The sequence below is a fragment of the Notamacropus eugenii genome, chromosome 2 (genome assembly GCF_028372415.1).
Source record: "Notamacropus eugenii isolate mMacEug1 chromosome 2, mMacEug1.pri_v2, whole genome shotgun sequence".
Classification (NCBI taxonomy): domain Eukaryota; kingdom Metazoa; phylum Chordata; class Mammalia; order Diprotodontia; family Macropodidae; genus Notamacropus; species Notamacropus eugenii.
This window is the reverse complement of record NC_092873.1, coordinates 288,814,569-288,958,747: the sequence shown is the minus strand read 5'-3', so window position 1 is coordinate 288,958,747 and position 144,179 is coordinate 288,814,569. Positions and strand designations below refer to the sequence as shown.

The 144,179-nt window shown below is 40.9% G+C and overlaps 3 protein-coding genes and 2 long non-coding RNA genes across 12 annotated transcripts in view; 3 read left to right on the top strand and 2 right to left on the bottom strand.

The window, feature by feature from the left end:
- Positions 1-43,897: 43,897 nt before the first annotated feature.
- Positions 43,898-50,380, top strand: LAMTOR5 (late endosomal/lysosomal adaptor, MAPK and MTOR activator 5). The gene is made up of 4 exons (XM_072644292.1): positions 43,898-44,375; positions 44,508-44,569; positions 48,410-48,527; positions 49,572-50,380. Exons 1-4 carry the CDS (start codon positions 44,191-44,193, stop codon positions 49,630-49,632), a joined length of 426 nt encoding a protein of 141 aa, XP_072500393.1. The 5' UTR covers positions 43,898-44,190; the 3' UTR covers positions 49,633-50,380.
- A 502-nt stretch (positions 50,381-50,882) lies between these two features.
- Positions 50,883-96,854, top strand: SLC16A4 (solute carrier family 16 member 4). 6 transcript variants are annotated; one of them, XM_072644290.1, is made up of 10 exons: positions 50,883-53,175; positions 54,144-54,264; positions 63,032-63,164; positions 64,238-64,381; positions 64,550-64,711; positions 65,722-66,159; positions 68,993-69,204; positions 70,283-70,376; positions 90,172-90,243; positions 93,329-96,854. In XM_072644290.1, exons 2-9 carry the CDS (start codon positions 54,181-54,183, stop codon positions 90,198-90,200), a joined length of 1,296 nt encoding a protein of 431 aa, XP_072500391.1. In that variant the 5' UTR covers positions 50,883-53,175; positions 54,144-54,180; the 3' UTR covers positions 90,201-90,243; positions 93,329-96,854. The 6 variants fall into 6 exon arrangements, with proteins under 6 accessions (XP_072500391.1, XP_072500392.1, XP_072500390.1 ...); XM_072644291.1 differs by lacking the exon at positions 93,329-96,854 and adding an exon at positions 92,570-92,983; XM_072644289.1 differs by lacking the exon at positions 93,329-96,854 and having other exon boundaries at positions 88,385-92,983.
- Positions 96,064-104,784, bottom strand: RBM15 (RNA binding motif protein 15). Its single transcript, XM_072644284.1, has one exon. It carries the CDS (start codon positions 103,193-103,195, stop codon positions 100,352-100,354), a length of 2,844 nt encoding a protein of 947 aa, XP_072500385.1. The 5' UTR covers positions 103,196-104,784; the 3' UTR covers positions 96,064-100,351.
- A 145-nt stretch (positions 104,785-104,929) lies between these two features.
- Positions 104,930-117,324, top strand: LOC140527387 (uncharacterized). Of its 2 annotated transcripts, none has more exons than XR_011974787.1 (3): positions 104,930-106,393; positions 106,670-106,819; positions 115,672-117,324. It is a non-coding gene; the product is annotated as an uncharacterized lncRNA (long non-coding RNA). The 2 variants fall into 2 exon arrangements; XR_011974786.1 differs by lacking the exon at positions 115,672-117,324 and adding an exon at positions 107,412-109,177.
- Positions 117,325-130,771: 13,447 nt separating this feature from the next.
- Positions 130,772-144,179, bottom strand: part of LOC140527386 (uncharacterized) — a 22,173-nt gene continuing 8,765 nt past the window's right edge. The window contains exons 2-4 of one of the 2 annotated variants that reach the window (XR_011974784.1): positions 136,467-136,564; positions 133,161-133,243; positions 130,772-131,943 (exon numbers count right to left, since the gene is read on the bottom strand). This is a non-coding gene — a long non-coding RNA (uncharacterized lncRNA). The remainder of the gene's footprint in view (positions 131,944-133,160; positions 133,244-136,466; positions 136,565-144,179) is intronic. The other variant, XR_011974785.1, reaches the window with a different exon arrangement.

The window sequence follows — 144,179 nt, the reverse complement described above, 5'->3', positions numbered from 1 at the left end:
TGCTTAAGTCTTTTTTACTGATAACTTTTTCAACACATAATATAGAACTCTATCATACTCCCATTTGAATCCTCCACAATGTATAATATCTCCAAACAGCTAAGTTGTGAATGAGCTATATTCATTGGCATCAGACGGGAAAGTTTTAGGCCCTGCTCTTTTTGTTAAATATGAAGCAATCTTTGTGGAGAGTTGTGGGTATGTGTCACTCTGGTTGGATTATTTGTCACTTAAATGTAATTTCCTTAAAGTAAATGCTTCAGGACCAGAAAAATGTATGGTAGGTTTATGTTAGAAATAGAATATGTAAAACCAGGATTCTTAACCATTTTGTATTGTGAAACCCTTTGGAGTTTGGTGAGGACAATAGACCTCTTCTTAGAATAATGACTTTGGTTTTTGTTTTTTAATTCATAATTGAAAGAAATGCTAGATTTTAGTTTGAGGTTAGCAAAAACAAAGTTTTTTCCCCATCCAAGTTCACAGATCTCCCCAAAAAATTTATCTGCATATACTTTTGAGGGAAGAGTCTGTGGACCCCAGTTTAAGAACCCCTACTCTAGAAGAAGTCAGAATGGCAGCCAGTCCAGGGTAGGGACAGGTGGACTTTGCCTAAGGTTGGGGGTTGGGACGGGGTTGCTGTCAAGTTCAATTTAATTCATCAAACATCAATTCATAGTGTGCCATGTGCAAGGCATAAGCTAGGCTCAAGGGGTACAAAGATGAAAAGGGATATAGCTCCTGATGCTCAGGAGCTTACAGTCTCCTGAAGGTGATGCACAAATGAGGATGAGATAATCTAAGGTAAGAGTATTAAGCAAAGGCAGGACCCATTCAGAGAGCTGTGCCAATTCTGAGCCAGAAGGGAGAGTGCTTTGTAGCTGTGGAGAATGGGGAAAACTTGGTGATTCCTCATCTCAAGAGCTGGAGATGATATTGAAGATCATTTGGTGCAACCCCATTGTTTACACATGAGGAAATCAAGATGGAACTTAATGCGTGCCAGGCACTGTGCCAAGGAACACTTGAAGCAACTTTGCCCAAAGTCATGGAATAAATAACAAGGACTGAAACATAGAGGCCAGTATGAAGTGAAAGCTCCTTCTCCTTCCACAATGCCACACTTCCCTTATCAAAGAAAAATATAAAATATTTCAAAATATAAAATAAAATATTTAAAATAAAAATAAAATATTTGAAATATAAAATATTTAAAAATATGAAATACATGTGTATGATTTATATATAAAGATATGAAAATCACATGACTGTATCAATAGATTGGGCAAAGACCTTCGATATATCCAATATGTATTTTAGACATTCATATATCTGAATTCCAACCCAGACTCAGAAACTAGCTGTAGGACTTGGAGCAAGTCACTTAACCTGTTTGCCTCAATCTCCTCATCTGTAAAATGGGGAAAATAATAGCATCGACCTTCCAGGGTTGTTCTAAGATCAAATGAGATAATGTTTATAAAGCACATAGCATTGCGCCTGGCACACAGTAAGCATTAACTATTATTACTACATATTTAAAGTACTGAAAAATAGGGAAACTTAAGAATTCCTCCTTAGTTTCATGAAGTCATAGATTTGGAGCTGAAAAGACCTGAAGAATTCATCCAGTCTAACCCTGTCACTTTATAGATGAGAAAATTGAGGTCTAGAGAAATTAATATCACATCATAACATGATAAAAACAAAGAATTTACTTGAAAAATCAGGAAGGTTTCTCAATCAGAAGTAAAGAGGGCTTTATACTCTCAGCATCACTATTTGACGATTTTAGAAATACCAGCAAATAACTGTAAGGAAAAAAAATCCATTAAGAGCCTCTCCTGGAAGGGAATTCTTTCCTGGTGTTTTTTCCCCTTAGACTTCTTGCAAGAACATTGAGGGGGAAGGGGAAGGCTGAGGGAGAGAGGATTTCTCTCCCTGAAGGGGAGGCTCATAGCGCAAGTTTTTTGTTTTTGTTTTTTTTCTGGAAGGTGAGTGAGAAAAGGCATCAGAGCTTGTATTGGGAGAAAGGAAGGTAATGGAATAAGCATTTACAAAGCACCTATTATGAGTCAGTACCATGCTAAGCACTTTTTACAAATAGCTCATCTGATTCTTAAGACAGCTCGATGAGGTAGATGCTGCTATTATCCCCATTTTACAGTTGAGGAAACTGAGGTTAAATGACTTGCCCAAGGTCACACAGCTAGAAAGTATCTGAGACCAGATCTGAACTAACTCCAAGCCCAATGTTCTATCCACTGAACCACCTAGTAGTGGCAATAGTGAGTGTTTTCTGGGCCATAAAGTTTCCCTATATGTGTACCTCACTACCAGAGAACTCTGTGCTCTTTTCCTTTGAACCCAACCCACTGGGTGTGCAGAGGTGGGGGAAAGCGGTTGGAGTGGGCAATGTGTGCTAAAAAGGTAATAGAATATTATTATTGTAACATAAGCAACAATAAAGCTGAAAAATTCAGAAACCTGGAAAGATTCCCATGAAGAGATGCAGAGTGAAATAAATAGAAACGGGGTGACATACATAATAACAATAACATGGAGGGAAGGAACAAACATGGAAATTAAATGCTATGTAATTATAATGACTAAACTTGGCATCTGTAGAGGTTTGAGAAAATGCAATTCTCTCCCTTCGGTTGGGAGACTTATGAGTAGAGAACATTGCATGCATTGCATTGTCGGACAATCCAAGGACATTCTAGCTCGAAATCTGTTCTTAGGATCCAAGTTTTGCTGACTGGGTTTTTCTTTTCATTTCTTAATCTTGCTTATAAGGAAGGGCTCAGGATAGGGCAGGGGTAGGATATTGTAAGAAATCAGTGGATGTGAAACAAAAGGCATTGATAAAAAATAAGATAAGACCTTTTTTTAAAAAAAAAGAAGGGGAAAATTACTAAGGAATAAATGTAAGCATAGAGATGTTAAAGAATCTATTTGAAAATATACAGTGATTTATATGTCTCTCATGACTGCACATGTATAATCTACAAAATTGCTTGCCTTCTCAGCAAGGGGCAAAAGGAGGCAGAGAACCTGGAACTCAAAATTAAAAAAAAAAAGAACATTAAAATTAAAACATAGAAACTCAAAATTTAAAAAGAACATTAAAATAATTGGGGGAAATATTAATTTTTTTAAAAAGGAAATAAAATATATGATTTATTTAGAAAACCAGGATCAAAAAGATTTAACAACAAAGAAAAGAAACTGAGATAATAAATAGCTTTGTCAAAATAGACTGTGAGATAAATCCATAAAAATCATCAGCCTTTATAAACATCAAAAAAGAAAAAGAAAATGATGAAAAGAGGTAACACCTAAGCTGACCCTTGAGGGAAAAGAGAAGTTCCAACAAGTGAAAGCTGAGAGACATGAAACAACATGAAACAACAGGATAAGATCAGATAATAGCCAGGAGTTCATCTAGGATGCCCAAAAAGAAATGTGAAAAAAGGTAGCGAAGTTGGTTGGATCTAGATTGTGTAAGGTCTTAAACAAAAGGTTTAGGAGTTAATAATTTGTAGAATAAGTAGTAGGGAACCACAGAAGGGTTTTTGAGTGATTGACACTCATTGTAATCAAGATTAAAAAATAAAAAGGAAAGCACAGCTCAACAAAACTTGGATCAGAGGAGCATATTTAGAATTAGAAGGCCCTTGGATTGTCTGACAGTGCAATGCAGTCAATGCATAGTCTTCCATATGAAAGAAGAGAATTGCATTTTCTCCAACCCCCAATACCAAGATTAGGCATTGTAAGTACATAGCATGGTCACACCCATGCATTATTAATCAAATTATTTTGGAAACTGTGAAGAAAAGACTGCCGAGGAACAAGACTGTGGAATCAGAGATTATTAAGGGACCATTTCAAAAGCCCAAACAAGAGTTAATACGGGCCTGAACCTGATTAGGGTGATGGTAATTTGGGCAGAGAAGAAAAGATAGTTATAAAATATCTCCTCTAAGGAGGTGATGACTTATTGTAGGGAGAAGGAAAGGGAAGAATTAAAGATAATGGAGGTCTTGAGACCGGCCATCTGGAACAACAGCAGAGCCCTCAATCAAAACAGAGAAGGGGATGATCTAAGAAAGATGATGATAAGTTCAGGTTGAGACTCAAAGACCTTGAGGTGCCAGGACAACCCTTGAGTGGGTTTTGACCAACAGGTAGTTGTGGTGACACCAGACCAGAGCTAAGAGAAGAGGCAAAACTCTGAGGAGTGCTGAGTTTAGTGTCTCTGAGCAAGGAGTGCAATAGCCATAACAAAACTTCACTTGGCTAAATCTTGGCTTTCCTGTTTACAGAAGAGTGCTAGCCTTTCTTTGGTAGCACCTTACTAGTAAGTTTCAGATGAACAAGTTTGACCAAATCACTGCCTGCTCAACAGCCATCCATAGCTTCCCATTGTCTACTAAATAAAATACAAGCTCTTTGCCCTTTGAAGTCCTTCCCTTGCTTCATGGCCCATGAGGTCAGATGGCAATAGAGTGAGAGATGCTGGGTTTAAATCCTGATGCTGATACTCACTGCCTGTGTGACCTTGAGCAAAATCAGCTTCATCTCTCAGGGCTTCTGTTTGTGCCTCTATAAAATGAGTAGGCTGTTCTAGGTGCCTCCTAAAAGCCCAATTCTAAATCTATTACCCATTCTGTGATGTGAGAATATCTTCAAAAATATAAAACACTATGTGAATGCAAGATAGTGCTTCTTTAAATTATAGAATTTAGAACTGGAAGTAACAGTTGATTTAGTCCAGTTTCTTTTTTCAGAATACTGAGACCCAGAAAGATTGTGACTTGCCCAAGGTGATACAAGTAGGAAGCTACTCTTTCAGGCCAAAACCTTCCCTGGAAATGATGTCTCTTCTCACACTTCTCAAACCTCTTCTCTCTCCCTCTGTCCTTCTCTCTGTCCTTCTCTCTCTCTCTCTGTTATATTTCTTGGTTATCTGTCCCATGGTTCTATCCCTCTGTTCCAAGTTATTTCTACTCTTAATAGAGTGCTGAGTCACAAAGACCTAGGTTTAGTTTTCACTTATGACATTCATTATTCTTGCAGCTATGGGCCAGTCTTAAACTCAATGGGCCTTGGTTTCTTCATCTGCAAGATATCTTTCGTACACACCTCACGGGAGTTTTGTAACAAAGTAATGAGATAATGTACGAGGAGCACTTTGCAAACCTTAAAGCACTGTGTAAATATCAGTTACTGGCACTGTCTTGGCACCCCTAAAGCCCATGCTGATCAGTTAGGTATATCCATGTAACAAGTATTGAAATGAATATCCCACTGGGCTACCTAACAGAGTTACCATTTTGTGTTGTTGGGTGTAAGTTTGAGCTATTTTCCATATTATTCCTTCCCCCCAAAAAGGAACCTGGTGCTTTCTGTCCATCTATAGTAAAATACAAGCTACTTTCCTGGCCTCAAACTAGGAGCTTAAAGTCATTTGCCATCAAGAAAAGAAAAATTGTGGCTGGGCTTGCCTGACATTACTGTTCCACTGACTAACTTTGCTGTGGTGAAACCAAAAGATCTGCTGGAGGCATAATGGACTCTGAGTTTCCATGAAGTTTCTGAGCCTTGGAAAAGGGTCACAGAATTACTACACCCCTTAATCATTCCTTTAAGGAAATTGCACAAACACTTTTTTAAAATGACATTTTACATATTTCATCCATCAAAAAGCAGAAAATCTCTGCCTCCCCATATAACCTGTACCATGCAGAGAGCCAAGGGACCTGCAGAGATTAAGAGGGTATTTTTTCTATCTGGGGTTGATTTAACTAGGCAATAAACAGAAGCTGCTGAAGGGAATATGGTCATCCCTCAGCCTCTTATTGGGTGATAAATCTGTGCTGGCCAACTTGCTGCTAAAACAGGATCATAGATTTAGACCTGGAAGGGCCTTAGAGACCATCCACCCCCTTAATTCACCTGCATCCATTTAGAGAGACCTAGATCAGGCTAGGGAGTAGTCTCTTCTTCATTAAAGCATAATTCTCTAGGAGGCAAATGGGGAACTTCATTCAAGTTCTTAAACTCGTTCTTTTCTTTTCCCTTTTCTGGCCACAAGATTTATAAACAAATTTGCCTTTGTTTGAGGTATAGGAACTAAAGCAGGGAAGAGGCTTCCAAAAACTGGAAGGTTTTCCAGGGTGCATGACTTCCCTTCCCTCCTACAGCTCCCCATCCATCTTTGTTGGGAGTATATTAATTATAATAATACAGTGGCACCAAGAATCCTGTCTCTGGAACTTTCCATTGGATAGGCTTTGTTCCATTAAGGAGAAACTCTATCTTCTGTCTTCCCCCTCCTCCCCCACTGCCCATTACCCAGGGACTCTTCCTAGGACCACAAACAAGGCATTATTGCAGATGGGACAGGCCAGGCTGTGTTTGGGAAAGCTTTAACCTCTCTTGTTATGCCACTTTTGTTCAATTCTTCTTGGCCCCCCACTTTTTTCCTCTTTCTGGCTTCCAGCTCAGCTGTCTCCTGCTTATCCCCCTCTCTTAAATTTAAATAGAAGCCCCCAAATGTACACTTGAGCAGTGCACATTACAGCCTCTAGCTACTAGCTAGAGGAGAACCACATACACTCAGCCAAACTGGGGCAAGCCTATTAAAAACATTCCCTTTTATAGTGGGAAATGTCAGTGGGACAATAACCATATGCTCAGGACCAGAGGAAATTCTACTCTAGAGAACTCCCAGCTTTGTTCATGTCTCTGAGTTCCCAAAGATGTCTCTCAACAATTCAATTAATGCCTAATTCATCAACTTGCTCAGTTACAGACCTGCCTCTATGTTTTTGTTTTGTTTTTAAATTTCTATTGTCTTCCCCTTCTCTGGTGGCCAACTGCTTTTTCCTTCCCCTCCTCTGCCTCCAACCCCACCTATTAGGCCAATGTAGTGTCTGAGGCTAAATTTGAACTTAGGTTCTTCCTGATTATAGGCCCTGGGGCTCTATCCACTGTGCTATCTAGTCACCATATACATATGTGTGCGTGTGGGGGGGGGGGCATGTGTGTATGTATGCATGTATGTGTATATGTATGTATATGTGTGTATACACAAAAATATATATACAGAAGCACTTTTGTCATAGTAAAGAATTAGAAATGATGGTATATTTTATGATTAAATATTATTGTCATGAGAAATGATGAATATGAAGGAATTCAGAGAAACTTGGTGAGCCTTGTCTGAACTGATGAGCAGTGCAGTAAGCAGAGCCAGGACAGTAATTCACACTGTAGTGTAAAGGAAAACATGGAAAGTCTTCAGAACCGATCAATTGGTGACCAATTATGACATCAAGAGATGTGATAGTAAATCATGACTCCCACCTGTCAGCAAAGAGATAAAGGGATATAGGAATGAGGTGCAGCCATTCTCCAACATGGTCAAGGTTCCAACTTGTTTTGTTCAATTTTATTTGAATGTTCAAATTGTAAAAGAGTAATCATGGCCCTAAAGAAATCTCTTTGGCAGTGATGAGAGTTCCACAAATATGGTACATATATTCTCAGACTTTTGATGTATTGTTTGATTTTGCTTATTTTTTTTAAAGAAAACTTGTGATATGAAATGATTCTCTGGGTATGTTGCTAGAAGAAACTTTGGTTTCTTAAAAAAATAAAAACATTAACAAAATTTGTTTTTAAAAATGAATCCTGACATTCTGGCCTAAGGGAAAACATCCCATCCCTTATGAGCCATGCCAAGCAAAGATGCTTTGGAAGACAGACATTTTGTTGACTGACCATGAAAAGACTTCTTAAATTCAAAGAGTTTTCTCAAAACAATGAAAGCAAAGATGACAGAGTAGAAGGACGGACCTGTAGAAGCTCTCCCCCCACAGACCATAAAATATCTGTAAAAAATGACTAAGCAAATTCTAGAGCAGCAGAAGCCACAAAACGACAAAGTGAAAGAGATTTCCAGCCCAACACAACCTGGAAGGCCGACAGGAAAGATCTATCACACCAGGCTCAGGGCAGAGTACAGCCCATGGAGCGCAGCCCAGCCTTGGCCATGCAGTACAGCTCAGACAGGATCAGAACAGGCTTCAGAGTGTAGAATCCCAGGTAGCAGAACCACAGTAATCTGTGGTTCCCAGATTACTCAACCCACAAACACCAGATAGTTTCAAAGGCCAGTGAGAAAGCTCTTTCACCTGGATGAGAAGGGAGCAGGTACCTGCCTTAGCTCCAGCCTCAGGGGGCTCCAGGTAATGGCAGTGTCCATTTTTGGAGCCCTCTTTCTAAAGATCCTGGGGGAACTGAGCTGCTGATCTGGGTCTCAGCCCTAAGTGGCAGTCCTGGGGTGAGGAGGAGCACTGACTGGTGGAGGTTCTGCAGAAGGAATTCCACTAGCAGATCCTGGGCAGAAAAGCTTGTAATGGCTCCCAGACTAGAGTGCAGGCCAGGAGAGAAACAAACTCTTCTCCCTTGATTGTGCCATCATGGAGGAACTGAGAACTTATAGGTCCCTAGAGTATACCCTCCTCTTCACAAAGGACTCAAAAGTCAAATAACTGGCTGGGAAAATGCCACAAAAAGGGGGGGAAATAACACCATAAAAGGTTACTTTCTTGGTGAACAGATATTTTCTTCTCTCCTTTCATATGAGGAAGAACAAAGCATACCAACAGAGGAAGACATCAAAGTCAAGGCTTCTATATCCAAAACCTCCAAAATAAATATACAATGATCTCAGGCCATGAAAGAGCTCAAAAAGGATTTTGAAAATCAAGAGAGGTGATGGAAAAAGTGGGAAGAGAAATGAGAGCAATGCAAGAAAATCATGAAAAGCAAATCAACAGCTTGCTAAAGGAAACCCCAAAAAAATGTTGAAGAAAATAACACCTTTAAAAATAGACTAACTCAAATGGCAAAAGAGGTCCAAAAAGCCAATGAGGAGAAGAATCCTTTAAAAAACAGAATTAGCTAAATGGAAAAGGAGGTTCAAAACAGTGAATGCTCCTCTTCATTTTTCTTCAGTTAATGCCTTCCCCCCCCCCCCATGTTTTTCCCCCTCTTTTATATTCAGTTTTCAACACTCTTACATTAAGGGGTTGCCTTATAATCCTAATGAGCAGAGTCCATTTGGGACATCATCTCTTTAGGTAATTAGTAGTGTAATGCTGCTGAAAGAGCCATCAGGACACCTGGATTCCAGGCTAGTCTCTGTCTATCACAAATTATTGATCAAGGAGCTTTGGGTAAATTGTTTCACCTCCCTGAGCTTTATCTGTACAATGAAAGTCTTTGTGGATGTCAGACACCCTACTATAATAAACTAGCTAACTCTTTCATGTAGCCCCTAGACAGAGACAGCTCAGCTAGAGAGCTGTCATTGTATCTGGGAAAACCTAGGCTCTGTCCTCATTCATACTGTGTGACCCTGAGCAAATCTCTGAACATCTCAGATACCTCAATGTACTTTTGACTGCAAAGTTTCAGAGGAGTTTGTGAACTGCATGGAAGAGTTCCCACTACAAATGAAATCACAGGTACCATTAAAAAAAAAAAACAGGACTTTCACATTTACAGAACACTCTTCTTTTGACATTGCTGTGAGGTAGGTAGTAAAGCCTCCAAACTTTTGTGATCATATGCCCTCATTAGTAAAAACAAAAAAAAAGTAACCCTTACCCCCAATACATGTACATTTATTTATAAATTATATACAGCTTCCAGTTATGATCCTATTAATGTTTGGACTACTGTATTAGTATTACATTATACATTATGTATTTTATACAATATATTACATATCATTATATTATATATTTTATATTGTACATATGCAATATATCATATATTATAGTATATGTTACATATAAGATATTATATTATGCATTACAAAACATACCAAAAATGTTCCTGTTCATCATTTCTTATAGCACAATAGTATTCCATTACATTCATATACCACAATTTATTTATCCATTCCCCAATTAATGGGCATTCCCTTTATTTCCAGTTTTTGGCCACCACAAAAAGAGCTGCTATAAGTATTTTTGTACATGTGGGACCCTTTCCCATTATTATGATCTCATGGGGATATAGTCCTAGAAGCAGTATTGCTGGATCAAAGGGCATGCAAATTTTTGCAGCCCTTTGGGCATAGTTCCAAATTGCTCTCCAGAATGGTTGGATTAGCTCACAGCTCCACCAACAATGAATTAGTGTTCCAACTCTCCCAAATCTTCTCTAACATTTATCATCTTCCTGTTTTGTCATGTTAGCCAATCTGATAGGTGTGATGTGGTATCTCAGAGTTGTTTTGATTTGCATCTCTCTAATCAATAGTGATTTAGTGCATTTTTTCATATGACTATAGATAACTTTAATTTCTTCCTCTGATAAAGTAGAACATTTTTAAAAGGAGATAGATGAAATAATATTTAAAATACTTTTATTAAAAATGCAAAAAAAGTTTTTGTTCTCACTAAACTATTAATAGATATGTGATTAATTACTAATAATATAATATGTGCAACTAGTTACTAATAAATAATTATTTACAAGTCTATTCTAGGATATACACAGAAGTTTTTTTCCCCTTAAATAATGAAGCATATTCAAACACTGCTTTCAATAAAATATTATATATGATACTTAAAATTTTTTTATTTTATTTATTAATGGCACAAAATCTTTTTGTTCATATTAAAACACTCCTGTGCTTGAAAATAATAACATTTTAATGAGAACAAAATATTGGTATTTAATGAGAGCAGAAGCATTTTTTATTACCAGTAACTAAAATATTTATCATATATTGTGCGAGAACAATTTGAATAGGGCTCATTATTTTCAAAGAGAAATGTCATGAAGGATATGGAAAACTTGTGAATAGTTATTAGTAATTAATTATGCATTCTAGTTTATGTCAAATTAATGTGCATTGATTAAGCAATGGAAATACAAATACAAGCAGAAAGAAAGGCAATCCCTGCAGTCAAGGATTGAGAATGCCCACATTCTTTTTTTTTACTTTTTAAAAATTATTTTTCCCCAGTAACATGTAAAAACAACTTTAACATTCATTTTTTAAAATGTTAGTTCCAAATTCTTTCCCTTCTTCTTTGAGAAGATAAGCAATTTTATATAGATTATATATTTGCAGTTATGCAAAACATATCCATAGTAGTCATGTTGTAAAAGAAGATACAAAGAAAAATATAATTTTTTTAAAGTATGCTTTGATCTGCATTCAGAGTTCATCAATTCTCTCTCTCGAGATGGATTGCATTTTTCACCAAGAGTCCTTCCAAATTATCTTAGATCATTGTATTGCTGAGAATAGCTAAGTCATTCACAGTCCATCATCATATAGTATTGCTGCTACTGTGTACAATGTTCTGCTTCTGCTCTCTTTACTCTGCATCAATTCACGGAAGTCTTCCTAGGTTTTTCTGAGAGTAGCCTGCTCAATATTTCTTAGAGCACATTAGTATTCCATCACAATCCTATACCACAACTTGTTCAGCCATTCCCAAATTGATGAGCATCCTCTCAATTTCTGATTCTTTGCCACCACTAAAAGAGTTGCTATAAATATTTTTTATACATCATATAGGTTCTTTCTCCTTTTTTTAAATCTCTTTGGGATACAGATCTAGTAGTGGTATTGCTGGGTCAAAGAATATGTACAGTTTTATAGTTCTTTGGGCATAGTACCAAATTGCTCTCCAGAATAGTTGAATCAGCTCACAACTCCACCAACAATGCATTAGGATCTCAATTTTCCCATATCCCTTTCCAAAATTTGTCATTTAAGAAGTTATGTTCTACCAGGAGACAATAAAACATAATAGGCAGCTGAAAAGAAGGGGAGAGGAAGAAAGGAATGAAGTACATAACCTGGGCATCCTAAAAATGCAGGTTTGGGAAGGAACTAGCCAAAGGGAAAACCTGCAGGTTCTGGTTTTGGCACTGTTAATGTGTAGAGTACCAGGGTGGGTAAGCCTAGTAGGTGAAGAGACTCCTGGAACATTGTAAAGAAAGTCTGGGAGGAATTCAGTGTGGTTAGTAAAACAGGTAAAAAAAATTTAAGGTTTTTCTTTTATTGAAACATGTACAATATGACAGATCCCTAAGGTCTAGCAGTAGCAGTCATAGTTCTCTGCGTATAGATATTCACCATAAGCAATGCAAAAACAAGCCAGTCAGTTGTCTCCAATTCCAACAGAACAGAAAGTTTTCAGCATAAACTCATTTCTCTTTCTTAATATGATTCTGCTTAATAGATGACATTATACCTTAATTCCCTTTTCATGTGAGGATATTTTCATTGTGTTTTTGCATGAGTACCTTTCTTTTTATCCTAGGTGCTTAGCATGGTGCTTCACATAGTAAGTGTTTAATAAATAAATACTTGCTGACTAAGGAACAGAAAGAAAACGAGTCTGACTGGACAGTTGAGCACAGGAAAGGCAGTGATGTCTGTTAAAACCAGCAAGGTAAGAAGGGGTCAGATTGTGAATGGCATTAAATACCAAATAAAGGATTTTATGTTTGATCCTAGAGTCAGTAGGGAACCCCCTAGAGTTTATTGAGTAGGTCAGTCACATGGTCAGATTTGTGCTTTAGGAAAATCACTTTGGCCTCTGAGATTCTACATTTTTTACAAAACTTGATTAAAAAATGATTTCAAAGTATAGTCATAGAGTTATTAAAAATTACCAGTTCCTTTGGCATCTCCAACATCTTTCTTCATTTTCTTCATTTTCTGCCAGGATTGTTCTCATTCTCACTAACATCAGCCTTTCCCTTTTTGCCTTCTCTCCCTTCTTGACAAGCACCTTTTTATGAGGATTGATCAAGGTGGGGCCCCTAAGTAGGAAACTATTGAAGGAGTCCAGGTAACAAATGGAGAAGGAAATGAGAAGCCACTCCAGTGTCTCGGCCAAATGGGGTCACAAAACGTCAGATGTGACTGAAAAACAAATGGGACCTTCTACAGCAATGGGAGTGGGTAAAGTAGGGGAGTGCTGGGAGGAAATAGATGAGGCACAGGTGTGCCTCTGACAGCAAAGGGAATAAGCATTTATTATGCTTGCTAAGCACTATGCTAAGCACTCTACAAATGTTATCTCAATTGATCCTCACAACAATCATCCTTTGAGGTAGATGCTGTTATCATTCCCATTTTACACCTGGGAAAACTGAGGCAAACAAGTTAAATGACTTGCCCAGGATCACACAGCTAGGAAGTATCTGCGGATGAATTTGAACTCAGGTCTTCTTGACTCCAGGTTAGGTTCTCTACCTCCAGCAAGCAAGCCCTACATTTGACTATTATGGAGAGGGTGGGATTCCACCCATCTTCATACCCTCAGACACCCCCTAGGGTTCATGCCATAGTCTCCACTGTACTAAAATACCACCAATCCCATTTAACAGTGGAAATCAAAGCTCAGAGAGCTTAAGTAATTTCATCATGGTCCCAAAGCTAGTAAGTATTAGGGCCAGGACTTGAATCCAGCTCTCACTGGACTGTTAACCCAATGTGCTCCTTGCTTTTTGTGACCTCTAACATCTTTTACATTTGTACACTCCATGAATCTTTGATGTCATTTGGCTTTAGGAACCAACTATGAGTCCATCCATGAAGGATGGACTGGCCTAATGTGGACCTGGCCTCTTTTTTCCAGCATCATGCCCTTCACAGCCCCTTCCTACCTTATACTTGGCTCCCCATCACATATTCAGATTCTGGTGCACTGGTCTTCCTTCTTTACCTTTCTCCCTACTCTGTGCCTTTTCTCCAGTTGTCCTGGACATACTTTCTCTCCATTGCTCCTTCACCTGGCTTTCCTACACCCTTCAAGTTCCATTTCAAATATTCCCTTCAGCAAAAAGGCTTGTATGTCATCTCCCCCATTAGTATGAAAGTTCCTTGGGAGCAGTGTTTTTGCCTTTCTTTGTATCCCTAGCACTTAATCCTTCTTTACCTTTATTCCTGAAGTGTCAGATCCAAGTAACAATAGAAAAGTGGAAGAAGTAATACCACCATCAGAGACTTGCTCAGGTCTCTTTGGGGTGACTGAGTGATGAGCAGGTCAGGGAGGACAGCAGCTCACTTCATCAGAGACCCCTGGTAATCTTGAAGCAAGCATCCTAGGAAACCATGAATTTCTACAGAGGGGAGGAATAAGAAGCCTGCAGCACCAGACATCCCTGCCTCAGGCCTGCAGGGTAAATCTCATTGTGTTCATTAAGACAAAAACTCTCCCCAGAGATGATAACTTTTCAAGGGAATGACACCCCTCGCCCCTTTCCAATCCAATCAGTATTTATTAAGCCCCTACTGGGAATGTAAGTAATAAAAGAAAGACAGGCCCTATCCTCAAGAAGCTTACAATCTAATGAAGGAAGCCAACACACATAAGTAGGCAGGAAGTAGGGGTGGAGAAGACTGGGGGCATGGGGTTGAGAAGCATCTTGCTCCATGGATCTGAAACCAAGCAAGGCAGCAGATGCAAAATGGAGTGGGCTGAGATTCCAGTTTCTGCTCTCTATAAAGGAATGCATTGGAAGTGATAATATTTAATATAAATTTTGGACTTTAATAAGGGCCAGAGCTTGAATTAAGAAGAGCCTGGACCTAATAGTCTCTTTGTTCTCTGAAGTAAACTCAGAGAATGCCACTTCCTATGTCAACAAAGCCAGATAGGACTGACTTAACATTCTTTATAAGACTTTAAACCCAAGGTACTTTCTTGAATAATGGGACGTTTTCCATATCTTAATATTTTGTGGACATATACTGTGTTATGACATGTTAATGGTAAAGAAAACACAGACATCCTGGGTTGTAATTTCAATTTCAATTTCAAACTCTGTTATCTTATTATATTTACAACCTATACAATTAAGAAATTCCTTTCTAGGTAGAAAGACGCACATACACATAGCTCCGAACCCACAACACATAGAACAGCTACAAGGAAGTAACTCACGGTGAATTCTGCACCCAGAAGCCACGGAACATTGGAGCGAGGGAGATTTCTGTTCCTGAGAGACCTGCAAACCTCTCGCGGGGGGTCCTTTGCGCTGCGGACTGGGATCCGGGACTGGCCATGGCACCGAGAGGAAAAGATCCCAGCGGGCTTCAGGGACCGGATCTCCAGCGGCCACGTGGGTCCCTCCACCCACAGAGGGACCTGCAAACCACTCGCAAAAGGTCCGTGGCGCTGCAGACGGGGAGCCCAGCCCAGGCCTGCTGCGGCCGCGGCACCGAGCGAAACAGATTTGACCAGGCTTCAGGGACGGGATCTTCAGTGGCCGCACAAGTACCTCCACCCACAGGTGACAGGGGTCGGTGAGAGAGTCTCTTTGGCGGGTTGAGAGGGGAGTGGGGTGCCCCCATAATTCAGGCCCCCCCGGGAGGTAGAAGCTGAGAGGCGGCTGCAGACAGGGGCTCCCCAAGCGGGCGGGAGCCTGAGTCCATTGTGGAAGGTCTGTGCATAAACCCCCTGAGGGAACTGAGCCTGAGAGGTGGCCCTGCCCAGACCTGAACATCTGAACTTAATCTCACACTGAATAGCAGCCCTGCCCTGGCCAAAAGCCCTAAGGCTGGAAGCAGCATTTGAATCTCAGACACCAAACGCTGGCTGGGAGGATCAGGAGGCGAGGTGGGTGTGAGGAGAATATTCAGAGGTCAAGTAACTGGCTGGGAAAATGCCCAGAAAAGGGAAAAGAAATAAGACTATAGAAGGTTACTTTCTTGGTGAACAGGCATTTCCTCCCTTCCTTTCTGATGAGGAAGAACAATGCTTACCATCAGGCAGAGACACAGAAATCAAGGCTTCTGTGTCCCAGCCCACCCAATGGGCTCAGGCCATGGAAGAGCTCAAAAAGAATTTTGAAAATCAAGTTAGAGAGGTGGAGGAAAAGCTGGGAAGAGAAATGAGAGACATGAAGTCAAAGCATGAACAGCAAATCAGCTCCCTGCTAAAGGAGACCCCAAAAAATGTTGAAGAAAATAACACCTTGAAAACTAGCCTAACTCAATTGGCAAAAGAGGTTCAAAAAGCCAATGAGGAGAAGAATGCTTTCAAAAGCAGAATTAGCCAAATGGAAAAGGAGATTCAAAAGCTCACTGAAGAAAATAGTTCTTTCAAAACTAGAATGGCACAGATGGAGGCTAATGACTTTATGAGAAAGCAAGATACCACAGAACAAAGAGAGAAGAATGGAAAAATGGAAGATAATGTGAAATATCTCATTGGAAAAACAACAGACCTAGAAAAAAGATCCAGGAGAGACAATTTAAAAATTATGGGACTACCTGAAAGCCATGATCAAAAGAAGAGCCTAGACATCGTCTTTCATGAAATTATCAAGGAAAACTGCCCTAAGATTCTAGAACCAGAGGGCAAAATAAATATTCAAGGAATCCACAGAACACCGCCTGAAAGAGATCCAAAAAGAGAAACTCCTAGGAACATTGTGGCCAAATTCCAGAGTTCCCAGGTCAAGGAGAAAATATTGCAAGCAGCTAGAAAGAAACAATTCAAGTATTGTGGAAATACAATCAGGATAACACAAGATCTAGCAGCCTCTACATTAAGGGATCGAAGGGCATGGAATAGGATATTCCAGAAGTCAAAGGAACTAGGACTAAAACCAAGAATCACCTACCCAGCAAAACTGAGTATAATACTTCAGGGGAAAAATTGGTCTTTCAATGAAATAGAGGATTTTCAAATTTTCTTGATGAAAAGACCAGAGCTGAAAAGAAAATTTGACTTTCAAACACAAGAATGAAGAGAACCATGAAAAGATGAACAGCAAAGAGAAGTCATAAGGGACTTACTAAAGCTGAACTGTTTACATTCCTACATGGAAAGAAAATATTTGTAACTCTTGAAACTTTTCAGTATCTGGGTACTGGGTGGGATTACACACACACACATGCACACACGCACACATACATAGAGACAGAGTGCACAGAGTGAATTGAAGAGGATGGGATCATATCTTAAAAAAAAATGAAATCAAGCAGTGAGAGAGAAATATATTGGGAGGAGAAAGGGAGAAATTGAATGGGGCAAATTATCTCTCATAAAAGAGGCAAGCAAAAGACTCATTAGTGGAGGGATAAAGAGGGGAGGTGAGAGAAAAACATGAAGTCTACTCTCATCACATTCCACTAAAGGAAAGAATAAAATGCACACTCATTTTGGTAGGAAAACCTATCTTACAATACAGGAAAGTGGGGGATAAGGGGACAAGCAGGGTGGGGGGGATGATAGAAGGGAGGGCATGGGGAGGAGAGTGCAATTTGAGGTCGACACTCATGGGGAGGGATAGGATCAAAAGAGAACAGAAGTAATGGGGGACAGGATAGGATGGAGGGAAATATAGTTAGTCCTATACAACACAACTATTATGGAAGTCATTTGCAAAACTACACAGATTTGGCCTATATTGAATTGCTTGCTTTCCAAAGGGAAGGGGTGGAGAGGGAGGGAGGTAAAGAAGGTGGAACTCAAAGTGTTAGGATCAACTGTCGAGTAATGTTCTTGCCACTAGGAAATAAGAAATACAGGTAAAGGGGTATAGAAAGCTATCTGGCCCTACAGGACAAAAGAGAAGACGGAGACAAGGGCAGAGAAGGATGATAGAAGAGAGAGCAGATTGGTCATAGGGGCAATTAGAATGCTTGGTGTTTGGGGGGGAGGGGATAAAAGGGGAGAAAATTTGTAACCCAAAATTTTGTGAAAATGAATGTTAGAAGTTAAATAAATAAATTTAATTAAAAAATTTAAAAAAAGAAGAAAAAAAAGAAATTCCTTTCTAATGGTCTAGTTAATCATTCGTGGAGATAATAAATCTGAAGGACACAGACCACCTTGGATTATACTAAAAGAGATTTAAGCCTGGTCAGTTTTGTTTGAGGTAGTCAGATTTAATATCTGGCTCCGTGGATCCATGTAATTGTTACTTAAAGGGAATGACAAAAAATGTATGCATTTAGCCTGTTGCCTTTTCTTTAATCAAACTTTCAGGCTGACAGGAGGAATTTAGTGCACAGCCCTCCAGCTCTCCAAACAGAGCGTGGAAGAAGCTGAGGGAGACGGTATCAATCAAGGCTGGAGTCAGCAGTATGGCAGAAAGTTTAGAAGTGATAAGCTTATCCTGGAAGGTACAATCTGGTGCATGGAATTGAAAGCAGGCAGAGCGGCAGGTGCAAAGTGCAGTGGGGATGGAACGTCCAAACTTTGGTAAGAAATTAACCCCAAACAAAAATGAGCTGTTCATGAATGCATGCATTCTTTTCTCAGAGATAGCTTTGGAGTGAGGTTTTTTTTTTCTCAGCTTAACGACAAAATAAGCCAATCTTTAAGAGGACAATGGTGTGAGAGTCAGAAATGTATTGCATCAGAAGTCCTTGCATCAGAAAAGTTAACTAAATGACTTTTGTTTCTCTAACAACAGCTCATAAACATTAGACCTTCCTATCAACTGAGGCCAAGAAGATCAGAGCCATATCAGGATGTTCATTGCATGTACTAGAATCTTCTGTTGACTTATGTCTCTGAGCTTAAGTCATTATTAGTGAGTTTTAATGACCAAAGTCAATTAATAGTATTATGGAGTACTAGTCTTAGAGATCATTTTATTCCAGCCCTGTCATTTGACCGACTAGTAAACTGAAAAACCCACTGTGGTGAAGTAATTTCAATCAATACACATTTATTAAGCACCTACTATGTGCCAAGCCACTGGGGATACAAAAAGAGTCAAGAGACATTACCTGCCCTCAAGATGCTTATAATCTAATGGAGGAGACAACGTGATTTGTCTAAATAGCTATCAATAGCTGTCACACAGCTGTTTAGAGGCAGAGTTGAAAGCTTGTCCTGAAAGCCTTGTCTTGGTCCATTTATACCATACTGACTCCCCTCTGCCTTTTTTTTTTTTTTTTTTTTTTTTTTTACTCTCCCGCAAATCTGTCTCAATCAAATTCATAATGGAGAACATCCCCAATAAAATTCTTAGGAAAACCCTCAGGCAGCTTTCCACATTCTGACACTTTCTGGAAGCCATCAGGAAAGGGGCCGTGTTCATGGATCCCATAGTCAGCCCAGGACCTGTAACTAGGATTGGGAAATTGAGCTTTTGTCTTCAGAATGTCAAAATTTAGAGAAAGCTGATAGTTCTTTTAATCCTTTATCAGTGGAGAAAGAACTGAGCTTAGGACTTTATTAACAAAAATAATTAGTCAAAATAGGAAGGTACCAGATGACCCACTTCCTTCCCCTGTCAGCTAGCTCTGGATTGAATTCATTCCTGGTCTTCTCCAGCCCCAATCTCCTTCTCTACCCCATGAGCATTACAGGAACAGAACTCTTAGGTTGCTCAGGGTCTCTGGTAATAGCAAGGGCCAGGCTTCCCACTGAATTTGTTTTAAAAAGTTGATCTGAAATCAAAGCAAGAATTGATTTTCCCAAGATTTCACACTGCCTTCTGGCATATAAGATTTGCTAGTTATGCCTCTGGTCAGCAGCAGCTTGACCAGCACTAGGTCACTTTTTCCCAAAGCCCTTGCAAGTCAGGAGCTTAGAAGATGAGATGGCCCTGGACTGACCAAATCAATTGACTTTCTGATTCATTTCCCCATTCTACAGGCAGGAAGGCAATTGCATTTTCTGGCTTTCTCCATCCTCTAGCAGGGTTGAAATATTTCCCTGACAAACAGTAAATGCTACCAGTGTCAATCATGGGGACAAACTGCAAATGGTCCCAGAGCCAGAACTGTCATCTCTACCACTTCCAAAGGAGTATTTATTAAGTGGGAGACTTGTTTTCTGCAGATGCATATTAGAATAGTGCTCTGCTTTGGCAGTGTTTGCTTTCTGATGGGGCAGGTTGAATGAGTGCCACCCACTCTTGGGCACCAAACTCGGGCAAAATACTTGAACCTTGAGATGTTTGTCCTTTTTTCCCTCTTAGTTTCTTAGACTGTCTCCTTTGCTTTTTTCTCTCAACAGATTTCAGACGACATAGATTCAGAGCTGGATGAATCCTTAGACGCTGTCTAGTCCAATCCATTCATTTTACAAATGAGGAATCTGAAGTGCCCCCAAAGACAGTGACTTGCCCAAGTCCTTCCCAACCAAAAGAGCCACTGCGTTTTTTTCAGGCTATTTAGTAGCCACACAAGCTTCAGAGTGGCAGCCCAGTCCTCAGATTCTGAGTGGAATAAAGACTGCCCTTAATTTTGCCTCTCCCCAAACCAGCAAACAATTCATGAACATCAGAGCTCAAGATTGCTCTGTGAATACACAAGCTGTGGACTGAAACATTGAGAAACATAACATGTCCTCCCATGGTGGCCTTCATTGTCACCCTGATTTGGAGACACCAAACCCTCAGTCTGAGCTTTCAGGAATGCCAAGACAAGTCTGGGTGTCCTTTCTATACATGGGAAGTATGTGCTCCCTGAAGAACAGCGTATTCCCTTAGCTGAATTAATAAATGTTGTAAAAAGCGGTTTTGCATTTTAAAATACATTTTATTGATCTCTTACTTTTATGTAGTGTAAATTTTCCTCCTGGATTCCTCTTCCTCCCTCCAGGCTTACTTTATAACGAAGAATTTTTTTAAAAGAAAAAAGGAAGAAGAAAAAGAAGGGCTTACATTGTTAGCTTATATTTATACGGGAATTAAGGAGTGACAAAGTTCCTTCATCATAGACAATCTGAGAGAGAATGTAAATATAATTATACTCATTTTATATATGAGAAAACTGAGGCACAAAAATTACTAAATGACTTGCACAGGATCTCACGTCTAGGAAGTGTTCTAGCCAGAATTAGAACTCAGGAGTGTTCATTCTGCTCTCTGAACTCCTGCCCCACTGTATCACTGATATTACATACCATACTGTGTACTCCAGAGTATGTCCAGGATAGGATTACAAGGTTCTAGTGATTTTATATAGGAAAATGGTAGGGGTAACCTGTTGTCTGAGGATCTGAGTGTGTGTGTGTGTGTGTACCTATAGATCTGAGCTACATCTTTCACTAAGCAGGGATAGGAATTGATCACCAGGGAACTTTCTGCTGATATCCCTGGACACGTTCTTTGCTGATCCATACTTTTACAGAATAATAAAGGAGATTAGTCTTAATCTCATCTCTTGGTGTCCACAAAATGATAAACCTTTATCTCCTTTAAGTAATTCACCCTGCTCTCCCTTGACAGATAGGATTCTATTTTTTTCATATCCCCTTTGGCAACTGAGAATATCAAGAGACACATTAGTCTTCTTGCCTCTGACTTTCTTCTGGGGGAGTGTGCTGATGATGGTCCAGAATTAATGTGGCATTTGATTTAATGTGTGGTGCCTGATAGAACCATCCATACTCTATTTCATCATTATGAAAAGAAGGGATGAGAGGTAACCTTACACAGGCCTGTATCTGGCCAAACTTAGAGAATTATAAAATGTTAGAACTGAGGGTAACCTGAGTGATCTTCTAGTCTACCTGGCTTATTGTATAGATGAGGAAACTGAGCCCCAGAGAAACCGATTTGTCCACACATCACAAAGTGAGTTAGTAGTCTCACAAAGTTTACACTAAAAGCCATGTGTCCCAGAGTCCCAGTAGATTCAATTCAATTCAGTAAATACAACATTTATTAAGTACCTACTATGTCCAGATCAATGTACTAGGTGCTTGGGGAGATAGAGATAAGAAATTTAGATAAGATGTGGCTTAATCTATTATCTTCCAGCTATTCTGAATATACCACATGTACGTAATATGTACGTATGTATGCATATACCTATTTATTTACCTGTTGTTCCTCCACCCCGTTTTTAAATGTGAGCTCCTTAAAGGCAAGAACTATCTTTGCCTTTCTTTGTATCTCTAGAGATTACACAGTGCCTGGCACATAGTAAATGCTTAATGAATACTTGCTTACTTACTATTAAGAGAGAGTAAGTCACAAACACAGTCAAACATAGATAACCATACTTCAGTGTATGCTAAAATGGAGCCATGGTCTCACCAGGGGTAGGTATTTAAATCATCTCAACATGTTGAATGCCTTCCTCTGGTAAATATTTTATGGATATGGTGGGGCACCTGGGCCATCCATCTATTTTACTTCTCACTTTTATGGGAGGCCATGAAACAGATAATTATATACAACAATATAGGGTGCGTAGTTCTAAGGAGTTAGAAACAAAATGTTAGGCCCCAAGGGGAACAGGGTGGAGGGAGGGGAGAGGGGGCTGCACAAGCCGCAATGAAGGGTTAATAATGGAGGAGGTGACAAATCTAAGTGGAGGGCTTTGTTTTTGTTTTTGCATTTTAAGACTATAAATAGACTTATCAATCCAGGCCTGGAAATGCAGGTGCTATACCCTACTTGACCCCATTACTGACTAGCACAGAAGTTTTGACCTGCCTGTTCCAGCTTGACCCTCCTCAGATCCTCCACTCCTAGGTGTTCTCCATATTCATTCTAAACTTAGTATAGACACCTGATTGGCATGCTCACTACTGCTCCCAAATTAAGACATAATGCCAACTTTGGCCTCTCTAGCAGATTACAGAGAATGATCAAACACTTAGCCTACAGCCCACAGCATTCCCAAGTGAGCCAGAGCCAGATTAAAAGGTATTTAACAAAATAAATAAAATATAATAAAATATAGATAATATTAATCTATGACTTTCTAAGTCAATATACTGTCTACATGAATGCTTTTGTATGTTTTGACACCCCTGGATTATAGGAGCGTGCCACCAGGTCCAGTTGAATAAAACTGCCGAGCATGACCAGGATTTAACTGGCAAGGGGAAGTGGAAGAGGTTCAGACAAAAGAAATTAAAAGAGGAGCAAAAGCATGGAGGTGGAAAAGCAGACTGCTAACACGTATGTGAGCTTTATGGGAATATTAAATGCATGCTACGAAGTAATGTGAAATATTTGTAATAACAGGCTGCTCATAAAAGACCTTGAATGGAGAGTGAAATTTACTCAATCCAATAGGGAGCCAAAAGAGACTTTTGAGGAGAGAAGTGTCATGATCAGATCTCTATATAAAGTCAATTATTCTGGCAAATTAATTTTTTTTAAATAGAGGAGAGAAAGGAAGCAGGAGGACTCAATAAGGCTATTTTGAGTACCAACAGGTCTTGTGCCATGTTCCTGTAAAGACACTCTGGAGTTCAAATGATACTAACTGACCCTGGTACTAATCCCATTGAGATAGCAAGTACCCCCTTCAAAAGAAGGAAAGAGACACCAGAATTCCAGCCTAAGGGCTTAAAAAAGAAAGAATCATAAATCATTCTTGAGTTCAATTAGATCAGTTTTACAGATGGAGAAATGGAGGCCCAGGGAGAAATGCCTGCCAAAGACAAAAATAGAAAGAAAACATATTTTCCTGAATCTTTGGCTTTCCTAGGTAATATCTCACTGGCATATACAATATAATGGAAAGAGACCTGGCTCTGGATTCAGAGGACCAGAAAATCCCATCTCTCATACTTGCTGCCCTAAGGACCTTGGATACATCATTTGACTTAACTGGATCACATTTTCTTCATCTGTAAAATGAAGGATGGGATGGCTTCCAAAGGCTCTAGATCTGTGATCTTATGATCCTTGAGATAACATGCTAGCAGTGGGATTTCTGGATTTACTGAGGGCTGATTGTAATTGTTCCCTGTTTATGTCCATGACTCAGCTCTCAAAAGTCAAAGAGTTTAGGTTGTGAAGACAGTGTCAATGTCCACTAAGGGTTATGGTCACAACTATTCAGATATAAAGTTCAGAAGTGAGGGAACCTGAATGGTGCTCCCTATTTCCCCTCCTCCCAGGCTATCAAGAACCACATGGAGCTTCTTAAGGCCAGAGGCATCCATCCATCCATCCATCCTGGAAAGGGCTCTTTTGAGCCCCTACAGAGGTTTTCTTGTTGTCTTTGTCAGCTTGATGGATATGAGAGAAAACCTTAGAATTGTTTTGATTTGCACTTGTACTACTTGAATTATTATTAATGATTCAGAGCAGGGTTTGATCGGTTTTCTTCCCCCCTCCACCCTTTGGCTTAGTACCTTTACAATCAGTTCAATTAACTTTTTCCAAAATTGAATTATTTATAGTCTCTTTTAGATGTTTTATTAACTTGGGCATTTTATATTTCTGTAGATAATTCTCCATTTCTTTTAAATGTTAAATTTGCTGACTTTATAACTATGTTTATGGCAATTTTTTTTCATTTCTTTGTCATGGTTTCACTTTGTTCAAATGCTTTTTTTGCTAATTTGATTTCCCCGCTTTTTCTTTTTAAACAAGTTAGCTGAAGTTTTACTGATTTTGCTAATCTTTTCAAAGAATCAGATATAATTTTGCTTATCTTTGGAAATGTTAAAATGTAAAAATATGAGCTTTTATTTTTTCCTTGTCTCAAGGTCCTCCTTCTTGTCAAGTAAGAGCAGATGATGCTATTCCAATTTCACAGATGAAGAAACTAAGGCATAGAGATGTAAACATTCCAGGAAAGATTTCCAGAACACTGAAATAGATTTTAATATTGAAACATTGCTTTCAGACAAGAGAGTCTGTATACCTAGACACAGTTGAGGGTATAGGGGAAGAAAAATCATCTCAACACAGAGGCATATGGCCAAAAAAAAAGAAAACCCAGTCCAGAAAAGGGTATGAAGGCTCCCAAATTGCTGAAATTCTATAATTGACTGAAAGCATCATTGCCCAGGCCCACATCCCATATAAATTCTAATACAGGTGATGAATTTTCCATTCATTTTCTAGCTTATTTCATTTACATCTTCCCAAGGTCAATAAATCTGGGCATTACGGCTGATTTGATATGTGATGCAGACACTCTAATTAAGGACAGTGTATTTTATCAGCCTCTCTCAATTTTCCTTTCTCTGGTCAACGATTTTTTTATGCTGGAATTGAGCTTTTTTTTATTCATAAGGGCTTTATTCTGATTTATCACTGCCACGTTAACTGAACAGCCAATGAAGGCTTACATGCTGAAGTTGAGTGGAAAATATCTCATTTCTCCTGGGTAACAAAATAAGTAAAACAACTGGGAATTAGGTTTCTGGATTCCAGTGTCCATGGCCTGCCCTGAATCTTCTGAAGTATAGTCTGCTTCTGTTTTCTCACTTGCAGGGCTTAGCCCTAAGAAAGGCTAGAGAAGCAACCCCAGACTCCTGAAGTCACCACACAAATGGCAGTCTATACGAGGAATGCTTTGTTTCAGGAAGTAAGCCTCTTTGGCCATTTATTAAACTCAGTTGAAGGAAAAGTCTTCAGTGTATAAATTGATAGGGTTGAAAGGTACTTGGAGTTTATTCATTCAATTCACTTAAACAAAAATGTATTGAGCAACTACTATATCCAAGACTCTATCCTAAGAAGTGAGGACAAGGTGAACACAATTTGGTCTCTGACATGTCCTCTGTGAACTTTATGGTTCAGCAGGAGGAGAAATATGGCATTGACATAAGTCAAGATTAAATCAAATAGTTCAAAAAAGTTCAGTATAGAGAGGTATGCAGGCAAGAGGAAGCAAGACACTTCTTAATGAATACAATCAAAGGGTAACAATCAAAGCAAATTATTATTACGCACCTGCTGTTATGTGATGGGCACTGTGCTAAGCAAAAGGAGTACAAAAATAAAAATGAAACAGTCCCTGACCTCAAGGAGCTTATGATCTATTAGAGAAAAAAAATATGCATCTATAGGAATATGTAAGATAGATATAAAGCAAATGGGGGAAGCACCAGTTTCTGTAGGAAAAGCTTTTGGTACTCAACCTGAGTCTTGAAAGAAACAAGAAATTTTAACAGGACAGAGGAGTATATTCCAGATTCGAGGTATGGTCAGTGCAAAAGCATGATGAAAGCCTCATAGAATTACGAATTTAAAACTAGAAGGGACATTATGGGTCATCTAGGTCAACTGGTCCATTTTACAGATAAGGAGATAGTTTCAGAGAGGTTCCATGATCCCCAAGATCATAAAAGCATCATGCAACAGAGTCACAATGTGAACCAAGGTCTTTGGATACCAAACCCTACCCCACAATTCCTTTGAGGTGTATGGATTTCATTTGGTAGGTAGTGGGGGAAAGCACTAAGTTGAATTTTTTTAAATTGCCATCAGAGGAGATCGACACAAGAGCTGTGCACTGAGCAAATTACTTGGCATTGGCCAACAGTATAGATGGGAGGGGAGAAAAATTTCAGGCAGGGAAACCACTTAAAAAGTTACTGTACAGTCAGGAAAAATGATAATAAAGGTCTGAACAAGAGTGAAAATGGGAGAGACAAGAGTAAGATGTGTTATGGTGTGGTGGAAAGGGCACTACATTTAGAGTCAGAGTGCTTGGCATAGAATCCCTTAGAATTCTCCTCCTTGTCAGCTGCATGACTTTAGGAAAATTGGATGCCCTTCTAGGTTTCGTCTTCTATAAAAGGAGGAAGTTGAGGAAGGTGACCTCTAAATTCTTTTCCAGCTTTAATTCCTATAAGCCTTCATTCTATAATACTCTAACACTCCCTCCAAAATGTAGAATTGATAGGATGTGGCTAATGGTTAAACATGGAGGTCAGTCAGTCAGTCAATAAGCATACATTAAGCACCAACTATATGCCAGGCATTGTGCTAAGCACTGGGGATACAAGAAAGGCAAAACAAACAAAAAACCCAGTCTCTGCTCTCACACACAGCACACAACAATGCACAAACAAGATACATGAAGGATAAATGGGGAGTAATCCCAAGCATTGGAAAAGGCTTGTTGTAGAAGGTGCAATTGGAGTTGAGATTTGAAGGAAGCAAGAGAAGAGGAAAGAGAGAATTCCAGGTTTTGGAAAATACCAGGAGTTGGGAGAGAAGAGTTTTGTGTACCTGGAAGAGCAAGACCAGTGACATTGGATTTCAGAGTACACTGGGGGAAGTGAAGTGTAAGAAAACTCAAAAGGTAAAAAGAGACCAGATCATGAAGAGTTTGGGGCCTTGGAAGGGGAGCAAGTCATATATTACAGAATCTTAAAAATTAGAAGGAACCACAGAGGAACCACTCACTTAGTCCAACCTATACCTAAATAGCAATTCTCCCCTCTCATACAACACCCCAGATATGTATTAGTTGAACTTTCAGATTTCTGGTGATGTGGGAATGCACTCTATCACAACAGTCCATTTCACTTTTAAATAACTCTGACTGTTAGAAGGACTTTCCATTTACTGAGCAAAAATTAATACATCTGCCATTTAGCATCACAGGATTATAGACCTGTAACTGTAAGGGGCCTTAAAGGATATCTGGTCCAAGTACCTCCCTTTGCAGATAGGGAATAGGAAGCCTACAGAGGCGAGCTGACATGCCAAAGGCAACAGACAGCAAAGCCAGGAGCTGGGACTCTCTGGGTCTAAATTCAGCAGTCTTTTCATTCTTCTGCCCATTTTCTAGTTCTCTTTGCGATCTTCTCCATGATATCTCTTAAGATAACCAGAGAATCTACTCTGGACTTCCTCTTCCTTCCCCAGTCTTTTCTTCTTCAGATTTTATACCTCCAATTCCTTCAGTCAATCCTCATGCCTGATAGACATAGTCTCAGTCCTTTTCACAATTCTGCTCACTCTCCTTCATACATGCTCCAGTTTGTTGGTCATTTAACCCCAAGGGGTTCAAGCCAGATGACTAAGAAAGTGGTGGATCAATTACTCAATATGGGGAAATTGTAAGACTTTAGACAGTTTGGGAGCAAAGAAGTTGAGTTTAGTTTAGATCATGTTGAATTTAAGGCACCATTAAAATATCTAAGCAGAGACTTCTGGTAGAAAAAAGTCATGTGAGACTACCTTTATTTCCTTTTTTTTTAACAGTTACTAACTGGTAGATCATGGAAATGCTGTAGGTGTAGTTTACTAGATTTAGACTGCTAAGTGGCACAGTGGCTAGGTCGCTGGACTTGAACTCAAGAAGACCTGAGTTAAAATCCTGCCTCAGACACTTACTAGCTGTGACCCTGGGCAGTCAGTTAATTACTCTGGGCCTCATTTTCCTCATTTGTAAAATGGTAGTTAGTAACAGCTTCTGCCTCTTAGAATGGTTGTGAGGATCAAATGAGACAACCTATTATATAAAACTCTAAGAATATAATCACATTTGCATTATTGGTAAAGCTGTGAATCAGTTATGATTATTTTAGAAAAAACAATTTGAAATAATGTAAATAAAGTGACCAAAATGTCTATATGCTTTAACTAGGATTATACCCCAAGTAAGCCAGAAATACACTGAAGAAAAGAATTCCTTAAAAAACCAGAATTGGCCAAATGGAAAAAGAAGTATAAAAGCTCATGGAAAAAAAATATTTCCTTCAAAATTAGAATTATGCAAGGGAAGTTAACAATTCCATAATTATCAAGAAACAATAAAACAAAGTCAGAAGAATGAAAAATTAGAAGATGTTAAATATCTCATCAGAGAAACAACTGGCCTGGAAAATGAATCAAGGAAAGAAAATTTAAGAATTATTTGGCTACCTGAAAGCCATGATCAAAAAAGAACTTAGATAACTTTAGAGTGAAGGGGAAAGATGGGTGGAGGGGCAGGAAATGCTTGAACCTTACTGTCACTGGATCTGATTCAAAGAGGGAAGAATATATATGTACATTTAAATGGGTATAAAAATCTATCAATTCAATAGGGAAATAAGAGTGGAAGGGGATAAGAGTAAAGAATGAAGGAAGGGTGGATTAAGGGAAGCAGTGATCAGAAGAAAAACAGCCTTGAGGACAGACAGGATAAAAAAAGAGTGAAGAATAAACAGAAGAAAATGAGATGGGGGGAAATATACAGTCATTATAACTGGGAATGGGATATATATTTCACCTATAAAACAGAAGCAGACAGCAGAATGAATTAGAAACTAGAATCTACCTATGTTGCTTATGAAACACACTTGAAACCAAAAGACACACAGTTAAAATTAAGGGCTAGAGCAGAATCTTTTAATGATTCAGCTGAAGTAAAAAAGGCAATGGTAGCAATCATGATCTCAGAACAAAAGCAGAAATAGACCTAATTAAAAGATATAATCAGGGAAACTACATTTTCCTAAAAGCTACCAATGACAATGAAGAAATATCAAAAACTTTTACAGCAAGTTTCTCTGCCTTCAACAGAGAATATTCTCAAATACTTAGAAAACGGAGTCAAATTTATAAAAGTAAGAGCCATTCCCCAATTGATAAAATGTCAAAGGTCATGAACAGGGAGCTTTCAGAAGAAGAAAACAAAAGTATAATTATATGAAAAAATGTTCCAAATGACTATTGATTAGAGAAATGTAAATTAAAATACTTCTGAGGTACTTATAGCTATCTTTTTTAATGACATCTATCAGAAACGGCAAATGCTGGAAGGGTTGAGGGAAAATAGTTTTACTAAAAAAATTGTTGGTGGAGGTATGAACTAGTCCAATCATTCTGGAGTACAGTTTTGAACTATGTCCAAAGGACTATAGAACTGTGCATATGCTTTGTATGCTTTGACCTGGCAGTTCTACCACAAAAAGAAAAAAACTTGTGAAGACCTATATGAACTGATGCAAAGTGAAATGAGAACTGGGAGATCATTGTGCACAGTAAACAGCAATGTTGTGATGATGATTAACCATAGCAGACTTGGCTACTCTGATTTATACAATGATCTAACACAATCCCAAAGGATTCATGATGAAAAAAATGCCATCTCCCTCCAAAGAGAGAATTGCTGGACTGAGTACAAATTGAAATAAGCTTTCTTGTTTTTTTTTAATTATGACTAATATGGAAATATATTTCACATATATAATTGGTATCATTTTGTTTACCTTCTTGGGTGGGGGAGGGATGAAAAGAAGGGAGAGAATTTGGAACTCAAAATTTAAAAAGAATTAAAAATAAATAATTTTTAAAAATATATCACATGTTACAGGATGGCTTTCTGGGAAGTGGGGGGAGAAGAGACACTGATAATATAAAAAGAACAAAATCTCAAAAATGTAAGAATTGTTTCATTCTTTTTTACTTATAGCTATTTTTTTTAATGCATTCCCTGGTACAAGTAGGAACTTAATAAATATAGATTTGTAAAATGTTAAATAATAGGTAAATACTAGTTATTATTTTAGCAAAACATTTTAAGATTAGCATTTTAGTATCTTGGGATATTCTTGTGGGGGAAAATGGGGAGAAATTAGTTAGACAATTTCACAGATGGGTTCAGAACTGGATAAGTGTCCAGAGTCAAAGGCCAGCCCAACGGTTAATGTTACCTTAGAAGGAGGCCTCCAGTAGATTGATTACCTCAGGGATCTCTGTTTAGCCCTGTGCTGTGTAGCAATTTTTTCCCCCAGTAACTTAGATGAGGGAATAAATAACATGCCCATCAAATTCATATTTGATACAAAAGCAGGAGGGACAGCTAACACACTGTATGATGGAAATAGGATACAAGAAGATCTTGACAAGCTAGAGAATTGGGTTGTGTCTAATAGGGACAATTTGTTGTTCTAGCTCAGTTATGTCCAACTCTTTGGGATGCCATTTGGTGTTTTCTTGGCAAAGATACTGGAGTATGGCCATTTCCTTCTCCAGTTCATTTTACATATGAGGAAACTGAGGCAAACAGGGTGAAGTGACTTACCCAAGTTCACATAGCTAGTAAGTGTCTGAGGTCAAATTTGAACTCAGGTCCTCCTGACTCCAGTCCCAGCTTTCTATTTACTATACCACCTACCACCTGTAAAGTCTTGCCATGTTAAAAATATTATCCTACGAGTGCAAGATAAAGAAGTCATTAGACAGCAGTTTATCTGAAAATGATCTGGGGGGTTTAGGCTAACGTGAGTCAGAAGACAAAAACTCATAGGCATTCTTTGGCAACTGTAAGGGAATGTGCCTTCCAGTATTAACCCTTGGTCTTCCTTCCTACTTAGACAATTACAAAATATTGTGTTCAGTTCCAAGCACTGCAACGAAGAAGGACATCAGTTGGAGAGTATAGTAAACCAGATGATGAATGGCCTGAATTCATGTAATATGAAGATCATTTGAAAGAAATGGCAAAGTTTAGCCTGGAGAAGGAAAGAAGTGGAAGAATAAATTATCTGTCTTCAAATATTTGAAGGATGATCATGTGGAAGATAGATCAGACTTGTCCTGCCAGGCCCCAGAGGATAAGACAAGTAGCAAGGGGTGAAAGCTGCAAAGAGTCAGGTCAAAGAGGGGAAAAACTTTCCAAACAACTAGAGCCATCCAAAAAAGGAATGATCTGCCTAAGAAGGCAGCAGGTCCCCTCTTACTGGAGATCTTCATGCTAAGGCACATTACAACAGTCAGTTATCCCATCAAATAGCATTGATTAAGGACCTTCTGGAGGCTAAGCACTGTGATAAGTCCTCTGGATACAAAGAAAAGAAGGGAAGAAAAAAAAAAAGAAGAAGGCATTTCCTGCTCTGGACAAGGTCTAGGAAAATAATATACAAAGAGCTATGTACAAACAAGAAGTATAAAGGATAAATTGGATCTGCTCTCAGAAGGCTCTAAGATGAAGGAGAACTGGGAAAGGCTTCTTGTAGAAGGTGGGGTGTTAGCTTAGATTTGAAAGAAACCAAGGAACTAAGAAGCAGAGATGAGGAAGGCTAGTGTTCTAGGCATCGCAGACAGTGGTGAAAACAATCTGTCAAGAGTGATGATTGCTTAATGGCACTGGATTGGACCAGATGACCAATAAAGTCCCTTTCAACATTAACATTCCGTGATATGTGTGTCTGGACCTTAGGGGAGAGGGGGATGTGCTAAATATTTGTGACAGAAGTGATAGCTGAAGGCATGGGAGAGGATGGTTTAGTAACTAGAGAAGGAAAGAGAAAGGATTATAAAAGTCTAAGGACAGAACTTTGGGGAGGGCCTTCATTAAGGAAAAAAGATTATAATCTCATTGAGAGGAGGTCCTTTTTCATCTTTGTATTCCTAGCTTCTCATATGCTACGCTGCACATAGTAGGCATCTGATGTTTGTCAAAGAGAAACCAACAAGAAGAAGAAAGGAGTAGTCCGAGAACTGTTAGAGTACAATAAAGGGCAAGGGAGAAGGAACATTCAGGAGGGGGATAGACCACAGGGTTAAGTACAGCAAAGAGGCCAAGGAGAATGATGATTAATGAAAGACCACCAGATTTATGAAATAGGATGTCACTGGTGCCCTTTCAGAGACATCTGAGTAGTTATTAATTAGCAGAGCCATAACTTGAGTGACTTAGGTGCATAAATATAATGGATGCTGACCACCTTATAGATTAACAATAGCATAGAAACAATCCAGCTCAGAATCTCCTTGACTCATTCACTCTCTACAATAGCAACCCTTCCAGCAGTGTCCCCAGGTCTCCTTCACCTCAGTTTCCCCAGTGGTATCTCAGGCTTTCTGCCACCACTGCCTCCAGCAATTTTCCAAGGTGTTTTCTCCTACCATCCTCCCTGTGACTTCTCCAACAGTGTTCTTCACCCATCAACACAACTAACCAAATTAAGACCACCATTTTAGTCAGCTCTATTCTCATTTTTTTCCTCTCTTTTCTTAGCCATTCCTTGAGAAAACCATCAGCATTTGGGCCCTCCACTTCACCTCTTACACTCTTCTTAACCCTCTGTAATCTGATTTCCAAAATGGAAACCAATTTGGAAAGACAAAAAAAATACCAGTAGCAGCTTGGCAGGGAACCAACAGTAGATAACAGTTTAGCTGACAAAGAAGTCCCACAGGGGATCTCAGCAGATTGTGGTCCATGACAGTCTTAGTTCTGTAGGGAAGCAATAAGGAGCAGCTTCCTAGACAGGTATTTCAGCTGGCTATATCTCAGAGGTATATACTATATAAGCTGTTCAGACTATGTGTATTACCTTTCTTATGGGTGTTGCTTCCCCCATAGGAATGTGTGGAAGAACCTGCTCCTATGTGTATTAGGGGAAGATATTTTCCTTATTTATCTTGATAGTCTGTTTAATTATATTTTTTGTTTTGGTGAATGTATCCTCTGGTTTGGTCTGATAAAGGAAAAAAACAGATGGGGGCTCATGAACTGTGATTTAAAAAAAAAAAGATTGGTTTTCTGTTTCTTGTATCACTTTAGTATCCCTCTTCCTATCCCCTTCTCCAAGTGCCATCCCATATGACAATAACTTTTATAGAAAAAAAGTCAACGCAACGGATCCATATATTGAGAAAGTCCAAACACATGTGCAATATGTCACGCCTCTAGACCACCCACCTCCACAAAGGGGTAGGCTATGGGTATTTTCTCACATCTCTTAATCTGATTCCCACTTGATCTTTATAATTTTGTCACATTTATTTTTTTTTGATGTTGTTGCTTCCATTTATATTGTAGTTATTGTATATATTGCTTTCTTAACTCCTCTTACTTCATTTTGCATCAGTTCTTATGTATCTTTTCATGCTTCTCTATAGATATCACACATCATTTCTTGTAGCATAGTCGTATTCCATTACATTTACGTCCATTTTGTTTAGCACAACCCAGTTGATAGGCATATACTTTGTTTCCAGTTTTTAGCTATAACAAAAAGTGCTGCTATAAATATTTTGGAGAATATGGGGACTTTTTTAAAAATAGGGTATATGTCTAGTAATGGAATTTCTGGTTCAAGTGGTATGGACATTTTAGTTACTTTATTTGCTCTTCAAAATGGTTGTATTATTTCACAGCTCCATCAAAAATGTATCAGTGTAGTTATCTTCCCACAACCTTCCAATATTGAAAGTTGCCATTTTTTATCATTTTTTGCCTGTTTAGAGTATATAAGGTGAAACCTCAGAGTTCTTCTGATTTGCATATCTCTTATTATTTGTGATTTTGAGCATTTTTTCATGTGGTTGTTAATACTTTGTAGTTCCTTTGGGAACAGGTTATTTATATCCTTTGACCATTTTTCTGTTGGAGAATGGCCATTTGTCTTATAGAGAAATTTGATACAAAATTTTTTTCCTATTCAACCCCTTCCCTTATCCTATATGCTTTAAAGTTGTCAGTGCAGAAGCTTTTCAGTTTCAAGTAATCATTTATCTCTTTTATAATTGCCTCTATCTCTTAATTGGTTAAGAATACATTTCTTTTCTTTTGTTGGTTTTTTTTTTTGGTTTTTAACATTTTTAATTCATTTTGGTGGAAAAATCTTTCATAATAAAAATGCATTAATAAAAGTACAATAACGTGGAATTTCAGGGTACAACTTTTTTGTAGGAGCACAGCTGTCTTTTTTAAAATTTATTTATTTAAGTTTTCAACATTCATTTCCACAAAATTTTAGGTTCCAAATTTTCTCCCCATTTCTCCCCTCCCCCCACCCCAAAAAACCGAGCATTCTAATTACCCCTATCACCAATCTGCCCTCCCTTCTAACATTCTTCCCTTCCCTTATCCCTATCTTCTCTTTTCTCCTGTAGGGTAAGATAACTTTCTATACCCTATTACCTGTATTTCTTATTTCCCAATTGTATGCAGGAACAATACTCAACAGTTGTTCCTAAAACTTTGAGTTCCAACTTCTCTTCATCCCTGCCTCCCCAACCATTCCCTTTGGGAAGGCAAGCAATTCAATATAGGCCATATCTGTGTAGTTTTGCAAATGACTTCCATAATAGTCATGTTGTGTAAGACTAACTATATTTCCCTGCATCCTATCCTGCCCCCCATTTCTTCTATTCTTTCTTTTGATCCTATCCCTCACCAAGAGTGTTGACTTCTAATTGCTCCCTCCTCCCATTGCCCTTCTTTCCATCATCCTCCCCACCCTGTTTATCTCCTTCTTCCCCACTCTCCTGTACTGTAAGATAGGTTTTCATACCAAAATGAGTGTGCATTTTATTTCTTCCTTGAGTCAAATGTAATGAGAGTAACCTTCATGTTTTTTCTCTCACCTCCCCACTTTTTCCCTCCACTGAAAAGTCACGTACTTGCCTCTTTTATGAGAGATAATTTGCCCCATTCCATTTCTCCCTTTCTCCTCCCAATATATTTCTCTCTCACTGCTTAATTTCAATTTTTTTAAGATATGATCCCATCCTATTCAATTCACCCTGTGCTCTCTGTCTCTGTGTGTGTGTGTGTGTGTGTGTGTGTGTGTGTGTGTAATCCCACCAACTACCCAGATACTGAAAAAAGTTTTCAAGAGTTACAAATATTGTCTTTCCATGTAGGAATGTAAACAGTTCAACTTTATTAAGTCCCTTATGATTTCTCTTTGTTGTTTACCTTTTCATGCTTTTTTTGATTCTTGTGTTTGAAAGTCAAATTTTCTTTTCAGCTCTGGTCTTTTCATCAAGAATTCTTGAAAGTCCTCAATTTCATTGAAAGACCATTTTTTCCCCTGAAGTATTATACTCAGTTTTGCTGGGTAGGTGATTCTTGGTTTTAGTCCTAGTTCCTTTAACTTCTGGGATATAATATTCCACTCCCTTCTATCCCTTAATGTAGAAGCTGCTAGATCTTGTGTTATCCTGATTGTATTTCCACAATACTTGAATTGTTTCTTTCTAGCTGCTTGCAATATTTTCTCCTTGACTTGGAAACTCTGGAATTTGGCCACAATATCCTAGGAGTTTCTCTTTTTGGATCTCTTTCAGGAGGTGATGGGTGGATTCTTTCAATATTTATTTTGCCCCCTGGTTCTAGAACATCAGGGCAGTTTTCCTTGATAATTTCATGAAAGATGATGTCTAGGCTCTTTTTTTATCATGGCTTTCAGGCAGTACCATAATTTTTAAATTGTCTCTCCTGGATCTATTTTCCAGGTCAGTTGTTTTTCTAATGAGATATTTCACATTATTTTCCATTTTTTTCATTCTTTTGGTTTTGTTTTGTGATTTCTTGGTTTCTCATAAAGTCATTAGCCTTCATCTGTTCCATTCTAATTTTTAAAGAACTATTTTCTTCAGTGAGCTTTTGAACCTCCTTTTCCATTGGCTAATTTTGCTTTTTAAAGCATTCTTCTCCTCATTGGTTTTTTGAACCTCTTTTGTCAATTGAGTTAGCCTATTTTTCAAGGTGTTATTTTCTTCAGCATTTTTTTGGGTCTCCTTTAGCAAGGTGTTGACCTGTTTTTCATGCTTTTCTTGCATTTCTCTCATTTCTCTTTCCAGTTTTTCCTCCACCTCTCTTACTTGATTTTCAAAATCCTTTTTGAGTTCTTCCATGGCCTGAGCCCATTGAATATTTATTTTGGATGTTTGGGATACAGAAGCCTTGACTTTTACTTCTTTCCCTGATGGTAAGCATTGTTTTGGGGGTGTAAGCTCAGTTTCACGTGGACAGTCTCGGGCAGGTAAAAGTGAGGACTTCTAAACCTCAGAGTTCTCACAAGGCCCCCCAGGGAACAGCTGGGGATTGAGGCGTGAAACATGGGCTATTTCGTGCATTTCCACCTCTTCTCAGTGGGAAACTTGCTGGGGAGAGCATCCCACCCTTGAGATTGGTCCGTGGTCTGAGCACACCTGTTGTTAATTAGCTAGGGGCTGAGAGCATGCACGGTATTCACGTGCAAACTATGTGGCTGAGAGAGCTTAAGTAGGGACAGGAAAGCCTGAAGGCCCTCTTCTGGATGCGGGGTCCCCTCCGGGGGCTCTTCTTGCTGTGGGAAGAGGGTCCCTCTCCTCTTCCACTCCCATTCTCTTGCTGTATGATCCTTGCCCCTTGGGAGGAGGAGGATTCCTCTCTCCTGAGGAAGAACTCACCCTGCATATGGATATGTAACTAAGACCCTGAATAAAGCCTAACCCTTGTTTGACTCTGGAAAGTCTCTTCTCTCAATATGTTTATCTGGATGGCCACCAAAGACCTGTGAAAGGTAAGAAGACTCGGGTAGCTCATTGGCCCCCAGGCCGAACAGCATTTTTCTTCCTCATCTGAAAGGATGGGAGAAGATAACTGTTCACCAAGAAAGTAACCTTCTATAGTCTTATTTTTTTTCCCTTTTTTGGGCATTTTCCCAACCAATTACTTGACTTTTGGGTCCTTTGTCAAGAGTAAGGTATACTCTGGGAATCTGTAAGATCTCAGTTCCTCCAAGGTGTCACAGTCACAAGAGAGAGGAGTAAACTCCTCTCTTCGCCTGCACACTGGTCTGGGAGTTGGAAGAGATTTTTGTGCCCAGAATCTTAGCAGTTACCTCTCCACAGCCACCTGGTCTCTAGTTCTGCCAAGTCAGCACTGGTGGCTGAGTTTCAGATAAGCTGGATAGGCAGGGCCACCATTCAGTGTGAGATAAAGATCAGTTCCCTCAGGGCCTCTACACAGAGCTGAGGTAATATTCAGCTCCTCAGTGCCCCCAGGGGTTTTTACGATCCAACAATAGATGCAGGTGACTGTACAGCCTGCTGTGGGAACTGCTGATGCCTGTTGGATGTGACCTTTGCAGCCATTGCCTGAGGCTGGAGCTATGGGAAGGCCCTTCTCCCTTCCTGGCCAGCTGAAAAAACCCAGTCACTGACCTTTGGTGCCTGTGGATTGAGGGATCTGCAGACCACTGCTGCTGGGACTGGGGATTTGCTGCTACTGCGACTGGAGATTCCACCCCGAGTGTCCTCCTCCCAGAGCCAGGTGGCACCACGTGGCCAAGGCTGGGCTGGGCTCTGCTCCAGGTCCAGTGCAACCAATGTTTCCCATGGGCCTTTCAGGTCACCCTGGCCTGGAAATCTTCTCCACTCTGTTGTTCTCCACTTCTGTTGCTCCAAAATTTGTTGAGAGTCCCTCTCTATAGGTATTTTATAGGCCATGTGGGGAGAGCCTAAGTATGTGTGTCTTTCTACTCCACCATCTTGGCTCCGCCCCAAAGAATACATTTCTTACCCATAGCTGCGAGGGGTACTGTTTCTCTTCTAATTTTTTATAGTGTTGTCTTTAATATTAAAGTCACACATCCATTTAGAATGAATTGTAGAATGTGGTGTAAGGTGTTAGTCTAAGCCTAATTTCTGCCAGACTGCTTTCCAGTTTTTCTAGCAGTTTTAATCAAATAGGGAGTTTTTTCCTAGGCAACTTGTATTTTCCACTTTTGAGTTGTATTGTTTATGATCCTCACTTGTCTTGTCTGTTCCGTTGATCTGTCTCTATTTTTTAATCAATACCAGATGGTTTGGAAGATCAACATATCTCACACACACACACACACACACACACACACACACACACACACACAGAGACATATATAGTTTGAGGTGTAGAAATACTATTCCCCTTTTGTCCTTACTTAATCAATTTCCCTTGATAGTCTAGATTTTGCTTTTCCAAATGAATTTTGTTATTATTTTATCCAACTCTTTGAAGTAGCCTCTTGCCAATTTAAATGGGATACCATTAAAAGTGTATATTAAGTTTGGTAGTATTATTGGTTTTTATTTTATTGGCACAGCTTAGCCATAAGGAACTGTGACATTTTTAAATTGATGCTTGTTATTTTCCTTTAACTAAGTGTATACCACTTTAAGAGGGTTGCATGAGGTGAGGAAGGGTTTCAACATTCATTTGGCAGTTACCATGTTGTTATCCCTTTTTTATGTATTTCTAACTGTACTGTAAGCACCTTGTGAACAGAACAGAGTCTTAAAATTATTTTTTAACCACTACAAGCCCAACATATCCTGAAAGTATTACGCTGAAAGAAAAAAGACAAACATGGCTCGAATTCAGGTTGTGTCCCACACACTGCCCTGGTGTGTAACCTTTGACAAGTGACCCTTTGAGGTAAAATTAGAGAGCTAAACTAATTACATGATGTCAAAGATTCCGTATAGCCCAAACATCATCTGATTCTGTGAAAAACTGGTGGTTATTTATTCTCTCAAGCCAGTAGCCTTCTTTTGTGATGTTGGATTGGTTTTGGCTATGGTCTTAGTGCCCTCTGGTGGCACATTGGGTTGCATGCCCCTCCCTCACACTGATGCACTCCACTGTAAGCACATCTCAGCTTCTAAAATAGTAATAGCCCTCCACCAGTCAGAAGATGCCCTCTAGTATCCATATATAACAAAGAGAAAATGGGGCATTCACTCATGACCCTACAAGAGATGAAGTCCCCAAAGGTAGTCTCTTTTCACAAACTGGTCAGGGTAATAAATAGAGAAGGCCCTGGAAAAATGGATACCTACAGCATTGGGTTTGGAGTCTAAGGACCTAGATTGAAACACCAGGCTTATATGTCTACTGGCAAATCGTTCAGTATCTCTGGTGCCGGTTTCCTCATCCATAAAAAGGAATTAGAATGAACTGTTCCTTCAGATTTGTGGTTATTATCTCTTGTCAGTTCTGTGGACTTGGTCTAGTAGTCCAAGCATTCTGGAAAACTGTTTGGAATGATGCGAGATAGTCCCTAAAACATTGGCATTTTTGACTCTGAGATTTCACTGTTGGTCCTATCACAAAGAAACATGCTAAGACTGGCATGAAATGACAGCGAGTGAAGATGTAAATGAAAACAACACAAGAGAAAGGTAACTAATTAAGTGTAACGACTAGTCTTCATTCTGGAGAAGAGTGGGGATGGGGTGTGGAATCTATGGACCAGTTTTACTCATTTTTCTTTGTTACAAGGGAAAGACATGGGGAAATTTTTATAAAGTAAAAAATAAAAGATGTTAAAACTTAAAAGAAAGGAAGGGGGAAAAAAGAAAGGTAAAATGAAAGAAGTCTTGGCTTTTCCTCCATTTCTTAACTTCATAACAAGACAACTTCTGGAAACTTCTCTTGTTCTTGGCCCTGCATTTATATTGATTTAGTACAGGATCTTTTTAGCCTTCAAAGGAATGGGTCAGGGAAGAAATGTGAGAGGCTAAGGATGGTTAAAGGACTAGAAGGCTTCTGAAGGTTCCTTAGCTTCTGACCCAACCATTCAACTGAAACTGTCCCCTTCAAAGCTTTCAACAAGCTTTTGTTGCTAAATCTAATGGCCGAATGGAGTGGGTAGGGCCACTTAAGATAATACTACACTACATAAAAAGAGGGAAGCTAAGTGAAAATACTGGACCTACTGTCAGAAAGACCAGAGCTAAAAATCTGACCTTGGATATTTGGGCAAGTCACTTAACCTATGTTTGTCTTACTCCACCAGAAAAGGAAATGGCAAACTCCAGTGTCTTTGCCAAGAAAAACCCATGGGCAAGATGGAGTTATGAAGAGTTGAACATGACTGAACATACATGTGATGGAGTGCTCAGACCCCAGCCCTAAGATCATGTCTCTGAAAACTTCCCAATTTCTCAGTGGACCCCTGTCCTCTGAGAAAATTTTCTCTTGTTGTAGAATACATTCTCTTATCAGAACAGACAGAGGGGTGCCTGGCCCAGGGATTTTTGTCCCTGGCTAGTCCAAGGACTCCCCTCACCACATCAGATCCCCACGGTCCATGCCTCTAAGAATTCCCTCAATGTCTGGTATGAACACAGCTATCTCTGCAAAGCTCCCTACATTTTCCCATCCATAGCTCCCAAAGACACCTTTGCATTACCTAATTAGAATCCTCAGTATCCTTTCCCTTGTCCCTTTTCCATATAAGTCCCAGCACCATCCTAACTGTATTATAGGTTCCTTTAAGGATCTTTGCCTGCTTTTGCTAAAGCTTTACTTTTTGCACTTGACTAAGAGAAGGCTTGAGTGTATGAATTCATTCTGCCTTGGCATTCTCAGGGTCCTAGCACTCCCAAACCTCATCACATGTGCTAGACAATGGAGATATAAAACTTTAAGACAGCTAGGTAGCATAGTGGATAGAATGCCAGGCTTGAAGTCAGGAAGACTCATCTTCCTGAGTTCAAATCCAGCCTCCTACACTTCCTAGCTGTGTGACCCTGAGCAAGTCCTTTCACTATGTTTGCCTTGCTTTCCTCATCTGTCAAACGAGCTGGAGAAGGAAATGACAAACCACCCCAGTATCTTTGCCAAGAAAACCCCAAATGGGGTCAGGAAGAGTCAGACGTGACTGAAATGACTAAACAACAACCACCACCATCCCTGTAGTAATCCAAATTTGCAGTGTCTCAGTCATCCTCAATTCCTCCCTTGCCTTTCTCCTTACTCATTTGTTGAATCAGTCGCAGAGTCTGCTTGAACAACATCTGTCATAAGCTGTTCCATCTCTGCTCATTGTCTCTTGAGGCTATTGCAGTAGCTTCCTAACTACTCCTCCAGTCAATTCATCCTTGACTTAGTTGCCAAAGGGATATTCACTCCTACAGCACTGGCCTCACCAAGAGACTCCTCTACAAATGAAGTTCTAATGGGCTCCCAAATGCTTCTAGGATGAAATACCTGTTGGGGTTTTGAATTTAAAACATTTAAAGCCTGTTAGAATCTAGCCCCAGCTGACCTTTCCAGGCTGTTGACCTGAAAACTTGGTTAAAGAAAAGGCAGCAGGCTAATGCATACATTTTATGATTTAATTAATTAATCAATTCCCTATTAAAGACAACGGTAACATAATGCATTATGGAGCCAGAAATGTTCTGGCTACCCAGTGCAGAAATCTTCTGGCTTATATACATTTTGCCATGAGAAAGGAACTCTCCTAGTTGAACAAATCATAAATTCAGTAAGACAGGACAATTAACAAAGTAATGTTGGTCAGGCCTTGGGATTCCAGCTGGGTAAACATATGTCTTGGTGATAAAGAAGGAAATCCCACCACTAGTAAGTGGCAGGCTTCCTGCCCTAAACAGATAACTGACATAAGAAAGGGTAAACAAAGTTCAATAGAAATTACGACCTAAGATGTCTGTGTTTTCTTTACCATTAACATGCCATAACATAGTGTAGGTCTACAAATATTAAGATATGGAAAACGTCCCATTATTCAAGATAGTGTCTTAGGTTAAAGGTCTCCTTAAGGAATGTAGAGTCAGCCTTGGCTGGCTTTTGCTGACATAGGAAGAGGCACCCTCTGAGTTTGCTTCAGAGAGAACAAAGAGATTATTCTAAAATTTTATATTAAACATTATCAAGGCTCACTAAATATTATTACCCTTCCACATACTCTGTGCTCTGTATAACTCAGTGGTTCTCTCAAAGTGTGGTTCAGGAACCCCTCAAATCCCTGAGACCATTTTGGGACACCTCCTTTCAGGAAGACAACAAAATAGAAACTATTTTGTAATAATACTAAGATGTTTTCATTTTTAAAATGACAAATATTGATAGATGTTTGAAGGGAAGGGTGACGGAAGGGAATCCAAGGGAAAATCCAAGGTGACGTGAAAAAAATAATTAGCAAAAATCTATTTTAATAAAATAGTTGGTAGCTTTGGAGAGGATAATTTCATTTGAATGACAGAGCCTGAAGCTAGCTTACAAGTGATTTAAAAACTGAGTGAAGAAGCTTACTAACCAGTATAGACAGCTTTTTATAGGAGTTTCTATGGAAAAATGAAATTAAAGGTTTGTTTTGATTTGTTTTTTTAAGGGTAGGGAAGACCTGGGCATGTTTGTAAATGGTGGAGTAGAAGCCAGTGGAAGAAAACTTCAAGACAAGAGAAGGATGGAAGAAAGGATTAGAAATTGAATAGAGAACAGGGGTGGAGCATCGGTTTTAGCCATGGGGCATTTCTGAAATGGTGTAACACTTGTCTTGTCCCATCAGTCCATCAATTAACATTTATTAAGGGGCTGTTCTATGACAGGCACTGTGCTGAGTGGGGGTACAAAGAAAGGCAAAAAGAAATCAGTCCCTGCTCTCAAGGAGTTCACAGTCTAATGGGGGAGAAAGCATGCCAACAATAAATTAGGGGTCATCTCAGACACCAAGATCAAGGGGGACGGTGGGAGGGTTTCCAGCACAAGGAGGGACTTTGGCTGATTCTGGAAGGCAGGAGGGGTGGAGATGAGGAGAGCGAGACTTGGAGGCATGGGAGGCGGAGAGTGGAAACCCTCTCCCCGGGGAGATGCAGGGTTGTGCGGGAGGGGGAGCAAAGCAGGGTCAGACCAGAGGTGGGCGGGGCTCGCTCCAGGTGTGGGATACCTGGACAGGTGGCCAGGAGCCAGGTTGGGAAGGGCTTTGGAAGCCAGACAGGGGCTGTTTCTGTGTGATCGTGGAGGACAACAGGGAGCCACAGGAGGGTGCTGAAGAAAAGGCTGTTTTGAGAAAAACGCTTTGTAAATCTTAAAGCCCCGCAGAAATGGGTATTTTCGCACTCACGTCAAGTAAACCGGGAGGGCTGGACTGGTTTAGTTCCGAGGGTCTTAGCCTGAGGTCCGAGAACTGGGTTTTTTAAACGTGTGTATGTATATGACCACAGAAGTGATATGAATGTATATGATGATCGAAGGTATGTGTACAGACCGTTTACTTGTAATTGTTACATATGTGTATTTTAATGTTTTCTATATTAGGCGTATTTATAGATGTCATAGTGTTACATCTCTATAAATTACATTTTTATATTTTTAAAATAGAAATTACATATATGTATGTTTATGTATACACGGATCACTTTCAGGGTTATTTCCTTTGTAGTCTTGTGTATTTTATTTCACACACTTTAAAACATGATTCTAAGGGGTCCGTGGGTTTTGCCATTAGTTCGAGGGCCCAAAGAGCGAAAAAGCCCTCTTCCTGACATTTTGGAGAGAAGGAAACTGAGGCAGGGAGGGAAGGGAAGTGACTGCCCCCGGGTCACGCGGTCGGCGGCAGGGCCCACTCTGCACACGTCCCCTCCCATCCAGGCCGAGGCTAATTCTGCGTGAGGCGCCGCCCAGGGTGTAGGGCGGAGCTCGCCACCGTGGGGGAGGGGAGGGAGGGAAGTCCGGGAGCAATAGGCGGGGCCCCTCGCCCCTCCTCCTCCCCCCACCCTTCTCGGCGCTGACTCGAGGGTAACCATGACAACCGGAGGCCTTGACGCCCAGAGGACGCTCCTCCGCCGCCAGAGGTCTTGGAGGTGGCTTCCCCTCCCTGCCAGTGAGGGCCCCGTGGATACAGTACCCTACTGGGCGGCGTCTGCGCAGACTCCAGACTCCTGACACAGAGAGGAAGAGGTGGGGAGAGGGGAAATGTTTTTAATTCCTAACGCGAGTTGATGATTTTTGTCCCGTCGGAAGCCCCGTCCCGCGGCTGTTGCGCCGTACCTGCTGAAGCCGCGTGGTTGCATCACGTGGCCAGAGGAGGGCGGTCACATGACGCGACGTCCCGTGAGCGGCCTGGACTCAACTTACTGTCAAAACCCGAGATGGAAGCGACCCTGGAGCAGCACCTCGAGGACACGTGGGTAGTGTGGGCACGGGCGGGCCGGGCACTTCGGTGGCCTAGTCGAGGCCCGGTCCCGGAGGGAAGACGTGGGAGGTGTGGGGGGCCGCCCGGTTCGCTCCTGTAACCTCGGCGTCTGGTCTGTGTTAGGATGAAGAACCCGTCCATCGTCGGCGTCCTGTGCACGGACTCGCAGGGACTGAACCTGGGCTGTAAGTAGCGCCTTGGCAGGGAGCTTGTGCCCGGACCGGGGGCGGGGGCAGGCACGGGCCTCCGGTGTGCCGGACGCGCCGGGGATGCGGAAGGAGGTCGGGGTGGCTCCCGCCCCCGAGGATGCCGCGTTCTAACGGGGGAGGACCACCGGCAGGGGGTTGTGGATAAGAAAGAAGGTAATCCTTCGAGCAAGGCCCCACCCCCGGGGGCACGAGCAGGGGAAGCCTCCGCGGAAGATGGGACTCCCCCACTTAGGATACGGGGTGCCCCGGGGGAGAAGAGCCGAGGCCGCGTCCCCAGACCTTGGGGGCCCTGTTGGCACAGGTGTTCTCTAAGAAGGGCATCGACAGGTGGTGTACGTGCTGATGGGCCAGGTGCCCGGTTGGCCCATAGGTTGATGTCGTTGCATTTTAGCAGGGGAGGGAGGGCTACGTCTCCCTAGTACTTAAAAAAGTGTGTGGTTTCACTGTGTAGCTACTCATTTCACTGTAGAAAACGTTGGTCTTTCTTTAACCTGGGGTGGAGGATTTTTGTGAATTGTCCCTGGTTTGTTACATAATCTCAGGTGGGTCCTCGAGGCAGTCTTCTAACTCTTGCCCATCTCCACCTGTCCCGTCTGTCCTTCCTTGCTTGGGTGTCTTTGGAAGACACAGCCCTCCCTAAAAAGGCCCCCAAGCTCGGCTTCAAAGAGCCTGTTTCATCAGTTATTTCCGAATTCTGGTCTTAGGGTATGTAACTAGGGATTATTTGGGAGATTACTTAGGACGGGGAGGACTTCGTTGCCTCACCCCACTCCACCCCCTATCATTTTACGTTTATTCGCCCATGCCCTCCCCCATGCTGCCATTCTTTTTCAGTGCCTGACTTCTTGGGAAAATTGTCTGTATTCCAGACCTCTGTTTCTTTACCAGACACTCATTTCTGGACTACAGGTAATTGGGCTTCCTCCAAGGTTACCAAGGATCTCTTTACCTGCTGAATCCAGTGACTTTTCCTCAGTCCTCCTGCACCTTGATTTCTCTGAAGCTTTGACACTATTGACCATCCTTTCTTGAATATATTCTCCTTATTTGGATTCCGTGGCATTTCTCTCTACTGTTCTTCTTGTCTGCCTTCATCCTATGAAATGTCTCTCTTGCTGAAATGCCGTCCATCCCCTACCTCCTTTACTGTGGCTGACCCTCTACAGCTGTTCTGATTCCTCTTCATGGTACATGTTCTCCTTGGTATCATCTGTTCCTACAGGTTCAGTGTATCTCTACACTAAGGACTTGTTTCCAACTCACACCTTTTCCTAAATTCCATTTCTACATTATGGAAGCCTGATGTTTGACAGTGTGTGGCAAACTTAACTTGTTCAAAACAGAATTGTTTTCATCTTGAAACCTTTTCCCCTAAAATTGCTCATCCTTGGTTTTTCCTTCTCCCTCCCCCCCCCCACTTGCCAACTCCTGTTTGTTCTCCCATCCCTTGTCATCACTCAGAATGGCTACCACCCTAGTTCAGATCTTTATTGCTTCTTGCCTGCACTTTTGTATTGTAATAGCCTCCCAGTCTCTCCATTCTCCTTTCAGCTGCTAAAAGTACTTTCCTAATTCAGATCTGAGCATGACACTTTTCCTCAAAAATCTTGTGTCTCCTCATTGTCTAGAGCATAAAGTACAAACTCCTTAGCCTTGAGCCTCCCATAATAACAACTGACACTACTTTATGGACATTTTATTTGGACCTCAGAACAGTCTTGTGAAGCAAGCCCCGCAGGTTTTATTATACTCCATTTTACAGCTGAGTAATCTGAAATTCAGAGAAGTTCAGTAGTTTACCTGTGTTCAATTAATGTATCTATCCCCTTCAGTGTCTATCCCCTGAATCATTCTGTGTCTCAGCCTGGCTTATCTTTGTTGCCTTGTTTCTTTATATTCTGCTTCATATGCTCTGTATTCCAGCCATGTTGGCAAATTATCTATTTTCAGATCTTGGCATGCCATTTCCCATCTCTAATTTTGCACAGGCAACCCCCCCTCCCCACTTCCCACCACCACCTTTGTAAAGAGACTCCTTTCTCATTGTTACCTCTTAAGAGTTACTTGATGGCTGCTTCTAAGGTTCTACTGTAGTACCAACTCTCATAGGAAACCTTTCCTCTCATCTCCCCTACCATGTTAGTGTAACCTCCTTTTTCATTTATCATGTGTTGAAGTTGTGTACCTTTCATAAAATAAGCTCCTTGAGGACAGGGACTATGTTTTTGTTTTTTTCCAGTATTCCTAGCATAGGGCTTTGCACATAATAAGCGCTTAACAAATGTTTATTTAATTGATATGCTGTAGCTAAAAAAAACCGGACGGCCAAACATTGTTTTCATCTCTGAAATGAGCTTGACTGGCTCAGACTCCAGCACATCTTCACCAGGCCCTTATTTGGAACCTTTCAGGCAGGTAACCATAGGAGGCTGGTGGTTTTGTTGTTTTTTAATGGCAGGGAGGAGTAAGAAGGAAGATTATAAGTGAGAAGGTTGCTAAAGAGGATCAGTGAAGATTTTTTTTAAATGCACAGAAGGAAAAACAAGCAAGCTGCACATAAGATGTGGTTTATAGTTTATGTTTAATCCTCTTCGTTCTACTTTGTACATGAAAATGCGTGAGGGCACCTGTAAAGAGGACATGAACCATTGCTAGGGTTTTGTACCCTCAAAGAAACTGAGATTGAGAGGGTCTTGGCAGCATATTCCGTTTGTTTTCATTAAAATAACAATAGTACCGTAAATGTTAGCACTGTAAGGAACTTTAGAGGTCTTGCATTCATTATACAAGTGAAGAATCTGGGACCATGGAGAAAGATTGTTACTTGTTCATGGCCACAAGGCCAGATAATGCCACAGTCAGTACTAGACCTGGCTGTAGTGGCCTTTAACTCATGCTGGAGTAACTGTGTGAAAAATGTGTTTGCAACAGATACTGAAGCAGTCTATTATATGGGCAGATTTGAAAGGAGGAGACAGTTAAAGGGTTCTTACAGTTACTTTCTAAATTCATTTGCAAAACTTGTTTAGCATTCAGATGCCTAAATTATGAGACTTGACTTTGTATCCCTAAGAGGTTTCCTCCAGTCCTGTAAAACAATAGTTCCTTTGGTTTATGTCTCAGGCAGCACACAGCAACAAATCCACATAATCTTTTGTTGTGACATGTCTGATACCTGGCTTAGTTTCAGACATAATTAGGGGATGCTTGTTTCTTGTAGCTGCTAACTATTTCAAAGTAAACTTTTTTATTATTGTTGGTTTGTAGGACCTGAGGCTTACCCAATTATATCCCAAGACTGAAATGAGGCATCAGTAAAAACCAAAGCTTACTTAGCATTAGTTAATTTAGGAGGATTCGGCCTCAGGAAATAAAAAGTCATTTTATTCTAACCAAGAAATAAAGTGCTCCTAGAGTACACACATTATCAAGGTGAGTTGGCCTTATTGATGATCCTAGACAAAGGACTGTATGTGATTGAGTTTAGTAAATGAAGTCAAATCTTCACCAAGAAATTAATTTGTTTTATCAATCTCTTAATTTGCATGACTGAATCTATATGACTTTCAGATTAATTTGAGATACAGCTTTTTTCCCCTTGATGGGATGGATCATGAAATTTTAGGGGAGAGCTTTCCAGTGGCCCTTTGTTTAAGGACTGACAGTTATCTAACATGATTGTGCAGATACAGCCAGCAGTTAGTATAGATGGCAGTAAGTCAAAATGTTCTTCATTGAATTGGAACTCTACATATTTATTACTATCCTCATCCCAAATAGTAGATGCTTAGTTTGGAGCATTTCTGTGTCTTTCAGGCCGTGGCACCCTGTCAGATGAACATGCCGGGGTGATCTCTGTCCTAGCCCAACAAGCAGCTAAATTAACCTCTGACCCAACAGATATTCCTGTGGTCTGTCTAGAGTCAGACAATGGGTGAGTATGTACAGTTAGGTTTAAAATGCCTTCCTTTCCCTTTATTGATGAGAACTTTTATATCAAATCAGAGTTGCTCCTCCATTCTTCATTCATGTTTCAATACTATCATTGGGCTGACTAAAAAGGAAGGTTTTCCATATGTCCTTCAGGGGAAACCTTTGAATAGGTTCCCAGAGTAGGAGATATCACCCCCAGGGGGCGCTGGAACAGTGGGGGAGGGGAAGGGTGATAATAGCCTCCTGTGCAATTAGGGGCCATTGAATAAAAAAAGAGTTAACCTAACCTATAGGAGACACTGAGTAATTTTTTGTTTTTAAAGGGGGCAGTAGGCCAAATAAGTTTGGGAACCTCTGCTTTAAAGCAGAAGTTTTGTGTATTATGAACACCTGGTAAAGCCTATAGATATAGACACTTTCTCAGAATAAGGTTGGTTTTTTTCCCCTACATTCATAATTGAATTAAAGGAAATGCTTAATTTGGAGGCTAGTGAAGCTTGTAAGATGTAATTTTTTTTTCCCACCCAAATTCACAGACCTCCTAAAATCTATTTGGCAGGGGATATTTGGGGTATTAACAGCCTCAGCTTTAGAACCACAAATACAGCAAATGGGTTGGTAGCTTTTACCTAGGCCCAGTACTAGTTCTGTTAATCCATTACGACCTTAAACAAATTTTTTTCAATCTCAGAGCCTCAGTTCCCACATTAGAGTAATACCATAAGAGAAATCATAGCCTGAAGGATAGATATCGCAGTATATTGTATGAATGTAGACTTGATGTTCCCTTGAACCAAGAACTGAGTAGCACAGAAGAAAAAAGTCATCCTGAAAGATGTCATTTTGTTCTGTGGTAGTAGTGACATGTACCCAATTATTTTAAAATGTGCAGCCCCAAGTATCATAGCTATGACTGTGAACTTCTACTGTTTCCCAATGATAAAGCAGTTGAAGTGGTTATGTGGTCATTAAGTTGGAGACCAGCCTATGATGACACCACTTGTTTGAATAAACATTATCAAATTTCCTCTGCTTTGCCTTTCAGGAACATAATGATCCAGAAACATGATGGCATCACCGTGGCAGTGCACAAAATGGCATCTTGACCTCTCAGACCTAGTCTCCAAACAATTGTAGAACTTTTACCACTCTTTCCATCTCATTTCTCTTATCCTGCTCCACTGTTAAGTGCCAGTACTTAGGCCAGCCATTAAATGGAATACTTGCTTCTTTCCTGTTTATTATTTTAAAGTTGCCTTTGGTAAACACTTAGTGAGAAAGAAGAATAAGGTTTTAAGGCACTGTACAAAATCAAGTTGTTCTGTTTGCTGAACTTTGGGTATGGTCAATAAAGATAGCTGGAGAAAAGCATGGAGCTTTTCCTAGATTGTATAAGATGACTGTCACACAGCCTATACAGTATAGGATCAGTTTCCTATCTTTTAAAAGGCTTGTGATCCCATACCTTTCCAAAATTTCCTAAAGCCCCTGCCTTCTCCATAAGAATGGTGTGCAATGGTGGGGGTATGAAGGCTAATTAACCTTAATTTCACTTCCAAAGGACACTTAGCGTAATGGAGAGGTGGGAGGAAAATACTTTTATGTTTAATTTTCGGTTAAAATATCAACTTTCTGAAAGTAAGGAATGTGTCCTCTTTAAGTTATATGGTACTTAATGTATAACCATGTAAATAAGCAAACAAGCGGATCCTTGATCTCGTGCAAGTGAAATTTAATTCTTGTTGCTCTACATTGAGAGCAGCTATCACTAGTATTAGGAAGAAATTGTAATTTTACAGTAAGAGAAAATATTTCTCTAATATGCTTTCTTGCAATAAATATTTATTAAATGCCTGTTTGCAATTTGTTAGTAAGTTCATCCATGTATCAAGCCAAAATTTGCCCTTTTCCCTTTTCCAATCCAGCCATGTTAGCAGGGCTGTCCTCTGAAGATGATTTGTATAAGACACATCTTCAGACATTTGAAGATAGTTCCAAATCTTCCAAGCATGCCTCAGTACACTGAGTCTTCACCTTTGCCTTCTGGAAGCACTCCACTTCTGTCGGTATGTCTTCTAAATTGTGACTCCCAGAAGCAAATGTCACCTCCCTGGTGTTGGTGTGGTCCAGCCAGTACAGACACTGCTACTGCTACTGCTAATAGAGCCTTGGATGACACAGGAAGGAATGCCATACCTACTGATCAGTACTGAGCAGTTAGCCTTAGCCCTACTATTCCTATGCTGTCCTTTGGTGCTTAGATTTTTCTAGTCTAGGTGAAGGGTTTCACATTTATTCTTAGTGAATGCCAGTATGTTCTATTCAGTCTATCATTCCAGCTTATTGAGATACTTCTGGATCCTTGTTGTCTTACCATGAAATATGGTGGAAAAAAAATTGAAGTCAAGAAACATGAGCTAGAGTCCCTGTTTTAAAATGCTCAACTTACATGTGTTACCTACTTCACAGGGTTGTTATAAGGGACATTTTTTAAGGTGTTAAAGTTTCTTCAGATCAGTTAAACATTTACGTACCTGCTATGTTAGAAGCAATGGGAAATACTTCAGAGGATCTGGGCTTTTGTCAGGGTGGGTAGTTGTGATGTTGACATCCTACTGTAGTCCCACCACCAACAAAGGTTTAATTACCTTAAAACCAGACTAATACCCAGATGCTAAATATCACTTAGGCCCACAATCTTTTTATCTTTTTTTTAATCTTTTTTTAGCTCTTGCCAGAACTTTTATTCTAGCTAACTGTATCTTCAAAAATTCAAGGTCACCTCCACACCAGGATGAAGTATTTAGGTGTCACTTGATTGGGGCTGCCAAAAAAAAATGCCCATCCACACCCTCAAGGATCATAAATCCTACTAAAGAAAGAATGGCAAGTAATTACGATACAGTGTAGAGTATGAAGGAGACAAGGGATCCAGAAAAAGGGAGGGATAACACTGATCAGAAAAGAGTTCTGGGAGGTGACACCTGAGCTGAAAATTGGAAATTACATTTTTGATGGGGAGGGAGTGCATTTTAGGCATGGATGGGCTGCATGAACTATACAGAGGATGACTAAGTTCAGGGGTGGGAGAGGAAATCTAGAACTACCTTGATGAGCACGGAATGCGGGGGGGGGGGGGGGGGGGGGTGTAAAAGAAGAACTGGTGAGACAGGTGGAGATAGCCTTATGATGGAATCTCCATCGTGTCTCAAAGGTAAGAGAAAACAGTTGATGGTTTTTAAATGATTAGCGATTTTGTTAAAGGGAAAAGGGGCAGCGGGAGCCTGGAGTAAGAAATGCTAGTTAGGTTATTTCATTACATGTAAGATATGTACTAAAATACAGGCAGAGTGAATGGAGAGGACTGGGGGGTGGATATAAGAACTAGCTAGACTTAGACAACCAACTAGATGTGGAGAGTGGAAGGAAGGAAGAGGCAAAGCTGACGTGACTCTTTCAAGTATGGGTAATGGGGAGGCTGGTGGTGCCATCAACAGAATTAGGGTGAGCAGGTTCATTAATAGAGATGCCTTCAGTTTGGGACGTAATAGGGGTTGAGGCAGGCCATCCATGAAAATGTTCAGTAGATAAACTGAAGATACAGGGCTAATTCGACAGCAGAATTGGACCAGGTATATGTACTGGGGAGTTACCTGCACAGAGCTAGTAATCCAGACATAATGGGAAAGAACAAATACTTTTTGGGCCCCAGTGGGTATGGCACTATACGAGGTGTTATCCATATTTAAAGGACAGGATGATGAGCCTCTCAAGGAATGGGATCTGCTACTAGAGAAAAACCAGGAAAGCAATGTCACAAAAGCCAAGGAGAAAAGAAAGTTGTAGGACAATTTAAAATTCAGTTATAGGGGGTCAGGTCCTAAACCTCATCTTCAACTCAACAGTTGGCTGGAAGGAGGTCATTAAGAGTTAGGGTTGAATGGGAGAAGTGATGAAATCTGAAGACCTGGGTATTTGGTCATTAACGTGAAATACTGAAGGTCCCAACGTTGAAGACCGGGATAAATATAGAGAGAAAAAACCATATGCTGAAGTAAATTAAGAAAAGGAAGAACCTGGAGGTCAGGATGAAGTAGGAGGATGTTACGAATTCCAAAGGAGAAGTCTGGTACAGCAGTCGGGGAAGAATAAGTCTGCTGACTCCTGGTTTAAGGGGAGGAGGACATGAAGGAGAGAAAGAATTCCTGGAATCACCGGAAAAGATAGCAAGGGACTTTCAGGAGAAATCCAGAAGATGAGACGTTTACAAGATGAAGAAGAAAAGGGTGGTTGTTTACAACAGCATATGGTTTGTGGACCTCAAAGGAGGTCTGGGGCCGGGCAGGAGAGGTCTGAGCCAAATGCAGGGATGAGTGCTAAGAGGCCACTGGGGAAAGAACATTTCCTCGGATCAAATGACAGACCTTGCCCCTCCCTTCAGGAAGTAAAGTCCACTGGGAACCAAGCCTGCTTTTGCTCAGTCTGCTCTTTTTTCAGGCTCTTATAAATGCTCACTTGTGCTACATTTCACCGCATGCTAAAGCAGGAAGCTGCTGAAAAGGAGTAAAAATTGAAGATAAGGTATAATTTGCTTTTCTTCTTAAATTGCCTTACTTGGAGGCTTTCTTTCCTGAATTTCACATCAAAAGGTAAGATGGAAATGAAATTTTGTGCTTCATTTGACTAACAGTGGAGATATACCCCCCCTCCTATCACAGTTCACCAGTTTATGCATTTGGGGTTGCCATGCCCTAGAACTGGGCATGTCATACCTAATTACCACCACCTATCCTGAGCTGTAGGGAACTAATAAACTAATCCATGCCAATACAGTGTGGTAACTAGGCCCTGTTCTAACATTATCTTTAGTAGATGAGGGGCTTTCTGGAGATGCCTTACGGTGCCTCAGTCTTATTGGAGGCTGGAAGAAGGCCAACCATTAGACTTTATGAAGGATATTAGTGAAAAGAGAAAACCTATAATTCTTCATTTTTCTAAGCACTTCCACACAATTGGTACTAACTGAATGTGTTAATTTAATGAATTAAAGTGTCTCCCAAACTATTAACATCATGAGAAAATAAAAGGGAATTGGTTTGGCCAAACTTATCATGGGAGACTGAGGTGAAAGGACCCGTGTCAGAGGACTATGCTCTTCATTCAACCAACACAGGGATGATCAGGGATCCTTCCCTTAAATAAGTGAGAACTTCAAGAATGTCTCAAGTTGATGGACTTTCCAGATGGTCAGGGTTTTAGTACCCCTTTAATTATACAACTTGAGTGATCCCTATCTCTGACTCACAAACAGACCTTAGGTTATGAAGGTCAGATAAGCAGGGATAGCATAATTCTCACATGCAAGCCAATTTAAAAACAAGACTACAGAAAATTCTCAAAACTGTAAAGTTAGTGTAGGCAGAGCAGAATTTCTTAGGGGGAAGTCACAGAACCTATGCTATAAATAAGCTCAGAAATAAAAGGGAGCAAGCAAATTAGAAAGGTAGTGGGTTTTTTAAAATTAGTACACTGCAGAGTACCACTAAAATTAATGGGATTTAAAATTTGAGTCTGAGGAGCTTAGACTACTAACTAGGAAATGGGCACTTTCTTACAGGATTCTTACAAGTGAGAGAGAAGTGGAACCAATCGTCATGCTGAAGGGGACAAAGTCAAATCCTTATACTGAACCCCTTGATGGAGGATGGGGATGGATGATAGTGTTTCATTTCTTCCTGGTAAAAGTTTGTGAGATTATACTTTGTCCTTCCTACCAGAATATGCAAACTACTATCAACTGCTTTATTCTACTTTCCTGGCAGTGGAGACATGGAGATGTCCCACAGTGAGTGGGGCTGGTCTTTTTCTGGGAACATAAGGGATGGTGCAAGGATATTGATAGAAAAATTACTTCTGTGGCAAATGCCCACTCCTGGCTCCCTTGCTCCAGTATTTATGCAAGTATGGGAGATACTGGCACAGGACATGCCCACATCCAAGAAGGCGCTGTGCTCTGAGCAAAGCAGAATTGCAGTAACTCGAAAGAAGTGTGATGTGCACAAATGTAGAGACATCTCCACTCCACATGTTCAGATGAATTATTTGTGCCCACCCTGTCGTAGAGCTTTCCAAGCTTGGTATCAGTCTGATCAGCCAGTTGGACACCCTGTACCTTGACCCCAACATAGCAATGTTACTTGGGTGGTCCTCTTCGAGAAGGAAGGACAATGGACCAACCATGCAAGATAGCAGCACCCATCAGTATGGAAAAGGAAGAGAGCAGCTGAATTCTCCTACTTAAGGACGTGGATTAAGATTCATTATCAATTTACAAGTATTTGTAACTTTCTTAACTAAAAAAAATAAGCCTACTAGGACCCTGACCTTTCCCGCCCTGAGCTATCCCATTGTTAAAAAGTAACAAGACTTCACTCTCATTTCTACAATGAGTCTACTTCCCTTCCCTCCAGGAGCTTTGTGAGGGGAAAAAAGGGGGGGAGGGGCAAGTTGACCCACAGAACAGTGGAAAGAGGCAGACAGGAACCTTGTCTGGGAGACTCTACCTCCCCACCACCCACTCCTAGAATGGTGGCAAAGCCCCAAACTCTGTCTATACAACCACAGGCAAATCTAGCTTTACTGCCATTCTTAATATCAGTAATTCTACATTGTGTACACTGTCTGTGTAGTGATGCTGGTAGTGGGAAAATGAAGGGAGGCTCCAAACAATTTCTATATGGCTTTAGCAAACAGTCAGAAAATAAAATAATGCCCAGGTCCTCATGGTGAGCCTTTCTCAGCTCAGCCTATTAGTGAGCAGGCCGCGTGTCTTTGTACTGTTCAGTTATGTCTGACTCTTTATGATCCCATGTGGGGCTTTCTTGGTGAAGATACTACAGTGGTTGGCCATTTCCTTCTCTAGCTCATTTTACAGATGGGAAGACTGAGGAAAACAAGGTTAAGTGGCTTGTCCAGGGTCAGCCAGCTAGTAAGTATCCAAGGCCAGATTTGAACTCAGAAAGATGAGTCTTCCTGATTCCAAATCCAGTTTTCTATCCACTGTGCCACCTGGTTGCCCACAATGTGTCTAGGAAATGAAAAAGTATCCATGGTAGATACCAGAATTTTACTATATAAGGTATCATGTATCTTAAGTTTGGAGGGAAATGGTCTAAAAAGTCACCAAGTAAAAGAGGTATTTCTTGGCTGGGGTCCTTGCTCAATGTGTATTTATTAGGCACCTACTCTATGAGCTAGCATTGTGCTATCACCTGGGAACACTAAAGTGAGCCAGTTTCAATCCCTATATTCTGCTGAGGAGAAACATGTCCAGAAATACAGGATACACACTAAAGAAATATATAGTAATGAGGTAGAGATATGCAAAATAAACACCCAGAAGATTCACAAATAATATACAGTGATAAAAAAAATACAGTGATAAGGGTAGGGATACTATAACCTGGGGGTCTCAGGAAAGGTACTTTGGAGAAGGTAACACTCAAGTTGAAGACAGAAGAGGGAAGAGAGTGAGGGTGGGGAGCAATCCAGGCATAAGGAACAGCCTGTGCAAAAGCATGGAAGCTAGAGATGTTGTCCATTAAGTGCATCAATAAGGTCACTTTGGCTAGACACAGGGTTGGAGAAACCTGCGGCCTTGAGGCCACAAGTGGCCCTCTAGGTCCTCAAGTGTGGCCCTTTGAATCCAAACTCCACAAACAAATAAAAGTATTTGTTGTGTAAAACTTGAACTCAGTCAAAAGGCTGTACCTGAAGACTTGGAAGGCCACGTGGCCTCAAGGTCGCAGGTTCCCCACCTCTGCTAGAGCAAACAGTGTATGAGGCAAAGTAACATATAAGCAGCCTGGACCCAGACTGCCAAGGACAACAGAGGAGCTTGTATGTCATCCTAAAAGCTATGGAAAGCTTCCTAAGCAGGGGTCAAGTGGTCAAACTTGTACTTCATTTGACAGGTGGAGGAAGGAAGGGCTTGTTAGAGAGGGGAAAGAAAGGACTTGGGGAACAACTGAGGGGTTACTGCTAGATAGTCCAGAAAGAGGCAGTGGGTGCTTGGACTACTTTCAGAGACCCACAAGATGCTTGGGAACCAAAAGACTAAATGGAAACTGCCCTTAGAAGAAACCATGTGCCAAATGCTGATTTCACTCATGTTCCTCTCTGGTGGAGGGATTTTTTCCCCCCCTAACATAAGATGCTATGATTTAACTTTATAAGTTGCATGATTTTAACTAAAAAACTTGAGAATTTTTTCCTTTTCCTTGCCACCTTGAAGGAAGGCTTAAAATTAGCCTACTTTGAAAAAAAAATTCTTCCCAGGAAACTTCTCCAAAGACATTATTGTTTGTGACAGTAAAATCACTTTCACGCTGCCCAGAGTGTTTAAAGAGGTCACTGACCTCATCTTCAGATGATTTAACACCATCAATTTCCCAAGAAAGTCTTAGTGCTACCTCTCAGATTATAATAGGGATGCCCATCTAGGGCCTCTCCAGCTTCAGAACCAGACAGAGAAGCAATGTATCAAAAAACATAGATCATGCCACAGGAAATGAGGAAATGCGTCACCACTGCCAATACTGAAGGAGAACTAACAGTGATAAGTCACCTGATGAGCTTTCCCAAAAATGGAAGGACTATCATTGGCAGCTGTTCACTTGGTGTTCACCTAACTGAACCCCCAGAGGACAGGGAGTGAAGTTAAACTGAGAATCACAGCTATAACGTTGCTCAGCTGAAATTATATTCTCACCACAGAAAGAGCAGCTAGGTCCAATCAATGGTGGCTTTCAGAAGTATGTGAGGGGTGCTCAGTTATCTACCCTATACGTTACAGCAGAAAGAAAAAAAAACCAAGCAGATACAAAATGACTAGACCAAAACTTTGAGCAAGAGGGCAGAGAGATGCTGGCCTCCTCAAAGCCGAATTAAAAGCAAGCTGACAGACACATGGAGGCAGTTTAGGAATAAGTGGGCCCAAAGAAGCCATATGGCATGATCTTAATACTGGTGTGAAAAAGGGATTTTGGGTTCACAAAACATCTTTAGATCACTGATACTAGTTGATTTCCCAAAAGCAAGCTGGCCCATTATCTAGTTCTGGACCTAGCTCATCCATCTGTAGCGGCTATCCAAAACTGCCATAGAGTTTAGCTTCATAGGTGAAATCTATCCGAGAATGTATACTATGATCTGGCCAAGAGGCATTCTTCATGAACTTGAGATGTGTAGAGATGTTTTAGAGTTTTTAGAGATTATATCTGAGAGTCACCTGCATAAAGGTGTGTATTTAATCTATAGAAGTGAATGAGATCACCCTAAGAAAGAGCTGAGGCCAAAACTATGAGGAAGGACCACGTTAAAAGACTAGGTATATCTGTAAATTGGAGGTTGGAAAGACCATACTTAGAGTTGGTCAAGTCCTTTCCCATAAGTCAGTTATCAAAACTTTTAAGTATAAACTTGACCTTGCATTGCAAGGCCTCCAGGATGTAGCCCCAACTTACTCCTTTCCCCACCTCACCTCACCCTGTTCACTTTCAGTGTGAATCCCAGCCAAACTGTGTTACTGATTTTGATCTCATTCAATCTATTGTTTACTTTCAAGGATCAGTTAACTTGCCAGGTCATCCATGGAGTCTTTCATAATTCTACTCTAACTACAATAACCTCAACCTTCATTCTGATTTGTGTCAGTTTATCTATGCACAGTTCACATCCTATTATAATGTGAGCTCTTTGCGGACTGTCTTGTTTTCATCTTCTAGGGGAAAAAGTAGGTATTAAAAAAGGGTTTGCTGAATTGTGTAAGTCATCTTAGAAACCAAGGGAGGTGAAAAAAGAGGGGGGTATTTGAGTATCAGATACTGCAGATATTAAGGACTTAAAAAAAATGCTATCAGGTATGATAATTAGGTCATTAGTGACCCTTAAGAGTTGTTTCAGTAAAGTGATAGTGATGGAAGTCATATTTCAAGGGAGATGGTAAGGAAGTATAGGCAATCAAATGTGGTCTTTTAAAAAAAATTATCAGTGAAGGGGTAAGAAAGATTAGTTGCTGGCTGCAAAGAATAGAAGAATGAAAAGAAGGTATATTCAGTTTGAGGAGATCTAAATGTTTATTGGCAGATGAAAAGATCCAGTGGAGAGGGAGAGATTATTATTGGAGCCATGACTTGGGAGAAAGGAAAGAAAATGAGTTCAAGGCCATAAATAGGGTAATTCAGCCCATTCTTTGGGGGCACAGTTTTGAGATTTCTCACCCTCCTTTGCACCTGGTTTGTCAATATCCTTCCCTAAAATGTGGCACCGAAGATTTGGAACTTTGGTCAAAGGTAGGGGAACGCTTCTTCCTCTGAGTTGGGCAGGAAGGAGAACAGAATTGATAAAGATGTTCAGGAAGCTCTTGTTAGGTTCCTCTATTTCACAGAAACATAAAATCTCAGAGTTCAAAGCTACTTCAGAGGCCACCTAATCCAACTTGTACCTGAATAAGATGCTCTGCTGTAATGTACCTAGAATACAGAGACCAAGTCATCTGCAATAAATATGAGGAACACATATGCAATTCAAAGTTTGGAGGAGAGAGGAAAAGGTTTGAATGCAGGAAGTCACTTCAGGGAAGAACTTTAAATATCAGAAGAGAATGTTCATGTCCCTAAGTCTTCTTAAAGAGAAACATCCCCAACTACTTTAACCCATCCTCTTATGGCACACTTGAGTCTCTTCACCATACCTCAAAGACGACCAAAAGCAATTTAGTAATCCCAGCAAGTTCTTTCAGCACACGTGGATGTAAGTCATTCAGGCCAAATGACCTGACTTCACTGAGCACAGTGTGGATTTCAAGTTTCCTGCTAAACCTTTTTGTTTTATCATTACTTCATTCAAGATCATTCTCTTTGGTGAAGGAAACAGAAACACAATAAATGGGTCCCAAGGTATACCTTACTAACCAAGGTTTATAAATGTCTGAGCAGAATTGCATAAACATTCTCTGAAAGACATCTCAAACAGGCTGAGGGTAGCTGCTGGTGGAAAGATCCTCTCAGCATTATTTTCCCTTGCCCCCAACCCACATTTCAATGTTGTCAGCTCTCCTCTGGTTCAGTATGCAAAGTGCTTGTAGGCGTCAAAGAAATCTGTTCTCAGTAGCCCTGATGTGGAGAGAATGTTGAAGAATAACCCATTCTTTGTCGATATAAAACCACTTAGTTATTTGATGGGATGAGAGTCCTTGTTTGTTGGAATATCCCTAAGACCTTCTCAGGAACACACAATTGCCTTTAGTTTTAAATAGGTTAATGTCAAGAGTTCTTAATCCAAGTGTCCAATGGAGACATCAGCCACTGAGAGATAAGACATCAGAGCAGTATGGTGAGAGATTTAACTCAAACTAAGATATTCCTGGAGGAGAGGGGAGATGGTGAAGGAGGTGGGAAGAACACAACACATTATTCTTAAAACTTGAGGGATGTGGCAATAAGGATAAGCAGGTCTGCTTTAGTTCTCTAATGTGGACCTCAATGAGGGCAATGGCATTGGGCACATGATAAAAAAAATGAACACAGTATCGAAATTTGTTCCAGGGACATAGCTCGTGTAGCTAGGTAAGGAAAGGCCTAAACTTCAGCACCTAGGGAAATAAATTGTTACTTTAGAGGTAAGGTCAATACAGTACTACCCACTATAAAAACAGACTATACGTGGGGAATAAATGGCCCAGACCTGTTTGATGAGCCAGCAGTCCACATAAGGGTATACAAGCAGTCCCCTTCAGTGAAGCAAAATCATCTCCAATTATGGATACTTCAGAAAGCTCTCTAATACCCAGAACAAAACAACAGAAAGCATCTGGAAATAAGCCTGGTGATCTATTTCTCAAAAACCCTGAACAATGTGAAATAATCCCTTTCCCCTGCCCCCATAGCCCAGGACTGTAATTTCCTTCCCTTCCACCTTTCTCTCCCTTTCTTTCCCTTAATCCTACCAAATCTGTTCTTTGTTCTTACCATTCCCAATACTCTCACAGTCCACCACCCCCCTCCTTCTCTCCTTGCCCACAGCTGACCTGTCTGCCACTTCTATGTTGTTTGATCCTCCACTACTGCTTCCTGACTTTCTCTCATTCTCACTATGGTAACTTCCTAACAACCCTAGAAAACTCTCCCATCTCCTTCCTCTGGAGTGGCCAAACGTTAGAGGCACAGTCACAAAAACCGAGATGACTGGGTACACAGTGTGCTGCCCAACTTCAGCTGGGTGCTCCCTGTGGCTGAGCAATTCGCAACCATCATGTTCCCCCAGGCTGTTGTTCCATGCTCCAGAACCATCCCTTCCCTGTCACTGCTTCACCCACAAAATCACTATGGTATACCTCCTCAATGAATGCTTCCCTGATCCCTCAACACAAAGGAATCTCTCCTCTGCAAAATTCTTATTGCACCTGGAAGCTCATAGTGATTGAGCGCATAGCTCAGATATTCCTGATGCCCTCTGTAAGCCTCAGTTATTGTTCATCTTTGTGTTCCTAGAGCTTGGTGCAGGGCCTTGCATACAGCCGCTGCTTAATAAACACTCACTGAAGAGATAGAATGTGGTTGAACCAGGGAGGGAAGGGAATCTATCTCCTGTAAGAAATAATTTCTATATACTACCTTACAGTTTATAAACTACTTTCCTTCTAAAAACTCTGAGGTGGCTAGTATAAGTATCATCTTAGCAGGGCAGAATCCCATAGTGCACAGACTGCTAGACAAAGTCAAGAACGCTTAGATTGACTTTCACCTCAGATACTCTACTACTGATAGTTCTGTGACTAAAAGCAAATTACTTAACTGTTTTCTACCTCAATTTCCTTATTTGTAAAAGGTATCAGACCTACAGCGCCTACCTCATGGGGCTATTGTAAAGACCAAACTAGGTAAAAGTAAAGTATTCTACTTTGGTTTTTACTAATTTTATATACTGATAAACAGTTCAGAACAGTTAAATATACCTCCCTGGAATCTACAATGTTGCCTCTGACCACTATAAGCGTTCACAATGTGACTAGGGCAGGGAGAGGGAGACAGGGAGAAAATCACTTGGTGATCAATATTCTACTCCATGTCAAGAATTTTCCATGTGATACCCTTCTCAAAGACATTCTGGGGGAAACAGATGAGGGATACAAGGCTAGTAGGGCCACCTATCCAGTAGCTGAGGAACTATTGGATCAGAGGGAAGAGAGGTTGTCATTTGGCCTGCAAGAAGGGAATGTATGGCCCACCCAAGGGTGGAAGGCTTTCTAAAGACACTTTTTAATGTCAGTCTTTACAGTCACTGTCAGGAACTAGACTGTCATAGATCTAGAGTGATGATGACTTACTTCCTGTTCTAGTTATTTTTCTAGTCTATTCTTTGTGGGGACTTGTCTAACACATAAACAAATCAGTTTAGCCCTCAAAGTGCAGAAAAAAGAAGCGGACAGGAACCCTACCCAACTTGAGTTTATAGTGACACTGAAACCTTCACATGTATGCCACCCACCATAGCCAGTCTCCATTCAGTGCAAAGAACAGGGGAATGTAGCTGTATAACATGATGGAGTAAGAGGACACATTCCTTCCCCTACTCACTCAAAGCTCAGTGACTATCCAAGAATTCAAAGATAAAGTCAGTCTGAGCAGTGTTTCAGCAGCTGATAGAATATTAGAGGGTTTATCCACCTCTAATTAGCTCAGTAGACACAAGCCTGCTAGGGAAGAAATACTGAACTTTCCCCAGAACAGGAACTCTTCATCAGGTAACAGTTTGGGCTATGGATCAACATCACCTTTGGGCTAAATACTATTCTTCCTTAAAAAGATAATTGGAAAGGGATTCCTCTTATCTTAGGACTGAGCAAAATGAAAAATGAATGCCTAGGGTAATTTACAAAATTAAAATACTTCAGAGGCCCAGGACAGAACTCACCATATAATTTACAAGCAGGAATCCATTCTCAACATGCCCCAGACCCAGAGCTAGAAGGGATCTCCAAAACTACACAGTACAGCCCTCTCGTTTTATAGATAAGGGAGCTAAGACAGAGAGGCCTTTGCTCAAAGACACACAGCTACTCACAGGCAGTTCTTCTGACTCTTTATCCCTGCATGGTACTGTTTCTCAACAAGGCAGGAAGTCAATTTAATGATGGAGAACAAGCTGGGAGCTAGAACCTTTAGAGGTAACAACCTGAGCTGTCAAGGTCCCAGACCACTGTGGAGTTGGGAGACAAATGAGATCTGAACCTAATCCCTGACCCTACACATAAGGAAACTGAAGCCCAGAGAGCTTAGTTTGAAGACTGATGCTTTTTCTGCTCTGCACACTTATGTTCTGAGCTTTCTTCAGGATAAAACACACCAGCTCCTTCAATTGTCTCTCATATGACACAGTTTTGAGCCACCTCATAACCTCTGTTGCTCTCCTCTGACCTGAACTATCTGGCCTGCTTTTATTTAGGTAAATATGCTTCTAATGGGACTGACCAAAACCTTTGCAATTTTCTTCGTGGTTTTTCAAGAAGAGTTTGGTGACACTTCAGAGCATATTGGCTGGATTGGATCTTTGCTGTCTTCATTCCGCTTCATTGCAGGTATTAGACAAGCAGACAATTTCAGACCTGTTTCTGCCAGGTAAGGCAGAAGGAAGACATTGGGAAAGGTGCCTTTAACTTTGAAAACCTTTCAACATCTAATCCTTTCAAGTCGAGGCTTCATCTACATGCCATTGGATGCCCAATTTCAGTACAGATCCAATCTCCAAAACTACTGATTATAGCCCTGGGTAGCAGGTACCCTGCAAATCAGGTGGAATTAGCATAGCTTGGTGGTCAAATAGTCAAAGTCTAGCTCCATAATATTCACATGGGCCTAGCAAACTTGGTTGTGGAAATAAAGCACTGATCATTTAAAATAAATTTTCACTATACTAGTCATCCCAAGTTCACTGGGATCTAACATGACATGAGTACCCCTTAGATGGAAAGAGACAGGATAGAAAATGCTATTGACTTTCTATTAATAAAAAGACATTTTAAAGGGCTGCCCCAGCTGGGTTTTTGCTCCTGACTACCAGCAATTTACCTTTGATCCCCAATATTCTGGGACACTCAACTTCTCCTTTACCAAAAAAACCCTCATTCACCCTCTGGGAATCTTCATTTCCTTCAAGCTACTGTCCCCTCTCCCTTTTGTTGCCCCTTAAATACCAGAGCTGTTTAATAAATACTGCCCAACAAATTGTTTGAATACTTCAGTCAAATCCCCTCTGCTATACATTCCCTTATTCAATTACTTCTCCCATCTCTCATTGCTCTTGGTGTCTCCCAATACCCTCACAAGGCCCATCTCCCCCCAGCCATACTCCAATGGAGCTCCAAAATTCATTTGCTCCTAACTAGCCCTTCTTTTGGTCTCCACACTCCTACAATACAGCAGGGCAACCAGGATTTGCAGACCATCAGACAAGTCAGCATACCATACGGTACATATGCACTTTGAAAGCTATTGGCATTAAATTTTCTTTCAAAACCCTCTTTGTCTAAAAAAATCACAAAATAATCATGGTGCTAGGCACTCTCCTTCCAAACTTATGCCACAAAGTTTAACATCCACTGTCTTAGTTTTCAGAACAACCTCTCCTTCAATCTCATTCCCTTTTCCCCAGCTCCACTGGCTGCCACATTCTGTGACAAATTAGGAGAGAAGTCCACATCCATTCTTGGTGCCCTTCTTATCTGCACCGGATACTTGATCAGCAGCTTAGCCACAGGCATCTCCTTCCTCTGTATATCTATGGGGCTTCTACCAGGTGAGTCTAAACCTTTCTAATCTGCTGACATTAACTACTCGCTTTTGTTGTACACTGGTTCAGTTAGATTATGTCTTCTCATGCGTCATCTTTTCCATGTTTACTGAATCCCCACACCTATCAATGGAAGCAAATGTGACTCCAAGTCTTTGCTTTTGTTTTCTTTAGGTCTAGGCTCTGCTTGCCTATACCACGCAGCTGCTGTGATGACTGCTAAATATTTCAAAAAACGACTGGCTCTTTCAACTGCTATTGCTCGTTCAGGGATGGGGCTGACATTTCTGCTGGCACCTCTCACAAAAATCTTGATAGATGAATATGACTGGCCAGGTGAGTCACTCTGACAATGGCTCTACTGATGTTTTAAATTTTGCTAGACTTAGGAATGCATTTTTAAAAATACATTCCTTTCTCCCTTGGTAACTTGATGGCTGGATGCTGTGGTAATCAGTTTAATAGGAAATGAGTAGAAGCAGAAAGACCTTTAATTTCCTACTCCCTAGAGATGGACTAGTGGGATAGGTCTCTAAATATCTGCAGTGCTTACCAGCAGGCATCACACAAGCTTTTAAAGCTCATTACTAATCTCTTATTAACTAGCAGGGTTCAGTCACCAGAGAGAAACACTCTGCATAACCTGGAAAGTACAACAGTGAAAATGACCAAGCAAAAAAGGACATCTAAGTATGTCTTTTTTTCCTTTTAGATATTTTTTCCTTAGAGATTTGCAAATAAAGAAGGAAAAAGAAAAATGGATTCTATGCTTAATGAAAGTAAACAAGTATTTTAGCTATTACTACTCACAAATTTTGTAAATGGCAGAAAAAGAGGATAAAAATCAACTCTTGAAACACACACAGACACACACATCCTCATAACCCTAGCAAAGAAAGGAGGGATTGGTCCCCCTTTCTTGGGGGGAAGGGGATAGAATAGAATACAGTACAGGATGTCACCAGTGCTGTCAATGCAGGGTCTGTGCACTCTGGTTTTGCTTAACTGTTTTTCTTTGCTACAAGGGAAGACTAATGGGGACTTTGCTGATGTAAAAAAACAAGGTATTCATCAAACTGAAACACAGAGGACTTAGGCCCACAGGCTCAGCTTTGAAAAAGAGCTTTATTCGTGATGCAATGACATTAAGCAATAATTCTCCACAGGAGGGTCAATACACAGTCTATGATGACTGGTTCTCAGTACCTCTGGAACCACTGAACAAAATTAAGATAAGCCTAAGACTACTTCAGCTCAAAACTTTTAACAATGAAATTACTACCAAACCTGTAACCAATATGAGAAGGAAAGACTGAGTTACAAGATTAATTCTATTTTCTATTTAGGTACTCTTCTAATATTTGGAGGGATCTCATTAAATTTGGTGCCCTCTAGTATGCTCTTACGACCCATCAACATCAAAAAGGAAGAACACATGGCTACCAGAAGTCCAGATGCAGTAAGTCCACTGGGAGTTGCAGCCAGCGATGATGGACAGTGGCCTCCCACTGGAAACTGCTTAGTCAACAAGGATGAACAAACTGGTCAAGAGACAGCAATCTCAGGATGCCAAGATGATGACAAAGAGGTCTTTAGCAACAAGCCTCGATTTCACAAGCAGCTCATTGACTTCTCTCTGTTTAAGAACCCTTTATTTTATATATTCACCGGCTGTTTTCTATTCAGCCAGCTAGCCTATTTCATCCCTACTTTCCATCTGGTAGCCAGAGCTAAAACTCTGGGGATCGACACCATGGATGCCTCCTATTTAATTTCAATGGCTGGTAAGAAAACTGAGTCTTTAATTTATGCTGGTTGTTTTCCAGGCTGTTAGCTTTATACTAAAAAGGAAAGATGGGCCTAATTCTGCAGAAGATCAAACCTGTCATTTTCTTAAGAAAAAGTCTAACAAGAAAACAAAGAGGGGAAAGGGGAGACCACAGAAGAACAAAGAAGGGCCTGGAAGAATTCTCAATGTCCTACTTAAGGTTTTCCCTAAATACAGATCTCTAGAAACCATGTTATTAAATGATGAGTTTTCCAGTTACTCAAGTCAACCATTGTTTCTTGAGGGCTTATGTGCAGTAATGTGCTCAGTTATCTACCAAGACCCATTTATAGGTAAATATTTTCCTCCTGCAATCATTCCATGATTCCTCATTGAATAAGGGCAATCCTATACAGAATTATGGAATTTTGGAGATGATGAGTCTCATTTTAGAGAGGAGAAAATGGAAATCCCATTGTTTCAGTGACTTGCCTAAGTCAAGTTAGTTAATGAAAGAGTGGGGCAAGCAAGACCCCAGGTCTCCTGATATTCAGGCCAGTGCTCTTTTCCTTAAACCAAGATAATTAAGCTAACCATAATAAAGACCTGCTTTATTTCTGGCCCAAGACAAATCCTTCCTCTATCACTTACTAGCTTTATGACCAGAAGCAAGTCACAGCCTCTCTGAGCCCACTGTCTTAGTTGTAAAAGGGGAAGAAGAGTTGTAGTACTACCTCCGGTCTGCATGTAAAACACTGCAAACTTTAAATTACTCATCTTCTGAATATCTGTATTTTAGTGAATATCATTTATAACTCATTTGTAATTTTTCCAACCTCTCCGTCTCTGGGAACTGTAATCAAATCAATACTGTCATTGCTTTTGGAAGGGTCTACAGGGCCACTCAGAGGCCTGTGAATTCTCAGCCCAGAAGACTCTTCCTTGGATACCACTTCCCTAGGTGTTTTTTCCCCTTATCAGAACGTAAGATTTTTGAAGGCATCTACATCTAGCTTTTGTTCTTATAATACCAACAGTAAGCAGATGCTGGCACATAGTAAGAGCTTACTGCTTTTTTTCCACTTGCATTTTGTACTAGCATTTATGGAAACTTGTTCTGAAACTCACTTTGCTCCAGCAAAACAACTACACTTCTTCAATGAGAACATGAAATGGTACGCAGAAATGGAGATTGACAAGTCATTAGTTAATATGCAGGACTGACCATTCTAATCATCACCTGCAAGGCTGATTCAATAATAATTGCTGAAGTCACAGGCTATTCAAACATCCATATTTTACATTGTGGATCCATACCCTCCCCTCTGCTGGCTGCTCCTGTATCACAGTGGTTCTATTTCAAAGTCAAAATAAGATTAATATACTTACACACTGAAAAAAAAATCCACAAAAAATGGCTAACTAGCTGGTTTACTTACTTAGCTGATGCTGCCTGCACTCAGCTTTTTCCTCTCTTAGCTCCAAGACTTTCCCCACTGCTGGAATCTTTCCTCCTCTGCCTCTCGGTATCTTGAGCTTTTTTCAAGATTCAGCTCATCTTATTTATCTCCCATGAGAAGGAATCTTTTCTTGTTTACTGCTCTCACCCTATTCAGATTATTTTCACTTAATTATCTATGCTAATGCTGCATTTCCTCTTTGAATACAGGAATTATTTTTTCATATTGCCTTTGTATTACTAACACAGTCCTTTGCACAGAGCAGACACGTAAACGCTTACTAAATTGACTTTTCATATATATTGCCAATTTACATTTGGGCTTTCTCTATACAACTGGGACAAATAAAAATGGGTTAGCTGTAGAAATCCCTCATTACCTATAGCTATGTGAAACTGATATAAAAGGATGGTTTGGGATTTCAAAATAACTCTCTTTCCTGAAGCAAGTAAGTCTTAATGACAATTTATATTATATTCAAACTAGAAATACTGTCAACAGTAAAAAAATCACATGCCACTCACTTTTCTCCATTCACCTCAATTTGAATGTCTTGATTTTACATAAGCTCATAATAAGATTTTAAGAAGAAAGCTTATGAGGTTCTACTATTCTGCAAAAAAAAAAAAAAATCACAAATGCAATTTAGGTTCCAGCCTCCCAGTCAGTCCATAGGAGCTGTCAGTGAAGGAGCCGGTGCCCTGCAAAATAATGCACTTCTGGTCTCCTTCCAAGGTCATGCTTGAGTCATTCATTAAGGCTAAGCACTTGCAACTTGCATGCAGCCCACAGGGAACAGAGATGGGTATCAAAATTTTACATTAGGTCATAAGAAAGAGTCCCAATTTTCCTTTTAAAAAAACTTTATTAATTATACTCTAACCACCTTTCCATCTCACAACCACCCGAGCCCAAGAGGACACTGACTTGAAGGTTCTAAGAGATTCTCCAGAGTCCTGCTTCCTTCGCAGAAAGAAAACTGAAGGAGAGAATGATCTTCTCCAGAGAGGATCCCTTTGGGGTGGGAGGGCCAGGGTGAAGGGAGCTAATAGATGTCCTGAGTCTGTGTCAGCTCTTCTCTAGGGGGGCACCCCTGAAGCTCGGCAGCACTGAGTCCTTTAGAGATGATTGGAAGAAATAGGACTGAAAAGAGATCCTCTTAAGGTATTGCACTGGGTAAGCTTAGGACAGATAAGTGAAAGCTAGATACATACAACTAATTTGTGCTCCCTGGCTCACTTTCCAGGGAGCTGTTACTCACATTACTCACCTGGCCTAAAGACTGAGTCAGATGATATATGCAAAGATGTTGCGTGCAGTCACTCATTTCAAGGAGACGAGGAAATTGGGTCCAGGCTTTCATGTGGATCTTTTCCAATTTCTCTCCAGGCATCACAGAGACAGTCACGCAGCTACTGTCTGGATGGGTTGCTGACCAGAAGTGGATCAAGAACTATCACTACTACAAGTCTTACCTCCTCCTCTGTGGCATCACTAACCTGCTTGGTCCTTTAGCCACCACATTTCCTCTACTCATGACCTACTCCATCTTCTTTGCCATTTTCTGTGGTTGTTATTTGGCACTGGTACTCCCTGTAATGGTGAGTAGACACACTCATTAAAACTATTAGAAGAAACATCAAGGAAAGGCAATGTTTTATTGCAATCTCCCTAAACAGACTGAAGTTAGAAGTTAATTTGGTGGCCAGAGAAAACTGCTCTGGGGCCTATGATGGCTAAGTAGACCCCAGTCAGTGATGTGTACAGTCATCCATCTTGGGAAAGATCAGATAATGGGAGAGAATTATTCCATCCATATAAAGTAAGGAAGAAATTGAAGAAAGCACAGAAAACTCAGGAGGAGTCTCAAATCTGTTTTTTATCACCAGAGTCACCTTGATTCCACTCTGTCCCTATGGCTGCAGAACTATGTTTGACTCCTGACAAGGTACAAAAAGGATATGTATTAGTGAGTTAGGAGAGGGTGTTACTTGACCGTGTGTGTTGTTTTTCCAGCTTACGGCAGGAAGCCCTGAAAAATCACTGCCCATATGCCATGATTCAATATGGAACCAGGTCAGAGCTCCCTGAGGGGCTTACTTTCTCCAGTATCATTAGCGAGGGCTTCTCTCTAAAGGAACAGGCTCTCTAGCTAAGTTTTGGCCTTGCTAATCAGGACAAACTCAAAGAATCCTACAAATACAGGGATGGCCTTACCAACCACCACCAGGAGGCTCTAAAAATTCCATGGCCACAGCTACCTACTTAAGGCATGCAAGGTGTTTAGGAAGCCTGTACCTCAGATAAAAAGTACAAGAAAACAGGTTATTTATAGCATTCTCAAATTAGCTCTGGCTAAAATCTCAACTTCTCCATGTTGGCTACTTACCAATCATTTGGGGAGACCATCAGCTTAGTGGTCTTAAAAATGGGACATGGCATCTTGGAGGTGAGCCCTTCTTTCAAGTACTTGCAGGTTGCAGCTTTTTGATGAAACACAGCAGAAATTTGGTTGTGCAGAATGACAGCACTCAAGAACTGTGAATTTCTGAAATTTTCATATAAGTCCTAGTGTAATTTTTTTTTTTTTTTTTACAAAACTTGGGATGACACAGACTTTTATTTCCTACGAAATGATTTTTTTATATACCCCCAACAATAGTTCTCTGATTCCAACAGGTTGATTTCTCCGGGAATTCTGCACTAAACCAGTTTTTGGGATTTGCTGCCTTTTTTGCTGGGCTAGCTATTCTTTCTGGACCACCTATAGCAGGTAATTATCTACCTTCTGAGTGAATCAATAGCCAGGAAAGTATTGATATACAAGTTTCAATTAATTATCTACCAAAAAGGAACTGTTCCATTTCTGATTTAATTCCTTCCTTCCCCCACCTCACCAAATGATTTACGTGCTATTCTCCAAACTTGAGCTCTATCTTCTGATACTATGCTCCCACAGACTTAGCCATGCCTGTAGTGTTCTCCTTGCCTTTGTTTCTACTTCTCAAAATCTTTGGCTTCCTTCAAGGGGTTAGTTCAAGGGCCATTTCCTATGGGAAGCCTTTACTGGTCACCAAAGGTTAGTGGTCATTCTCTCCTCAAATTCTACACACGCCTTCGTGTATATGTAAGACAAAACAGGAGAGACCAGGGGTCATTTTTCAACTTTGTCCTCCTCTTCTCAGTGCCTCCATACCCATATGTTTATGCCTACATGCTTAATAAATGCTTGTCAAATTGAGTCTTCTCCTCAAGGAACTAGGTTTTGGGGAAAGAATTTGGCCCAACTATTATACACAGATATCTAGGTCCGGTTACCAGGGCTTTTCAGAACTCCCTGGTCACAGATATTCCCTGGTCACAGCTTGCTGGGATCTCATGGTCACTGCCAGACCATCACTGAGACAGACAGATTCCCAACAGCTTCCTCCTCGCCAGTCTCTTTCTTCCCTCAGCAGCAGGGCTACATTGAAGGGGTCTCCCCAGATTCTTATGATTCCACAACAGCCTGGACATCAGTCATTTGACTTTTCATGAGAAATTGTGGGTAAAACATCATTTAGACTAACAAGATTAGAACAAAACGTGACAAGAAAAAAGCCTTGTGGGGAAAGTTTTAGCAAATGTGGAAAGCTGAGCAGAATGATGGCAGGTCTAGGCTTCTTTCAGTTAGCTTCTCCAAACTAAAAATCCAACTTAAACTCACCTTTTTTTTTTTTTAAACCCTTGCCTGGATGTCTGTTCTTCAACAAGGTAAGCATACTGAGAGCTAGTTAGAGGGGGTGAGGAAAAATTTCTAGGGGAAGATGTATGAATGCTAGGCAGTAAATGTCCAATCATCTGGTAAAAATACAGCCAATGGAAACTCACTTTTATGCTTCCTCCAGCCATGACCAGTATCAAAGACCAAGGAGGGAACTGATCTTGAACCTCTCATTTTTCATCTAGGTAACTTAATACTGGAGACAGATTTCAGACATTGTAAATTTAAGATTCAATAAAGGGCAAAGATCAAAAAGGATTTTACACAAAAAATTTATTTCAGCATCTGAAGTTAAGTTAGGGGAATGCTTCAAAGAAAGACTGCTTATATATGAAGAAGGAAACAAAGCACAGGACTATATTTAAAGTCTAGTTTGCATATAGTGAAATGGAGAAAAGGGAAATTTATACAACCAGATTCCTTGATCAGAACACTCCTTCTACATGCAAAGATAAATGCTATTTGGCAAAACACTATCTATACTTCATATTTGGAAAGCAGACTGGCATTTTAAGATCTAATACCAGAATGAAGTTTAGAAATAAAGTTTAAAAAACTATAGGGAGGGGGCCAAGTACCAGAAGGTGCTCAGCAGCATGCTTCCATGGTTAGTGCCAATACCAACTGATGACAGTCTGAATTCAGTTTGCATCTCTGTAATATGAATATTGTCTGGTAGTCTGATCCTTTCAGGCCAAGAGCACAAGGCAGAAAATGTCCTTCAATAATACATCAACTAGAGATTATAATTTCATTAATAATTCTAACAGCAGAACACAGAGATCTGAAATTCTAATGTGTTTAAACTTTTACAAATAAATTTAAATACTGCAGCAAACCAGACAGCTAAAAGAAGGCCTTATGGGGTAAAAGGAAGAAAAGAAAGAAAGGAATTACAAAAAGAGAGAACGGCATAATGAAATACTTAGAAAGAGAGTAAGCAGAGAAATCATAAGAAATGTTCTAACTTTCAAGTTCTGTGCCAGAACCTATAGATGTATTTTTCCCCTAAAACAACCCCTAAATCTTAAATTCTAATTTTTCTTATAGCCAAAGAAAGGGATAAGGTTACTGCTAAAAAGCAAATGTTTATATAAGGATCTCTTGAGTCAAGGGGGTTGTTAGACTTAATTTTACTCTAACTAAAGCAGCTAAAACAAAATTATGCTACTGTGACCCACTCATTGATTGCAGTGTTGACCTGATTAGAAGCAGCAGAGAAGGGAGAATCCTTAGGCACTTCCCTGGTCTTTTGACTCAACCTGTTAAATTATACAATTGACTGGGGAGAGAGTGTGTGCATGCGTGTCTTTTTTGTGTGTCTCTCATCCCTTTTCCAACGTTAAGTAGTAAAGCAGAAGAAATTTTACACCACTGACCCAAGTCTTTTCAGCAGGGATTGAACACTGTAAGATCTGTTAAGTTTTCACTGTCTTAAGAATTATCTGTAACAAAATGCCAGAAACAATGCTAAAGATGGGTCTTTCTGCTTTAGTGCATGTTACAAAGGATCTTCTCTTTTTTGCTGTCTAAGTCAACTATGGCTTTCCAGGCCCCTCTGTCACGTAATAACTCTTTCACAGAAGACAGCTTTCCCTAGAGATCCCCAGTCAGAACATTAGTTAATAGCTTACCAGAAAATTCATTTTTCCCTTCCTGTATGGAAGTGAAACAGGAAAAAAAAAGTTAGTTCTTTATTACTTGTTTCAATTCAATGAGGGCCAACAAAAAGCAGGGGAAATTTTAGACATAACATAACTGCATTTATACCATTTTAAAGCCTAAGCATATCCACATATGATTTCAAGGACTTATAAAAATCACTTCACCCATTTTTAAACTATGGATGTAAGAATAAAGAGTAGATAAATTTATAATGAGAACTTAACTGAAATTTACTGATGCATGAGTACTGCACGAGTACCAAAGAGAACACCACAGGTAGATCATCAAAATGAACTGATACTGCTCACCACCAACCTTTCTAAACCCCAAAATTCAATTTGATCTCTGTCAAGTCTCAAGAATACACCAAGGAGATCTTCCAGCAGTCTAACTCTTCTTTAGGGCGGGCTCAGCAAGATCCCAGCCTGAAACAGACCTCCCAGACCCATCCTGGGTTAATCCCAGGACTACCCTTGAGATTTGTGTCAAATATCCTTCACAAAAAGAAATATCCTTCACCTTGACCCAAACTATGTCACTAGTCTCTCCTACCCATTGGTCAAGTGACCCTGGGGCCATTTTTTTAACCAAACATTCTGTATTGTCTGATTATTTAGCCTCCCTAATGAGTCTCTATTGATTTAGGTAAATCAGAAAGAAAATATAACTAACCTTTAAATAAACTTGGGCAGGCTATGAAGCAAACAGTCATCAAATCCTATATACAAATACAAAGCAAAAAAGGAAATGACTTACCTGCAATTCTTTATCCATGGCACGTGACTAATCTCAAACTGCTAAAAGCTCAAATTTGTTAAATTGCCCCATCAAGGATTGGAATTAAAACTTACCTGTCAATAAAGTACAAAAATAAGTTGTTTTTCCCCCCATGCAGTTACAGTGTTACACAGAAATTAGATTAATATGCATCCTCATCTTTTAAAGATTCTTTTCCCTTCCAAAATGTTGTTTAAAAAAATAAACATTTACTCATATTTCTATTGAGCCTGAGCAAACCCTTAGAGAAGGAACAACGTAGAACACACACAGTGAGTTAACAACAAGCTGCATGTACCACAAGTTCTAATTACCAACAGCAGTTCATTCAAACATCAAGAGCTATATTGCAATACATGTGGAATTTGCTGTGACAAGAGGTCTTAGGTTTCCCCCTCATTAGAGGTGTTGAAACAAAAGGCTGGCTGTCCACATGTTAGGCGTTTTGTAGAGGGAATTCTTTTGGGGGTATGTCTGGACTAGCACCACTAATGGCCCTTCCAACCGTGAAATTCTGCAACTCCCCAAGTGTTAGATCCTCTACCTTATGGCGCAAACTTCAGACAGGCCCTTCAACCTCCTCCCTCCATTTTCTTATCTTTAAGATAAGTGGAATTTTCATTTGAAATTGTTATAAGGAATTGATTTTTTTTTTAAAGTTGAGGTCCACAAAGGTTAAAGGATTTGTCCAGTCAATAGTGGAATTCAGGGCAACCTATCAGAATCCAGTTTCCAAAGTGAATAATTACAAATTAACCATAATCTCAGGTAAATAGTGAACTCACTAATTCAGGAGTGAGTCACCTAACCCTGGTCTTTCTCAGCAGTCAGAAGACCTGGGTTTTCCTTCTAATTCTGCCAGTCAAGTTCTCCTCTGGGTCTCAATATCTTTGTATACTGAGCCCCTTCCAGATATGATTCTGTGACTTGGGGAGAACCACAGATAAAATCATGTCAACGCCCTATAAAATGATAGCAAAAGGAAACTTTGCTCTCTATCACCCTCCTCCCTCCTTGGAATATACTCATACTCAAGAATTTCTGTAACCCAAACCCCTCTCCCTCCTCCAAACACACACATACACACACGCACGCACACATGCACGCACACGCGCACACACACTTGAGACTTGCTTTGAGGTACTGATCACTATTCTAATTAGCTAAACTTTTCAATCTTTCAGTATGCCATTGTTTATCTTTTGAAACCCACTATCCCTGATCCCCAAAGGGTGAAGAAGAAAGGAGGACAGAGGCTTACAGCAGCATCCTTTCTCCTTGGTGACATCACAAGGCACCTATGGTCCCCTGCAGCAGTAGAAAGGGATACTGTAAATTATTTGACTTTCATAGAGATGTTCTTATAACATATCAAAATCCTGTAAGGCCTTATTTAGCTCAGCTCTCCTGAAGTTCACGAGTCCCTAAATCAAAATGAAAGAACAAATTCAAAGAACCTAACTATGCCTATAACTTTTTGGGGGCGGATCCAGAAGGGATTTTCTAGTTAGGAGGAGGAGATCCTTCTATCAATAAAAATCAGAAATATCTCTGGAACTTCTAATCAGTCTCCTGGGGTTATCTGGGGCACAGAGAGGGTTAAGAAAACCACCCCAGTAGTGAAGGGAGGACCAGAGAACTCTGAGCTAAAAGAGGAGATTCTCCGTCCCCCCACAAAACATCATGTGCTTAGTAAGGCAAACTACTAAAGCCTTGGTGTGGACTGGGTGGAGAATACAGTGGGAAATGTAGGTGACATAAAAACAGTATCAATAATAAATTGTTTTTAATACGAAAGCATAGTCTGAAGTGTCCAATGAAAGCTACCCACCACCCTCCCCCCCCCCACACACAGAGCCTATAGACAGAGCACTCCCTTACTGGATAGGGAAGACACTATAAGACACAGGGTCACCATAAGGGTGGGGCTTGATAAAACTATAGCAACTAGAGAATTCCTACTTAGGGGATAACCCATCCACGGACATGTCAAGGAGGTGGGTAGGAGGAATTTTAATGTACGAATACCATTCAGGAAAGAGGCCAGTATATCTTTTAAAGTGTGAGGCTTCTCACTTTAGGTTGAAGATATTAGAGAACAGGAATAGAAAACAGTACTCCCTGTGAAATAAATTTAGGACAGCTCAGTTGAACACTCAACACAATTCAACAAGCATTTATTATATTCGAGGTACTGCCAAGGCCCAAGATTCTAGGGAATCCTGCAGCAACAATTTAATGAATAGGATTACTCAATTAAGACTTGGTAAAAGCAAGTGGTTTAGTCTGTTCTTCTCCAGAACTTGTCTCAGGGACCCTGGGCACCCTGACGTTTCCAAGAGCATCCAAAGCACCTCGTTGTCAATTGTGAGGCCATGTTTCACTATCAAAACTTTAAAATATCCCAGACACCTGAATAAGAGTTCTTTCACCCAAGCATGAACACTAACAGGGTCCAAGTCCCACAGATGAACAGAAAGAAGCTGGGCATGATTTGCCCTGTGTTTTGCCTCTGTGAGAACCCTGATGCTGCTCTTGTGGCAGCAGACAATTAGCTTACTGTCAGGGTGGAGGCACTTTGGCTGGTGTAGACCACTATTCTATACAGACACTCAGACGCATCCTAACTTTCATGAGTCCATTCTGAAACATGACCATGTTAAGTATCTGACCTCTAACTCAAACCCTGCAAATCAATCCACGTCTCTTACCCATCTCTACTGTGGACTTCCTACAATCTAGAAGCTTCTAGTGTCAGGATTTACTGCCACCGTCTAATATTCTGAATATTCCGTAAAAGGCGTCAGTGGCATTCCTCATCCTTCTGATCAATCTGCCAAACTGATCTTACTGTTTTCTTACCAAGCAAGACTTGGCAGTCCACCAAGTACTCCTAGACCTGCCATTCTGGGCAGCAAAGTCTACAAGAGTTGACAGACCTCACTCAGTAAATGAGACTGGGGAAATGCACCAAAACACATCTATCTCAAAACTACCTGCCCCATTAAAACATTTCATCTTTACTTAGTCATATCACCTGGCTGCCTTTCTTATAAAAATCAATACTAATCCAATGGTTGATGCCAAATTCCTTCTCCATCTTCTTTCATGTTTCTTCCAATTATCATCATCTTCATCTCTATTTTTAAACAACTTTCAAGGTATTTCCTTAAAATACCAGTAACTGCCTCACCTGCATAGACCAGAGATCACCAACCTTTCCCTAAAGACCTATTTTTGATTCTCTCAAAATTTCAAGGTCATTACATTTGGAAGGAAAAGACTGTAAGGAAAGTGGGTATTTTTGCCAGCTATTCTCCTCTTGGGCATAATGGTGGCAACCAGATGGGATGCAGACCACATCAATTAGTCTGATGATCTGGTCATAATCAGTCCAACTTGTCAAAGAAGCCTTCCTTTTGCACAGTGGGCTGAAAATGGTTCTTTCAACAGCAAGGTTATCTTTTTTTCTACTGATGACCAAATAGTCAAAGAAGGGGGAAAAGTAATAAATAAAGAACAGCTTGATTTCATTTAAGTTTTGGGGTAAAGAAATATCCATTGTTAAAAAAAAAAAAAAGAAATATCCATTGTTGTACTGGCAAATCAAAAACAGAAGCAAGAAATACATTTTTAGTTCTTTAGAACAGCCAATTAAGGGAACAAAGAGATATAACCCAACACACCCATCACATGAAAGAAAAGGAAATACTCATGGAATGACAGTGTTTTTACAACCACAACACAAAATGTGTGCATTTAGTTTATCTGTACCACTTCTAGGTTACTGCCAACAAAGCTCACTAAATCTAAGTTTATTCTTTTGACAACCAAAGGCATAAATAGAACCCATCTTCTGTTTACTTTAGGATACCTCAGTCTTACAGGTTCATCATGATGTTAGCTTATGGATGCCCAATAATCAAGATTTTACTGGACTTCAAAAATAGCGAATTTATTCACATATTCTTTTGAAGGTAGTAATAAACAACACTTATCTTTCATATGCCAAGTAGATATCTAACAAGAAAAAATGGGATATATGGCCCACAGGGTTTCTCTTTAATACCCCCAAGAATGTGGAGGACATGAGATTACCAGTCTTTCCTTTGGCAACACAGCTAACTTGGATGACTTAGGAAGCTAGATAGAACAATGAGGGCATGGAGACACACTGCTGCTTTACTGCAGGAACAAGAAAATCATTCTAGCGACTGCCCGGTGTACATGTCACATACCCTGGTCCAAATGCAGGGATCTAGAGTCTGAGCCTAATCAAGCTATACAGGAATATGAAATGGATCATCTGGGGCTTTCATCATCCCCACTTCCTCCCTTAGTCATCTGCTATGTCAGTACAGAGTAGAACCCCATTGTCACAGACTTTAGAATGTGAATCTGGACATTTTATCATATACCAAGGTAAGCCTCAAATTTCTTAAAATTAAGTTGTTATGTATATGGAATTTATCTTAAATATATCTCCATTCAAGAGAACTCTGAATTTATCAGAGGCTATACAGAATAGTTCTTCATGGTTTCAAGTGCCACACTCTGAATTCTCTAATGTTTATGTTACCTGCATGTCATTTTCAAAACTGAATCCCATTTTTTTTTTAAATCTCCAAATTTTGGCTTAAGACTTGCTTGAGTTGATGAAGTCACCTGAGATCTCAACTTGAGCTGAGATCTCAAATAAACCAAACTAAGTTCCTAATAGTATATGACTGAAGGAGAGTACAGCTATTTCAAGTAGATTCTGGTCAAAAAGCGTCTTTTACTTTATCATTGGAAAGGACAATTTCCTTCATAGAGATTTTTCTCTTTCTCTCCAGGTTGGCTATATGACAACACCCAGACATATATCTATTCCTTTTTCTTTTCTGGGACATGTTATCTGCTTTCATCAGCTTCTCTGTTCTTTGTGCCCCTGGCCACAAAATGGGTAAAGAGCCGAGCCACACAGGAGGGGACGACTCCAACCTAGTAGCAGCAAAACAAAAGATGCAAACTAAAGCCTACAATCACTAAAGCCTGGAAAAAAACAGAGATCCCTGACTGGCATTAAGAAAAAGTTATCTATTTAGCCAACAAAGCTAAAACTAGACTTTCAATTAAAATTACAGTTTAACTGCAGTAGTCTAATTTAACTGTGTCAGTATGGACTGCTATTTTGCCACCAGAAAGCTCTAAAATCAAGTCCTGTAGTTCAAATAAATGGTAAATTAGATCTAGACAGAAGTAGTCTAACATATGATCCTGGATTTTTCTATTTTTATTTATACGTTGACATATTTGTAATATGTTTCCAAATTATTTGAAGCATCTTTTCTTCCTGCAAATGACTTATTATTTTCCCATAAAACTAATCAGTATGTTTCTTTGGAACCAGAATGGTGGTTTAACTTCTTTGTGGCACAGACATTCTAGCTTGATATGCTTTCCCCTCCCCCTGCCCTGTTTTGTGTAGCTTATTAATGTTTACCACACTGGGGGGCACGCACTGGCTAGCATCTGCAGCAACAGGGCCACAAAAACAGCAGCACAGATTAGTGGCTGAACAGCACTGCTTTTCCTCTTCCTTAGATGCCTTTCTGCCTTAAAGCAGTAACTGTACTTCCTTAATGCGACAAACACTCCTAGAGATGTTCTGTCAGGATTGCACAGCTCATTGGCAGGCACCTTTTGGGGTGCTTAGAAGCAAGGCTAAAGAATGATTGACTTCTTAATTCAGCTTCCACAGACTCTACAAATCTAAGCAATACATAAAGGTCTTGATCCTTCTCTAGAAAATAAAGATATTACCTTTAGCATAGGTCTCACTTAAAGATTAGATGAGCCTAGGCCTAACTAGGACTTTTTTTTTTTTTATAAAAAGCTAAGGTTTTCTATAATTGTGCTCTCTATAATTTCCAATAGTGGCTGACATTTTTTCAATTATTTGCTACTTCACATGTATATTTTATAAGATCTTGATTTAATCAACCCTAATAAATATGATAACCACTACAGTCAGTTTATACAGTGCATTTTCTTCTTAAGAATGCAAGCAAAATACCTCTTTATGTTCTTCCTTTTCCTTAGACCATTTCAATAAATCAGAAAGGAACAAATATGCCTATTTCACAGATGGTGAAAATGAGACATGCCAGTTACTGGAATGACCATTAAGTCAAAGCTAGAGCAGAGAACAATCACCTTCTCTAAGCTACTCTAAGTCCCATTGGCAGAGAGAAGGCTCTTCAAATGCTACAAGTATTTGCACCTTAACTAGACAGGAGAGATTGCAATGTGACTAAAAACCCACACAAGAAAAATGCCATGTAACATGTTCCTATTGTAAGGGAACAACAGGCAAATTAAAATAATTTCTGAAGACTTTCCAACAGTTGGGTCTGTAGGATTTGGCAGATATCTTAAATTAATTAAGGAAAGCACTACTTAGAAAATTAAAGTTAATACTGAAGCATCTAGGCTAGAACTTACATGCGTTATAATGTGTAGATCATATAAAAGCATACTTCCCTTGAACAATATTCAATTTATTTTCTCTTAATTTGATTTTAAAACATGCTATATTTTTCAAGTATATCAGTCACCTGTACTTTCTTCAGAAAGAATAATGAAGTTGTTTCTCTTGCTTTAAAGTTTTTCCCTAGAAAGGTTAAGATCATTTTTTTCTTGCTTTTCTGGCTTTAAACAAACAGCAAATTCAAAGCTAATTAAACACTGCACCCCTTCAGAGTGGCAAATTCTACCTTAATGCAAAGAAAATATGCCAAAACTTGGCAGCAGCATCATGGTGGTAAGACAGGAGAGAGCTTGCTTTTTTTCTGGCTTATAAGTAATAATAACATAATTATTCATTAACAGAGAGACAAAACCTAGTGGAGAGAATTGGCCTCCAAGTCAGAAAGACCTGGGTTAAAAACCAGCCTCTGATTCTGGATTTTTCTCTGCTTATGCTTCAATAATAAAAGCTAACATTTTTACTGCATTATGTCTCAGGTGCTATGTTAAGCACTGCACAACTATGATGACATTTGATCCTCCCAATAAATCTGGTAGGACAGATGCTATTATCCCCATTTTATTATCCCTGTGAAGAAACTGAGGCAAACAGAGGTGAGTGACTTGCCCAGGGTCACATAGCTAGTATCTGGGTGCCTGTGGCCCAATTTGAATTCAGGTCATCCTAACTCCTGGCCCAGTGCTCTATCCTCTGAGCCACCTAGCTGCCTTTGAGCAATGACTTATTTTTTAGAAAAAGTCAGTAAAACAAAATCCATACCTATCACCAGATCAAAATCCTGATAGCTGCTGTCTAGATACCTCCAGTTCACTCCCCTTCCTTCCTCAACAAGTTCAATACCTGGCTCACAATTTTTTTCTCCTCCTGACTCCCACCTTCACACAAAGGCATTTCAACATACCTATTAATTCTTAGAGCGCTAGGCCTGAGACACCAAGAACTCAGTTCAAATCTGGCCTCAGATATTTAACCAGATGTGTGACCTTGCCTCAGTTTCCCCAACTGTAAAATGTAGCTGAGAGCAGTATCTACCTCATAAAATTGTTGGGATTGATTTGTAAAGTAATTAGCACAGTGCCTGGTACACACTAGGGACCACAAAAATGCTTATTCCTTTCCCCACCTCACCCTCTTTTCTCAAAAACCCTGGACCACTGCTGTTCACTTCCCATATTCCTATACCTCACCTCAGTCACACACAAAGAAAGTCATACACTAGATCTTGCCATCACCCACAAATATATCACCTCCCTGTTGAAGAGTTCCAAAATCTCCTTATCTGACTACAATCTCCTGGCTTTTCACTTCTCCCTCTGCCTTCCCTTAGGTACCTCTACTCTTCATTTACACCTTGACCCCTCAATTCTCTCCGGGCCATCTCCCCAACATTAGCCACTCTCTCCTCTTCTCTCCATCTTGACCCTTTGGTGAATTAATTCAATTCTACCGTCCTCTTCTCTTGAATCGCTGGCCCCCTTATAACACTGATTACCCACAGCCAAGTCTCATTTAGCCTTGGATCATTCATGCCCACCACTCCATTCACTACCCTCTTTCCTTCACATATGCTGTACAAAGTTGAAGAAAAATCACGTAACTTTTACTGGGTCCACTACAAACGGATGTTACACAACTTCAACTAGGCCCTCATGGATGCCAAGCAATCCTATTATACCTCCCTCATCAACTCAGCCTCCACTGTAGCTCTTCCCAACTTTTTCATCCCTCCTCAAACCTCCTAGGGCTCTCTCTTCCCCTCTCCTCTCAGTTGAGAACCTTGCCTCATATTTTACTAAAACTTAAAAAAATTAAAATAAAATTGAGGCCATTGACCATGAGCTCCCTCCTCATCTCCTATCACTCAGATGCCTTCTGACACTCTTCTCCATCCCCCCACTCTCATACAAAGAAGTGGCTTTACTCTTCACCAAAGCAGACTCCTGTACCCCAAAATGACCTCCTTCTATCCTGTCTCCCCCAAGAGAATGCCCCCCTTGTTACCTCCACTCTCTTTAGTCCCTGTCTACTGGCTCATTTCCTACTGTCTACAAACTGTGCCCCCCCCATCCTCAAAAAACACTCCCAAACTCATTCCTTCCAAACTCATTCTCATCTGATCATCTATTCTGCCCTTTGTGGCTAAACTCCCTGAGAAGACTATGTACACTAGGCATCTCCATATTCTCTCCTCTCGCTTATTAACTCCTTACAACCTGACTTCTGACCTCATCATTCCACCAAAACTACCCTCTTCCAAGTCACCAATGATTTCGGGAACCACATCTAGTTGAAGTTGAGGGCTTTCCCCTCAATTCTCATTCCCTGACCCCTGACACTTGTCTGTCTCTAACACTGCTCATCACCTCCTCCTCCTTGCCCCTCCCTTCTCTCTAGGCTTTTCAGGACATGTCTCATGGCTCTCCTCCTATTTGACCACTTGCTGTCCCCTTTGCTGGCTCCTCCTTCCAGATCATGCCTCTCACCATTGGTGTCCCTCAGGGTTCTGTCCTGGGCCCTCTTCTCTTCTCCTCTACTACTTTACTCAGTCATTTCAGCAGCTCCCATTGGTCTGATGACCATTTCTATTACCCCAGCTATTCTCAAATCTACCTTTCCTGCCCTAATCTCTCTGCTTATCTCCAATCTCGAATTTCCAACTGCCATTTAGATATTCAAACTATGTCTAGAAGACATCTTAAACCCAGTATGTCCAAAACAGCACTTGTGATCTTTCCCTCTAACCCCTCCTCAGCCTCTTCCCCTGTTACTATGGAGGGTAACACCATTCTCCCATCCCTCAGGCTCACAACTTAGGAATCATCCTGGGCTCTTTCTTATCTCTCTCCTTCCAAGTTTTTGCCAAGGCCTTTCAACTTTACCTTTGCAACATCTCTCCAATTGACCCTTCTCCTTGGAGACAGCCCCCAATCTGGGGCAGACCCTCATCACCTCACATGTGAATTACTTCAATAGCTGCTGGGGGTGTGAGGTGGGGGAGAGAAGGGCAGCGTCTACCGGCCTCAAATCTCTCCCTGCTCCAATCCATTCTCCATTGAGCCACTGGTCATTTTCCTAAAACATAGGTCTTACCATGTCACACGCACCCCTACTCAGAAGTCCAGTGGTTCTGTACTACCCCAAAGAGCAAATACAAAATGTTCTACTTGGCATTCAAAGCCCTTCTTAACTTTGCCCCCTCCCCACCTTTCCAGTCTTCTCACACCTTACTCCCCAAAACTTCCTCTGACCCAGTGACACTGGCCTCAGAACTGTTCCATAAACAGCACCCTGCATCTCTAGGATGTGGGCATTTTCTTTGCCAAGAATGCTCTCCTTCTTCCTCTCCACTTTCCTGGTGACCCAACAAAAATCCTAACTCCTACAAGAAGCCTATATTAACCCCTCTTTATTCTAGTGCCTTCCCCCTTTCAATGATTCCCTACTTACTCCTATATATAACATGTTTATATACATATACACATATGTGTATATACATATATATTCACATACATACATATATATTCATTCTGAGGAATATCTGGTCACTGGATTCAGATGGCTCTGGAGGAGAAGTGAGGCTGGTGACCTGCACAGCCCTCCCTCACTCAAATCAAAGTCAAGTGCAAGTCATCTCATCATTTCTCTGATGGCATGGTCTTCTTCAGCAACGAAGGACGAACACAATATATATTCACATACATACATATACATACATACATATTCATATACATATATATTCACACACATATTTATGTATATATTATACATATTATATTATATATAATATATACATATGTTTGCTTGTTGTCTCCCCTAGTAGACTGTGAGTTCTGGAAGGAAGGGATTTGGCTCTTTCTCTATTCCCAGTACTTAATGCCTGGCACATAGTAGGTGCTTAATAAATGTCTTAATAAATTTTCATTCAGTAAAAATGGTTTTAAATAGTTCCAAATATTTTTCTACCTTCAGTAAGGGCTCAATAATTCATGTCTATGTTGACATTCATATGTGCAAATGGGTCAGGTACTACTTTGACCTGTAATATTTGCTATACCCTAACTACCAAGTTTAAAGTACTAGAAATGATTCTCAAGTGGCCCCCTCCCCAGTAACGCCTTACCTCTGAGACTGCCTTCCATTTACCCTGTACACATCTTGTATGTACAATATATTCATTAGATGTGAGCTCCTTGTGGGCAGTGATCATGTTTTGTCTTTTTTGTATCCCCAGCACTTAACGCAATGCCTGACACATAGCAGAAGGTTGGTTAATAGTCGCTGATTGATGTTAATTTACCAAAATTCTCTGGGATTAGGTAGTATTACCTAAATGACCTATTACTAATATGAACATTGATTAGTTCCAAGATTGAAAAAGATGTTAGCAGGTTGAAACTTTGTAGTAAAATTAATGAAATAAAATCTAGTGCAGTAAGAACTTGCAGAAACAAAAAAAGGTAGATCTAATATTTTCATTGCTGCTGCTAGGGGGTGTGTGTGTAATTTTTTTATTTTGACCAAAGGACAAAGGCTCTTACCAAACACAAAGTAAATAACTGGCTAAAACTCAAAATAAATTTTAAAAGCTTTTGCATAAATAAAATTAATACAAGATAGGTTAAGAAGGGAAGTAATACGTGTACATACAAGTATGCGCGTGCACATACACACATACATATATACATATATACATATATATATATATATATACCCCAAACCTTTTCCAGATTTATCTGGTAAAAGATTTTTTTTTACCCTAGACAACTTTTTCCCTTCTAATCCTAAGAATTTTATTTGTAAAAAAGTTCTTCAATTCATGTAATAAGTATTATCTGTTAGCTTTTGTAATTGCCTCTGTATCTTGTTCCTTCCCATAGACAATTTACTAAAATGGAAAAGACAAAAGCCATTCCCCAAAAGAGAAATGGTTAAAGAATTTAAAAAAAGTTCTCAATAGAGGAACTGCAAACAACCAAATGAAAAAATGTCCCAAAGCACTAGTTACAGGAATGTTCATCAGTACAACCTTTAGGTCTCAGACTGGCAAAGAGGTCACAGATGGAAACAAAGGAAACCACTGGAGTGGTCGTGGAAAGATAGACATACTGGCCCTGTTGAAGAAGTAAATTAGTACAGCCTTTCTGGAAAGCAATTTGGAATTATATACATAAAGAGGCTTGTCCCATTGATTCAGAGGTCCCCCTGCTAGGTACCTACCCTAAGAGGTCACTGACAAAAAGAAAGGCTCCATATGCACCAGCAATACGTTTTGTGGTAAGAATGGATGTTTATTGACTATAAAATAGCTAAACTAAGTGTGGTATGTGAATGTAATGAGCTATCACACAACAAATATAATGAATACAGAGAAGCATGGAAAGAGTTAAAAAAATCTGATGCAGAAGCAAGTAAAGCCAAGAAAGTAACATTCACAATGACATTAATGTAAATAGAACAACCACAAAAGTCATGGCCCCAAAGAACACAAGAGAAGATATCCTGCTTCCTCCACTCATAGGATCTAAATATTACAGATATTTTCAGATGTTTTGATGTATCAATTGGCTTTGCTCGTTTTATTGTTTTTATAAAAAAAAATATTTTGTTATATGGGATGGTTCTCTGGGGGGAAGAGAGGGATACAGGAAAAAATTCAGTCAATTTAAAAATAAAAGTATGTTTACAAAGAAAGGAAAATGAATATTGCAAAATGACAAAGAAAGCATGGCCCCAAAGATAAAATATCTCTGATATGAGACTGCTATCCAGGTACAGATAACCAATAGAAACATAAAAGCAAAGGCAATTCATTCCAAAAGATAAGTGGTCTAAGGTTATGAACAAAGAATTCTTAAAAGAAAATTTGCAAACACTTATCAATCATATAAAAGGATATTAAAAATCACTGATAAAAGATGCAAATCAAAAGAACCATGAGTTTCCACCTCATACCCAGTAAATGGGAAGATATGACAAAAGATGGGAATCATTAATGTTGGAAGTGCTATGAAAAGATGAACACATCAATGTATGTGTTGGTAGAAGTTTTGAACTGATAATTTTTAATCACACACACACACACACACACACACACACACGAGAGACACTACAATATCCACCCCCTGAATTCTGGGCCTATGTCCTCAAGTGAGATGGTAAAGGCCCACACTACAGTAGGGGCACTGTCAGAGAAGAGAAGGGGCCAAATTCAAGATATGCCACACAGGGGAAAATGCCAGACCTTGACAACAGACTGAGGTGCAAGATTGGAGGTCGACTGGGAGGTCAGGGAAGATTGACAGATTTGGGAATCATCAGTATAGAAACATAATTAAATCCATGGGAGCTGATGAGATTCATCAAGTAAAGTAGCACAGAAAGAGAAAAAAAGAGGGTTCAGGACAGAACCCTGAGAGATACACCTATGGTTAGAGGGTATGATCTGGATGAAGACTCAACAATGGGGACAGAGAAGGTGTGATCAGATAGGTGGGGAAAGTAGAATCCTGAAAACCTAGAGGAGAGAAAATCCAAGAGGAGAGAGTGATCAACAGTGTCAAAGGATGCAGAGAGGACAAGGGGAATGAGAACTGAGAAAAAGCCACTGGATTTAGCAAGTCAGGTCACTGTTAACCTTGCAGAGAGCAGTTTTTGTAGGACGATGAGATCAGAAGCTGATTTGCAAGGGGTTAAGAAGAGTGTAAGGAAAGATAGTATTCCAGGCTTGGCTACAGCTTGTACAAAGGCATGCAGGTCACAGATGGAATGCTGTCTGTATAGGAGAACAAGTAAGCCACTTTGGACAGTAAACTGTGTAAAGATGGAGTCATGGGTAATAAGACTGGACAGGGAGACTAAAGCCAAATTCTACCAGGCTTTGAGGGCCAAAGAGAACAATCTGTAAAGGTATTAAAAAAACAGGACAGTGACACTTTCATACCAGACCTATCCAAGGGTAGTTCAAGATCAGCCCAACTTGTAGACAAGTCTGCCTTTTGTGATAAAAAGGGTATCAAGTAATTCTAAAACACCCCGAAATCTCACTTGTTAAGAGTTTTAAAATGTATCATGTCCCAAAGGAACAAAATTAGAAACTCACTCCGCTTTCTGCCTGAGTGGGATAGCTTCCTGTTTTACATGTGTTGTTCCTAAGAATGGTTTTATCTGGAACTGCTAAAAAAGAAAAATAATTTCTCAAGTTGGCTCGAAACTACAGACAATAACATTCTCTGAGAAGGCAACCAGTGATATCACAAAAATCAAGAATTTTGAAATAAGAACAAGTCAAAATGTAATTATTGATTAGCAAGAGAACATCAGCTATTCGAAGATGACTGGGAACAATTTATAAAACAACTTGTGGAAGTGTGGTAAAAGGGGGGGTTTCCTCACACTCTGGGACAACATGCCCCAGCTGTGGAACAGAGCCCTTGAATACCATCACAATGAAATGACTCACTCTCTGGCAGGGGACCTAGGTTGGATGAAAAAAGGAGATCAAATTTTATGGCCCCCAACAGAGAACTGTAACTTATCAGGCTAAGACACAGAAGACACTAATCATCAGTCAGTTGAATTGCTCTAGTTATTTTGCAAAAAGAGGCATCTGATTTCACCATGCCCAGCAGAGCATAATCTACACAACTTTTTTTATGTCATATATATTCATGTTCTATTCCTAATTTTGCTTTTTGTCACAGAAGTGCAACAGGCTAAGATACAAAAAAGGCAAAATCTGGACGTCCCAGAGGGTAGATGGGACTGAAAGTAGTTCTCTTATCAAGCTCTTCTAACCCTAGAAAAACGCATCCATATTTAAACCCTTCCATTTCACTGGGGGACCTGATGTCAGTTTCCACTGCAGTGAAAATCAGCAGTGCACCTCGATAATAGCTCAAGTTCCAAGCTGTTGTACACTCCTGAGTTCAAACTGACATTATGCCACCACCAAAAAGGCTGAGGGTTTTTAAATATGGAATGTAAAGGAAACTTACCCTTCCCTTTGTGCAGCTCTGACTTCCAACCTAGTTTCTATTTTCTACAGAAACAGGACAAGTGTCCATGCCAGAAGACTGCCCATGAGAACTCATCTTTTTATCAAGATTCCAAAGCCCGTTACACATTTTTGATTGTCAGTGGTGCCTAAAAAGAGACCCAGGAGGAAAAAGAAAAATATTTAACCAGTCATTTTGACACTATATACTTTAAAAAAAAATCTTTAAGAGAAGAGTAAATTAATTTAGTAGGATTACAGAAACAGAGGTGTATACCCCATGAAGGGCAGACAGAATAAAGAAAAGGTGAAAGAGTTCAAAATAACTATGACTACACTACATGAATATCATTTTTTAAATGTACACTCTAAATGAAATAAAGCATCTTCCCTTCAACCAACCAAATTAAGACCCACAGAGATTTTGCAGAATGAATTTTCCATCTAATTTCAAAAGTATAAGTGTCCTGAAGAGTGATCCTCATAAACAACACTTTTCACCAGAAAAAAGTTATTTTCTTACTCCTAATGAAAACCTGTAGACTAGACCTGAACACTACACAAGGAGGATGCATGGGATAAAAAGTCAGTATTTCCCATAACCACCCCCAAAGTACAAAAGTATACACCCCAACTTTTAAAATGGAAAAAGTAGATGTTTTTCAAGTTAATCTAAAAAATCTTTGGTATAAAGTACATCCATCCTTCTGGTACCCAGAATCACTTAAAATAATGCAAGTTAAGTCAGACCAAGGTCTTTAAAAATCTCACATTTCTACTGGATCCCTTAGTTTAACACAAGAATTTAAATACTTTGACACTGTACCATGGGTCAGCAAATTAAAGCCCTAAGGCCAAATCAAGCTCACTGCCAGTTTTTGTACAGTGCTAAGAACAGTTCTTCAAAATTGTAAATCTTTAAAGCACCATGTATTTTAAAATGTAAAAACCATTCTTAGCTCATGGGCTACACAAACACAAGCTGCGTGATCCCACTGCAGTACTGCAGTTTCCTTGTTTAATACTATAAAATGTATGCTCATTTCCAGAATACCTGTTATTGCCCCTAATTTTACAGATAAGGAAATGGAGACACAACAGTTTAATGAGATGCCAAAATGAAATCAAGAAAAGGTTTATACTGAATTAGCTTAAGGGTTCTTAATCTCAACTCTATAGAATTTTACAGAAACTTCTTTACCTGCAAAAATACCCCAATAAATTAACACGTTTTAAAGAGTTATTAGTCAGGAAAAAAACAAAGGCTCAGGCACTCTGGTTAATTTCCCTGTCTGGCTGAGGTTTTGAGTTAGAAAACTTTTTGCTTGAACCTTCCTTGCTAAAAAATCTAATATATATTAGTAAACTTTCCTGCCTTGAGAATATAGAATAAAATAGTTCTTTGATCTGAATACCTTTGTCTTTCTGGAGGAAAGGGATTTTGAACATCAATTCTCACTAGCCATTGCTATAGCTACAGTTCTGCAAGACTGGACAAATGTCTCAGACTACAGTTTATTTTCTTATAGTTTCTTACTATTAAAAATGAAATATAGCAAAACTTGTTGAGTGAGGATTCAGATTAGTTAAGTTCCGATTAATTTAAATTTTATTTTGGTGTTCATAAATTGTCATTTATCAGGTATTTGCTTATTTTAAATGTAAATTAAAAGTGTCTGTGATAGTTACTTCCTATAATATGCAAAGATAAAATAAAATTCAAATATAAGATGAACTGATTTGTAACTCCTTTAAATATATCTACTGGAGAATGTGTACCAAATGTGTCACTTTTGCATTTAATTTTCATTCTGGTCACATGTTACGTGTTTTTCCAGGTACAAAAGTCTATGACTATATACGATGACTTCATTTTCAAGATAAAAGAAAACGTTGTCTTCAGTTTGTTGGTGAGCAAAAAGAATGTGGTTAAAAAAAATTTCAGTACTTAAAAAATCTCTCTTACACACACACACATGCACACACACAATCCCTTTACTTGGTTCATGTATAATAACGAGAGGAACCTATGTCAGGTCAACAAGGAAAAAAACAACTGTCTAAGGATATTAAATTAAATAAGTTATAAAATGTGAAAAAGTATTACAGCTTGTAGGCCATAACATATTAATGACTGTAGTTCAACTAAGGGGTTAAGGTTAAAATCAGAATAACTATGAGAAGAAAGATGAAAGGAATAATAGGGGGCAGGATGTCTTTAAAGCCTCCATTGGGATAACTGTTGAGAGAAACTATATTCAGAGGAAAAAGCATTATACTGATGCTTACAGATATGTTCATGATCTACAGATCATTAAGGCCCACTCAAGCCAGCCTTCTTTGTGTCCCTTACACACCACATACCCTTTCCTGTCTCCAGCCCTGTGCCCTAGCCCCTCACACCTAGGAGATGCTCTCTCGTACTTTTTGCCTCATGGAATCCTTCCCTCCTTTTAAGCCTCTGCTCAAGTACCACCTTCTTTCTACATAAAACCTCTCCTGATTCCCCCAACTTCTGCCTCCCCCTGCACTGATTCTATCTGTACTCTTCCATGTTTATACTGGAGCAGCATGTCATAAAGAACACTTGGGCTGAGGCCCCACTGCTGGCAAAGGAGCCACACGACCCTGATCAAGTCACTAACTCCTCGTTGCTCCAGGCTGCTGAGTCTAAGATGGGGAGCAGGTAATGGCCTGTATGGAAAGAGGAAGGTCCTCACACCAATGAAATTCAAAGTCCAGTGTCCCTATCCCTAGGCATGTGCTATCTTCCCCAACAGAAAACAGACTCTTTCACATGGGCCAATTTTCATTTTTTGGATCTGTATACACCAAGCAATGTGCCTGGCACACAGCAGGCATATAACTTGATTGATTATGTGAACATAGGATTAAATTTGTACCCAGCACAGCCACTGACTCTTGCTTATCTGCACTGATGAGGGGGAGTAGCAGCACAAATCACTCAAAACAGAAAATAATTTTATTTTTAATTTTTGAACACTAGTCAATACATATACACTCACCTTCAGCTCCAGTTCTTCTGTATTAATCTCTTAGCAGTGGAACTAGTATCACAACTAAGTGAAAAAATATATATGTAAAATAAACTTTCAGTTCAAGGCACACTGGCCAACAGATTTCAGTTTAATGTAGTCATATCACTATGGAGTTTAACATACAGAGACTCCAGAAATATCTCCCAAGCTCAGTCACTGATAGTATCCTTGGTTAACTCATTTAACTTCTTCAGAGATCAGTTTACCTCTCTAAAATAAATGTTCTTCTTCACCAAGGCTAAACTGGACAATTGAGTTCCAGGAGCAAAATGCTACATAAACAATCTATCCAATAATGGAGAAAGAGCATGGTACAGCAGACAGAAAGCTGGCTTCTGCCTGCAAAACATGGATTCAAATCCCACCTGACACATACTAACTATGTGACCCTGAATAAGTCATTTAATCTCAGAGTTATAGCAGCAAGTATTTGCTCCAGTCTCTATCCCTACCCTACTAAACAATGACTTCCTAAATCCCCAAATCTACTTTGTCTTCATCCTTGTAAACTTTCTCCAACCACTCCTTTCCTTCAGTTGTATTTCCTAGTTTTCCTTCTATCTCTTCTGCCAGTCCCCCAAATGGAAAAGCTCCCCAAAGTGTAATGTTAGACTCACTGCTTTACTCTTTCCCCTATACTAAGAGCTCCAACAATCACCTCCATTCAGATGCCTCCTCTCTGGACTCCCTAATCCCACCTTTCCTAATGGGACTTCCACTTGCAACTAAGCAAGTTTTCACTTTTAAAACACTTTCCCTTTCCAAACTAGTTCTCTCCATCCTTTATTTTTCTGTTGAAGGCAACTGACCACCTGTCTCCCAACCTGGACTCCCTCTCCCTCATATCCATGGCCCTCTCCAATTTCCCCATAAGAAATGACCCCTCCCTCCTAATCTTCTCTAAGTGATTGTCCATATATTAATCACATACTTCCCAGTGAGAGCTCCACTGTCTGTAGTATTATTTATTATGGTTGTTAGCTTTTCTCATTTAATGTGTCATCTACCTCCCCAAATGATTTGTAAGTTTTTTGAGGGCAAAGTACCCATCTCCTACAGCACTAAACACAGGACCTTACGCAAAACTAACTTTCACTTACTATTTGAAATTCTGATACCTAAGGAAAAAAATATGGTCACTTGAGTTGTATCACCTAGGACATTGTTTTTTCTCAAGGTCAGATTATTTATGAACGAAGAGGTGAACATGATGGGTGAAATCAAGGATTTCATCCTGAATATCCATAAAGGAGTTGAAGGAGAAGACAAATGGGAACGTTCCTCTAGGCAGACTGATGATATGGTTCATCCTTCTTATTCTCCAGGAAGATTATGTGCCATTTTAAACTAGGAACCTTAAATATACTGTCTCTGTCAAAGATGTCCTTTTATGACATGGATGTCATACAAACTTGTGACCTACCACTAAGCAAGGGAAAGAAAATCTAGATGTTTCACTGAGTAGTCCCTCTTTTTACTTGTGTTTTTTTAAGCAGCCTAGTTCAGTTTAGAGGTGTACAAGTCCTTAGAAGTGCTCTTTATTTACAGTAGCACTTAAACCTAAATCGTAATAAAGATAATTATCTGGAAAGCTGGTTATTTACTTCAAACCAAGAGTCTTCATTTTATAATCAGAGGTCTGGTTCATACCACATCCCTTAAATCAGTTAATGGCAAATCTCTCTCCAAAATACAGTTGCAGGGAGCAGGGAGAAGAGCTTCACTATTACCATTTTTAAAAAATTCATCTTCTATATTCTTCCTATAACAGTTCTTCAATATTCCAATAATCTATGATTTGGTGTAGGATTTCTCTCTCTGCTAATCCAGATCAAAAAAGTCTTCAAGGCTGTAAGGCCAACCTGACTGCCCCTATCTAGGTAAAATACATGAACCCCCTCATATGTATAAGTTTCTTTTCTGTTTCCTTTTGTAGGACACACCCTGGAAATGCATTTAAAATTTATGAAAGTCTAAAGCATGAATTTCCCCAAGAGTCAGGTGTTTACTTACAGATTTGAGTACATAAGATACCTATCGTTTAATGTGCTATTACTAAGCAGCAAAATGGCACTAAAATATTTTTTAAACTGGGATGAGAAAACACTTGGCAAAACCTTCAATGAAAACCATTTTTTGTACAGGGTTTGTTTTGTGTGTGTGTGTTTTTTTTAAATATTCCTACTCAAAAATTAAGACTCTAAATACCCTGAAATCCAAACCAAATTCTTAGATGGCAAAGAAGATAAGAACAATGGGTCTGGGATCAGGAAAGACCAGAGTTCAAATCTGGCCTTAGATACTTATTAGCTGCGACTGTGGACAAGTCACATAACCTCTGTTTACCTCCATTACTTTGTCTATGAAATGGGGATAATAATTGTACCTATCTCTCAGGGTTGATGCAAGGATCAAATGAGATAATAATTGTAAAGTGTCTGGCACAGTGACTGGCACATAGTAAGTGCTATATAATAGCTAGCTATTGTTGTCAGGACAAACTATTATCCAGAGGGACTACCCAATCCTGCGAAGAAACAGAGAAGCTCTAATGAAACTGCCCTGCAACCTACACCAAATTCCAGGTGTTAGGGGTAGGTAAAACTCCAACATAATTACCTCCTCAGTTAAACAGAAAGAACTATTACAATTTGAGCAATGAATGGCACATAATAGCTGTGAACAAGTGATATCAGCCTGCTACTTGCATCTGGGGAAAAAAATAAAAACAAGATGACTAGTCTTAAGTTTCTCAAGTACTTTTCTCCTCAAACAAAAATTTGTAGATCTAACTAAATTTGATAATTAACCCTATGGATTGTGCATTGTAATCTTTCTATGCCAGGGTCCTAAAGTCTATTATTCTTATATATGAGAAAAATGGTGATACCATCAATCTCCAGGTTTGAGATTCAGTGCTTAGGGATGGGAGCAAAATATTTTTTGTAGTAGTGGGTGTCTCCTGCCAGAACAGACAAGTGAATAATGTTCACTGGACAGTAAACTTCCCCTCCGAAAGAAGAAATTCTACTCTTTGCTAATAATAAGCAGTTCATCCCAAGATCAAGCTCCTCACCTGTCCCCCAGTACTCTGCTCCCAAGGTCAGGGGTACATAATGGTCACTGCATCACAGACCTGGGAGGAAACAAGGACCCAGGTAATATTTAAAATGGAAAGAGGACCAAATAAAAGGATTTTTAATGCAGAAGTCCAGGTTGAATATCTAAAATTCCAATGTCTTATAAGTGAACATTCTTTAAGAAACTCCTCAAAGAATAAGAGGAAAAAGCAGCATTAGTATCAAAGTTCTCATTCTACCTCTCATATGGAAATTGGTAATATGGTACTTTAGTGAAGAAGAAATGTATTAGTAACAGAGCATTACAAGCACCTGAGAATTTCCAGCTGCAGAAATTCAGTAGGGAATACAAGTAAAAACCCTCACCCTACATATTACAATGCATTTTGACTTCTGAAAACCCCCCTTACCTGTTTACAAGTTTACACAGCTGTTTGCCACGGGAACACCACCTTGTGCAGAATACAATCGTGGCATCCTTTGTTGATAATCACCTGTTGCCTAGCAATCAACATCCTGCATGGAGACGGACAGCACTAGGGCTCTTCCATCCGAGGTTTAAAATTCAACACAAGCCAGATAAGCCTGCATTTCAAGGTTGTCTTCGTCTGCAACTAGTTAACTTTAAAATTGGCAAACCACAACAGAGGTGTCTGAAGCCAGAATGGTGCGGCAAGGTTAGCTTCCTCTTGGGCTCTGGCGTCGTCCCCGTGCCATGATGTCTCCTGCGGCAAACATGGGAGTTGTGCTCCTATAGTGGGAGCAGCCTTCCAAAGCTCAGGAGCCCCCATACAGGACAACGCAGGAACTAAGGCAAACCCTTTCTTTCCTTAGGAATGCCTTTTTTTCCTCACAATCTGTACTATAAACCGGAGTGACAGGGACTGAGTGTGCGTTCGTACCTATGAAACCATCACGATGCATGCACATCCAAGGCTTGTGGAACCAGAGGTCAAATAAGGCACTGAGACCAATGAATGGTTTTAATTACAAACGCTAGCTCTCAGGAACTCTTCATCCATTCAGAACTAAACCCATGACCGCATAACTGGTGAGAAGCCCCTGGAGACGGAGGAGCTCCTCCACTGTGTCAGCAAAGGCTTTATTAACATCATTAACATTTAAAAGCAAACGGAGCATTTCTCTTTCTTTTGGCAATTTGGTGCGAGCGTTTTAAGTGCAAGACAAAGCAATTTCAAACTTTTTCTTCAAATTAAAAATGAAACTAAGGCCAAACGTGTTGGGTGAACAAAATAAATCAAAACTTAAAATTCAGCAACTCCAGCTCTTCCAACCAGCCAAGCCCCAGATTTGTGCAACGTTCTGAGGCTTAAGGTGCTCTCCCTGCTTCTTGCATCCCAGCAAACAGCACCATGCCCTTCAAAGGATGAGGATTGAGCAGCAAGTGACCCCCAGTAACACATTCACTAGAGATCCTTCAGATTTGACACACCAGGCTCGTCAACATGAAATGATGGTTTAACTGCTTCTTGCTCAGGACATACAAGATCTGAGCAGCAGCAAGTACCCCCTCCGCTGCAAACAAAGGGGTCAAAGGTTTGTCGTCAATTCACTTCCAAGCAGAAAAACATTTTCCTCAAAAGAAACAATTTATTTAGAATGAAACAAAATCAGCTCAACTGTGAGCGCACGTTTGAGTGACAGCTACTTTTTAAGCTGTGTGAGCCATAAAAAGGGTTTTCCTTTACTTTTTCCAGAAATCTTGTGTACACAGCACAAAGCAAAGAGGTCATTTTTTCCACTTAAAACACGGGCATTGGCATCACAATAGCAGATACACAACTTTTTAAGCTGCCATTTTAGTAAAATGCACAAATACTAAACAGATAAGCTTTCTTCCAATCAAGAGGCCCATGTAAATTCCACATAAGCCACAACTTCTCTTCAAAAAGGTCCATTAGAGCTTAGAATTCCAAATCTTCATCCGCTGTCCACCAGTTTTGCTTGCAGAGGGGGAAAAAAAGGTTATTAAGTACAAATGTTTACAACATATTTTTTCCCTACAATACATATAGGTTCATGAACATAAGCTACAAGGCCTTTCTGGATAGTCCACTTTGATTTCAAAAAGCACCAATAATACCCCCTGGCACAAACCTTGAAATGAATTCATTCCATGAAGACACATAACAAGCAGAACAGGTTGGGTTTTTGTTTTTTATAAGCTAAACTTAAGAGTTATAGAACTGAAAATATCCTTCACACTCAGTTGAGTGTGTGAGGGAAAAGGGGGAAACAAAAAATTTCCAGAGAAAAATCTAGTGAAAGCTTATAATTATTTGGGTTTTTTTAATGGGATTCTTCCTAAAGGCAAATGAAAAGTGAAAAAAAAAATGAAAATAAAAATTGCAGTCAAACTTTCACCTCTGTGGTATTTTTGTTTATAATAAGCTTTCTAGCAATAGGGCACTCCAATATATCGTAAAAAAGGGGTCAATGCACATAGCCATTTAAAATCTAATGGGCTATGGTACCACTTAAAAGACAACAAGATGAACCGTTTCCATATAAAGTATTGCTAAATAACCAGCAAACCCTTTAAGATCCTTGGTTTCAACACTATTTCAAATCTTATATACAAACTCTCCATCAAGCTTAACAGTTCACTACAGTTACCTGTGATAATATTCCTTTTAAGGATGTCACTATAATCAAGAGGATAGGAGTCAAGTCTATAAATCTAACAGCTGCTTCTCATTTTCACAGTGGATTCCTTTGTAAATATTATCTCAAAACCAGTCAAGGAAATGAGAAAAAATAGACCCAGAAAATTTGCTTGTTACATACACCAAAAATGTCCTTTCCACAAAAGGTCATCTAGACCCTCTCTCCTATGGTGGTCTCTTCATTCTGTTACTGCTGGAAGTTTCTGATGAATGGTTCCTATACTTAGAAAGCAAAGGTAGTTCTTTCAGCTACACCAGGTAGAAAACAAAGGGCTTCAAAGTAAATTAACTTAAAAGAGGAACTGAATTTTTATAATAACCCTCGGAAGAACTTCCAGTCTCAGTCAATAAAAGAGATCAGGTAAAATTAACCAGCAGTTGATACAATTAGGGAACCAGTTATACCTTTAAGTTTAGAATTTTGATACAAAAGGCTTAATCATCTTATGTTCTCCTTTTCTTGTGTACCAAGCCATTAACTGCTTTATAGAAATAATGTTCTTTCAATTCACTTGAACTAATAAATTCTAGAAACATCAACTGTATGCACACAGCCAGCATCAAGAAAATTTGGTTATAGAAAATCCAATAATGGGATTACAAAATTCTGGCTAATAGTGTTTAGCACCACAGAGATGGTTCTAGACTTTCAGAATTTCCCATTTCTGAATGAAGTGTGTTACTGATGTTACACACCTGTACAACAGGATAGACAACACAGATAAGACGGCAGCATTGTGAATTGATGGCACTAAGATAATTGCCGTACTAAACATCATCAATTACTTTACCTTACACACTCAAGAATGATATTAAACCTATTTCACAAATAGAGCAGGAAGCACAAATTACCAGATCTAACAAAAACAGTCACTTTAACTAAACATTCAAACAGGAAGTAAAAGCACAGTGCTGCTTATTCCTGTTACCCTTCAAATACACCTGATTAAAAAAACAAAACAAAACACCTTGGATCATAGAGAGTACTAGATGCCACAAGCTTACTCTTCAAAAGAGCAAAAATTGCTTTCCCAGTTCATTTTATCAAAAGGGGCTCCAAAAATTGAGTGAGATAGTTTCTAATTGATAAAGTGTTTGGAGGCATAAACTGTACTTTGACCCCATACATGCATCAATTTTTAAAACAGGTGTCTATTGCATATTTGAGTCCCAATCACTGCTTTTCAAAGGCATTAAACACAAAAGGCTTAATGGTAATACAATTTTTCTCCCCAGAGGTACACCAAGGACCTTGAATTCAAAGTCCAGCACTTACTTTCTCTCCACAATAATCATCAAAACTGTGAAGTTTTTTTCCACAGTTTCAAAAACCAACCCAAACCAAAAAAACCTTAGAAATGTATAAAGGAAATCAAAAGGATGATATACTATAGCAGTGATGAAGGTCATGCTGACATGCATTAGACACCTGCCATAATGGAGAACAACGAATACAATCTTTTAAAAAGTAAATAATGATGAATTTAACATATGCAGTTTCCCTTGGGTTATTATTGGTGCTATTTCAAAGTATCAGCATCCTCACTGATAATAGAAAGAACAGCTGAGTTCTACTAGGCTTCAAACAAGTAAAAATGCTTTCACAGATAATAGTAACCATAATCCAGATCTTCCTAAAGTTTCTATTCACAACTTAACATGTACTATAGGCATTAGAGGAGGTCATCACCATTTCAATCAGGGGGAAAAATGCAAAATACAGTTAAGGGTAAATTGACATATCAAAAATAAATAAAAAATACACTGATGAGTTGCTAGATACCCAAGCAGCAAAATGCCTGCTTACAAAACAGAAATAAAAATAATATTCAGTTAAAAGAATTCACAAAATTGGACTGGGAGAGAAAATTCAAAATCCAATTGAGCAAACATTTTTTTAAAAGCTGTGTTAAACTGACATTTAGGGACCAGCTATATACAATAAGCTGTCTGGGGGGAAAACAAAAATAAAAACGGGTCTCATAGCCCTGGAATCTATTCAGTGTTTTAAATTTTGTCAGACACCAGGTAAGCCCCACTGTACATGAATATCACCAACGCTTAACATTTACAATGATGTAATAGACCTCCCCCCACTATCATTTGGGGATTCCCCCCCCCAAAAAAACCCCACAAAAGGTCCTTCTAAGGCATTTTTTAAGATCACCAACCAAAAATTCTGCAACTTAGATATGACTGATTGATGCCCACTGACCTAAGATAACATCTTAAAAGCCTGTAGACAACTGTTTCTTTCTATTACTGAAGCCAGAACCTTAAATGGTCACAAAAAATATAACCCACCTTTGATGACAAACATTTAATTTTGGAGTATGCACTACTAAGTATGAATTGTACCTTACACTTCTCTGAAAAGTCAGTAAAAACAAACACCTATACTGACTAGATTTTTTCTTCTTAAAGCACCTACTTGTTTCTTGCATACTAGAGTAAGCACAAGACATATATGGTTTGTAACATAGTCCTCAATATTTACTGAACAGTCACAGCTACAAACCAAAAGTGCATATATGGGATACAGTAGAACTCATGAATAGATGCTAGAATGCACGTGTTAAAGCATACTTCTGGGAATTTTGTATATTAAATGAAATACTCAAACACCTGATTAAAAGAATTAAACTGCTGTACAGTGTACCACCTGACATTTGCACTCCCTGATCAAATTTTAGTCAAAATAAAACAAAATAATTCTGACATCGGAATTATTTACATATACACCAAGCCTAAAAATTAGACTTTTAATCAGATTAATAAGTACAACAGAGGCCAAGTCACAGGTGTATATGGTTTCTTCTGCCAGTCTTGGGTTTTTTTTTAACTTGTTTTCCAAATTCTGACTTCTCAAATATAATGGGTATGTAACTTAAAGGATTCTTTTTAAAACTAAAGTTTACAAAAATGAAGATAAAGGACAAAAGTTACAAATAAAAGGATGGGAAGTTTATCTGCCTGCTACTCTCAGGGCGATGGCCTTCACTTATGTGTGCCAACAGCTAAACTTTCCTGACTTCTACTTTAAAGTGGTTTATAGAAAGGTAAGGAGGAAATAGCTACAAATAAACATCTAATTAAAAAAATAATAAAGTTGTGTGTCTGATGCTGTATCCCATAACACATCACACATTAGGAACCATGTCAAGTAGTAAATGCAAGCTACACATGGACTTTTTAGGACGCACCACGGACAATGACCATGACCAGGTAATCTTCTTCAGATTTGGCCAGTGCCTTGGCAGGAGAATCCAGAAACTGCTGGGAGAACTCACAGGGTGGGAAGGCATGGAGGACCCCGGTGTTCTCCTTGTCTTTGTTGCCCCCCACAGGGAGGCTGATGACTCCAGCGGCCTGCTTTTGCTTAAGGTAGGACACCAGGTTCCTAAGTGGCCTCTGAGTCGAGGTTGTGGCGTCAGACACAGATGAGGAGCGGCTGTCCGAGGTGCCAGGCACAGCGAGCAGAATGGCGTAGCCATTGGGCCCGGCCACCTTGATGCGCCGGGTCACTTCATCCAATTTGGGCTGGTCCAGACGCAGGCGCTGGGTGATCTTGAGCTGGGCCACCTTGCCCCCAGTAGAGCCCTCCACCAGAAGGCTGCTGGCCACATGGAGATCACCCTGCAGCAGATGCATGCTGGAGGGGAAGTTGCTGTTTTTGAGAAGAAGCATGCCCTGCCAAGCCAGGCATAGCTTGGGGGCAGCCGCTGGGGTGGAGGCCGCAGCAGCCTCGGGCTTCTGCGGTGGTGATTTCAGCTTGGACCCACTACTGGAGCTTGGTGCCGAAGAGGTCTCTGCACGCTCCTCCTTCTTCAGGGGGCTCTTGCCCTCCGAGGGCGCAGGGGCGCGGTGCTTCCTTTCCCGTTCCACTGACACTGAGTTTTTGCGGTCTCTCTTGTCGCCCTGACCCCTCTCCAAGCTACCTCTCCGGTCTGCCCGCACAGGGGAGGGCCTTTCGAGCAGGAGCAGGCGCGAGGAGCGATCAGGGTCGCTGTTGTAGCGGTCTCGGCCGCTGCCCAGATCTGGGCTGCGGTCAGGTGTGGGGGGGCAGTGTCTTTTCCGGGAGCGCTCGCTCTCGGGGGATCTGTCCATATGGCGGCTCCCGCTGTCCTCGGGCAGCCTCCTCTTGCGGGGAGGGTCCCGGCTGCTGGGCAGGTCTCTCTCTCCACGATCTCTCTCCAAGGACCAGCCATCCCGCCGGCGCTCCAGACTGTCGAGTGGCTCATAGGCTGGTACGGCAGCTGCAGCAGCCCTGGTGCTGCGCTCCCGCACGGGAGGAGGAGGTGGCACCCAGTCCGTGTCCGGGTAGAGGTCCCTGTCCCTGTCCCGGTACAGCAGGGGAGGTGTGCGGTCCCGAGCGCCCCGCAGGGGGTCAGGGGCTCGGTGCCCAAAGGCATCAGCCACCAGCTCGTAGTGGGTCAGCGGCAGCGGCTGCAAGTACTGCTGCTGGTAGCGATGCTCCGTGTCTGCAAAGTCCACCCGCAGCCTGCGGTCAGGCCCCCCCAGCGGGAAACCTCGCATATGGGTCCAGGCAGCGTGGGCCGCGTCTAGACTCTCGTACTGGATGTAGGCCCAGCTGTCGCCCTTGCGGTAGTCGATGGTGCGGATGGTGCCAAAGCGGTCAAACTCGCGGGCCAGGGCAGCCAGCGGCACCCAGGGGCCCAGGCCGCCCACCCAGAGGCGTGTTGTGGGCGTGGCCTTGCCATAGCCGATCTTGATGGGGTTGCGGATGATGACCTTGCCGGACATGGCCAGCTTGGCGCGGTGCGACATGTCCAGGTTCTCGAACTTGAGGAAGCCATAGGTGCTTGCCTGGCCCCGCGTAGGCCGCTTGATGTCCACCTCGGTGATGACCCCAAAGCGGTCGAAGGCCCTGCGCAGGTCGCTCTCAGTCACCGTGATGTCCAGGTTACCCAGGAAGAGAGTGCGGTTGGCACGTTGGCCATCCTCAGGAGATAACTCGTCCACTTCGCGGAAGGGGGCGGCGCCGGCACCCACTCGGGGCTCCAGGCTGTAGGCTGGGCGCACACGCTCGTAGAAGGGGTAGTCGCGCTCCCGCTCCAGCTCCCGGGGCAGCGGGGGCGGGGGCGGCGGGGGCAGGCGGCCCAGGGCCAGCTGCTGCAGGCGGTAGTCCCGGTAGCCCAGCGCTGCGCCCCCCGGGGACAGCGCCCGCTGCCCCCCGCCCGGGGGATGCCGGTGCCCGCCCACGGCAGCGCCCACCACCGCGGCGGGCGCGTAGGCCTCTTTGTCCAGAGGGGAGCGGCTGCGGCGCCGGCTCACGTACACGGCCTCGATCTTGAGTGGCCGATCGTAGAGCACCAGGCGGCCCCGGGCGTGCTTGGCCGCCCGCGCGTCCTCCGGCCTGCGGAAGTTCACGAAGGCCACGCGTTCGTCGCCCGAGCCCCCGGGCAGGCGGCTGATCTTGACGCTCACGTCGCCGAAGCGCTTGAACTCGTGGAACAGCCCGTCCTCCACCGCCTCGTCGCTGAGCTGGGAGCCCAGCTCGCTGATCTTGAGCGTCTTGTACTCGCCGCCCCCGCCGCCGTCCGCGGAGCTGGGGGCGGCCCCGGCCGAGCGGGCCTCCCCGCCCCCGCGGGAGCTGCTGCGCGACTCGCCCCCGCCCGACGAATTCTTGGTGCTCGGGGAGCTGTAGCTGTGCAGGCGGCTGCTGGAGCCGCCGCCCGGCGCGTCGTACTCGCGGCTGCCGCCCCGGCTGCTGCCCTTGTCTAGGTGCAGGCTGCGGCGGCCGCCGCTGTCCGCCTTACCGCTGCTGCTGCCGTTGCTGCCGCCGGAGCCGCCGAGCTTCTTGCTCCGCTCCCCGCGGGTGCTCGACTCCTCCCCGCCGCCGCGGGAGCGCTTGGCCTTCGCGGGAGAGCGCTCTTTACCCTTCATCGCGGAGGACTGTGCGGGGCCGCCTCGGAACAGGGGAGCTCGCCTGCCCGCGCTGGTTTCACACAGCGGAACCCCGCGCCGCCATCTTGCACACCGCCGCGGCAATGGACCCCGCCCCACCGCCCTCATTGGTCAGCGAGCGCCTCTCTTCCTCAAGGTCATTGGGGGTTCCCTCTGTCTGTCTCCCCAGCTCCCAGCGCGAAGTGAAGGATCCCGCCCGACCTCTCTTATTGGAGTCTTGACGTCCTAGGAAGAGGATCCCATTGGTTGTTGCCGTTGTCCGTATTAACGGTTCCTCGCGCCAGTCGGTGGTTCCGCCCCTCGCCGCACCATCGAATCACCTGACTCCAATCCTAGCGAGGTTGATTGGCTAATAGGCCCGTCCTGTAACGGTTCATCTCGCGCGGGGAGAATAGCGAGCCCACCTCTTCATCCTTTTCATTGGTCCGTAATCCCCTCCCCTTGACTTCTAATTGGAAAGCGAGACCATCAGTTCGGGCACTTTTTCCGAAGCGAGGGTTAGGCTAATATCTCGCGAGTAACTATTTCTCCTTCCTCCCCTCCCCCGCCCTCTTCACTCTTCCTTCATTGCGTCCAGTGTCTGAGTAGAGAATTTAAATCTGGTTGGGTGCCTGCCAAGAATCTGATAGGCTTCAAGGCATGTCAATCAAGTTCTGAAGCCTTCAGCTTCTCCTCTCTTAAAGGGCTAGTCGCGGCGACCGAATGAGGAGACTGAAGGTGAAGACTGGAGCGCGTGGGTGCGTGGTGACGTTACTAGAGTCGGGCGCTTTGAGTGCGAGCCGGGCCGGGCCCCGCCCCCGCCGCGGTGTCTGGTCTGCGCGGAGGGGGTTCGAAGTCTCTGGATTTGTCTACTGCGTGGCTGCCCGCTGCGCCTCTTCACTTCCCCCGCCCCCACCCCCATTCCCAGGCTGGGCGGGAAGGGTCGTTTCCTGAAACCCGCAATCCCTACGGAAAGTGGCAGGCCCAAGCCCGACTACCACGTCAGGCGCCGCAGGGCGGGGCAGGGAGGCTGGCCCTCTGTCCCTCCACCCAGCCCTTTTCCCTGCGGACGTGCCTGTCCCCAATAGAGCACTAATTGAGCGCCCACTGTATGTCGGGCCATGGCTAGTAATAAGGCACAGCCTCCGACCTCGGCACTAGTCTGGCAGAGGGTAGAAGTGACCCGTCACGCACAATCGAATTAAAATTTGTATCATTAATAATAACAGCTAGTATTTATAAAGAAGTTTACGCATTTTCATCTCGTTTGATGCCCCTAACAACCGTGTGAGGAGGGGCGTGTGCGTGTGCGCTAATTTTCCTATTTTACAGAGAAGGAAACTGAGGCAAAGGAGTCCCGTGCCTTGCTCAGGCTTAGGGTTTGGGGCACCTGCTGGATACCTGAGAGGCCGGGCCCCGCCCCCTGGGAGGAAGGAGGCGGGGGGGGGGGGGGGGGTCCTTGCCAGGAGGCAGAACCCGGGTTCGACCGTCCCAGAAGTGGACTGGGATCCGAAAGGTGCATGAGCAAGGACGGTGACGTCAATGTGACGTCACGGGCGGGCTGGGGCTCCCGGGGGGGAAAGGTCCGACCCGGTAAGGCGCCTAAGAAGGGATTTTTGCGGGTTAAAATCAAACGTTTTGTTCCCTGGGGAACGAGCGGGAGGGAAAGTAAGACAAGCCAGTATGGAAAGTGAAAAGCACTCTTCCTGAAAAAGAAGAGCGCCCGTGACGGGCCTCGGCTCGCGGCCCCGGCGCCCGCGTCAGCCCGGGGCGGGGCTGGAAGGAGGCGCGGCCCGGCCGCAGCTGGCACCTTAAGGGCGGTGCTGCCGCCGAGGCTCCGCTGCCGCCGAGGCCCCGCTGTCTCCGAGGCTCCGCGTCCGCGGCCCCGTGCGGCCGAGCTCCGGCTGCTGCCGCCCGCACGGCGCGGCCTCTGTGCCTGCGGCGGCCGCTTCTGGGCGCCTTAGACTGCGCAGTCCACCCCGAGTGCTGGCTCATTTCCTGTTTCAGCCCTAGGCTCCCTCGCAAAGCACCGCTGTCAGATTTATAAAACATAGCGTATAAAATTACACTGTGCTGAATGAATGGATATGACAACGGAGAAATTCTGCTAAACTAACCTAATGCCTTTTTTTCCCCTGACAGTTATGAAACTGGACCAAGGCGATGCTATAAGCCAGGAAGCTCTTTTAAAATGAAACTGTTTTGGTTTTCTCTTTGTAGCCCTATCACCTTGCACATACTGGACATAGAATCAATGTATAATGACTTGAATTAAACGAAATTATCTGTTTTAGCAAGTCAAAAAGGCTTTGTGATGTTCAAAAAAAAACCGCTAGTATTCTCCTGGACAAGTTGGAGCTATGTTACAGATGATAGTAAAATTAGGTGGGCTCCTATGTGAGCCCGAAGCACTGTCTAACAGGTGCCAACCTTAGGTGAAGACCACAGGGCTCAGTGCTTGACCTTGCCTTGTTCACCATTTTATCAATGACTCGGATGAAAATCTTGATTCAGTTTAAATCCGTTCAGTAGACGCCTTAGGGGCCTACCTGTGTACTATATGAAAAACACAGTTCAGGAAGAAATATAACATTTAGATAAGACAGATCCTTCCACTATGAAATTTATCATCGGCTGGCATACTGATAGCCCACAGGATGTAGAAAGATCTCAGAAGTCTAGAACAGCTCACACTTTGAGGTTTGACAAAACATGATACAAGTACCTTCTCAGCTCATCCTCCCTATCACCCTACTGTAAGGCGGGTGCTATCATAACCCCCATTTTACAGATGAAGCAGACAGAGGTTAAATGACTTGTCCAGGGTCATCCAGCTAGTATGTGAGACAGGCTATGAGTTCAGAACCTCCTGAGTCCAGGCCCAGCAGTCTATCCACTGTACCACCTCGCTGCCTCTGGAATGGAAAGATGAATCTACAAAGATTAAATTTTAAATTTTACATGTAACATTTCAATTTTTTTTTTAATACAGCTGTGAAAGACAGGATTGAGGAGAAATGGATAGACAGCAGTGTGTTGGAGAAAGGACTGGAGATCATAACTTCAGAAGACTGATAATGAAGCATCCCCTTTTATCTCCCATCTTGGCAGAGAGATTCTGGACTTTCAGAGGGGAGTAGCGAAATGTGTTGGTTTGTTTTGTTTGAGTATACTTAACTTGTTACAAGGAAACAAAAACCATCATCAAACCCATCTAATTCAAATCAGCTCAACAAACACTGAACAGCTGTAGGATACAAGACACTCTACTATATCCCAAGAGTACAAAACCGAATCATTTCCAGCCTTTAAAGAGCTTACACCCAGGTGGGGAGGGGAGGATAGGGAGAGGATTGTAATGGGTTGCAGAGATGAGTACTAAGAGTACTTAAGGGGGGGGGGGGGGAGAGTTGGAAAGTCTTACTTCAGGAAGAGGCACCTGATCCTGAGGGTTGAGTTCAGGGAACTGCTAATAGGTTGGTTTGTCTGGAATGTAGACTATGTGAAGCAAGATAATATGAAATCAGACTATAAAGTTAAGTTAGAGACAGATTATGAAGTTTTCTTAATGCCAGCCTGAGTAGTTTGTGTTTTATGTTACAGGTTAAAAAACCACAGAAGATTTTTGCTTGGGGAAGTGACTCATGCCTTGGGAAGATTATTTCAGCCCTTTCAAAGCGAGTATGGATTGGAGAAGGGAGAGCCTTGAGGAGGAGACCGATTAGGAAGCTATTGCAATGGTCAGGGCTAGAGGTAATGACATCCCTAGCTAGGATAGTGACTGTGTGAGTAGAGATGTGGAGGAATACAAGACAGTAACAAAGTAGAATCAACAAGACTTGGGCTTGAATTGGTTGGAGGAAGGGGTAAAGAAGAAATGCATCTGGAAAGATGTGTATTCTTCAGCTAATAGTGGGAAACATGTTGAGTATAGGATGCCTTCAAGACATCCAGATGATGTCCTAAATTCAATTAAGGGTGCAGATGCAGAAACATTTCCAGCTTGGTAGAGCCCACTAGCAATTATGTTCAGCTAGTATAGACACCTGCACACCACAGTGAGGGGAGGTATCATCGTGGGCTCTTAGTGAAGACCATTGAAGATATTATTCAGGAGATTTATGAATGGAAAAGGAAGGACATGGAGCATGTAATTAGAGCAAGTACCCTACTCTAGTGCCTTTTTTTATTTAAATATTTTCAGTATATAATAAAATATAGAATGTGCCTACAGGTAGAAAGGGGCAGCTAGGTGGCCCAATAGATAAGAGCTCTGGGCCTAGAGTCAGGAAGATCGTAGTTCAAATCCAACCTCGGTCAAGTCCCTTAACCCTGTTTTCTTCAGTTTCCCCATCTGTCTGATGAACGGGAGAAAGAAATGGTAAACCAGAATCTTTGCCAAGAAAACCCCAAATGGGATCATGAAGAGTCAGACTTGGACAGGACTGAACAGCAAGAGGCAGAATATGCCTGCCAACAGTTCCGATGTGCATAGTATTTAATAGGGAAGCAGCTCAGTATCACAAATAGAGTTCTGGAATTGCAGAATTGCAAAGGTAAACTTGGATTTGAATATAGCCCAAGGACATTTATTAACTGTGGGTCCCTGGACAAGTTGTTTAATCTCTTTTTAGATTGTTTCCTCTTCTGTAAAATAGAGATAATAATAGCACCTACATCCCAGGGTTGTTGTGGGGATCAAAATAACATATACAAAACACTTTGCAAACCTTAAAGTACTATATAATTGTTAGCTATTACAATAGGTGTGTTCCTGAAAAATTGTTCATAATTTATCATATAAATATTGAATTCTTTTGTAAGAAAACTGTTCACCTAATCAACCTTATTTATTAATTTGGCTATTCATATATCAGAGCTTCTCAGTTTATGAGACAATCTCTAAATAGACAAATCAAGAAAAATTCCATTATGTAACTCAATAGGAGTTCGTCTAAAATTTCATTGTTTCTAAAATAGTCTATAGCATATTATTTAAAAGTTTCATTTATTACCCAGTTATTTGTCATTTTAGTAAATAGAAAAGATTAAAAATAACATTAACGTTAATAATTCACCTTGTTCATAAAGCACTCCGAAAAGAAGAAAAAACTGTTTGACATATTAAATGATAATATTCATTCGTGAGTTGCCATGGCCAAAAAAAAAAATTATCACCACATGGCAAGCCTGCTAGTAATGTACCTCTCCATAAATAACTGATTTAGTCCTCATAAAACAGGTTATGGCCAGGGCCATAGTTGAAGTCTTTCCAGCATGATAAAATCTGCCAGACATTGTACTGCACTGGTGTTGACTTCCAAAACCCAAGGTCATATAAACTTGTCTATAAAATCTTAAGAAGATTGATGGATGATTTTGAGCACAATTCTCTTATAATACAAAGAGAAGCAGTGAAAGGTAAAGCCAAGTTTTAAAAACCATGGCAAGATATCCTACTACTAAGCAAAGTCATCTCAAGGGCATTCAGGAATGAAAATGGAAGAACGAAAATGGAAAGAAAAACAGACAAGATTTTTAAAAACCATTTTATCAAATTGTTTTCTCCATGGAACATCACAGTTGGGGAAGGGAAGGCAATAGATATCAAGGAACTACTGTGTGCCAGGCACAGAACTAAGCACTTTACAAACATCTCATTTGATCCTCCAACTACCCTGTGATATGTGCTGTTATTGTCAACATTCTACAGAGGAGGAAACTGAAGCAGGCAGAAGTTAAATGACTTGCCCAGAGGCACAGCTAGCCAGTGGCTAAGGCCAGATTTGAACTCAAGTCTCCTTAACTTCAGGCCCTGATCTCCATCTTCTATGACAGCTGCTTATAGAGGAGCTAAAAAGGGCACTGAGAATAAAGATGGGGGAAAACAGCCAGACTGGACCAAGTACATCTAGAGAAGATATATCATGGAGGGCATCCAGTTCTGAAGGGACATACAAGGTATCTGAAGGAGGGGAAGATATCAGAGGCATAGAAAAAGAATGTCAGATCTCGTTAATATTGACAACTACCAATACAAGTGTCTGCTCTCCCATAATGCAAAACCTTTGTGAAAAGTCATATGTAACAAATAAAGTGAATTGGCAATGATGATACTAGTATATGAAAATCAGACTTTTGCAAGTCATAAAAAACAATGGATCAAATTTTTACCATCTTATACTAACTGAAAGTTATAAAGAACATGATACTTATTGTCGTCAATCATGAAAAAAAAGCATTTGATTTGGTAGAAGAGACCACCTTGCATACTCTTTTCCAATGATATGGCACCAACTCATATATTAAAATATTCAAGATTCCTTAAGAGATATAATAGAAATAACCCCTCTCAATAACCTGATTATCATAAGTATTAGGCAAAACATAAAACGGAGCTATAAGCTCACCAAGTTTATTGACTGCTGTAATGGAAAAGACCCAACGCAGTTTTAGGTGGAAGGAAGAGAGATTTCCCTGTGGACGGTAAGGCCCTCCAGGTCCTCTTATTTGCTGATGACATCATGCTATTGCATCAGGCCCCAGGACCTTGCAATGCCTCCTGGAAGAAATCTCTGGGAGGTTGGCTTGTCCACCCACCCAGGAAATATCAATTGGATGAAGAATGTCTTTTGGACAGACATCAACATGCATTTGGATAGATACCCTATGGACCACATCCAACAATATATTTATCTAGGACAGACGGTACAGATAGACAAGGGAGGAGAGTGGACTGTATTAAGTTTAGGAAATTGCAAACCTGCTTTCCTGGTACCCAAGTTTCCCTTTAAAGCAAAGATCTATCTTTTTAATACTAACATTTAATCAGTGTTGTATAGTAGTGATTCCTGGAATACCATTATCTGCAGCGACTTAAAGATGAGCATCACACAAGGCAAAGGAGAGGCATATAGTAGGTGTGAGCAAACTGCTCATTTAATCAGTAAGAAACTCCATCCAAAGCAGAACAGAAGTAAAATCAAGGAATTATATGTCCAAAGGAGATGAGCTAGTCGTATGGCATGAAGACATGAAAGGTGGACAAGTAGAGCATCACACTGGTACCATGGTGATGCTGGGGAAAGTTGAGGAAGGCCTCTGTGTAGCAAACTTTTGGGAGAACATAGAAAGGAGTCTCACAGTTTGGGGAGACATGGATGGAGTGCAACCTGACTCATCGAACTTCCAAACTGACAAGATCACAGATATATTTAAGGAATATTCATTCATTCAACAAGCATTTAAGTGCCTACTTTGTCCCAAGCATTTCTTATGCAATTTCTAATGGGAGTTCACATACATAGTAGGGAGAAATTACTTGCAGCTAGGAGGATAAAGGAAAGTTTTCATAGACTCATAGAATTCCAGATCTGGAAAAGATCTCTAAATGACTTTAGTTCATAGCAGTCTTTTCAGAACTTCCAGTGCCCTTGTATATAATAGGTGCTCAACATATGCTTATTGTTGAATGGATGGAGGAGCTGATATGTGACAAAATCTCATCTTCTACATTAAGCCTATCCTCATCCCCCTTAATTCTAGGGCTTTCCTTCTATTGATTTTTCCAAGTTATGTATATATATATATGACAAACTGAAAAATATCTGCATATCTGTGTGTATGTATATGTTGTGCGCACACACAGCATATTTGTACATGGTAGTTTGCCTTTCATCTCCCTTGTTAGACTGAGCTCCTTGACAAGGTTTTGCTTTCTTTGTATACACAGTGCCTGGAACGTTATAGGTGCTTAATGAATTTTAATTGACTGGCTGATCTGGGACTTGAAGAGGTCAATTCAGTTCATTTTTATAATCATTTATTAAATAACTACCATGTGCCAGGCAAAAGGATAGATAACATTTCAGTAGACTCAAAGTGAGGAGGCAATTGGAACAGGAGGAAGGAATAAGAAAAGAACATTCTAAGACTAAGGAGAGGCAAGTAGAGAATAAAAACCCTGGAGTGAGAAGGGTAGACTGTGTTCAGAAGGAAGCAGGCTGGAGGGGAGGGCATTTAAAGGGGGAGTGGTGGAAGATGAGACTGGAAAGGGAAGAGGATAGAGCTTCACATGCTCCAAGGTCCTTGAAGTTTTTGGAACAAGGGTGTATCTGCTCAATGCAAAAAGTGGGAGAAAGTATAACTCAAAATAAGTAGTTTAAAACGAGAGAATAATGAAAGTCTTAATTCATTGGCAGTAGGAAAGACAAGAGATGAGCTGTTTCTCCTCATCGTGAAATATGTGATTAAGTTTCTTAGCATGTGCCAGAGCACAAGGTAAGGACAGTACCAGAATAGAATTAAATACGTGCCATCCTTCATTTATATGTTTATTCATTCATTCAGCAAACATACACGGAGGACCTCATACCCAGCAAAATCTTATGTTGCTGTGCATGTAGTTGCTGTGTAAGTAAAAAATCAGTGTGTTCAGTTCATGTCTATAGAATGAAGAAATTATTATATATGTGTATGTGTGCATGTATATGTTAGGTGCCAAGCGCTATTACCTCAATTGATCCTAATAACAACCTTGGAAGGTAGGTTATCCCCATTGTATAAATGAGGAAACTGAGGCAAAAAGAGGTGAAGTGACTTGCCCAAGGTCACCCAGCTAATAAATAAATATCTGAGGCCTTATTTGGACTCAGGCCTTCCCAATTCCTGGCTGACATACATGCATACATGCAAAAATACATACACACATTTTTCTGAGAGAGAGAGAGAGTTGATACATGCCTTTATGAGGCCAAGGTTAGGAGCTTGAATCTAGTAACACCTTAGCCTCCCAGCTTAGGCTCCTGCTAGATAATAGGCCACATGTGGGCAAAAAGTTTGCTACTGTGTAGTCTGAAAATGCTCTCACATGAAGAAAGAAGCTCCAGGCATTTTTCAGCGTGGTACAGTAGAAAGAATGGACTCTGCCCACAGAGGCCCTGGCCTTCTTTGTCTAGTTTTCTTTGTCCACCCTGCCCCCCAAGCTTAGAACTCTGACTCTTACCTCCCTGGCTTCCTTCAAGTCTCAGCTAAAATCCCCTTCTGCCAGAAGCCTTCCTGAATCCCCTTAATGTTAAGGCCTTCCCTCCTTGGATTGTCTTCAGTTTATCTTGGCCATGTCAGATCTGTACATAGTTTTTTACTTGTTGTCTCCCACATGAGACTGAGAATTCCTTGAGATGGTCTTTTATCTTGAGAGTTTCTTTGTATCCCCAGTACCTTGCACATAGTAGGGATTTAAGAAATTTGAATGACTGTTGCTGACTGCTTAGACGGCCTTGGGCAAGTCTCTTACCTTTCCTCAACTAGAAAATGAGCAGTTTGAACTTTTGTGCTTCCTTCTAGGTCTGTGGTTGCTGCCTGTTCTTCAGTTCTGGCTTCAGTAGAAAGCTATATAAAAATTTTTTTAATAGTATGCATGTGGAACCTAACAAATATGTAATAATAAAAAAGCATTCTTTCAATCCCCAGGAGTTCCCTTCTCACCAAACTTCTACATCTTAAAAATTATTACAGTATCTTCAATATACATAAAGACAATTATGATTGAAGTATGAAATTTATCTTGGAAGCCTTGTGCCATTTGATTTCCCAACAGATGTAGAAGGAGTTCATACAGGGATTTGAAAAAAATTTTCCCCCCCTATCAGAGTAGATTAAATTTTATACCTCATCTCACTCCATAAACTGAATAGTTTCTTGACTATTTTGGATATATTTTGTTGGCTAAAAAAGAAAGTACGTTTTTATTCCTCAGCATATATTCAGCCTCTAAAGTAACAAATAAGTTATTTAAGAACCAGTATGTTTTTTTAACAGGCAGGCGTGGATGGGTTCCAGTCTGCAGTACTGGAGGAAATACATCAGTGAGAACACAAATCTACTGGAGCATATTTTATAAGGCCACCTATTTATCTGTGGTCTGTGTTATAAATGTTGCATCACAAGAAGAGAGTCCATTGTCACCTCATACATAATCAGACAGCCAGACAAAGGAATAATTGGGGGATGACTGCTGTAGGCTGAGGTCTTTCATAGCATTTACTACATGCCTAAAAAGAATGATCAACTTTTCCCTGGATTTGGTGTGTCTCTTAAGTTTAACTGGGAAGTAAGTACAGGCCAAAAAAATAGCTTCTAAGATACTCTTGCTTTAATCATACCAGTGACCTTGACTGCAATTCCTGGCAAAATTCTGGACAGTGTTATTAGGAAAGGAATCAATGATCACTAAAACCCAGCAGAATAGACTAAATTAATTTTTTTTTAAGCAGGATAACAGACTGTGAAGGAACATGTATATAGGTCATAAAATGAGAGCTTGTCTGGGAGCCTGGAAGACCAGAGTGAAAGTTCTGCCTCTTAGAGATATAAGTTGTGTGACTGTGAGCAAGTCATGAGTGAGTTACCTATTTGCAGTGTTGGAAAGGTGTTACTTTTAAAAATATTTTATTGATGATATGTATGTGTATATATTCATATATATGTACATATATATATAAAATTGTCACTTTCCACAAATTCCTCATCATAGAACCCTCTCTTGTAGGAGATTATACAGGTCAACATAGTGAGTGTGCTTGAAAATATATGCTCCACATCCCTAGTCTATCAGGAGGAACACTTGGTTCTCTGAAGTCATGATTGGTCATTGCATTGATTAAAGTACTGACATTATTCAGTAATATTTTTGGAGAGAGTTTCCACACTTGGAGTTCCGTATGCAAATGACATCATAAATCTGCTCTCTGCCCTCCCTCTCCCCCACCCAGCCAAAACTACCTAGATTGGTAAAAGGGGATGCTGTTGACACAGTACACTTAGCAAAACATTTTCTAAAAGCTTCTTAGGCTTCCACAGAACCATAGACCTTGAGCTAGAAGGCCATCTCTACCAGCCTCCTTATTTTGTAGGTAAGGAAACTGAGCCATAACAAGGCAAAATTACTCAGGATCATAGATTTAGTGCTGTAAAGGACTTTGTCCATGTCAGGACAGACAACATCTGGAATACTAATTGTAGCTAGGTCACGACTAATGCAAGTTCAAATTATTCGAAATTTTCTTAATGTGGTTTTTAAAATGATACTAGGTCACATTTAACATAAGCCAAAAATCAGTGAGTGTGATGACTGGGTGCAAACTAGAGGAAGGCAAACTCTTCTGTTGGTCTTCACTGACCTGTCCTCACATGTGGATCTCCTGTGGTGCACTTACTCTATCACCGGCGGTGGATTTAATTATTTTTTAAAGAGCTCTTACCAAAATAGATACAAGGAAGAATGCATCAGATGGAAAAACTGGTAGCACAAAAACATTTAATGTCATTGAATGATGTGAATGTGGTCATAGTAGTGAAACTAGGACAAGGAGTCAAAATGCCTGAATCCACATGGAACATTATAAAATGTTAAGTGTCTGTGTATGACATATATATGTGATGTAATTCATAACAACAAAGAATAGAACTGAAACAATGAAAAAAGGGAGGCCTTCTCTCAGCAGCTGCCGGGCTGAAGGATCCAGTTCAAAAGCACATGCCGTGTGATAGCAGAACAGCCATTCAAACAAAACTCTCAAGTTTATTTAAGGCAATACAAAAAGAAAACAAAAAACAAAACCTGAAGTAAAGTGAGCAGTGAATAAACTTTTAATGCAAGCATTTTTTGATTCTTCTCAAAAATTGATTCCAGTTGCATAATGTTAAAATTACCAGAGGCAGCCAGTGCAGATAAGGACACAGCAGCTATTTTGAAGAAAATAATTGAAGAAGGTGGATACACTGATCAAAAGGTTTTTAATGTAGCTGGAACAGGCTTGTTCTAGAAAAAGAGGCCTTCCAAAACTTACATTTCTAAGAAAGAGAATACTTAACCTGGATTTAAAATGCCCAAGCATTGCCCAACACTGTTATTGGGAGGCAATGTACCTCCCAATTAAATCAGTGCTTATTTAACTCAGATGCCAGGACCATTAATTGCTTCCAGTTCTTTGATGGTCAAAAAGGAAACCAGGGGGCACTAGAGTTGTTTCTGAAAACTGATATACAAGTTATTTTAGACCAGCTATTGAAAAAAATATTTCAAAGAAATAATATCACCTTTAAAACACTGTGTGATAATGTGAACATGCAATTTTTCTGAGATGTGGGTAAAAGCTCTCTGCACCTCCCAGTGGATGTTATAAAGATTTAAAGAAAGAGAAGACAGTTTAGTCTTTGCTGCTAACATAGATTAAATACCAATAACAAGGTTATATCTGCAGTGTAAGCTTATCTTTAGGTAAGATAATCTGATTTGTAAAAAAAATTTGCTCTCCATAAATTATTATTTTGTAATAAATGAATCAGAATAGCATTTTCTTATCCTTTGTTGCCATATTATGTTAACAGATCAAAACTTATTTCTAAGTTTTTTCCTTGCATTTTCCCTTGACCTGGAACTAATGACCATATTCTATATATAATTATAATTTCATAGAGTATAAGTTCAAATAATACAACCACTTCAGAGAATCTCTTATTTGCACTAACTGAAACCTGACTGTACATAGCACTTTGATGTTTAGAACACACCTGACTAATATCTCATTCAATTCTCATAACAGGATCTGAGGACTGACAAGCTAATAGGAAGAAGGAAAGACACCTGGGAAACTGGAGGCCAACTGATATTTAAACTCCTTCTGGGAAAAGAGGTTTTGACCCTTTAATGCCCTTATTATTCTGTCAAGATAACTGGGTCCCCTTTTATTGTAGTTCCAAGTTCCAGGGCAGAAGGTAACAACTGTGCCACCACTCCAGTTTCCCCGGCTTCCTTCAAGTCCAAGCTCAAATACCACTTCTACAAGAAACCTTCCTGATCCTCCTTAATGCCTGCCCTCTGTTCATTGTCTCCAACTTCTTCTGTATCTAGCTTGTGTGTATATAGTTGCTGGCAAGTCGTCTCACCAATTAGACCTTAAGCTCCTTCAGAGCAGGAAGTATCTCTTGCTTTTCTTTGTATCCCCAATGCTTAGGATAGTGCCTGGTGAATAGAAAGCATTGGATAATTGCTTGTTGACTAAGTGACTATAGATGTGACTCTGGACAGTGAATTCCATATGGAATTCATACCTCTGCATATTAAATTCCCCTGACTCACCTGGTGTATTAATAAAGGTTGATAAAAACATACCATGGTAACCATTCCAGGTGAGCAAAAGTAGTTGGTTCAGATGCTCCCTCCTAGAGATGGCAAGGAAATCTTTGTTAAGTAGCTATTACCTGCATTCATTCATTGTAGCCAGTCACCTGATGGCTTCAGGGACACCAAATAAATAATATATATTTTTTATTGCCAAGGGAGACATTATGAGAGAGAAGATAAAGTTGGTCAAAGACAAAACCTTGAGGCACAGTCTCTAATAAGTCTGCAAACAGATGAACTAAGAAAGGAATAATGACAGATAGTAAGAACCAGAGAAGTGCGGAATTTCTAAAGTTAAGGGAGAGTATATCCATTAAGAAACAGGTCAATAGTGTCAAAAGTTGCAGAGAACTAAGAAAGAAGAGAATTTGCCCACCTTCCTAAGTATTAGGTGATTATGAGGTCTTTGGTGGCCTTTGAAAAGGTAGTTTCAGTAGAGTGGGAGTGGGAAGCATCCCCTTGGGAAGGAGCAGATTATAGAGTGGGTGGTAAGCCCTCATGAGTAAGAAACTTTTATTGATTTTTAGCAAAGTAGGGGAGGAAAGAGAGGGACTGATAGGGTAGCAAGGTCAAAGGGGACTTGTTTAGGAATGTGAAGACTTAAACATGCCTGTGAGCAATTGGGAAGAAACAAGGAAAAAAAGGAGAATGAAAGTGTATGAGAAAAACTCTTGAGAAAGCAGAATTCTGGAGGAAAGAGGAAGGAATAAAATCAAAGGTGCAGGTAGGATGAACCTTGGAGAAAGCAGGAATATAATGGTATCTAACCCTTTTTATCACTAAGATACTAAAGTAAAGTAAAAACATTACATGGTAAACCTTGAAGGCTGAAGAGATGCGAATTTATGATCTGTCTTCCATTAAGTTCAGATTTGGAAAAGGCATCATCTATAATAGCTTAGTTCTCAAAAAATGCAACCCTTCCATTAAGTGGGCCCCATGCAAGTTAACGCTAAATTTTGGAGAAGAACACTTAAGTGAGAATCTATGGAATCCTTATCCTTCCTGAATGAACAGTGCAACCAGGTAGGCCCAAGGCCCTGGGAGGGAACAGCAGAAGGCCAGCAAAAGGTAGGATGAAAGAACACCTTCCAGAATGGGCTGTATGAAAGGCAAAGGAGGAAACTTGTGAGGACCCTTCCAGAACCCAGGGAATATTCACAAAGCCTCATGACCCTTGGAGAACTCTGACAACTGAGCTTCTCTGGCATGATGAGAAGAGGATTCCTCTGCTGCCAGATCTCCTACCACCTGAAATTCTTTCCTTATTTACAATTCTTTCTATTTTAAAGTTTTCATGACTTGAAATACCTATACCTCTACTAGGGTTCCAGGGTCGCATAGTACTATGAATTAGTTTATACCTTGTTCAATTTAATTTGATCAGGTTACTTTCTCATACCTGAGATCAAAGAACCCTGAAGGAATAGGATTTTCCTGATGGGACATTTTGGGAAGGATGAGCCTGGGTTAAGTCAAGGCCTGGGCAGCAGTAGGGTGGGATAAGGGAGCTGGGGTATCAAGGCCTCCGAAAAGGAAGAGTACCAAAGACAAACACTGAAATTCTCAACTCTCCCTAGAAGACAAGGCTCATCAGGGCAAGAGAGCCCCAGGCCCTGCCTCCCTCCATATAAGTCCTAGAGAGCAGAGACTGGCACTAATTAGTTGGTTGCCACCTACTTCATTAATCCCAAAAGTCTTCTTCATGAACCCACTCTGCAAGACTGAGAAGGGAGTCCTCCTCTGCAGTGACCAAGCTCAGACTTAGCCTCCCTTTTGAGATATTTTCCTTCTTTCTTTCTCTGTCTCTTACCTGCCCAATAGAACTTGTTCTAGTGAAGCAAAGCTGAATCTCTGAGGGGTCAATGAAAGGAAATCCTGGCATTGTACAGAGATGCCAATCACAAGCTTTGTAACATCACCTAATTGCATCGAGGGTTAAAAGAAGTACAGACTCCCAAATATAAATTACAGACCCTTGTCAACTTTACTCTTAAGCCAAAGTAACACCCTCCCCCATGCCTTATGATACTTCCCAGCCCCAAAACCTCTAGGAACTCCCCAACATTTTTCCTCTAGGATCCAAACACCTCAGCTGGTATGTACAACTCTTCACAGTCTATCCCAGGCCCTAGTTTCCTGACATCTTTCCCATTCCTCCTCCTGACACACCAATTCAACCAATCTGGCCTAATGGCCATGTTCCATGAACCTGGCAAGTGACCACTAGCCTCCATGTCTTTTCAGAACCTCTCTGCCAATGCCTGGAACTCCCTCCCTTTTCAACTGGGCTTCTTAGGTTCCTCAGCTCCCTTCAGGTCTCAGCTCAAGTAAAACTTCCTATATTCAGCCTTTCCTGAATCCCTTAATTGTTAGTGTTTGTTCATTCCTCTCGTTCATCTTTACTTATCTGTTAGGTGGTGCAGTGGATAGAACTCTGGGCCTGGAGTCAGAAAGACTCATTTCCATGAGTTCAAGTCTGGCCTTGAACACTTACTAGCTGGGTCACCCTGGGCAAGCCACTTAACCCCATCTGCCTCAATGTCCTCATTTGTAAAATGAGTTGGAGAAGGATAGTATCTCTGCCAAGAAAGCCCTAAATGGGGCCATGAAGGGTCAGACAGAACTAAAACAACTACCATTTATATTCTGCTCCCCACTCCCAGAATGTAATCTGACAGATCCAAGGAATGTTTTTCTTGGCCCTTTGCACTAAAAGAAAATTTCTGATTGCAATTGAATTAGCAATTCAATTGCATATTTGAAAGCTGTAGAGAAAGGGGTCGGGAAGACTCGAGATCAATTTCAGCTTATTTGGCATGAAATAAGTACCATATTAATGTTAGCTATTATTAACTTAAAGTTCTTCTTTAATCCATTGTTGTTGTTCAATCAAATCTAACTCTTCATACCCCTGTCGACTTTATCACACCAATATTGACCATGCAATTGTCTTGGCAAGGGCCACTTGGGGTGGCCTACCATTTCCTTCTGTAGTGGATTGAAGCAAACAGAGGTTAAATGATTGTCTTCGGGGCACACAGCTACTAAGTATCTGAGTTTAGATCTGAACTCAGGTGTTCCTGACTTCAGGCTCCACTTTATCCACCTAGCTGCCTCCTTTTCTTAAATCCATAGTACAAACTCCAACCCTTTACTTCTACTTGTAGGGTCATCCATTTTAAAGCCTGATTCAAGTACAGTACCTGTTTAAACAGTCTAAAAAGGATAGCAAGAAAATCAGACATTCCTATCCAGTTCAGACTAAATGGGAAGGCAAGCTTTACAAACTATTTATATATGTATATATATATATATGTGTGTGTGTGTGTGTGTGTGTATACATGTGTGTATAAAAATGTGTGTATATATATACACACACATACATACATATATAAAGTATATATGTGTATATCCATATATTATACATGTGTATGTGTGTATATACATACATATATAATGTATATACCTATGTACATACATATAAAACACCTAGTGCTCTAAAGCAACATGTGATATAGCTAAATGAAGGCTATAGGACACTAAGTATTACAGGATTTCTTTTTTTGTATTATAGGAATTTTTAAAAAGGAAGGGTCCTTCTGGGTTAGGCTAGTCATGGAAGGCTTCATGGAAGGGTAGAAATGGAATTATTTCTTGAAGGAAAGGCAAAATTCGAAAGAATCTGGGTGCCCTTCTCTGTGAACCCTTTGGCTCACCACAGGCTATTGCCAATGGTGGCAGCAGCATGAAGGGGAAATTTAGTTTACCAAAAAATAGTACTCTAGTCAGTTGATGTCCCGTTGGCCCAGTACTGGAGATCAAACAATGGAGCCACAAGTACCAGGTTCCACAAGGAGGAACCTCCCCCATTAGAAAAGGTATAGTTAAACCATGTGGGAAGGACTGCAGTGGCTTTAATCCTCTGTTCACAAAAAGAAACATTGTCAGTGGTTCTATCTTTTAATAGAAGGGACAATCGTAGCATCCCTTGTGAACAGAAAACATTGTGAATGGCTCTGTCTTGTAATAGAGTAGTTATAGAATCGCAGAGTGATATGTGCTGGATAATTGAGCCTAAAGTGCAAACTCTGGGGAATGGTAAGATAAGCTCACTAACTAACTAAGCTAGAGAGGTCTTCTGCAATAGTCAGTCTTTGAAGAACGAGGCTACTTACCAAATGAGTTTAAAGAGATGTCATATAATTTAAGTGCTAATAAAGGCTGGTTTTTAAGTTTGCTCATTTCTGGGGGATGTAAAGATCAGCTGGCTAACATTAGCTAGAGAGATTGTCTGATTGTCTAAAACGGTAAATCTTGAAAGACTGAATGTCCCTTATTAAACAGTGGCATATAATTTAAGTACTAGTAAGTGTTGGTTTTAAAGTTTGCAAATTTGGTGATCATCTACCTTGTAATTTATTTTGTTCTAATGAGATTCAATATTAACTTCTTGCCAAGTCCAGCAACTTTGTTCCTTGTCATATTTGACCTCCCTCCTTCATTCGGCCCGCTTGTTCTTGACTTAGTTTCTCTGACACCACTGTACTTACCAGTTGTGTTTTTTTTTTCATGTGGATGATTCCCATCTGCCCTGACCTTTCGCGTTCTCTAGAATCCAGGTAATTCTTGAGTGTTTGCATGACTCACTGAAATATAGTGTGGACTTGCCTAATTAGTGACAGTAAAATCTTAATAAATGCCAAGTATAATTATGAAATTACTTTTGCCTGGGGCGGGGGGGGGGACATATCCAGCTGCCTCCAGGACATGCCACTTGGATAGCCCACTTTACCTCCAACTCAGCATGTCTACTGTTGTAGCAGAAAAAGCACTTTGGACTTTGAGTTAGAAAATCTGGGACAGGATCTTAAAGCTCACTATGCCTCAGTTTCCTCATCTGTAATTTTACCTGCACTACCTTGGAGGTCTTGTGAGTAACATTACATGAGATAATGTAGAGTATGTAAAGCATTTTGTAACTATAAAGTGACCTGTTATTATGCCTGAAACTGAGTTCACTATTTCCCCCCCAAAACCAGTTTATTTTCCCAGCTTTCTTTTTTCTATTAGTTGTAGCAGTCTACCACCATAGGATCCTAGAATCAGAATTAGAATTATAAAACTTCAGAGAACATTTTGTGTAATTCCCTTATTTTATAGGTGAGGAAACAAACCCAAAAAAGTCACAATGCCATAGATCAAGAGACTTCAGAGGCCATCTAGTTAAAACTTCCTCACTTTATAGGTAGAGGTTAAGTGACTTTGCACACATACTGACAGTAAAGGCCACTGGTGGAATTTGAACACAGGACCTCTGACCACTGAGCCCCAGTGATCTTTCCCACTGTACCATGAAATAACTTATTCTAGGGCAGGGATGGGGGGATGGAGAACCTGTGGCCCTATAGGTCCTCAAGGACAGCCCTTTGAATCCAAACTTCACAGAACAAATCTTTCTCTTGGCCAAGATCCTGGAGTGGATTGCCACTTACTTTTCCAGGTCATTTTGCAATTGAGGAAACTGAGGGAAACAGGATTAAGTGACTTGTCCAGGGTCACACAGGTAGTAAGTGTTTGAGGCTGGATTTGAACTTTGGAAGATGAGTCTTCCTGACTCCAGACCCACTGACAAATAGGGAATTCTCTAAATCCAGAGATGTTCAGTGACCTCTCCAAGGTCACATAAACAGTAGATGCCAAATCCAGGACCCCCTGATGTGTGACCTGCAAGTTTGTCCATCCCTTTGAACCCCTGCTAATTTGTAGAATAGAACTGATGATTCTTGGATGCTTTTGTGCCTCACTGGGGTGCAGTGTGGATTTAACTAATTAGTAACAGTAAAATGTTACATAAATGCCAAGTATAATTATGATGAGAAATTATTTTTGCCTGGAGAGGAAGCATCTAGGTCACTGTCAAGGGAGGAAGATAAATTATAGTTCGTTCTTTCTGGAGCCATGTGGAAGCCAGAACTCTTTTTCTGGTCCTTGGAGGGTTTGAAACCTAAGGATAGCTCTATTATACCTGGGGCATAAATAGAAAGGGAACTCATAGCATCTGGAACTTGTCTTTTTATAGATTCCTTTTTGGTGGCCAGTAGGTACTCAGGAAAGACTTGATCATAGAAGTAGTTACTGCCTAGTAACAATGAGCAAGTCATTTCACCCTGCTGGGTCTTTGTTTACCCCACTAGCAAATGAGAATATTCAATTAGATGGGTCTCTAGGGTTCCTTCTGGCTCTAAAGGCCATGTTTCTGATTCAGATTTCAGTAGAATATTGTCTGATGGGTAACTCTCTTCTTCCAAGTTTCCCTGTTTCCACTTAAGAGCACCATAATCCTTCCATCCACCCAGATCCCTAACCCAAGAATCAGCTTCAGTTCTTCTTCCTTTCCTTTTATCTCATCAACTGCCAAGTTTTGTCAGGTCTGCTCCCATTTTATCTTTCCTGTCTGTCCACTTCTCTCCATCAACTCTACTAACACTCAGATTCAGGACCTCAACACCTCTTTCTTAGACTATTGTGACCACCTCCTATTTGGGTAGCTCCTCCCAAGTCTTTCCCTCTTAAATCCATTCCCAACACAGTTTCCAGTGCAGTCTTCCTGAAGCACTTGTCCAACCTTGGCACTTTCAAGTGGCTCCCCTTTGCCTCTGGGTCAGTTATTCTTAACGTTTTTTTGTGTGTCATGGACCTTTTTGGCAGTCTATGGACCCCTAATGCAAAAATGTATTTAATAAGGATGTTATGTGTAGAACCCATATAAGATTGCATGCCATCTCGGGGAGGGAAGGGGAGAAAATTTAAAATTTATGGCAGTGATTGCTGAAAACTGAAAGCAATAAACTTTTTTAAAAAATAAGGAGAACTGCTCCTGAATTCAGGGGGGGATTAAGGAGTCTGAAGAAAATCAAAATGGGAGGGTTAATGTAGACAGGAAATTACAAAAAAAAGAGACAACATGAGAAGGAAATAGTCAGGAATCTGGGAACTAAACAAATCTTCCTGTAGTCTTCTCCCCTCTTTCCTTTATTTTGTCTTGGTTTCTCAGGATTTCACCTCCTGCCGGATACTTGCCAAGCAAGAGGAAAAAAAGATTCTAAAACTTTGAGCTTCTTGATAAAACCCTGGAGAAACAGAACCTCCCAAAGGATTAGAGTGTGTTATGAGAAAAGCCTACTTTCCTTATCATTGAGAAGTGAAGTAGGTTTTGTGACTAGAGAAGTGCCTTCAATTTGCTCATCAATCAATCAAAAATCTATTTCTCTACCAGACTTGAATGGGAAAGTTGTAAAATACCTGCATATGCTTTCAAGTGGAAAGCAGGAATCCTTCCATTCCAGGTAATCAGATCCTTCCAGAAGTAAGCTTGATGCTCCCATGAGTCCTTGTTGGCTGGAGTACTATTACAATACCATATACAAAATGAATAGCATTTTTGGTGAGGGAGGGAAGGTACTAGCAATTAGGAGAGAGGCAGGAAAAACTTTGTGAAGAAGGTTGTACTTAATAGAGTCCAACACCTCCATTTTATAGATGAGGAAACTGAGAACCCAAGACATAAAGTCCCCGGACCAATGTCACACAGCAGAACAATTGGCAGGCATTTATTAGACCTTCTTCTGGGCCAGATACTGTGTTTAAGCATTGGGGATACCAAAAGGAAAAATAAAAGTGAAAATACAACATCGAGAAGATTTTACTTTACTGAAGGACACATGCACACAAGTATTTGAATAGGATACATACTGAATAGATATAAGGTACCCTTAGGGAGGAAGCCACTAGCAGTTGGGGTCACCACAAAGGTGTCGCTTAAAAAGAGGAATCTGAGCTGGACTTCGTAGGAAGCTAGGGATTCTAAGTGGTGGAGATGAGGAAAGAGAGAACATTCCAGGCTTTGGAAGAAATGGCACATCATGCATGAAGAGTGGCAGTTAGATTAGTATGGACCTTGGAGGGGAGGAGAAGAATTTGTAAAAAGATTAGAGAGGTGTAAAGGAGACTGGTTTATATTTGATCCCAAGGGAGCCATTGGAACATATTGACTGTCTCCAGTCAATATGTGGTGGGGTGTGTGTAACATAGTTAGATCTGTACTTTAGGAAAACTAGTTTGGCATCTATGTAAAGGATGGGTTAGAATGGGGAGATTTGAGTAAAGGTGATTAATTTAGAGGCTATTGTATCAGTTCAATAAGATGTGATGAGGGACTAAATTGGAGGGGAGTGGTGAGCTGTGTGGAGAGGGGGACATATACAAGGAATACTGTGGAGATAGAAATGACAAGATTTGGCTGCTGATTGGTTATGTGAGGTGAGTGAAAGTGAGAGGTCAAGGGTGACGCCAACCTTGCCTACCTAGGTGACTGGAATGATAATGATGCCTTCTACAGTAATATGGAAGTTCAAAAGAAGACCAGGTTTGATCTCCCCCACTCCAGCCCATCCTCCACTCAGCTAGCAGAGCCATCTTCCCAAAGCTTTGATCTGACCAGTCACCCTCTATTCCAGGGGTAGAGAACCTGTGGCCTTGAGGCCACATGTGACCTCACTCCACTCTTGCACTAGGCCATACTGTCTCTTCATTCAATACAATATGATTGAAAATGTATGTGCAAAGAATCTTGTTAAGGAACTAGAAGACCTGAGGAAATACTAAGATACCCTCTTCCACTGAAACGTGGGGTAAGAGCATCATAAATGCGGAGCTCGAAAGGACCTTGGAGATGTCTAGTGCCACCCTCTCATTTTACTATTAATAATTGCCAACATTTATATCTTGCAAGCTATTTTAATACATTATTTTATTTCCACTTCACAACAATCCTGATGACAGGTGCTATTAATATGAGTCAGTAATCTTTCCACTGTAGTAATAAATTTAAGTGTTAATAGTTACTAAGCAAGTATAGTTATTTATTTTGATGTTTAATTTGTTTTTTATAAAAGAAGGCCACCTGACTCTAAATCCCTGGGCTTCCACTTGTCAATCAGAAGACCTCTTGTCCTTCTTGAATTTCAACATTTTAAAAATTGACTAGCTGGGCTGTTATTATTCTATCATGTCCTACTGATGTAGATACAAAGGGTTAATATTAAGGGTTTCTTTTTCAGTACCTTGTAAGGCCCCTCCTGAGTTTGAGGACATCCTGGAGTTTCTTCCTTTTATCTTGAAATACCATAAAATTTCCCCTTTATCCTGGACCATAAAATTCCTCGCCTCCCCCCATCCTGGGTGGTAAAATTTCCCATCTCTCTTATCTTGTGTCATCCTTCTTCCTCATCCTGTCCCTAGATCTCCAACCCCCCATTAGAAATCCTAAAAATTACCTCATCATCCTACAGGCTGTGTAGCTTTTTGTCTATATAAATCTGGTTCTTTTCCTAAATCAGTGCCTTTGTTTAGCTCCTTGCTAAATCTCAGGCCCACTGCTTTTGTGTCAATAAAGCTCCTAGTGGCTACAGAGAAGTCTAGGTCAATTCTTTCACACCTGAACCAGCTCCAACAATTCTAAACCTCCATACTATTCTTCATCCCACTTGGGATTTTCTTGGCAAAGATACTGGAGGGATTTGCCATTTCCTTCTCCAGCTCATTTTACAGATAAAGAAACTAGGCAAAAAAATTAAATGACCTGCCCAGGGTCACAGAGCTAGTAAGTGTCTGAGGCCAGATTTGAACTCAGAGAGATAAGTCTTCTTGACTCCAGGTCTGAACTAGCACCTTTGGTGTGAAGGCTTGCCAAGCCCTTTTCAGAACCGCTTATGTACTTTTGATGTCTACCTTGACCCAGCTCTTGCCTGTGGTTCAAAGAAGCTGTAGTATGTAAAATACCACACCCTGGTAAAACTATCCTGGAAGATGGGCTAAACCAGGTTGAAGGTAGCTGACAGGCCTCAAACCTGTTGGTAAGTTTGGGGAGGTCTGCCCCAAGTTTGTGAAGACTTCCCCCAACAGAATGGGTAGTTTAAAAGAATTTGTTCCAGAGGTCATGAAGTCTGCTGAAGCAGGCCCTGAGGAGAGCTTAGAGCTTGGTCAGACATGGAAGAGTCCAAGGTCATCCACCATGCCCCAGGCCATCACCAGTCATCTTGACTTTTGTCCTGTCACTGGACTTTGATGACTCTGGAAGAGAGAATGAGGCTGATGACTACAACTCTGCCTTACTTAGATCCACTTCGTGCATGACATTGTCTGTGACGTCATTGGGCCTCTTAGAAAATGAAGAAAAACAATTTTGTAAGATAGGGAGCTATAAAACGATTGGCAAGAAAACCAAATAAGATAATCTAAATGAAGACTGGTAAAGCCTATGGAAGTGTACTTTTAATCATCTCATTCTTGTCATCATTTTCTAGCAACAGCAGCAGCAAAAGCTAACACCTTAGCTTAGATTAGAGAACCATTGGCTGAGACCAAGGCCCTTGAGAGAATGGAACTCAGGATGGTAAGAGACAGAAGAAGGAGGCAGGGGGATCCCTGAAAGAGGAGATGGGATGCTGTTGAAGCCTATTACCTCTACTCATTTTCCTACAGCCATCCCCATCTTCACATCCTTTTTAGATTATGAAAGCCCAGCTCAGAACACTCACTGTTCAGTTCATTCAACAAATATTTACCAAGCTGAATGTCAGTTTCCTTTCACAAATTCTCCAGAGGGGTTGCTCTAATGCTTGCTTTTTCTCCTTCCATGGAGACCAGCAGAGGGCAGGAATGGCACACAGATACTCAAGCCCTTCTTTGCCAGTCCAGACTAAGCGCCACAAGGACCTGGGGAAATCTGGGTCACTCAGTCCCTCCAAGCAGCAAGCAAGGAGGGTACCTGTGGATCGCTTAAGGCCGAGACTGTGTGGCTCTACATGGCAATGGCTATTCAAGCCACCAATAGCTATAGAATTTTTAAATTATTATTTTTAGTCTACTTAGTGATCAATATTGTTTTGATAAGAAAGAAGTGAATGTATGAAACTGATTCTATTTCCTCAAAAAGAAATCTGGTGTGAGGAGCAAAGAAGGCCATAGGTTGATCTTTTATAAGACCATACAATGTTCAGAAACTGCATTGATTTCAATGGGAATACACTGGAGAACAAAGCAAAGTGAGGCTTTTTCTGGATAAGGGAAGGTTTCATGAGAAGGCCCCAAACCCGACATTTGATTTGAAATTTGACAATTGAATTGAAATCCGGTTCTGCACATGAAGAGCAAGACGGGAAACTGAAGCTAGATTCTCCTCCCCACTTGCACCCAACCCCCTCTTTCCTCCTTTTTTCCCTTTGTTCCTGGAAGCTTCATCTCAGACCGTCAGTAAGCATTTAATGAGTACTGTGCTAAACACTAGGGATTGAAAAGAAAGACCAAAGACAGCCCCGGCTCTCAGAGTTCATAGTATATGGGAGAGACAGCATGGAAATAATGTATACTGGATACATTGGAGATAAACCTCCAAGGGAAGGCTCTAGCATTAAGAGGGATGGCGAAAGGCCTCTTAGTAGATGGCAGGATTTTAGCTTGCAGAGATGAGGAGGAAAGAGAATTCAACAGTCAATAAACATAGTGCTAAACACGGAAGTTACTAATAGAAATTAAAATAAAGACAGTTTCTCAAGTTTACAATCTCAAAGGGGAAGACATCCCACAAAAGGAAGCAGAGAAGTAGGAGAGGAGGGGAGCCAGTATCCAGAGAGTGGGCATGCTGCAGAAATCCAGTGGCAGTGTAGCTGGTGGGAAATAGGCTCCCTCAGCTCCTCCTGCCTTCCACTCAGAGGATACAATCAGAAGGGCAGAGAGTCCTGAGGATTGGGGTATAGCCATCAAGCATGCATGGAGTCAGGAGGTGCAAGATTGTGTGGGAGGAACAGAGAGGAGTTAGAGGATGTTTACTGGATTTTCGTATGTAGAGGAGTGTAAGGTGTAAGGAGATTGTAAAGGCAGCAGAGTGCCAGGTTATGAAAGGATTTGAAAGCCGGACAGAGAATTATATATTTAGTCCTTGAAATGAGAGGGAGCCCCTGGAATTTGCTGAACAAGGGGTGATATGGTCAGACCTGGGCATTAGGAAGAGTACTTTGACAGCCGAATGGAGAGATTTGAGGTGAGGAGACTCATGTAGTCTTTTGTGAAAATTTGCATGGAAGTAATCAGATCCCTAAGGTCAAGGGAGAGACCCCTTACTCCTTTCAGCTTTTGAGTTGACCATAACATACATTTCTCCAGCCACTGATTGAAGCCTTTAGATGACTAAGGCTCAGAAATGATAGTCTCTAAACTTGATCTATGGATAAATTTGAAGAAGCTCATTTCTCAAGATAGAAAATGATAATTCTTGACTAAAATCCTCCCCCATGCCTCAATATAGCTGGAAGTGAGGTTGGATGATGGGCTGATAGAGAATAAGCCATATGGGGTCTTACCAAGGAGAGAAAGTCTTCCAGTATGGGTCTATCAATGGATATAGTCTGACGCATGGCCTTACTGACTTTTGGAGAGGCTCATCTCCAGACAGGCTGGCTTCATCATTTAACTTTTATTACAATTTTATTTTTATTCATGGAAATTCATGAAGACCATTCAAAATTCTGATCCACACAAATAGAAACATACCTAGTGCTAATGAAGTAGATTTTTGTCTTGAGGAAGTGATGTTAATGTATTATGTTTCTTTAGTATTTTATTTTTTCAAAACCATCAGATATCCATTCATTGTGTCATTTGATCTTCACAACAACTCTGAGATTGATAAGGCATATGGATTATTATTCCCATTTCATAGACTGGGACCCCAGATGGGGGTCATAAATAGTCAGACGTGACTGAAAAACAACTCAACAATAAAAGGAGGAAGACAAGGAGTCCTTGTGAAAGAGAGGGTAACAGAGACCTCCAGTTTCATGTACAGTCTTTCTATGGGCAGTGAGGTGGCACAGTGGCACGATGGACTTGAACTCTTCATGAGTTCAAATCTGGCCTCAGACACTTCCTAGCTAGGTGATCCTGGGCAAGTCACTTAACCCTGTTAACCTCAGTTTCCTCATCTGTAAAATGATCTGGAAAAGAAAATGGAAAAACCACTCCAGGGGCTTTGCCAAGAAAACCCCCAAGGGACTCTCAGAAAGAGTCAGACACAGTTGAAACTTATCACAAGCACTTTCACATCAACCACTTTGTGAGCAGATCCTTAACTATATCAGGAGCTTTACTCTTGGGCATTTAGAGGATAGTCATTACTTTAAAATAAAAACACCTGAGTTTAGCACCTAATTAGTAAGAACGATCAGTTAAGATGGGCAGCTACAGGTGATAGGCTATTGTTTCCTTCTGGCCTGGCAAGGCGAGGTCTCTCTCCAGTCTGTGTCACCTCAGCATTGTCTCAATCTCCATATAGAGACCAAGGTACTAAGAGTTTCTGTTCCCTGCCCCCCCATCCATCCCTGGGGTAGTGTCTCAAAGTTGGATGTCTCTCCCAAGGCTTCCACATTCACTTTTATTTAATCCTTCCTAGCGGCGTTAGTTTATCCTCATTTTATAAGCGAGGAAACTTGAGTCAGACGTTCCAATTCAAGTCTTCTGATTTCAAACCCAGTGTTCTTTTCTACTGAAACAAATGGCCTTTGAGAATGAAGACCCTGAGATCAATCAAAAGGAGTTTTTGTTGTTGTTGTTTTAGAGTATCTACTATGTGCCAGGTACCTTACCAAGACAAAAGGAAGGCAGGTGCTTATGATCTACTGAAGGATATATGCACACAGATAAGGGATAGGGGACGGAATCTGTGTTTTCTTGATATAGGTATCCCTCAGAAAAGAAAACTCTTCTAGTAATGCAGTTTGGCATTTTCTTGGCAATTTATAATCTTAGAGAGAGTTACTTGGAGAAGTGAGAGGTTTTGTGACTTGCCCAGGATTACACAACCAGTATGTGTCAGAGACTAGACTTGAACCCTGGTCCTCCTGGTTCAGAGGCTGGCTCTCTATCCACTGTACCACACTGCCTCTGCAAGAGATATTTGTACACAGATAAATACAATTTTTAAAAATGTATATAATATGTATTCAAATCAAATAGGGAGGTAGTAGGACAAGAACTATGATTTCATCAGTGTAGGGAATTGACTGTACAAGTGCAGATTGTTGTCATCTCTGCAGTTTATAGTCTTAGAGAATTGTCTGGAACATTGAGAGACTTTGTGCTTGCCTATGGCCGCACAACATTCAACAGACAGGACTTGAATCTGGGTCTTCTTGACTTTCAGACTGACTATTCAGACTCTGTCAGAGTACAGCATTCCTGGAGAATGTCCCCATCCATGTACCAACCAGGTCTGATCCTGCTTAGCTTCCAAAATAAGATGAAATAGGAGGTGTTTAGGGGCCAAATTACGTATATCTATATCTATCTATATGTTTGCGTGGATAGTATGCATATATACACACACATAAACATATACACATATATGTGTTCATATATGAAAGTGAAATGGACAGACCGAGACAAGCACAGGCAAGAGTCAATTGAGAATTTGGGAGCGTCTTTATTAGCCGGCGGCTGTCCTCAAAAGAGGCAGCCCTGAACAAAGGTGTGTGTGCCTTTTAAGCACCTTAGCACTTCCCGGTACAGCCTTGCGGTTCCAATAGCACACATTTTTCACAGAACAGTTTTGACAGGGATTCCTAGGTACTGCTAGGCAAAGGGGTACAACAGAGAGGGGGGCCCAGGCAGCTGCTAGGCAAAGGGGTACAACAGAGAGGGGGGCCCAGGCAGCTGCTAGGCAAAGGGGTACAACAGAAAGTGTAGCCACTAACAGAAAGTGGCTACTAGGCCCAACCCTGCCTAGAAACTCAACAGACATTATCTCAACCCAGGGGCTCCGGATGGGGGGGGGGGGAGGGCGTGGGGGGCAAAATAATGTCCATTTCAAAAGTGTACACAATATCTTTTATATGCAAAATGGTTTCTTGAGTGAATACTAAAACCTGGGAGAAATCAAGAAAGACCTCCTGAAGGAGGTGGCATGTGAACTGAGCTTTTGCCAGGAGGAGATTGAGTAATTTACTCGAGATACCTGGCCTAATCAGGGACAATTTCTTCTAAACCAGGGAAAACCTTCCCATTGGCCCTTCCCTTCTCCCCCCATCTCCAAAGCTCTATTCATACCTGGAAACATAAGCTTTCCCTCTTTGTGTTCCTCCCCATCCTCCCCCACCCCAAAAGGGACAACAAAGTGGGAGGAAGGGAGAGAATAAACCTAAGATTGCCTGTCCTGGAAAAAACCTAGCAAGCTAGAGGGAAGCAGGAGCCACGGATAACAAGGTCATTCTTTCTAGATCAGACTCTTAACACCCCAGCAAGAAGCTGTATCACTTGAACTGTGGCATCCATTCCAACACCCCACCCCACCCCCCCATGACAGCAGGGGCTGGATCTGGATCTGCCGGAGAGCCCCCCAAAGCTATCTCTGAGCTGACATTGGCCAATCCCAGCCCAGAGCTTTCCAGGGAAAGATGTGGGCTGCTGCCTAAGCCGGCAGCCACTAGAGATGGTGTTAGCAGAAACTGAGAAAACTCGGCCTGAGGCTCAAGACTCAGGGGGTTCTTGAAAGCTGCCTCCTCTTCTGTGACCTGGGAAACCAATGAAGATCTGAACACGGGAATGTGGCTGGAGTCCAGGGAAAGGTTTGGGTTTCCTATTTGTGGAAAAAGAAAAGAAAAAGCCCACTGTGGAGACAGCAAGCAGTGCTGGGGAAACCAGCTGGGATGGAAGCAGATCCCTTTCTCTTGGTTTTATCAGTAAGTATTGACTGAGTACCTACTATGTGTATTGCTGGCCCGCAACATTTTCCCCTCAGTAGAACAAGCCACAGAACCTCTCACTGCTTCAGGTGACTCTGAGATTGTAAACTGCAAATTAAGGGCAATTTCTGGGGTAGCCTCAGGGGCTTGGGGATTCCCTTTCCTTGAGGGCTTTAACCCCTGCTGCTGCCCACACCGTAACTCCCATCTCCCAGGTTCCATTTAATCCCTTCACCTCAGTAGCTTTTATAAAGGGATAGTTACTTAGAAGACTTAACTAAGAACAAACCTGAAGCATTTCCCCAAATACCTCCAGGGCATATTCTCTCCTATTGTCTTTTCTGTCTCCAGGAGGAGTACCTTCCAAACTTTGCTCTGTTTCTGCTTAACATTCAATTCAGTCAACATTCAATCCAGTAAACATTCTTTAAGCTCCCATTCAGTGCTGAGAGGGGAGTGCTAAGCCTTGGGGATACAAAGAGAGCCAAAAGACTGTCCCTGTCCTCAAGGAGCCTAAAATCTAACGAAGACAGCATGCAAACAGAGCAATTAGGGGAGCATTCCGTCCATTCCTAGCTAATGCTTTAATTAATTAACACCTTAGCAAAGAGGAGTCAGGAACAAAAATGACAAACACCAAGAGTACTAAAAGAAAACAGAGCAAACTTTTACATAGTCCTTACGATGTGCTGGGCACTATGCTAAGTGCTTATTATCTCATTTGATCCTCACAAAAACCCTGTGAGGTAGGTGCTATTATTATCCCCATATTACAGATAAGGAAACTGAGGCAAACAGACGGTTGCACCAGCTAATAAGGAAAAAGGGTAGTGAATGGGGAAAGGGAAGGTACCTGGTCACCACCATCCTGGTTATTACTAATTTACTCACATTGATGAATGTCAATGTTTAAAAGCATTTATTAAGTAAGCACTTAGGATGTTCCTAGACAGCAGGAAGCAATTGCTTAGCAGGTTGTGTCCAGACAGAGAGAAAGGATTTGGAGAAGAGAAACTTGATAGGGTTTAGAGTAACAGATTAGACCAAAAGAGACTGGATGGAACCCAACAATTTATAAGTAGGCATTTCTGCACCTGGGGAGAATACCTACCTTCACACAACACCTGGCAGGGTACTCTTAGTTGGAGTGGGAGGCTGGACACTGTCCTTTGCATTCTGGGGAAGGCACAGACCCTGAGGAGACATAAGCATGAGCCCAGTTGTGGAGAGGCTTCTCCCCAATCTTGGAGGGGTAAGATAGAGTGGAGGTCAGCCCTGCACTGAAGTACACCCTCTATAACCGGTGCCCAAGGGCAAAGCTTCCTTGTCCTGCCATGGTTACAGTTCTGGAATTTAGGGCAGAATGAAAAACCACTATATCAGGATCAACAAGGGTGGATTAATGATGACCTGGAAGGTAAAGGTGACGCTGGGCACCTGTGAGGGTCAAGGCTAAAGGACCTTGTATACCTGGCTGTTGTGAAAGTAATGAAGATTTTATAGTATGCCAGCAGCCTGCAGTGTGACTTTTGTCTGAGTCAGACTTGTTTAAGTAATGAGACTGAGTGTAACTGACCTCCCTGCCCCTGACCCAGCTTCTACCCATTCTTACTGGAATAATTCCCAGTGTAAGCAGGGTTTTGGAGAGTTAGAAAGAGAGCAAATTGGGAATCCAGTTGGCTTTGAGCATGGGAAGTGGGTTGTGATAACAGGGGTGAAGTGATACAACAGGCAGAGGGCTCATCTCTCATTCTGGCCCCTTCAGAGATTGCACAAGAGGGTTCATTTCACCAAGCTTTTATCGATCACTTCTATATTTCGGACACTGTGCAAGGTGCCAGGGGATACAGTCTCTGCCTTCAAGTAAAGTACATTCTACAGGGGAGAATTTGGGAGTTGGGGACTTTGGGTGCAGTATACAGGTTTGGTGGAGGAAAAGTCTCTAGGGAAATGCTATGGGATAGACCCATAGCCTGGATAGGCCTCAGCCTGGATGCTATCTAATATCCTCAGCATGATTTACAAAGGGATCAGCTGCTTTGGTTTTGTCTGGCACGAGTGTCTAGCACTTGGCCTTTAATAAATACATCTTGGATTGGAAGTATCCAGTCTAGGAGCAGAGCCCCATACTTCTCTGCCACTGTTACCAGCCATTGACTAGGGCATTTATTGTCCTGTGGGGGAATCCCTGGAATTGGAAGCAAGGACTGGTATGTCTAGAATGTGGCTTATTAGAGTTCTAATAAACTAGCAGCTTGGTGGCACAATGAATAGAGCTCTGAGCCTGGAGTCAGGAAGATCTGAGTTCACTTGCTAACTGTGTGACCCGGGGCAAGTCAGTTAACCGCTGTTTGCCTCAGTTTCCTTATCTTTAAGGATCACAAGAACAACTACCTCCCGAAAAGTTATTGTGGAGAATAAATGAGACAGTATTTGGAAAGCACTTATCTGGTTGTGTCCAACCCTTGGTGATCCTGTGGGTCACACTGTTCTTGGGTTTCCTTGTCAAGGCCACTGGAGTGGTTTGCCCTTTCCTTCTTCAGAGGATTAAGGCAAACAGATTTGCTGAGGGTTAGTATGTGTCAGAGGGAGCACCTGAACCCAGGTCTCCTTGACTCAGGGGCTAACTGTCTTCCTCTATAGTGCACTATAGCAAAATGATCAACATCACATAATATTAATAATATTAACAACAATATTAAAAACAATAATAATAACTCGCATTTATATCACATTTAAAAAAATTGCAAAGCAGCTTCCAAAGGCAAGGTAGCATGGTGGATATAGCTCTAATCAGGGAAACCCAGATTCAAGTCGTACCTGACTCCGGACATCTGTGTGACCCTGGCAGAGGAGTGCTGGTAAAAGTTTAACCACTGACTAGGTGGGAAGGACATAGGCACACCCTTTCAGCTTAATCTGCATTATTAACATTTTCCCATCACTTTTTCAAGTCTAAACATCCAACCAAAAAATAAATCAGGCCCTAGCTTGGGACCTTTGTAGATTCTGGAGGTGTGGAGAGCCCTTTAAATGGGCATCAGAACAGCCTTGGAACCTGGATTAGTCCCTCTGTTTCTTAATGCCTTAGGGCAAGTTCTCTATCAAGATAAGAGTACTCCTCTGCTTCCGTTCCGGGAACTCTTCCCGGGGAACTTCCCAAACTGATCAAACTGAAGGATTTGTCCAAACCCCACCCCCCCAAAACCAAAACCTCTTTGCTCATAGCCACCAAATAGGGGTAGGTCCTGCAGGGTTATTATCCACATTTTACAGATAAGAGAATTGATACTTTGAGAAATCAAGTGACTTGCCCCAGCTGGTTAGAATAATGGCTGACTTCTGCAATACTTTTAGATTTGCAAAGCACTTTATATATGAGCTATAACAAGTGCCACCAGTAAGACTTTATCTGTTTTCTATTTTTCGATGGGCAACTAGGGGGTATAGGGATATCGCCCTGGGCCTGGAGTCAGGGAGACTCATCTTCCTCAGACACTAGCTGTGTGATCCTGGGCACCTGTTTATCTCAGTTTCTTTATATGTAAAATGAGCTGGAGAAAGGAATGGCAAATCACTCCAGTATCTTGGCCAAGAGAATCCCAAATGGGATCCCAGAGAGCTGGGTATGACAATAAAAACAAAACAACATATTTCTAGATAAGGAAAGTCACGTGGAGAGGTTAAGTGATTTGCCCTTGGCCACACAGTGAGGCAGGAACCACTTTGAGATAAATAAGGTAGAGATAACTTTTCCCTCTGGTCTGGAGAGCCAAAGGATCCTGACGGGTGTTTCTCAGAGTGCCTTCTCTACTCTGATTTCTAGCTCTTCAGCTCCCCTTAGGAATCCTACCTTCTGACCAGATATTTCCTTCCCCTTCTACCCTCTCCGCCCTGTTCCTCCAAAATTACCTTGTATATCTTACATGCGTAGTTATTTGTACCTTCTTTACCCCAAAAGAATGTGGGCTTCTTGAGCTCAGTAACTCTAACTCTATTTGCCTCTCTTTGTACCTCTAGAGCCTGGCACATAGCAAATACTCAACAAGTTGTTGTTGACTGACTGGCAAGAGAAAGGTAAGGTGCATGAGCTGATGATCTGGCTGCTGAGGGCTCAGAGGAGAGAGGTTTGTACTCAGTTCTAGCCCTAAACTTCTAATCTTATGGCTTCACTGTATCAGGGTAAAGACAAGTTTAGCACAGTGCCTGACACACAGTAGGTACTTATAAACTTCTTGACTTTGCAAGCCCCTACTGGGAACAGCCCCTGGCATCCAGCGGCAGCCAGAGGATGAAGACTGTGGTCACCAAAATCATGTCATATAATGGTTATTTAGAAGATGGGGGGACGAGGGGGTGGGGAAGTTGGGGTAGGGGGGTGTTTAACACAGATGGTGTATGTGGTGGTGGGACTCACCTGTGAATCATTCCTCATTTCTCTCAGGTCCCAGATCAGCTGAATCAGATCAGCTCCGTGGCCCCCTGTGCTGCCTGTCACCCCTTTGCCCACAGAATCTGTAGAAGAACATTAGCACTGAACCAGTCTGTCCAGCTCCATTTTCTTGATGCTCGTCATCAAAATATACAGAACCTCTAGCAAATCTTCCAGGCATCAGAGAAAGGAACTTGTGGTCCTGTATCCCAGAGGCGGATTCTACCGCATCATTCGGTACATGTGAACCTCTCCCTGACCCAGTCCAGAGCCAGAGGAGGCAGAGCAGACCTTCACCCCTTTCCTTCCATTTTCAATGCTGGCTCATTCCTTTCTTACTCATCCCTATTATCCTCCCCTCTAGGGAAGGCTCATTTTCCATTCCTGTACATGATACAAGACTGGCTGATCCAATTTGGGCCAAACTTATCCAGAAAAATAACAGAAGGGAGATGGGAACCTGCCAGTCCTAGGATTAGTACCTCCCCTGACTGTAGACAAGGGAGCAGAAGTGGGGATGCTCACCCTAAGTGTATGATATCCCATTACTAGATCTAAAAGGACCTTCCAAAACTTCTAATTTCTGTGATTTATAATCCTACAGCCTTTATTCCCCACTGTCCTTCAGAGGCCAACTCAAGCCCTACCTTCTCCCAGAACTCTTCTCTGATCTCTCTCTTTCCTCTCACAACTTACTGTTCTAATCAACTGCACTCTTTGTTGCTTAGGAAACTGAATCGTACTCAGTTCCTATGCATGTTGGCTTATCTTGTCTCTGAAACTGGATCCTGAGTTCCCTTTGTAGAAAGGCAACTTAACTTGGCTTATTTGTTGATATTTATCAAGTCCATTTGAAAAAAATTATTATTATTTAAAGATGCAGCTTTGGATAGTGTTGGATTTAGGATTGCTTGGAGGCCAGGAAGGTCTGGGCTCAAATACCACCTGTGACATTATTAGTTGCATGACCATGAACTAAAATCACCTAACTCCTCTGAGCCTCAGTTTCCTCATCTGGAAAATAGGGCTAATCATACCTGTGGCACCTGTCCCTTTTGTAGGGCAGTTGTAAGGCTTAAATGAGATGATATCCACAAAGTTTTGGGCATGCTTTAAAACTCTGTAGTAGAGGGTGTTCCAGAAGTCTTCCTGTAGTTTTAAGCTTTGATAATTTTAAGTCTTACTAGCTTAAAACTATAGGAAGACTTTTGGAACATCCCATGTGAAGGTCAATTATAATTGTCTTCCTGGGCTGACCTGCAGCATAGCACCTTGCCTTAAAAACTGCTCTACAAACATTTACTGATGATCTGTACTCCTGAGTAAATACAACCTACTAAGGTAAAAAAAGAATTCCTTCAACTTGCAACACTTAATAATAGTAGTAATGATAATCAAACCATTTATAGAAACAGACTTACAACATTGTATACCTTCAAAACAAATGGAGGGGGCGCAAGTATTATTATTTCCATTTTATATATTTGGGAAACTGAGACTCAGAAAAGTTGAACATGACTTAGGGATCCATGACTAGCAATAATCATAGCTGATTTTATGTACCACTTTCAGGTTTTCAAAACATTTTGCACGCTTCCTCTCATTTGTCCCTCTCCAAGCAGCCAGCAGAGGGGGGAATCAGACCCTACTTTGTTCTAGCTCTAGATAAGTTCAGACTTACACAGTGTTTTGAGGTTTACAAAACCACTTGCAACAACCCCGTCAACAAGTCAATTCCATAAATAGTTTCTTGAAATACATACTATGTACTAGGGACTTCCTCCTTCCCCGTCCCTGTGCGAAGAGCTGGGTATATTTGAAAAAAAAAAAGACAAAAAAAATTGTTCAGGGGTCAATATGCAAGGAAAAATTTGAGATAATGAAGGGAAGAAATTAGAGTTAAGAGGAAATGCAAAAGGCTTCTTGCAGAAGAGGAGAATTTAGCTGAGATTTAGAGGAGGCAGAGAGATTTCTAGGTATGGGACAGCCACTGAAAAGACATAGAGTGGGGAGATCGGGTACCTTTCATGAGGAGCAGCAAAGAGGCCAATGTCACTTGATCATGGCCAGTGGGAATGATGAGGGCTAGAAGGGGGGGTGGGGTGAGACCCCATAAAGACCAGCGTACCAGGGGCAGGTCGTCCGGAGAAGAATTCACAGATTCAAGCATTGTTGAAGTCAAGGTAAGGATTTATTATGCTTTTCAGCAGGCAAGAGTTCTTAGGGAACCTTCAACCTTAGAGGGGTACAGGGAAAGTTTATATAGGATATTCTATAGTCACTTGTGCCAAATATGCTAACCTGGTGATACAAGGTGGGATTAGGGAGTGTTAGGTGGTGCAGTGGATAGAGCACCAGTGCAGAAGTCAGGAAGACCAGAGTTGAAATCTCACCTCAGACACTTGACACTCACTAGCTGTGTGACCTTGGGCAAGTCACTTAACCCCAACTGCCTCATCCTGGGTCATCTCCAGTCATCCTGATAAATATCTGGTCACTGGATTCAGATGGCTCTGGAGGAGAAGTGAGGCTGGTGACCCGCACAGCCCTCCCTCACTCAAAGCAAAGTCAAGTGCAAGTCATGTTATTATTTCTCTGATGGCATGGTCTTCTTTGGCAATGAAGGAAGAACACACACCTTCCAGGGAGTGGTCAGTTCTTAAAGGAACATGCACTTTTGGTATCTTCTGTGTAAGTATTTTACCCAAAATTCATTGGAAAATAGCCCAAGGGGCGGGCTACATGGAGGTGTGGTTTTAGGCCTGAAACATCACTAAGTCACTAAGTCAACCAACGGTCAGGGCTGATCAGAAAAATCAGGCTTCTTTCGTTAATGTCTTGTTAGTTAAGATTAATGTAAGGTAGTATAGGTATGTCCAAGTCTAGGATGCATATGATTGGTCAGTGATTAGTAAATGTCATTACGATCCAGTGCACAGCCCGTTAAGCCTAACGAGTTCTGTAGGTTCGGCTGGCTACTATAGCAGGAAGGGAGGTAATAGTTGTTGCTAGGGCAGCCTTCATCCTTGGGCTGGGGAGAAACTGCCTGGGATAGTGTTTTGAGACTAGGGAGAAATGTGATTTTTGAACTGGGGCCCAAGTACATGCCACCAACCACCCCATCAGAAGGACATGAAATATGACTGGCAAAGTAGGGAGGGGACAGGTTATGAGGGATTTGCTCAGATTTACACAATTAGGAAATGTGAGCAAGGATTAAAACCCAAGTCTCCTGTATCTAGGTTCCACTATGACATCAGGGGTATCTTTGAAGTCTGGCTTCACTGATTCCTTCTCTGCATTTCAATACTCCCTTCCTCCACTCCCTTCTCTCCTTAAATTTGGCATCAAAGATCTCAAAATCCTTTCCTGGGATGCATTCCCGCCTCTCAGACTATTGCCTTAATCTGAAGGTGAGTTTGGGGGAAAGCTACCATTCCCAGCCCTGTTCCCTTCCTCAGACCCCGAGAAGCAGCTAAGACTTCTCATCCTTGAGTTCTTAGATGTTCTCTTTAGTTTCTTGTCTTAACTTTACCAAAGCCCTGCCAACCTCCCCCTCCATACCTGATGGCAAACCTTGCTTGGTTCTCAGTCACGCTCTTGATATGATTCTACTGGCTTCCAAATCAGCTGTCTTTTTTTTTCTCTCCTCATTAGCAGGAAACATCCACCGGGCCTGAATCTGCAGTTTACCACCTGGTACTTTCTTCTCTCCACCTGGATTGCCTCTTTCTAGCATCTCCTATAGCATCATTGTCTGGATCGTGCATTTGTCACTGGTCTTTCCAGCCTTCTGTTGGTTTATTTTCATGTGTCTATCTCTTATCCTTCCTGTCAGACTATAAATTCCATGGGTGAAGAATGTGTGGCAGAGACCGACTTTTGTCACAGGATCATAGATTTTGAAAGTGGAAAGACCTCTTAGGCCGTGAGGTCCAAAATTCTCATTTGAGGAAATGAGGAACAGAGAAGTTAAGTGATATGCCTAAATCCTGCAGCTATTAAGTGTCTGAAGTGATATTTAAACCTAGCTCTTCCTGATTCCAAGGTCAGTTTTCTATCCATTGTAACTAGGTGGCATAGTGGATAGAGTGCTAGATTTGGAGTCGGAGAGACCTGAGTTCAAATCTTGCCTTAGACACTTACTAGCTATGTAATGATAGTCAAGTTGCTTAATTTCTCTTAGACTTAGCTTCCTCATTTGTAAAATGGGAAGAATAATAGTGTCTACCTCCTTGGGTTGTTGTGAGGAGCAAATGAGAAAATATATCTAAAGTGCTTTGTAAATTTTTAAAAGCTATATAAATATTACTATTAATTTATCATCATTACACCAGTGATTCTTTGAGATTAAGATTAAGGCCAAACTCTTGACCTCAGGGCCCCTTCACAGATTTAAAAATTATTGAGTATCCCAAAAGGTTATATCTATTAATATTTACTTCATTTGCAATCAGAACAATATTCTTATCAATTTCTTCAAAAATAATAAACACATTACATGTTAACATAAGTAAAGTTTTAATGAAAACAGCTATTTTCCAACACAAAAACAATTAGTGAGAAGAGTGGCATTGTTTTATGTATTTTTACAAATCTCTTTAATGTCTGGTTTAATAGAAGACAGCTAGGTTCTCCTATCTTCTGCCTTCATTCATTGCGTTATAATACATTCAAACGGACTGTTTGTGCCTGACCATGGTAAAACCTTCTGAGGTCCTATTGGTCTGATCAGCCACAGTCGGACACAATGTGCATTCACCCCAACATAGTGAAGACATTTTGGTCCTTTTTGAATTAGATTACTGTTGTGAGTCAGTCCTTGCTTCTCGAAGATTACCAGTGACATTAGCAGGGTGATATCTCGACTTGCAAGTGAATTGAATTTAAGTGAGGCAGAGCTATTCAGAGTCAACAGCTTCACTCTCTCCTCTGGTCATTGGAGTCCGGTGTCAAGACACAGGTCAAGCTCACTGGCAATGGTGTCAGATGTAAAGGGAGACCTTGGCCTTTTTAAGCTAAGATCTTTCCCAGTTCTCAGTTTGAGGCAGTGCCCATTCATTAATTGCAGGCTAGGTAAGAACTGAGGCAAAAAATGATCTAGTTTGCCTTCACAAAAGAATCAATCTGGAAGCTACTTGACTATGTCTTTAAACCCAAATCTCTCTGGCTTTCACTAATTGACCAATAATTGGTCCTAGCCCAAGCCTCACTTATTCAATGTTTGGGTTTTGGTGGCTCAGAGTGAATGTAAATAGCAACTGTTTTTGTTCTTTTTTGAATACAATTAACTATAATATATTATTTTAATTAAAGTATAGGAAGAAAATCCTCACCCAGTTATGTAGCTGAAAAAGAGAGGCACATTTTAATAGACAAATAGCTTCTTATCATCATTATGAAAATACTTTTGACTTCATGGACTCTGTGAGTGTCCCAGGATGCCTCGGGGCTCTCAAACAATACTTTGCGAATCAATGCATTATATCCTGCTGTCTTTCTATCTCTGTCTCCTTTAGGCACATAACACATGCCTTATAGATCCTAAGTGCTTGCAAATTATTCATTGATTGGCTAATTTGATTTCACCCAAATCCAGCTGTGAGTCCATCTTTCCATTAGTCAATGCCTCTTTGTGAAAGTAAAGCTCTATTAAGAGTTTCAGAAAAACTGGGCCTTCCTCTCTTAGAAAGGTTTGTACTAAGGTTCTCCTTCCTCTTGAATATAGGGTAAGTTTAGGAAGGATAGTAGAGTCTAGATGTACTGGGCTTATTGTGTGACCCTAGGCAAATAACTTAATCTGTGAAACGAGACAGTTGAACCTAAGCACCTCTGAGGTTTCTTCAAGTTTCAAACCTCTGATCCTATGAAGACTGTTTGGTGGGATATACTCTACAGGTTAAACATACAGTCCCTGCCCTAATGGAGCTTATAGTCTGACTGGATGAGCAGATTGACTTTTCAAATTTGAACAAAAGCATGAACATCTAGCAGTAACTCTTCATCCCTGGAGGATATGGGTAGTAAGTACATCAGTGGAGAAATTTAGGGACTCAAAATTTTTTTTAAATGAATGATAAAAATTGTCTTTATATGTAATTAAGAAAGACACTATTTATGAAGAAAAATATAACCTGTATTAAATTGCTTACCATCTTAGGGATGGGGGAAGGTGAGGGATGGAGGGAGAAATTTGGAACTCAAAATTTTTTTAAAAAGAATGTAAAAAAAATATAAAAGTGGGGCTGTGGGGAGAAGAGCCAGATGGCTTAACTGTACTTTTTTTTTTAAGATGTGTGATATTTCACCAACTCTTTAATTTCTAGTCTGAAGCAATTTAACTTAATAAGTGCTTGTTGGATTGAATTGTATTAAACATCTATTAAGTGCCTACTATATGCAAGGCAATTTGATAGATGATAAAGATGCAAAGACTGAAGCCCAGACTGTTCTCAAGAAGCTTCCCTTCTACCTATTTTGAAAAGTGTTATGATTTCTATTCACCAAACTGGTTCTAATGCAGTTCCAAAGCCCTTTCTCCTCCTCTTGCCGATTTTTCAAAAGTCCCATTACATAAACAGACTTCATATAAAGATAATTACAAAGGAAAAAACTGAGGCTGAGGGTACTGAACTGACTTCCTGTAAAAGCAAGGACCTGGGCATACACAGGATGACCTGCTGTACAGGTTCTTAAATCTGCTTATCTAAAAGGAAAGCAACTTTTGAGGGGTCAACAATCACTTTAAGCAAGTACATATATCATTCATTTAGTTAAGGGGGAAAAATCAGCACCCTGAACTTCAGAGAAAATACAAAGAAATAATAATCAACAGACTGGGTTTCCAACTGTCTGACTGTAATCAATGCATACATCACAGATCCACCGACAGATCCAACTGTCTGACCATTACATACATACATAGTTACCAGATAGAGAAGCACCAGCAAATGGGTTTTCAAAGGGGTGGGGGTGGGGCTTTTTAACGACTGCCCAGAGTTTCACCTGACCAAACAAACACTTCCAATGAGTAAGCCCCAAAGTAAAAACTCACCTCAGAGTACTGATACACTTTCCAGAGCCAAAGGGCATCACAACTCTTGAAATCCAGTGCCTCATTAGAAATTAACAAAAGGTGCAGGCCTCCTCTAATCAAGCTTCCCTTAACAGGCAAGCCCATCAATAGGTGGGGAAGATTTTTAACTCATTAGTATTATACTTGCCTACGTGCACAGTTAGTATTTTTTTTTGTCCTGACTTCTTTATCCACTGCTCCCACAACCATCGCACCTCCTGTTGTGAGGTAGAGGAGCCGGGAGACTTATCCAGTTTTCCCAACTCCTGGTCATTCCATTCATTGGAATTTAGGAAACATATATTACAGGTTTAGCATCCTTGGCACTTTGATAGACACTGGTGGGGGTGGGGAGTGTACAAAGATAAATAAGATATAGGCCTTGGGCTCAAGGAGTTTACAGCCAATAGGGGTGATCATTCATGTATTTGTAGCATTTTCAGAACTGCAAAGTACTTTTCCAAAAATACAGGTAAATAGAAAGTACAGCGATTATAATTTCCATTTTATAGATAACTGATACAAATAATGATATATCATTTCTATTTAATTATATATAATTTTACAGATAAAGAAACTGAGATTCAGAAGAAATAACTAGGTGTGTGACCCAGAGCAAATCA

What these genes read in the sequence shown, in the direction of transcription:
- RBM15 (XM_072644284.1), bottom strand. Translation starts at nt 103,195, where the DNA reads ATGAGGGCGGTGGGGCGGGGTCCATTGCCGCGGCGGTGTGCAAGATGG.
- SLC16A4 (XM_072644286.1), top strand. Translation starts at nt 54,181, where the DNA reads ATGCTGAAGGGGACAAAGTCAAATCCTTATACTGAACCCCTTGATGGA. An exon ending in TAGTGTTTCATTTCTTCCTG is followed by an intron (nt 54,265 to 63,031) that starts GTAAAAGTTTGT and finishes GCTTTTATTTAG; the next exon opens with GTAAATATGCTTCTAATGGG. An exon ending in AGATGAATATGACTGGCCAG is followed by an intron (nt 64,712 to 65,721) that starts GTGAGTCACTCT and finishes TTTTCTATTTAG; the next exon opens with GTACTCTTCTAATATTTGGA.
- LAMTOR5 (XM_072644292.1), top strand. Translation starts at nt 44,191, where the DNA reads ATGATTTTTGTCCCGTCGGAAGCCCCGTCCCGCGGCTGTTGCGCCGTA. An exon ending in GCAGGGACTGAACCTGGGCT is followed by an intron (nt 44,570 to 48,409) that starts GTAAGTAGCGCC and finishes TGTGTCTTTCAG; the next exon opens with GCCGTGGCACCCTGTCAGAT. An exon ending in TGTCTAGAGTCAGACAATGG is followed by an intron (nt 48,528 to 49,571) that starts GTGAGTATGTAC and finishes TTTGCCTTTCAG; the next exon opens with GAACATAATGATCCAGAAAC.